This window comes from Cenococcum geophilum (genome assembly GCF_001692895.1).
Source record: "Cenococcum geophilum 1.58 unplaced genomic scaffold K441scaffold_2, whole genome shotgun sequence".
In the NCBI taxonomy this organism is placed as follows: Eukaryota; Fungi; Ascomycota; class Dothideomycetes; order Gloniales; family Gloniaceae; genus Cenococcum; species Cenococcum geophilum.
Genome location: NW_027137560.1, coordinates 168366 through 312544, shown reverse-complemented (window position 1 = coordinate 312544; position 144179 = coordinate 168366). Strand labels below are relative to the sequence as shown.

At 38.2% G+C, this 144179-nt stretch overlaps 14 protein-coding genes across 14 annotated transcripts; 6 read left to right on the top strand and 8 right to left on the bottom strand.

Annotated features, from left to right (window-relative positions):
- Positions 1–79228: 79228 nt before the first annotated feature.
- Positions 79229–81165, bottom strand: K441DRAFT_650873 (uncharacterized protein). Its single transcript, XM_067647104.1, has one exon. It carries the CDS (start codon positions 81113–81115, stop codon positions 79697–79699), a length of 1419 nt encoding a protein of 472 aa, XP_067509635.1. The 5' UTR covers positions 81116–81165; the 3' UTR covers positions 79229–79696.
- A 379-nt stretch (positions 81166–81544) lies between these two features.
- K441DRAFT_600500 (uncharacterized protein) lies at positions 81545–83247 on the bottom strand (the record flags this gene model as incomplete). The annotated part of the gene is made up of 3 exons (XM_067645198.1): positions 81545–82745; positions 82801–82970; positions 83024–83247. 3 exons carry the CDS (start codon positions 83245–83247, stop codon positions 81652–81654), a joined length of 1488 nt encoding a protein of 495 aa, XP_067509634.1. The 3' UTR covers positions 81545–81651.
- A 427-nt stretch (positions 83248–83674) lies between these two features.
- On the bottom strand, positions 83675–86519 carry K441DRAFT_692057 (TRM-domain-containing protein). The gene is made up of 2 exons (XM_067652529.1): positions 84828–86519; positions 83675–84772 (listed from the first exon to the last, which is right to left on the bottom strand). Exons 1-2 carry the CDS (start codon positions 86298–86300, stop codon positions 83978–83980), a joined length of 2268 nt encoding a protein of 755 aa, XP_067509633.1. The 5' UTR covers positions 86301–86519; the 3' UTR covers positions 83675–83977.
- Positions 86520–86626: 107 nt separating this feature from the next.
- On the top strand, positions 86627–88707 carry K441DRAFT_650871 (uncharacterized protein). The gene is made up of 2 exons (XM_067647103.1): positions 86627–87615; positions 87703–88707. The coding sequence occupies exons 1-2, from the start codon at positions 86987–86989 to the stop codon at positions 88289–88291; spliced, it is 1218 nt and encodes a 405-aa protein (XP_067509632.1). The 5' UTR covers positions 86627–86986; the 3' UTR covers positions 88292–88707.
- A 642-nt stretch (positions 88708–89349) lies between these two features.
- K441DRAFT_650868 (uncharacterized protein) lies at positions 89350–90252 on the top strand. The gene is made up of 3 exons (XM_067647102.1): positions 89350–89749; positions 89802–89947; positions 90034–90252. The coding sequence occupies exons 1-3, from the start codon at positions 89660–89662 to the stop codon at positions 90185–90187; spliced, it is 390 nt and encodes a 129-aa protein (XP_067509631.1). The 5' UTR covers positions 89350–89659; the 3' UTR covers positions 90188–90252.
- Positions 90253–90811: 559 nt separating this feature from the next.
- Positions 90812–91191, bottom strand: K441DRAFT_718623 (uncharacterized protein). Its single transcript, XM_067654009.1, has one exon. It carries the CDS (start codon positions 91183–91185, stop codon positions 90919–90921), a length of 267 nt encoding a protein of 88 aa, XP_067509630.1. The 5' UTR covers positions 91186–91191; the 3' UTR covers positions 90812–90918.
- Positions 91125–91615, top strand: K441DRAFT_93950 (uncharacterized protein). Its single transcript, XM_067654552.1, has one exon. It carries the CDS (start codon positions 91190–91192, stop codon positions 91361–91363), a length of 174 nt encoding a protein of 57 aa, XP_067509629.1. The 5' UTR covers positions 91125–91189; the 3' UTR covers positions 91364–91615.
- A 4417-nt stretch (positions 91616–96032) lies between these two features.
- Positions 96033–98979, bottom strand: K441DRAFT_533924 (WD40 repeat-like protein; the record flags this gene model as incomplete). The annotated part of the gene is made up of 3 exons (XM_067642309.1): positions 96033–97936; positions 97989–98776; positions 98828–98979. 3 exons carry the CDS (start codon positions 98977–98979, stop codon positions 96033–96035), a joined length of 2844 nt encoding a protein of 947 aa, XP_067509628.1.
- A 478-nt stretch (positions 98980–99457) lies between these two features.
- On the top strand, positions 99458–99872 carry K441DRAFT_683606 (putative DNA-directed RNA polymerases I, II, and III subunit RPABC5; the record flags this gene model as incomplete). The annotated part of the gene is made up of 4 exons (XM_067651707.1): positions 99458–99493; positions 99569–99627; positions 99678–99764; positions 99818–99872. 4 exons carry the CDS (start codon positions 99458–99460, stop codon positions 99870–99872), a joined length of 237 nt encoding a protein of 78 aa, XP_067509627.1.
- A 2025-nt stretch (positions 99873–101897) lies between these two features.
- Positions 101898–104153, bottom strand: K441DRAFT_600480 (ser/Thr protein phosphatase-like protein family). Its single transcript, XM_067645197.1, has 2 exons — positions 103940–104153; positions 101898–103885 (listed from the first exon to the last, which is right to left on the bottom strand). Exons 1-2 carry the CDS (start codon positions 104131–104133, stop codon positions 102175–102177), a joined length of 1905 nt encoding a protein of 634 aa, XP_067509626.1. The 5' UTR covers positions 104134–104153; the 3' UTR covers positions 101898–102174.
- Positions 104154–104545: 392 nt separating this feature from the next.
- On the top strand, positions 104546–106558 carry K441DRAFT_534705 (RCC1/BLIP-II protein; the record flags this gene model as incomplete). Its single annotated transcript, XM_067642336.1, has 4 exons — positions 104546–104786; positions 104886–105568; positions 105623–106241; positions 106296–106558. 4 exons carry the CDS (start codon positions 104546–104548, stop codon positions 106556–106558), a joined length of 1806 nt encoding a protein of 601 aa, XP_067509625.1.
- An 852-nt stretch (positions 106559–107410) lies between these two features.
- Positions 107411–111236, bottom strand: K441DRAFT_625531 (WD-repeat protein-like protein). Its single transcript, XM_067646106.1, has 4 exons — positions 111024–111236; positions 109446–110966; positions 109088–109387; positions 107411–109037 (listed from the first exon to the last, which is right to left on the bottom strand). Exons 1-4 carry the CDS (start codon positions 111150–111152, stop codon positions 107817–107819), a joined length of 3171 nt encoding a protein of 1056 aa, XP_067509624.1. The 5' UTR covers positions 111153–111236; the 3' UTR covers positions 107411–107816.
- Positions 111237–111517: 281 nt separating this feature from the next.
- K441DRAFT_650860 (uncharacterized protein) lies at positions 111518–116316 on the top strand. Its single transcript, XM_067647101.1, has 4 exons — positions 111518–111962; positions 112016–115760; positions 115819–115923; positions 115973–116316. Exons 1-4 carry the CDS (start codon positions 111596–111598, stop codon positions 116094–116096), a joined length of 4341 nt encoding a protein of 1446 aa, XP_067509623.1. The 5' UTR covers positions 111518–111595; the 3' UTR covers positions 116097–116316.
- Positions 116317–135932: 19616 nt separating this feature from the next.
- K441DRAFT_533752 (uncharacterized protein) lies at positions 135933–139178 on the bottom strand (the record flags this gene model as incomplete). The annotated part of the gene is made up of 3 exons (XM_067642303.1): positions 135933–137164; positions 137201–137465; positions 137535–139178. 3 exons carry the CDS (start codon positions 139176–139178, stop codon positions 135933–135935), a joined length of 3141 nt encoding a protein of 1046 aa, XP_067509622.1.
- Positions 139179–144179: the final 5001 nt, after the last annotated feature.

Sequence of the window (144179 nt, the reverse complement as noted above, 5' to 3'; positions counted from 1 at the left end):
TAACTAAAGCATTTAAAATAGCGCTCTTTGCCTACAGCTATATATAGGCCGGAAACTTATATAAAGGAGCGTTAGAAATAGGTTCGCCAGTAGGGGTTAAAACTAGGGGAAAAGCATCTAAATTCATCTATATAACGGCCTACTGGCTCTTAAGCCTAGGAATCTCCAATCTCTTAGTATTTAGTAGGATTGTAATTAAGTCTGGTGTAATAATTAAGCAACTTAATGTTGTTTAAGAGGCTCCTTATGCAATAGTAGCTTTTATAAACTATACTTTACTAGTCCTTAACATAATAGGCATCTAGTTAAGCTTAAACTTCTTAGCATTAGCTTTAGTCTAGGCAGTTTCTATATTCTTAATACGCCCTCTACTATTAAGTTCCCTACATTCTTAAAGCAAGCCTACCTATTCCGGTATATACTAATACATACTAGGTAGGAACTCTACGCAAAACTAACTCCCCTTATTAATTAAGGAGACACAAAAACAAAGCCAGCTTTCTCTAAAATTTAGCCCTCCTTTACGCACTTATAGAAGGTCAATTTCCAAGTTCCGCTTTTTAGGGAGATGGCTACTAAGGAACCAGAGCGTATAGCTTGGATATGTAATAAAACGAGTAGCGCTATTGGCGCGTAAAGCCACTGTGTGCTAGTAGTGCTCTAGATCTATCCGAACTGCCTACTATAGCAAAGAATAGCATATAGTCCGAAGGATACCGCTATTTTCCTCTTTAGCGGTCTTACATAAATAATACGCATATATATTAAACTCCTCTTTAAAAATGTCTAAAATCCTAGCATCTTTCTACTATTTAAATAAATCGGCCTAGTGAATTCTAAGCAAGTCCTATTCTATTTCCCCTTTTAAGCCTAATATAAGCTTCCTCAACCCTATATAATCTATTTAATAATCACTAGGTTGTATAGTAGAATAAGCGTAAATCCTAAGACCATCGTTTGCATGCTTAGGACGACTATCCCTTTTAAACTAAAAATAAGAGCTTTTAGCTGTCCGGAGAATATTAATAGCATTATAGTTCTTAGAGACTAAGTAAATTCGCAAATATAAATTTATAGAGGAAGCACTAGCATCTAGTCCTAGCAATCCTACCATTTTCTAAAGATGTATCCAGCATAGCGCGCGGACTTCTATCCCATTTCCTTACCAGGCTATAATAAACTATCGTAAGATAGAAGAGACACTGCCTTTTAGTTCTTTCTTTAAATTAAAAGCCTTTATTAATTTAACTGGCGTTTTAGAATAGCACGAGCATTTTATTTTTTATTTTGGCCGTAGTTTCCTAACAATTACCTCTCTGTCAGCTTTAGCAATTATAGCTACTTTTCCCTTTTATTTAGTAGCTTCACTAGAAGCTAAAGGTTCCGTAAGTCCTATTTTTAGCTTCTTTCTAAGAGATTTCTTAGAAGCTTTTCCAGCCTTACATTTCTGCGAGGAGCTAGCAATAAAGACATCCTCTAAAGACGTAGATTTATTAGATTTAGAGTCCTCTCTATTAGCTTTAGAAACCTTACCTCTAAACAGAAACGTACTACGCAGCATCTTTATATTTAAGCCTTTAACCTCTTTAAAAGGTACCAATAAAGGTCCTAGAGTAACTGGCTCTAGTATAAATCCCTCTCCTCTAGCTTTAATGGTTAAGGCTAGTACTAAAAGCTTATAGCCCTAGCTTAGATAATAGGCGAGCCTTTATTTCTTAACTAGCTCCTTATTAACTTCTAGTCTAAATTTATAAGTATTAAGGAAATCTAAGGGTATTGGGTATAGAGTCCTTAAAATCCCGGCCTTTAAAAGTTCTAGGCGGTTTAGCATTACATTATTAATTATCTTTAACACATTCTCTCTAGCGATCTCGCTCTTTTTAGCTTAATTAATAAGGATATAAATACTTTTTAGTGCGTAATATATATAGAAGAGCTTACAGGGACCTTCTAAAAGTTCCTCTCCCTATTCCTTCTTAATTATATCCCACACCGTCTTAATCTTATTAATCTTATAAGTAATCTTAGAAAGCTTCCTAATATCTATAAAGGTATTTTCCCACTCTTTACTTTCTAAGTTTCCTTTAAGCTCTCTATCCTTTTTAATCTTAATTATAGCATTTCTCGTAGCCTTAACTATATTATGCTCCTAGTTTAAAATAACCTATATTAAACTATAATAGATATTTACGCGTTAATTAACTGGGTGGCTTTAGGCAGCTTTAAAAATAACCTCTATTATCTACGCCTTTCCTTAGTATATAAGGGCTATTAACCAGATAGTAGAAGGCGAAGGCGTAAGAGGCAGAGGCAGCGGCCTTCCTTTTAAGTGGAGTTCCATAGTTCTAGGCATTTTTATAATAAAATTCCGCGTAGGTAACAGGCAATTTAAGAGAAGGGTAATAATAGTGCTTCTTAATGTAAAGAAAGGTAAACGGGTATATATAATTAAACGAGATAGGGTAATAGGATAATAGGATAATAGAATAACAGGAAGTTAAAATAAAGATCTTATAGTATTTACTAAAAAGGTGAATTAAAATGGTTATTACGTGAAATCTTAAGATGTTAAGGAACTTTAACCACCGGTTAAAGTTATCTAATTAGTCAGATTTTCCTTACTAAGACATTTACATAATAATAACTTTAACATTAACTATTTTTTAAAAAAATAAATAAGACTTAGATAATGCCTAACTTTAACCTCTAGTATACTTAACCAAGACTTCTTAAAGTAAAGTAGCTCTTCTCTTAACTTAAAAGGAAACAAAAATATTAATTTAAAAATTATAGAACGTAAAAATATAAAATACTTATAAGAGATAGTTATTAGTAATAAAGGTAGAAGAAAGAAGACCGCGTATATAGTTATTCCTTATAAGAGTAGTTATTAAAATAGAGGATTTAAAACCAGCTTTAAAGAGCTAAACTCTTTTCCTAATTCCTTATGCTAGTAAGATAAGGTAGGAGTGCAGTAAAAGACTCTAATTCTTATAGTTGCTTTACGTGTTTATTATAAAGGCAGAGAAAAGAAAGCAAACAAGTTACTACTTATAGTAATAGGTATCCTAAGTAATAGCCTATTTATAGAAGAATCTTTATAAAAGACTGCCTTTTTAGTAAGGTTATATAATCCTTAAGACGCGGTAAGATCATAGTGCAGTTAGAAGGAAGAAACGCTACTATAGCCTCCTCTTTAGGTGCTTCTTCTTCTATAAAAACTTCTTCTATATTATAGTTGCTTTTATTTATACAGTCTTCTAGTCTAATCCCCTTAGAATCTTGTATATAAAACCGTTTCGACCAATTCCTATATAGGGTGCCTCCTATTTTAGTACTATTAAGGTCCTTAATTTTATAAAACTCTTTTTCTAATAACCTTTTAATCCGGAGGGGGCCCTGCCATTTTAGCTGCAGCTTTTACTATCGCGATATATCCTTTACCTTCTTCGCATCTTATACCGGCATAAGCTCTCTAGGCTTAAGCTTACTTTTATAGGTATTCTTTATCTTATTAAAGTATTCTTTATTAGCTAAATAATAGCCACATATAGAATACTAAAACTAGATAAGAAGTCCACAAAATTAGGTATTAAGTGCAGCTCTATTAAGTAAGGTATTAATTAGTATTATCTTAGGCTTATCTACGTTAATATTATTAAGGCCTTCTACTATAGGAATACGCCCTTATAGCTTTATATTAAAGCTATTAATAAGCGAGTTATAGTAAGCTAGTTGCTTTAGGATTCTTTACTTTCTAGCTCTAAAAGGTTCTAATTATAATAAGGTTAATTTAGAAGGTAGCTTTATAAGCTATCCTTCCTTTAAACCCCTAGAGAGCCTTTAGGTTCCAATATTAACAATATTCTTATAGCTAAGGTAACTTTTTTATCCGCTAGGCCGCCTTATAATAGTAGTTAACAGCTTAAGCATAAGATAATATACATTAGTAGCTGCGTTAGCTGGCGTATAATGTATACTGTTAAACTAGCTAAATGCGTCCTCTATAGTATACCGCAGCTCTAGGTAGTAACTAGCGGTAAGTAATACTTAAGTAAATAACTCTGTTATATCTAAACTAGTTCGCCGTCGGCCTTAAAGAAAAAGCTTAAGAATAAGGTTATAATATTCGTTAAGTCAATTTATCTTAAACCAACTATCTTACTAGCCTCTATAATTAACTAATATGCTAGCAAGTAATAATCTTTAAAGGACTTAATCCGCGGCTTTAGTTGTAAGTAATCTAGTAAGGTATAAAGCCAACTGTGTATATTAACTCTTTGCACTACTAGTAAAGAGAAAACAGTAGTAAACAATCACCCATTTAATAAGCCTAATATTAGCGTACTTAATAGCAAACTTTAATATAAGGTAGACCTCTATATCTTATATAAATCAAACATAGTTTTAGAACACCTTATTAACTAGTTTATTACCGTAGGACCATTAGCTAGGCGAGAAGAACTCCTCTTAAATACGCTGTAAGGTAATAAGGAATCTTACTCTTACTACTGCCGTTTTATTACCTCTTCTAATATCTTATCCGGTAATCCAATTATTAACCCCCTTATTACCCTAGTCCTTAATATTTTAAGAAAGAAGACTAAGAAAGCAGGCAGTAATTTAGGCATTAAAGGACTTAATTACGACCTCCTCTTTATAATGGAACGGCGTCCTATAACCCTAATACGCGCTAAGGTGGACCTTACTATAATCCAACAATTTAAAGCAGTTGGATGGTCCGCCGTAAATGTTATATATTATATCTATATAGTTAGTTCGCTAATGGAATAATCTAGCTATAGGAAAAAACCATTTTAGCTATTCGTAATAACGCTTTTTAAGATAGCGCTCTTACTATATAGATTGGAGGAGGCCTATAGTCTTCTAATCGCCATTAATTAAGACTAATTTACTATTGTTAAAGGATCCTTCCTTATACCCCAGCTGGCCCTCTTAAAACCCGTATTTGCTGTTATTGCCACTAAATATATTCCTAAGAACACTATACGTGCCCTCTAAAGTGCCCTTATTCTTTAGAATTAGACCTAATATAAAGTAGCATAGCTTTCGTGGAAGGAGATAATCTATAATAGGTATACTGGGCTAGAAGTCTACGACAATATTAAGCTCTTTAACTTTTGGTATTATATACGCAATAGCCTTAGCAATTTAATATAACTAGTACTATTCCGTATAGCTATCTACCTAGTTGCTAAAATAATTAAAGATCACGCTATAAGTAAGCTATTCCGTAGGTTTAAGTATAAAAGTGTGAAGACCGTTATACGGAAACTTAGGGTTAAGTATAAGCTTGGAAGTAGTAGCAGAGAGGTGCTTATTAGTGTTTAGTATAGTCTTATATTAAACCCTTTTATTCCAGTTAAAGTTATTATATATAACCGTCAGCTGGTTCCAGTTCTTTAAAGCAGTTACCTTAATTATGCGCTATAAGAAAGTTACTATTTATTACACTAGTAGTGACCGAGAAGCCTTAAGTGCGCAATCTATAGCTAAGATACCTTAACTATACCCTCCGCTCGCAGTAACGGAGGCATCTTATCTAAACCCTTAAGTGTAGAAGTATATACCCTGCTAACTTCCTCTAGTTCCTTTCGTATTTTGGCAAGACTGGTATATAATATTGTAACTCCTAACTTATAAAGAAGCGTAATATACCTTCTTTTAACACCTATATTGTGTAAATAAACCCCTAAAGTAGTATAGAACCGGTAGCTAGCTTAAGGGGCTTGTATATTTGCCAGGATTGCGCACACTATAAAGAGCTTATTATAGTAAGGCGTAATATTATAAGAATTAGCATATGGCCTTTGCTAAACTAAAGCTATAAGGAAGCTCCATAGCGTTAAAGTAAGGCACTATACGTCGGCAGTAATTGTATTAAGCTCGAGCTTTTTAACTAGTTCTTTAGCGTTAAATCGTCTAAGCCTACTAGGAATAATAACTCCGTTCTCTTCTCTTAGGCGCATAGGATCCTCCAACTCTTACTCTATCTACTTGCACAGAGGTTCTTAATAAAGCCTTCCTAGCTGGCGATCACTATATACTATAAGCCGTTCCTTAACTTCTGGCTCTTTAAATATTGCCTTTTATAGCCTATTTACACGTTACTCTAGTGTATCGTAATTAAAAGGGCCGGAAGCGGTTATATAATGCTTAATAAAAGTTGCAATGCCCTAGTAGTGCTTATGCAGCTATTCTAATATTAAGTTAACTCTTTCGCGTTCTAAATAAAAGACTTATAGTCCTTAATTTTTATTTAAAGCTAGCTTATCGGTTTGGGTACTCTAGCTACAGTAGAAAGAGGGCAGCGGTGGTTATAGGAGAGGTGCGGCTGCTACAACTCGGGGGCGTTAGGCGCAACAACGAGATAATAAATTAGAATTAGGCAAATCGGGTAACGTAGTCTTCTTCGCCAGGTTTAATTTGGTAATTCTGGCCATTAGGAATAGCTTAAGGAGCTATAAAAGTTAAGATAATTTAGCTTAAAGTAGGTATATATAGGCCTAAATGCCCCGCGCGGGATTAATAAAAATCTGAACCGTGTACCAGACCTTCTAACGAAGGTCTTGCCAAAAGCGGCTAGCGGCTTAGCAAGGTAAGCCTTGGCAAGAAGGTCTGGGAACGAGATAAAGATTTAGATAGAATTTATATTATTCCTTTAAATCTTCCCTAAAGTCTCTTCGCGCCCTTATATTACATTACGTTAAAATAACTACTATTAAAATAGTAAACGAATTTAAACCCCTTATGTTAACTATAAGTATTATAGCCTTAGTTAGGGAATAGTTAACTATAATATAATAATCCTTTATAGATGCTTTGGCCTAATAGCAAGCGATATTAAAAGCTTAGTACTAGTAATTAATAGGAGCAATCTATAAAGAACTCCGTAACCTTAAAGCACTTATAGTAAAGACCCTAATAGCAACACCTATAAATAAAATTAAAATAACTATATATAAACCTAACCTATTAAATACAAACCGTAAACTAGTAATAGTAACTTAACCTATACCTATAATAAACCTAGTACCTATTATAAAATCTAAAAAGCTCCCTAACCTTTTAATATTTAATAGAAATCGAAATAACCTATATCCCTTTATAATTAAGCTCCGTTTTAAACTTTTAATAAACTATAACTAATACCCTACTAAAGCTAGCAAGATTAGCTATAGAATGTCTTATTTAAGTAAAGACGCTATATAAACTATAGACTTATTCTTCTATAATAGCACCTTCGTTAATTTTAAAATCTTTATCTCCCTACTAGAACGAATATATAATAACGCTAGCCGCGAATATATAGCTATTACTAAACTTAAAACCCTATAATAATGGAACTGAGACTTTACTAGCTTCTTTTCGGAATTTTTAGGCCTTATTAGTAAACTAGATTAGAATAAAGCCGCTAGAGTTACTGCTCTCTTTTAAGCTATTTTAGATAAAATTAGAGCATAGTTAATAGGCAGAGAACTGCTAAAAGACTTACCTAAATTTACTATAATATATTAACAAATTAATAAGGACCTTTAATATAATAAATAGACTTATTCTCTAAAGCTAATTATATCTTACGTTTAAAATTTTATAAAACCGGTATATACCCTAAAGCGCGATCCGTTTCTAAGACTTAAAAGCCCTATATATAACCCTATAGGCCTTAACGCCACTTAATCTTATATACCCTTAGGAACTAATAAATAAAGAACTTAAGCTATAAATAGAGAATGCTTTAGATATAGTAAAAAGGGATATATTTAAAGGAATTGCTAAACTTACCCTTTTAAAAAGGTCCGCTATAGTTCCTCTTAGTCCTTAAATCGTACTTATTTTATAAATTATACTTAGTTACTATAAAGTATCTTACTTTTAGTTAATTTAGAAAATAAATTATCCTAGGGCTAAGTCGCGCCTTAGGATTAAAAGTGGAAGAGTATAAGTATCTAGGCTTTTTAGCGCTAATATATAATAAAACTCCCTTAATATACTTAGTAAAATTTAAATACTTAGAAAATAGAAGGAAGTATAAATCCTTATAAATAGCAGAGCTACTAGTATAGGCTTTATTAATATAAACTACGCGAAAACTTAATGCTTAAATATAAAGAAACTTAATAAGCCTTAAGGCCTATAAGCCTTTAATAATAAGCCTTTAATATACGGCGAACTAATATACTACGCTCTTATAAAAATGCGGATAAGTAAATACCTTAAATATATTTCCCTATTTATAACACCCTTAAAGTATTATAAAGTAATACTTAAATATAGATAGCTAAAACAACATAACCCTTTAATTAGCTGGGTTAAAGAAATACTATAATTTTATATAACCTATTACTAAAGTGATTACTTAAAATACTACTTACCCTATAAATTTATATATAACTATTTAAATTTAATATAATATAAATTACCCTTACTATAAACCTTAAACTAATATAATAAAGTTATAACTACTAATTATAGTAAAGAATGCGAAGATAATATATTAAAACCCCTTAAATTTTATATAGTATAAGCCGCACCCTTTTATTTATTAGTAAGAAAACAAGACTATAAGATCTTTACTATAACACTAAAAGATATTAAAAAGGTATTAAAACTAAAGTAATATATTAACCCCTAACCTCTTATACCTAAAGAATATTATAATCTAATTAATACGTTTAAAAAACAATTTATAGACTAACTACCCCTATATTAAGATAAGTATAATTTTAAGATAAAACTTAAACCTAGTATAATGCTAAAGTTTGGCCTATAATATAGTATATTATAAGAAGAGCTATTTATAATATAATAATACCTTAAAGAGCACCTAAAAAAAGGATTTATTTGCCCTAGTTAATTACTCTTTATCTTATTTATACTATTTATTAAAAAACCTAAAGAAGGCTTAAGGTTTTATATTAATTATTAAGCCCTAAATATAATTATAATTTAAAACTAAGCAAAGTGGCTAATATAGTTAGGTGCTTTAGCCCAGTTCCGGGCTATAAAGGCAATGGATGCAGAGGATATAAGGGGATACCAGCCCTTTTAAAGCTTAGAGGACTGGTAAAAGGATATGGGTAAAAGGATAAGGGAAGAAGGGGCAGTGTGAGATCGTCCGCGAAGCGCGGTCAGTTGGCTTAATATGCAGACTCTGAGCCAGGTAGAAGGCGAGTCGCCGGCGCCCCGATATCGGAACGCCGTCGTCTCTCCAGCGCGGCCCGCGATCGGGTTTTCTCTAAGATAGAGGTTTTCCTATGTAAGGTATTAGCCTGCGTGGACCCACTAGGGGGACCGGGACGGGCGGTAAATTGAATTTATTATTATTAATTTAAAACTAATATCTAATTCCTCTGCTTTAAGAAACGCTTAACTATTTAATAAAAGTATAATACTTTATAAAGCTTAACGTAGTTACTACCTTTAATTAAATCCGCGTTTATAAAGGAGATAAAAAGTATATAGCTTTCTATATATAATAGGGACTTTTTAAATACCTAGTAATGCTATTTAGTATAAAAAGCGGTCTTATTATATTTTAGTAATACGTTAATAATACACTTCGCGAATTCTTTAATATATTTATTACCGCGTATATTAATAATATTTTAATCTATTTATTTTTACTTTCTAAGTATTAAAAGCACGTCTAAATAGTCCTTAAACGCCTATAAGACGCAAGCTTATAATGCGATATTAAGAAATATAAGTTTTATATATCTAAAGTTACATATTTAGGTCTAATTATATTCTATAATAGAATTAAAATAGACTTTAAGAAAATCGCTATAATTATAAACTAGAAAAGCCCTAGTAGTATATAAGATATCTAAGGATTTCTAGAATTCGCAAATTTCTACTATTAATTTATTAATTACTTCTTAAAAATTATTTAGCTATTAATAAACTTAATAAGGAAGAATATAAGATTTAAATAGACTACCAAATATAAATAAGCTTTTAATGACCTAAAATATTATTTTATAACTGCTTTAATTCTTATCTACTTTAATCTAGACCTTAAATATATTATTAAAATAGGCTTATCTAATTATATACTAGGAGGAGTATTATTATTATAATATAATAAGAACGGCGAGCTACGCCTAGTAGCCTTTCTCTTCTAAAAATTTACCCTTACTAAATTAAACTATAACATATATAATAAAGAATTACTTATAATTATTAGATGCTTTAAATAATGGCGTTTAAAACTTAAAGAATTATTGTTTCTAATACGCGTATTAACGGACTATAAAAACCTATAGTACTTTATAACTATAAAACAATTAATATAGCGCTAAATTTGTTAGGCTAAATACCTTTTATAATTTAACTTTAAGATTATATACTAACCTAGTAAACTTAATTAGAAGCCTAGCTTATTAATATAATAATTATAGGACTTATTTATAAACGCCTCTAATAAACGGATTATAAATTAATTACGAATTCTACTACCCCCTAAATACTTTAAGAAACTATACTCTATATTTTTAAATACGGAGCTTAATAGGAATAAATTAGAAATTAATAAGTGGGATATAAAAATTAATAAATTAATAGAGTATAAATATAAGAATAACCCCTAAATAGTAGATATAATAAAAGCAATTTAAATAGGGAAACGGCAATATAAGAATATTATACTCGCTTGTTGGTATCACCCGGGGGGGGTACTGCAATTGCAATATAGTAGTTCTGGTTCTTGGTTTATTCGTGTTCTGTCTTGTCTACCAAAAGAGAAAGAAAGGGGTAGTAAAGGTCGGGCTATCTATCGGGCCGTAGGTGGTTAGGTGACCTACGCTACGCCATACGGCCCCTGCCGCATACGCTCTGCGCGTAATACGATTTACAACCTCTACTTGTACAGACACGCTAAATACGAAATCTATAATAATTAGTTATATTATTAATAGAAGATAGTAATCCTAAATTCTAAACCCTTATAATTTAAGATACTTAAATTTATATACGATTCCCCTATAGTAGGGCATCCTAACTATATAAAAACCTATAAAATTATCTAATAAGTATATTACTAGCCTATAATGCACGACTATATATAAAAATATATTTAAGTATATAGAATATACGTATATAGGAAGGCCTCTTATATAAAGAAGTAAAGAGTACTTTAACTATTGCTAATTCTAATATAAAGATAGCAAGATATCTTAATTAACTTTATAGTTAACCTGCCTAACAGTAATAGGTTTATAAATATTATAGTAGTTATTAACTATTTTATAAAAATATAATATATAATTTCTATTATTGGTTATACAGAGTGACTTACCAATAACGACTACTTGAGTAGGGTTATAGTGATGTTGGTTAATAAGCTTCTTCCTTAAAATAAGGAAGGGTAAGGAGTCTAAGACTCCTCGCCACGCTAGTGCCGCGGCGTCACGTGACGACCGCTTGCTTTATTCCCGACACTAGTAACTCTTCTTTTATAGTTGCTATCTATATATAAATACTGCTTAACTAGCGTAATAAATATTAATCCTCCTTACTTACTATTGCTATTATAATATAAGTCTTACTATCCTAAAGTTTACCTCTAAGCACGTAGTGCTTTTTTGCTTAAAGTCGCGGGTAGATATTATATTAGGGCCGCCAAGGCGCTAGTTATAAGCGAGCCAATAGCAATTTTCTATCCCAGGGATGGAAAATCCTAATTAGCTGGCTTAAGTTAGGGTCTATAGAATATTATACCCCCCCCCTCTAAAAAAAGTCTTAGCAAGAGAATCTAACTAATTAGATAACTTTAACCGCCGGTTAAAGTTCCTAGATATCTTAAAACCTTATATAACTAAGAAGTTTTTAGGGACTCCCTTTTAACCTAACCTTTAACTCGTATATATAGAGTATTTATATTAATAAACGTCTCTAGTGCCTTATTTGGGTTTACCTTTATTATTATATCTACTAGGTTATCTTAGTTATTAATTTATTAAATCTTAAAGAGTTTTTAACGCTTATAGGATTACTAAAGTGCTATAATATTAATTATAAGGCGCTTTTTTTTATAGTACTAAGCTTAACTAAACACTTATAGAGGGAATATAAGTTAGTGTATATAATTATAGGGATAACAGAAAGTTTGAGTTAATCTATAATTATCTTTAGGGTAGTTCCAATTGCAATTGCTATATTAACTCCGCTAACTATTNTATATATCTCTAACGCNAAAANNCTNTANGTAACGCGCTTACTNTTAGTTAAGCTCTAATAGATAAGATTACTATAGATTATAAAGTTATTCTCTCTAGTAGATTTGTTTATAATAATAATCTTATATTCTAGCTAGGAGCTAAAATCTTTATTATTTATAAATAATTTATTAACAAATATAAAGAGCTTAGCGGTGGGAAAATTAATAGGCACGTAGAGTAATCCCCAATTAAGATAGTTTATTTGCTAGAAAAGACGCTTATTTAGGGTAAGAATATTATCCTTAGTTAGTTCCTAGTATTAGGCGGTAATAGAGAGATTAAATAAAGCCTTAGGTTAATAGATAGAAGTAATATAAGCTCTATAAGCGCGTTACTCTACATATCCTTATTTTAGAGAGTTAATATTAATAACATTAATCTTCTTACCTTAACCCTTCTGGCGTAAAGCAATAGAATCCTTATTTAGGAAGAGGATACATCTATTAAAAAGTAATAGTATTATTAAATTAAGCTTTTCCTTTAGCTTTACTATAAGATTTGCCTTTATTAGCTTATCTTCTTTAAGAGCTAAAAACTAGTTATCTCCTAAGATAATTATATTATTAGTTTATATACCAACAATTCTAAATAGAGTTCCTATAGTTATAATAAGGAAGTAGGGGTTAAATATAGAAGTAGTTATTAAAAGCTTCTCTTTATAGTGCTTGCTATAGGTAGCCCACCAGTAAATTCCTACCTCTGCAATTCTATATAATAGCTTAAGCATAACCATAATTATATCTTTAGGATACTGGTAATAAATTTACTCTAAAAGGTATACTAATATTAAGCGCTAAAGGTGCGTCTCTAATTGGGTATAGGCTTAAGTAATATCTTATAAATAAACCGCTATTTTATTCTTTATTAAGGAGGGAGCTAGCGTAATAATAACTCGCTAACTAGCTNNTTAAATNNTANGAGATTNCGTAANAATTACCTCCTTACTATTATTATTATANCCTTAAATAATAAGCCTTAATTTCTTAAATAGGGCGTTAGTAGCTTTGCCCTTAATCTCGTTAACCATTTTTAACTTAAAGATATAAACTCTATCGAACTTAATAGGGTTATACTTCTTAAATTTAAAGACTCCTCTTATAATAAGACCGTCGATCTCCTACTTATTAGATACTTAAAAAGGAGCTCCTAGAGTTATAATATAACCTTCCTTTTAAAGCTATTTTATGAGTTTAAAGTTAGCCTTCTCCTTAGCTATTATAAAGGCCATTAATAGCTTAACTCCATTCTTAATAGCGGTAATAAATTACTCTTTAAAATTAATAAGATGTTAGCAATTTTATAATCCCTTTAGGCGACCTCTACCGCGTTATAGTTACGGCGTATCTACTACAATTATATTAGGATTATGGTCGCCTTCTAAAGCACGTTAATTATGGTTCTCCTTTAGGGTATTTTCTATGGCATCCTATAAAGGCTTAGAACTATTATCTTTATAGTAAGGCTTAATAATAGTTAAATGGAATTAAGTAGATTTATAAGGCATCTAAATAGTATAAGTTTAACTATTAATTATAATGAGTTAATGTAGGCCTAACTACCCTCCCTTTTTACGCTATACGCGTACCTTAAACTAGAGTAGCAGATTAAGTATAGTTAAGGTATTTGGGCTATTTCTTATTCCTAGTACGTTATTAACCTAACATATAGCGTAAAGATGTCGTACCTCCTTTATTACCTTATAAATAGCCTTAGCTTATTATACGACAGAGGGAAATAGTGGAGAATTATTAGTTATTTAAGGGTAGGCGCTAAAGACTAGTAATATAGGTACGAGTCTATCTAGGCTAGCAAAATCGTTAACAGCTTTAATAGCTATTTATAAGGTAAGTTCTTTACTAGCGTCCTCTAGTTCTAAAGAGATAATCTTATATACGCGGCATAATGGCGTATAATATTGTTCCACTTTTTTAATACTATTATATACCTTAATAGAGACTTCCTTAACCTTAATTACCATTGCTTTTATCTATTATCGAAATTTTATAAATAAGAAGTTCTTTTCTGTATTATATACGATTTAATTAGGGGGTCTTAGGTAGATATTAATCTAGCATAATTAAAGGGTATCTTATGCGTTCCTAGCTAATATATCCTTTAAAAATCGTGCGGCTTAGAAGGAGGTTAAAAAGTTAATAACTTAAAGTACTGGCTTGCCGCTAAGATATATAATATTAACAATAATATAGAAGTTAAAGTTATAGTTATCTTTAAGGGTAAACTTAAATTGGCTAGGGGACTTCTAGTTTATTTAGCAGTAATAGTAGTACTTTATAAGATGCTTAATTACCTTAACTTTAACTTTATAGCCTATTTACTAAAGAACCCTAAGTAATTAATAAACGGATAGGTAGCTAAAATAATGGTGTAGTTAGCGTAACTCTAACTTAGTTAAGTGGCTTTAAGTAATACTCTTTTTAGTTAATAAAGGAGTAACTAGGGGTAACCCTACTTGCGTATAATAGGCACCTAATTATCTCCCTAAATAAGTATATCCTTAAGGTTATTAAGCTTAATGCCTAATTTATTTATATCTCTAATACAAAATAGAAACGGGGTGTTTGTAGGAATAACGTAAAAGGTAATATACCCTAAGGGGGTTTAGACCCTAATTATACTAAGAGAGATTATAGTACCCTTACTAAAACAAATTGTATATTGGCTTACCATTAAATAGTTAATCTAAACAGAGCTATTAAGCTGCTAAAGGGCTCGAACTTAAGGTTCTCCTACTATAGATACTCCTACGGCTCTAGTATCTGGTATAATACTATAGAAGATATTGGCCAAGTATCTATTATTAAAGGAGAACGCAAAACTCTTCCTTAGCTTATTAAAGATATCTAACTTTATGGTAAAATAGAGTGTAGATTAGTTATTAAGAATAGTAACAGTTTATATACTATCTACCTTACTATACTTAGTAAAGTATTAGTTAGGTAAGTACTCCTTAATTTCTATATCTATAAGGAGCTATTCGGCCTTATTAACCTTACCCTTAAGATCTTCTACGCCTTTATATTAAACTAGAAAGCTTTAAAAGTAGGCTATAATAACCTTATAATTTCTAACGTTTTTTATACTCTAGCAAAACTTATTATATACCTTCTTTTGCTTATTAAGAGAATGCCTAGTTAACTAGTAATTTGGTTTTTTATAAACGTAGTACTTTTTCTAGTAATTACTTTGAAATAAACCTTTATAAAGACCTCTACCTTTACCTTATAGTTATTAATTGTACCCTCTACTATATTACCTACCCCGGCCACTATATATTCAATTAATCCAGTTATAATTATATTAGTTAGGCGGGTTAATTAAAGTAGGTTAGAGTTAGGCGTTAAATTGCTATACTTCTTAAGAGCGTAAAGTGGTACTAATAGAAGATCTTAATTAAGCATACACTCCTTTATAAGTATTTATAGGATTAAAGAGAGTAAGGTTATATTCTTTAATACCTTAGTATACGCTAATAACTTAATTATATAGGCTAAAGTCCTCTTAATATAATTTAGATAAACCACGCTAAATCATCTAAAGTTAATTAAAGAGCTTTTAAAGATAATTAAGCTGAGGGACACCTAGGTTTGTAGCAATAATCCTTAGAAAGGTAGTCTCTCTTTATTCTAATATATACTGCTACTTATTTTCTTCTGTTTTAAAGTAGCATCTTAATTTATATATTATGCGGTTAAAATTATATCCTTTTCCTACTAAATAATTATAATAAAAGGTACTAGCTCGGCCCTTAAGTATAACGGAATAGGCGTTATGGTATTAATTAGACTCTATTCCTACCTTCTAGTAATAGTTATAGAAGATATGTAGTTTTAAATTAAGAATATTATATAATTCCCCGCTAAACTTCTTCTCTTAATCCAAATATAGCTTTATAAGCTCTATAAGCAATTTTAAACTGCCTCTAATTTGAGATTAAGATAGAGGAGGTAGGGGTTATATTACAGGCTGTAGTGGGGACGTAGGTCTGGTTAGTGGAGTCCAAAGGTTATTAAATTGTAAAGTAATAGGATCCTATGCCTGCTCTTATTAGGGTATAGTATCCGACGTTAAGGTTATAGGTTAAATTAGATATAAAGGAGTTAAAGGCGGCGGTAGGTTCGTCTTTAAAGGTATATTACTTAGGTTCTATTATAAGTTAAGCTTCCTTATAGTGCGTAGTTAGTGCTTAATCTCTTATAGAGTCTATTTATGTTCTTCTTTTACGTTAATAACCTGCTCCTAAATATTATCTCTAATAGTACCCCCATCCTTAGGGATAAATACTCTATTTTTTTTAAAGGAAGTTACGGAAGTCTTATATAATATCCTTGTTTACGGGGGCCTATATTTCCTTTATCCATTTAATAAAGTCCTCCTTTATATATTCCTATAGCGCGGTATTATTATATTTACTATCCTTATAATATACTATATAGTGTAATAAAAATCCATTTAAGTCTTGTTTATTAGCGTTTATAAGGTTAATTATAGCTTTGTTTTATATCTTTAGGTTAATATCTTTCTTATACTTCTTTAGGTAGGTTAACGCCATAGTAGGTATAGAATTAATAGGGTGTTGTACGTTAAAGGTAGGTAGGATTTTCGGTTTTATAGGATCTTGTAGGTTTGCTGTTAAGAGGTAGGCAATTTAAGATGTTGTTTAACGCGTTTTAGACGTTATTTGACGCGTTTTGGACGTTAACTTAGGACTATAGGTTTAGTAATACTTCTGACCTAAAGTACTTAATTAAATCTTTATAAATGTGGTTGTTCTATATAATAGACGCAACTTAGTATCTCCTAGTACTTAGTAACACTTTTATTACTAGTTTTTCGCAAGTTTAAGGTAGTATAGTATCGCCGGAATCCATTCTATATAAGCGCATATGGCACCCCTATATAAGACTATCTCTTCTATTTGAAAACCTAGCTACTCTGTAGTTAACTATATATTTAACTACTAATTAGTATTGGTTATATAGGGTGACTTACCAATAACGACTACTTAAGTAGGGTTATAGTGATGTTAGTTAATAAGCTTCTTCCTTAGAATGAGGAAAGGCGAGGAGTCTAAGACTCCTCGCCACGCTAGTGCCGCGGCGTCACGTGACGACCGCTTGCCTTATTCCCGACATCTATAAACTTAATTAATATAATATTAGTAGCCGAATATTCTATTAAGTACGTCTTTAAGCTATACAGACTTCCTAATTTAATAATATCTAATTATAGAAGCTAGTTTATTTTAGACTTCTAGTAAGCCCTATATAAATAATTAAGTATATAAATATAACTCTTAACTATATTTTATTTAGAGATAAATAGTTAAACTAAAATTATAAACGTAATTATAGAATAATACCTATAAATATACTACTCCTACCTATAAGACAACTGGGAAAAGTAGCTACCTTTAGCCAAGTTTACTATAAATAATATAAGAAACAAATTAATAGGTATAACGCTGTTCTACGTAACCTATAAATAAAACCCTTAACTTAGATTTAAACTATAACCTATAATTAATATAATAAACCCTATAATTAAGAGGATTTAACTAATTAATATATATAACTTTACTAATTAAATAAAGTAGTTATATTATGAAATTTTTTTAGGCGCGTTGTTTTAAACGAAAATTAGGGTCTATAAAACCTGCGAAAGTCGCAATTTTAGCAATTGGCGGCGATTTATAGCAATTTGCTACAAACATATAGGCTACTTATACACGCGCCTGCCCTATCTATATATTTGTAGCAAATTGCTGCAAATTGCCGCAAATACTAAAATTGCGACTTACGCCTGCAGGTTTTGCAGACCCCGATTTTCACTTACAATAACGTACCTAAAAAAAATTCTGGTATAGAGGCTCTGTATAAGGCTCTATATAAAGCTTTATACGAAGCTTTATATAAAGCTCTATATAAAGCTCTATATAAAGCTTTATATAAGGCTCTATATAAGGCTTTATATAAAGCTCTGCGTATAAAGGCTTTGTATAAGGCTTTATACGAAGCTTTATACAAATTCGTGCACGAAGCTCTATATAAAGCTCTATATAAAGCTTTATATAAGGCTTTATACGAGGCTCTATATAAAGCTCTATGTATAGAGGCTCTATATAAGGCTCTATATAAAGCTTTACACGAATTTATATACAAAGCTCTATATAAAGCTCTATACGAAGCTTTATATAAGGCTCCATATAAGGCTCTATACGAAGCTTTACGTATAGAGGCTCTGCATGAGGCTCTATATAAGGCTCTATATAAGGCTTTATATAAAGCTCTATATAAAGCTTTATATAAGGCTTTGTATAAAGCTCTATATAAAGCTCTATATAAAGCTCTATAAAGCTCTATACAAAGCTCTATATATAAAGGCTCTACATAAGGCTTTATATAAAGCTCTACGTATAGAGGCTCTATATAAAGCTCTATATAAAGCCTTTATATATACGCGCGATATATTACTATTAGGTCCCCGCTATATTCCTAATAGCCTCTATATATACCTCTACTAAGTATACCCCCTATATATACCTAGGTAGCCACCTTATTTTTTACCCTTCCTTATATTCTTTCTACCTAGGAAGATACTAGAATAACAGCTAGTAGATAATAGTTACTAGAGCTAAATAACTATTATTAAAGCTAAACAACTGTTGCCGGAGCTAAATAACTATTATTAAAGCTAAATAACTATTACTAGAGCTAGATAACCATTGCTAAAGCTAAATAACTATTAGAGCTAGACAACCGTTAAAGCTAGATAACTGTTGTTAAAGCTAGACAACTGTTACTAAAGCTAAATAACCGTCGCTAGAGCTAGATAACCGTTATTAGAGCTAGATAACCGTCGCTAGAGCTAGATAACCGTCGCTAGAGCTAGACAACCGTTAGAGCTAGACGACCGTTATTAAAGCTGGACAACTATTGCTAGAGCTAAATAACCGTCGCTAAAGCTAGACGACCGTTAGAGCTAGATAACTGTTATTAAAGCTAGATAACTATCGCCAGAGCTAGATAACCGTTGTTAGAGCTAGATAACCGTCGCTAGAGCTAGATAACCGTCGCTAACCGTCGCTAAAGCTAGACAACCGTTAAAGCTAGATAACTGTCGTTAAAGCTAGATAACCGTCGTTAGAGCTAGACAACTATTGCTAAAGCTAGATAACCGTCGCTAGAGCTAGATAACCGTTATTAGAGCTAGATGGCTATTACTAAAGCTAGATAACCGTCACCAGAGCTAAATAACCGTTATTAGAGCTAGATAACCGTCGCTAGAGCTAGATAACCGTCGCTAAAGCTAGACGACCGTTACTAAAGCTAAATAACCGTCACCAGAGCTAGACAACCGTCGTTAAAGCTAGACGGCCGTTACTAGAGCTAGATAACCGTTACTAGAGCTAGATAACCGTTAGAGCTAGATAACTGTCGTTATCGCTATATAACTATTACTAGAGCTATATAATAACCGTTTAAATAACTAGCCAGCGAATATAATAAACGATTTAATTAATTAATCGAATTAAGGTAGTATAGATAGGTAGGTATAGATAGGTAGGTATAGACAGGTAGGTATAGACGGATAGATAGATAGATAGGTAGGTAGGCAAGTAGGCAAGTAGGTAGGTAGGTAAGTAGGTAGGTAGGTAGGTAAGTAGATAGGTAGGTAGGTAGATAAGTAGGTAGATAAGTAGGTAGGTAGGTAGGCAGGTAGGTAGGTAGGTAAGTAAATAATTTAAAGCCTCTATAAAAGGCTTCCCCCTTAATACCTAAAGTAAATAGCTCTATATTTTATATAGTTATAATATAAATATATTTAAAAGTATATTATTGAAATCTATAAGAATATATAATAATTTGGTTATTATATAATATAATTATATATAACCGACTACCGGACCTTGCATATTACCCTGTTTTACCTGCGTCAGCACTACCCTCGTATGTCTCGGATACGTTTAAAATGAGTTATAGGCTTCGGAGTTCGGGGTCTACTTTCATGTATTTATACCACTTGATTTCCATAGATTTACAATTAAGTCGCTTGTTTAATTCCCACACACTGCAAAGCTTACATTATAATTTATATAGTTACAATTTATACAGTTTTTACAATTTATATAGTTTGCGCGCTATTTATTTATAGGGTAGCGTTTTACTATAATTTATTTATAGGGGTAGCATTTTGCCGCAATTTACTATTAGGTACTACGATTTTGTTATAAAACATACGTTTTACGCAAATTACTATTAACCATATCCACTTACCGCAACCGTACGGTTTGCGGCAATTTGCTACAAACCGCAACAATAAGCCCTAAAAAAATTTCCTAATATAACGGAACTATTATAAAGTAAATTGCGTACGCTTAAATAATATAGAAATAGTATATAAATAAAGGACGAGCTCCTATATAGGACTCTAAGAAAGGCAATATAGTTTACCTAAATATATAAAACCTAAAGACTTAATAACCCTTAAAGAAACTAAACTAGAAGTTTATGGGCCTATACTAAATTAAAAAGAAACTAAGCCTATACGCTTATAAGCTTAAATTACTAACTAAGATAAAAATATATCTAACGTTTTATATAAACTTACTATAACCTTTAAAAGGTAAACCTTTAACTTGTAAAGTACCGCCGCTATTATTTATAATTATTAATAACGGTAACGGTTCTTATTTTATTAACTTAATTAATAATGTATAATAAAAAATATAATCTAAATAATTTAAACTTCTTATTAAGTAAAAAGGATATAAAATATAAATCTAGGAAACCTATAACTAGATTAAGGCCAATATACCTTTCCTAGTAAAAGAATTTTATAAAAACTATCCTTTATAGCCTACTTTAGCTAGATAGATATAATATAAAGGTAAATAACTGCTACCTAATATAAATATATAAAACACAATAGTAGGAAGCTTAAAATTAAAAAGAACTTAAAATATGTTATAATATTTATTATATAATTATATAATACGTAAAATATTAAAGAACTTTAACCGCTAGTTAAAGTTATCTAATTAGTTAGATCTGCTTACTCAGACCTACTATAAAGATATTAGTTCTACTTACTACCTTAATTAAACTAATAGTAATTTTCTATTCTAGGGATAGAAAATCCTAATTAGTAAAACCCTATACTACTACCTAACGCGAAAATATAATATATAATAAGTTATAAGTTTTAATTAAAATTAAATTATTTAGACCTTTAGCTAAAAGGGGGGTTCTATAACAGGACTAGCCTAGTTATAATAGGAATATCTTAATAAAATACTTAATAGATAAATTCTAACGCTTTAACTAAATTCTGCTAAATTAATTAAATTCTACTAAAGTCTATTAAAGACCGCGTATATATATACGTACGCATTAACCACTAAGCCCCTAACTATTTAATTATATAATTCTCTTATTATTTCTTTTTCTTCTTTATATAACGTCTTATTCTTAGTAAGAGCTATATACCCTTAGATTTAGATAGAATTTATATTATTCCTTTAAATCTTCCCTAAAATCTCTTCGTGTAATAGGACTAGCCCAGTTATAGTAGGAATATCTTAGTGAAATACTTAATAGATAAATTCTAACGCTTTGACCAAATTCTGCTAAATTAATTAAATTCTATTAAAGTCCGTTGAAGACCGCGTACGTATATGCGTACGCATTAACCACTAAGCCCCTAACTATTTAATTATATAATTCTCTTATTATTCTCTTCTCTTCTTTATATAACGTCTTATTCTTAACAAGAGCTATATACCCTTAGATTTAGATAAAATTTATATTATTCCTTTAAATCTTCCCTAAAGTCTCTCCGCGCCCTTATATTACGTTATATTAATACTAATACCCTTAAAATAGTAAACGAACTTAAATCCGCTATGTTAACTATTATAGCCCTAATTAGGGAATAAATAACTATAATATAACAGTCCTTTATAGATACCTTAGCCTAGTAATAAACTATACTAGAAGCTTAGCATTAGCAATTAATTAAAGTAATATATAAAGAACTCTATAACGCTAAAGTACTCGCATTAAAAACCATAATAGCACCACCTATAAATAAAATTAAAATAACTATATATAAACCTAACCTATTAAATATAAACCCTAAACTAGTAATAGTAGTTTAACCTATACCTATAATAAACCTAGTACCTACTATAAAATCTAAAAAGCTCCCTAACCTTCTAATGTTTAATAAAAATTAAAATAACCTACATCTCTTTATAATTAAGCTCCATCTTAAACTTTTAATAAACTATAATTAATACCCTACTAAAGCTAGTAAGATTAGCTATAGAATATCTTATTTAAGTAAAGACGCTATATAAACTATAGACTTATTCTTTTATAACTGTTAATCACACAGGGTGACTCACCAATAACAACTACTCGAGTAGGTTACAGTGATGTTGGTTAATAAAGCTTATTAATTAGAATGAGGAAGGGCGAGGAGCTTAAGGCTCCTCGCCACGCTAGTGCCGCGGCGATACGTGATAGCAACTTGCCATCACGTGACGGCAGTTTGCCGTACGTGACGGCAAATTGCCTCATTCCCGATACTGGTAACTCTTTTTTTATAGTTGCCCTCTATATATAAATACTGCTTGACTATTATAACAAATATAGATCCTCCTTACTTACTATTGCTATTGTAATATAAGTCTCGCTATCCTAAAATTTGCCTCTTAGCACATAGTGCTTTCTTACTAAGGAGTTATAGGTAAACATCGTGTTAGGGCCGTCAGGGCCGCTAAGGCGCTAGCTATAAGTAAGCTAATAGCGATTTTTTATACCGGGTATAGAAAATCCTAATTGGCTAGTTAAAATTAGGGTCTGTAGAGCGTTATACTCTTACTCCCTTTTAACCCAACCTTTAACTTATACGCGTAAAGTATTTATATTAACAAACATTTCTAAAGCCTTATTTGGGTTTGCCTTCATCATTACATCTACTAGGTTATTTTAACCATTAATCTATTAAATCTTAAAGAGTTTTCGCCGTTCGTAAGATTAATAAAGTGCTATAATATTAATTATAAGGTGCTTCTCCTTTATAGTACTAAGCTTAACTAAGCACTTATAGAGGGAGTATAAGTTAGTATATACGATTATAGGGATAATAGAAAGTTCGAGTCAATCTATAATTATCTTTAGAGTAGTTCTAATTGTAATTACTATATTAACTCTGCTAACTATTCTATATATCTCTAACGCTAAAACGCTTTAAGTAATGTACTTGCTTTTAGTTAAGCTCTAATAAATAAGATTGCCGTAGATCGTGAAGTCATTCTCTCCAGTAGATTCATTCGCAATAATAATCTTATATCTTAGCTAGGAGCTAAAATCTTTATTATTTATAAACGATCTATTAACAAATATAAAGAGCTTAACGGTAGGAAGATTAATAGGTACGTAGAGTAGTCCCCAGTCGAGATGGTTTATTTACTAAGAGAGACGCTTATTTAGGGTAAGGACGTTATCCTTAGTTAATTTCTAGTATTAAGCGGTAATAGAAAGATCAAATAAAGCCTTAGGTTGATAGATAGAAGCGATATAAGCTCTACAAGCGCGTTGCTCTACGTATCCTTATTTTAGAGAATTAACGTTAATAATGTCAATCTTCTTACCTTAACCCTTCTAGCATAAAGCAATGGAATCCTCATTTAGGGAGAGGATATATCTATTAAAGAGTAATAGTGTTATTAAATTAAGCTTTTCCTTTAGCTTTACTATAAGATTTGCCTTTACTAGCTCGTCTTCTTTAAGAGCTAAGAATTAGTCATCTCCTAAGATAATTATATCATCGGTTTATATGCCGATAATTCTAAATAGAGTTCCCGTAGTTATAATAAGGAAGCATAGATTAAATATAGAAGTAGTTATTAAAAGCTTCTCTTTATAGTGCTTGCTATAAGTAGCCCACTAGTGAGTTTCTGCCTCTGCAATTCCATATAATAGCTTAAGTATAACTATAATCGTATCTTCGGAGTATTGGTAGCGAATTTACTTTAAAAGGTATGCTAATATTAAGCGCTAAAAGTGCGTCTCTAATTAGGTGTAGGCCTAAGTAATATCTTATAGATAGACTGCTATTCTATTCTTTATTAGGGAGGGAGCTAGTATAACAATAACTCGCTAACTAGCTCGTTAAATTATAGGAGATTGTATAAGAATTATCTCCTTACTATCGTTGTTATAGCCTTAGATAATAAGCCTTAATTTCTTAAATAGGGCGTTAGTAGCTTTACCTTTAATCTCATTAACTATTCTTAACTTAAAGATGCGAACTTTATCGAACTTAGTAGGGTTATACTTCTTAAATTTAAAGACCTCTCTTATAATAAGACTATTAATCTCCTACTTGTCAGATACTTAGAAAGGAGCTCCTAGAGTTATAATACGACCTTCCTTTTAAAGCTGTTTTACGAGTTTAAAGTTAGCCTTCTCTTTAGCTATTATAAAGGCCATTAATAGCTTAACTCTATTCTTAATGGCGGCAATAAATTGCTTTTTGAAATTAATAAGATATTAGCAATTTCGTAATTCCTTTAGGCGACCTTTACCGCGTCATAGTTACGGCGTATCTACTATAATTATATTAGGATTATGGTCGCCTTCTAAAGCACATTAATTATAGCTCTCCTTTAGGGCATTTTTTATAGTATCCTACAAAGGCTTAAAACTATTATTTTTATAGTAAGGCTTAATAACAGTTAAACGGAATTAAGTGGGTCCGTAAGGCATCTAAATAGTATAAGTTTAACTATTAATTGCAATAAGTTAATATAGGCCTAACTATTCTCCCTTTTTACGCCATACGCGTACCTTAGACTAAAGTGGCAGATTAAGCGTAGTTAAGGTATTTAGGCCATTTCTTATTCTTAGTACGTTGTTAACCTAGCGTGTGGCGTAGAAACGTTATACCTCCTTTATTGCCTTATAAATAGCCTTAGCTTATTACACAACGGAGGGAGATAGTAAAGAATTATTAGTCATTTAAGGGTAGGCGCTAAAGACTAGTAATGTAGGTATAAGTTTATCCGGGCTAGCGGAATTATTAATAGCTTTAACAGCTATTTATAAGGTAAGTTCTTCGCTAGCGTCCTCTAGTTCTAAAGAGATAATCTTATATACGCGGTGTAATGGCGTATAATATCGTTCTACTTTTCTAATACTATTATATGCCTTAACAGGGACTTCCTTAACCTTAATTGCCATTGCCTTTATCTATTATCAAAACTCTATAGATAAGAAGTTCTTTCCTATATTATAGACGATTTAATTAGGGGGTCCTAGGTAGATATTAATCCAGCATAATTAAAGGGTATCCTATATGTTTTTAGCTAATATATCCTTTAAAAATCATGCGGCTTAAAAGGAGGCTAAGAAGTTAACAACTTAGAGTACTAGCTTGCCGCTAAGATATATAACGTCAACAATAATATAGAAGTTGAAGTTATAGTTATCTTTAAGGGTGAACTTAAATCGGCTAGGGGACTTCTGGTTTATTTAGCATTAATAGCAGTACTTTATAAGATGCTTAATTGCCTTAACCTTAACTTTATAGCCTGCCCACTAAAGAACCCTAAGCAATCGGTAAATGGATAGGTAGCTAAAACGACGGTATAGTTAACGTAACTCTAACTTAGTTAAATAGCTCTAAGTAACACTCTTTTCTAGTTAATAAAGGAATAACTAGGGGTAACCCTACTTACATATAACGGGTACCTAATTATCTCCCTAAATAAGTATATTTAAGGTTATTAAGCTTAATGCCTAATTTATTTATATCTCTAATGCAAAATAGAAATAGGGTATTTATAGGAACGACGCAAAAGGTAATGTACCCTAAGGGGGTTTAGACCCTAATTATGCCAATAAAGATCGCAGTACCCTTGCCAAAACAAATTATATATTAGCCTGCCGTTAAATAGTTAATCTAAACAGAGCTATTAAGCTGCTGAAGGGCTTAAACTTAAGGTTCTCCTACTATAGATACTCCTGCGGCTCTAGTATCTGGTATAATACCATAGAAGACGTTCGCTAAGTATCTATCATTAAAGGAGAACGCGGAACTCTCCCTTAGCTCGTTAAAGATATCTAACTTCGTAGTAAAATAGAGCGTAGATTGGTTATTAAGAATAGTAACGGTTTGTATACCATCTACCTTACTATACTTAGTGAAGTATTAGTTAGGTAAGTACTCCTTAATTTCTATATCCATAAGAAGCTATTCGGCCTTATTAACCTTACCCTTAAGATCTTCTACGCCTTTATATTAAATTAGGAAGCTTTAAAAGTAGGCCATAGTAACCTTATAATTTCCAATATTTCTTATACTCTAGCGGAACTTATTATATACCTCCTTTCGTTTATTAAAAGAATGCCTAGTTAACTAGCAATTTAGTTTCTTACAAATATAGTACTTCTTTTAGCGATTACTTCGAAATAAACCTCTATAAGGACCTCTACCTTTACCTTATAATTATTAATTATACCCTCTACCGTATTACCTACCCCGGCCATTATATATTTAATTAATCTAGTTATAATTATATTAGTTAGGCGGGTTAATTAAAGTAGGTTAGAGTTAGGCGTTAAATTGCTATACTTTTTAAGAGCGTAGAGCGGTGCTAATAGAAGATCTTAATTAAGTATATACTCCTTCGTAAGTATTTACAGGATTAAAGAGAGTAAGGTTATATTCTTTAATACCTTAATATACACTAATAACTTAATTACGTAGGCTAAAGTCCTCTTAATATGATTCGGATAAACTACGCTAAATTATCTAAAGTTAATTAAAGAGCTTTTAAAGATAATTAAGCCAAGGGATACCTGGGTTTGTAGCAATAATCCTTAAAAAGGTAGTCTCTCTCTATTCTAATATATACTACTACTTATTCTCTTCTATTTTAAAGTGGCATCTTAACTTATATATTATACGGTTAAAATTATATCCTTTTCCTACCAAATGATTATAATAGAAGGTACTAGCTTAGCCCTTAAGCATAACGGAATAGGCGTTGTGGTATTAATTAGACTCTATTCCTACCTTCTAGCAATAGTTATAGAAGATACGTAGTTTTAAATTAAGAATATTATATAATTCCCTACTAAATTTCTTCTCCTAATCCGAATAGAGCTTTGTAAGCTCTATAAGCAATTTTAAACTACCTCTAATTTAAGATTAAGATAGAGGAGGTAGGAGTTGTATTATAGGCTATAGTGGGGACGTAGGTCTGGTTGGTGGAGTCTAAAGGTTAGTAAATCGCGAAGTAAGGGGATTTTATGCTTACTCGTGTTAAGAGGCAGTAGTTAAAGTTATAGGTTAAATTGGTGGATTCTGGGGAACTAAAGATAGAGGTAGAGGTGATGGATATAGAATGGAAGAACTTGTGCCTGGAGCAATGGAATTAGAACGCGTCTCTTATAGTATATTACTTGGATTCTATTATAAGTTAAGCTTCCTTATAGTGCGTAGTTAGTGCTTAATCTTTTATATAGTCCATTTATGCTCTTCTTTTACGTTAAGAACCTACTTCTAAATGTTGTCTCTAATAGTACCCCCATCCTTAGGGATAAATACTTTATTCTCCTAAAGGAAGTTACAGAAGTCCTATACAATATCCTTATTTACAGGGGCCTATATTTCCTTTGTCCATCTAACAAAGTCCTCCTTTATATATTCCTATAGCGCGGTATTATTATATTTACTATTCTTGTAATATGCTATATAGTGTAATAAAAATCTATTTAAGTCTTGTTTATTAGCGTTTACAAGGTTAATTATGGCTTTATTCTATGTTTTTAGGTTAATGTCTTCCTTATACTTCTTTAGGTAGGTTAACGCTATAGTAGGTATAGAATTGACGGGGTGTCGTATATTAAAGGTAGGTAGGATTTTCGGTTTTATAGGATCTCATAGGTTTGCTGTTAAGAGGTAGGTAATTTAAGATGTTATTTAACGCGTTTTAGACGTTAACTTAGGACCTTAGGTTTAGTAATATTTCTAACCTAAAGTACTCAACCAAATCTTTATAAACGCGGTTGTTCTGCGTAATAGACGCAACTTAATATCTCCTAGTACTCAGTAACACTTCTATTATTAGTTTTCCGCAAGTTTAAGGTAGCATAATATTGCCGGGATCTATTCCATATAAGCGCATATAGCACCCCTATATAAGACTATCTCTTCTATTTAAAAACCTAGCTGCTCTATGGTTGACTGTATATTTAACCACTAATTAGTATTAGTTATATAGGGTAACTCACTAATAACTACTACTTGAGTAGGTTATAGTGATATTGGTTAATAAAGCTTATTAATTGGAATAAGAAAGGGCGAGGAGCTTAAGGCTCCTCGCCACGCTAGTGCCGCGGCGACACGTGATGGCAACTTGCCATCACGTGACGGCAGTTTGCCGTACGTGACGGCAAATTGCCTCATTCCCGACAATAACGGCACCTTTATTAATTTTAAAATCTTTATCTCTTTACTAAAATAAACGTATAATAACACTAGCCGCGAATATATAGCTATTACTAAACTTAAAAACCTATAATAACGGAACTAAGACTTTACTAGCTTCTTTTCGGAATTTTTAGGCCTTATTAGTAAACTAAATTAGAATAAAGCCGCTAGAGTTACTGCTCTCTGTTAAGCCATTTTAGATAAAATTAAAGTATAATTAGTAGGTAGAGAACTGCTAAAAGACTTACCCAAATTTGCTATAATATATTAATAAATTAATAAGGACCTTTAATATAATAAATAGACTTATTTCTTAAAGCTAACTATATCTTATATTTAAAACTTTATAAAACCGGTATATACCCTAAAGCGCGATCCGTCTCTAAGACCCAAAGGCCCTATATATAACCCTATAGACCTTAATACTACCTAATCTTATATACCCTTAGGAACTAATAAATAAAGAATATAAGCCGTAAATAGAGAATGCTTTAGATATAATAAAAGGGATATATTTAGAGAAATTGCTAAACTTACCCTTTTAAAAAGGTCCGCTGTAGCTCCTCTTAGTCCTTAAGTTGCACTTATTTTATAAATTATATTTAGTCGCTATAAAGTATCTTACCTTTAGTTAATTTAGAAAATAAATTATCCTAGGGCTAAGTTGCGCCTTAAAATAAGGAGTGGAAGAGTATAAGTATCTAGGCTCTTTTAGCGCTAATATATAATATAACTCCCTTAATATACTTAGCAAAAGTTAAATCCTTAGAAAAAAAAAAGTATAAATCCTTATAGATAGCGGAGCTACTAGTATAGGCTTTATTAATATAAACTACGCGAAAACTTAATACTTAAATTAAAGAAACTTAATAAGCCCTAAGGCCTATAAGGCTTTAATAGTAAGCCCTTAATATATAGTGAACTAATATACTTATAAGGGGATCTTGTGGATAGGGGGCTATAAGGACACAATTATAGAATAGGATAAATTAGTAAAAGAGACAAATCCTTAAGGAGGTAAGGCCTCTAGGATTGTAGAGACTATATATTACGGGTATGTGCCTTTAGTATATAACTAGTAACTATCTAAGGGGCGTTTAGGGGTTGTCCTAAGGGCAACCTAAGGTGTCCGCAATAATATCCCTTATATTACCCCCCCCCTTCTTATAGTTGCCCCCTAATTGCTATTACCTTATAATAGGGAGATTATAAGGGCTTATCCCGGAAGAGGTTTAGAGAGATATTAGAGAGGTGTTAGTATGCCACTATATATTATCTATCTATCTAACCCCTGCTTTAAACTCCTAAAAAACCTTAATAAGGAAAAAATATAACTGGAGAAAAGATGTAAGGATTGCTAGGAGACCTATTAGAAGCCTATTAAAAGTATACCGGTAACTACCTAGGCTAATATAGGCATTTTTATACAACTCTACTTTTAAGCCTTTATGCCAGTCTGTAATTAATTACGAGTATTATAGGCAATTTAGTATTTTAGTATAGTTCCGTAGAACCTTTTAGTATAGGATTTAACGTATAAAGCCTTAGCTTACCGTCGTCTTTAACTGCTAAGATATAGTCTATAATCCTTTCTTATAATTCTTTTCTTATAATCCCCTACGTCACTAATACATTACTTCTATATTTACCCTTAGGCTATTAGATGCGGTTAAGGTATTAATTAGTTGGTTAAAAAGACCTATCTCTTAAGATTTAGTATATATGGTTTTAAATCTAGTAGTCCTATACTGTATATTTGGCGTAGTTCTACTACCTAGTAAATAGGGACACTTTGTAATAGCGACTATAGCTATTATACAATTGTTAAGAACGTCTATAACGTTAATCTTTAATACTATAGTATTATTTTAGGTATAATTTAACCTATATACGTCTTTAATTAACGTCTTAATTGCCTTCCCCTAGCCGCGTAGTTAGTTTTTATAAGGAAGTAATGGTTAAATAACTTATACGCGTGTTTTCTTCCTTCTAAATAGCGCTATTATAACGGAGTTATATTAGTAAGGTTGCGGCTATTTACTAAAAGGGTATTAGACGATAAAGTATAAAGACACTTTACTTATCGAGCTTAATCCTTTTCCTTAACACCTTACTTCCCATTATTAACCTTCGTCTAATTTGGACGTATCTTTAATATATTATTAAGATTTTCTTTATTTTTATTATTAATTTAATATACCTCTTTATTCTCCTGCTAACTGCTCTTTTAAGTAAATTTTATAGTATATCCTAGCCCTACCTTTATATATAGAACCCTAACCCCTACTAACCCGCAACTGGTGCTAGTCCTACCTAAATAATTTTGCCTGTACATTTTTAAAAGACTAGAAATCTAATAATAGGATTCTAGAGGCTTATAATAAGACGCANTNNNTTAAATNTAATACCTTTAGTCCTTATAATTAATNCATNCGTACTAAGAGCGGCAGTTACNTTAAGGTAAGTTTTTCTATCCTTAATAGATTTCTATTACTAACTTTAAGCTTTAATAGCCTAGGCCTAAGTAGCGACGTTCCTTTAATGTCCTTAACCACTATATCGCCCGGGCTCTCTCCTATTCTAGCGTAAATGCTAAATAACTTAGCCGAATTTAAGACTATATCACGGCTATCTATACTGCCTATAATTCCTAGTAAGCTAGCTAGTAACGCCTAATACGATAATAAGGTTAGTATACTAAAGATAGGGTAAGGGATAGGGGTAATAAAAAGAAGGTTGCTATCTACTATAGAAAGGAGTTTGCGTATATATATTAAGTTTTAAAAGAGCATAATATAATACGGTATTAGGTATATTACCCTTTAAGTACCTAGCAAATAGGTAACTAATAGTTGCTATAGTAAGGTCTTAGTAGTTCTAGACTATACTAGCTAGCTAACATCTTTATTTATTCTAGGCTTAAGCGTATCTTTATTAACTATAAGCTTACGCTATAAGAGCTTCGTTGGTATTGGTTTAGACCTAATATTAATATTAAGTATTTAAGAGTCTCTGCTCTAGCTACACCTTATTATCCTACCCCTGTTTTTATACCTACTTATACACCTACTAAGGGATCTAGATCCCATTTTTGTTAGCTATTACTTAGTAGCCTAATAGATACTAATCCTACTCCTGATAATAAGGTATAGTGGCTTTTTAGATTAGGCATTTGTGGTTTAGACTTTTGGGATTCGTTCTTATATATAGTAGCAATTAAGGACCTTAATTAGGTGCTTAGGAAGGCCTTATAAGGCTTTTAGAAAGGGCTTAGAAGCCTTAGGAATAATATTCCTAGTATAGATTAATAAATAGGAATATAATTCTAGCAAAATGCCCTATTAACTCTATGCTATATACGTAAAAAGGCTAAGAACCTGTTCTGCCTTAGGCTATAGCCCTATCCCTATAGTTTTTAGAGCTTGTTTATACTATATCCAATTTAACCTATTTACTCTTTAGGGCCTTTTACGGCCTACTACGAGCTTTCTTTATAGGTTGCGATAACACCGTAGTATTAGAGCGCTTTTTATAACTTATAGATTGTGGACCTTAGTCCTAAGATTCTTTTAAAATATCTTCGCAATAATTAAGGTAATCCTCTGGTTCCTATATAGAGTCCTTAGCAGGCTAGCCTAGCTATTTAACTTTAAATTAAAGCTTGTTCTTAATAGACTTATAGTATAATATAGCTTTAACCTTGTACCACTCGCCTACTACTTTAGGGTGTTTAATTAGACCTAGACGGAAGTTCTTTTCTAATAATAGTCTATGCTATAGCTCTAGAAGGTTTACGTAAAACACTAGATATATACGGGCTATAGATAAGGGTAGCTAGAGACAATAGGCTAGCTTACTAATTCGTTTCTTAACTTAAAAGGGACCTAGGTATCTTGTATTAAGCTTTTTTTAATAGTCGATGGGTCTTAATATTTGTTAAACGTAATAGAACTTTATTACCTACTCTAAAATACTTATCCTAGTGCTTGCGGTTATACTAAAGTCTCTACTGCTCTTAGGCGTCTTATAGGCTCTACTTTATATGCTTTTATTACTCCTCCTATTCCTAGAGGTATCCTTATACTCTTTAATAGATATTCTTAGACTTTCTAGTAGGATCCTATAACTAATTATACGGCCTTAGCTAGTAATTATTGGGTATACTATTAAACCCAAATAGTTAAACGCTATAGGCAATCTAGATTAGTGCATACTTATACAATATATATTCCTTTAAATTATAAGCGTACTCCGCGTACGGAAGTAGCTTATACTAATTATCTTGCTAGTAGTTTAAATATATTTATAGGTAAGACTCCAGTTCCTAGTTCTGGCGTTCTATTTGCCTATCCATTTATAGATGGAAAGCTATACTATAATAGTAGTCTATCTTTAAATGGAAGCATAGGTCCGACTAGTACTAGCTTATAAAGACACTGCTCCTATTAATAATAATAGAGTGCGGCTAATCTACTTTAAGAAACCATTTCTCCTTAATTAGGTTGGCTAGTGCTTATATATTAATTATCTTGTTAACGGGAAGGTATTAGACGTACTTTAAAAACCTATTAATAAGTATAAGGACCGAATTATATATTCGTCCCTAACTATCTTTAAATGGCAGGAGATCCGTAATAAAGTCTATGGCGTAATATTACTATAGCTTACTAGCGGGGGAAACTAATTTAAGTAGACCCTATAGCTTATGCCTGCGGATCTTATATACTTAACACTTCTTATAATAGTTAATATACTCCTTTGCTTCCTAATTAAGCCTTAGCTAATAATATTTACGCTAAAGTAATTTTACTGTTTTTACTTAACCATAGTGGCCGCCTAGAGGATTATTGTAATTCTTTATAAGAATCTTCTATTGTAGATTTGCTTTTTATAGTACCTAAACCTTACTACCTCTATATAGTAGGCCTATTGGGTTTAGTTCCTAATAGTAGCGCCTAGCAGCTTCCTTTCCGTTACGTTTCCGGTCTACTTCCGCATTAAGGATAATATAAAAAGCGTCCCTCTATTACACCTTATAGATAAAATCTATTAACCTTTTAGATAGTTTCTAGGTAAAAGCTATTTTATCCTATACTGCTCTAAGTATAAGACTAGATAGTACTATAGATCTTATAACTCTTTAATACGCGTATATTAGGAAGGCCGCTATAAGGTTAAAGTCCTTTAGTTATTATAGGGCTCCGAGTTTTAATTGCTTTATAGCTTTACTATTAGTTTAAGGGGATAGCTTAGTAATTAAGGATAGTATATTACTAGGTTCCGAGAATATATTAGGGACGTTCTATTTAGGTATATTTAGACCTTTATTAGTAACGGACCGGGTACTAGCCAGAACGTTAGTAGAAACTAATAGGGCTTACACTACCTAAGGCTTAGTGCGTAGAGCTATAGGTACTTAAGCATCTTATATCTAGAGCTTGTTCTATAATATAGGGAGTAAAATATTTATTATCTGTTTTACTTCTCCTATTTTAAAGCCTTTGGCATAGTCTAGCCGTTATAACGGTCTATTAATAGGGTTGTTTTCCCCTAGCTTATATTTAATCTTAAAATTAAATCATATAAGCTTCTCTACCTATTTAGCTTATTAAAGTATAAGCTCCTTTATAGTTATAAAGTAGCGTAGATTATAGTAATCTAAGAGTATACGAGTGGTATAGCTTGCGTGCTTAAGGTAGTGTCGCCACTATTTAAAGCAGTTAACTATAGCCAGCAGTTCCTTATTATAGGTATAATACCTAACTTTAGGTCCCTAGAATTTTCTGCTATAAAATGCTACTAGTCTTTAGTAGAGCTAGGTAGCGTTTAAATGCCTATTAGGTTGCAGTAGGATACTAATAAAGGTAAAATTTGATATATTAGTGATTATTATTAATAGCTAATCTGGGTTAAAATGCCGCAGTAATAGGGCTTCCGTAAACTTTATATAAAGTTTTTAGAAGGCCTCCTAAACCTTTCTAGGCTATAACTATAACTTATACCATTTAGTTAGTCCCTTTTTAGTTTTCTTCTTTACCGCCTTTAAGCTTTTTACTCCTTAGGTTGGGTTTTAGGAAGCTTCCGTAATATAGTTAAATAGGTATTAAGCGATGTCTAAGTAGTTATAGATAAAGCGCCTATAGAAATTGGCAAATCCTAGGAATACTTAAACATCCTAATAGCTCTCTAGCTCCGGCCACTCCTAAATTATCTACACCCGTACTAGGTCTATAATTACGCTTATAGGCGTTATAATATAATCTAGGAACTCGACCTGCTTAGTATTAAAGATATACTTTAACGCCTTAGCGTAGAGGCCCTAATTATCTAAATATTCCAGTACTTCGCAGATATATTGCTTATGTTAATCCTTATCTTCTAAGTAGATTAAGATATTATCTAAATAAATAACGTATATGCGGTCGACTAGTCCCCCTAAGGCTCTGTAAATATACAATTAGAATGTTATAGGCGCATTAGCTAGCCCAAAAGGCATTACTAAATACTTAAAGTGGCCGTATTAGGTCTTAAAAGCGGTCTTTTACTTATCCCCTTCTTTAATATAGAGCCTATAATAGGCGTCTTATAGATCTAGCTTTATAAAAATCTTCGGCCTAAATAGTTAATCCAGCATTTTACTAACTAGTGGTAGTAGGTAACGGTTCTTAATTATAATCTTATTAAGACCACGATAGTCTATATATAGCCTTATAGTTCTATCTAGTTTTAGGATAAAGAGGATTAGTATACCTACTAGTAACTTACTAGGCCAGATTTACCCTTTTTCTAGTATCCCATTAAGGTACTCCCGTAGGATCTTAAGCTCTTTACGCGAGAGGTTATAGATAGGAAGGTTCGGCAGTTATTTACCTTCTTTTAGATTAATTATATAATTATACTCTAAGTTCTGCGGTAGGACTTTAGCTTTCCTACCTAAAAATACCCTTAGTAAGTCCCTTAGGCCTACTAGAATATTTAATAAATTGGGGTCGCGTTTATTTTCTATATTATTATTAGGTAAGTCCCGGAGCTTTTTTAGAATACTTATAGGCAGCGTTATACGCTGTAGTAGTTGCTTATATATAGTTGCTACTATATATTAAACCGTTTTATACAGTAGCTAGTAAAGAGTAGGAAACTCCTTAACGTAGTATTTAAGGTACCGTAGTATACTCTTTATATATTACTTAAGCCAGAGTAACCCATAGCGGTTAAAGTATCTTATAAGATCCTTAAGATCGCCGCCTTCCTATAATATCTCCGCGACCTATTTAGCTGTTCCTTATAGAGTCTCTATTATAAAGGGGTTATTATCTATACTAGGCTCTATACCTATCTTATTATTAAATAGGGGTTAGATCTAATACTCCTTTAGGTGTAAAGCGTACACTATTTTACCTAGGGCTATATTCTCTAGGATATCCTTTAGGCTTATTAGTAATATACGCCCTTTTTAATCTTTATTATTTTACTATTTAAAGGCTCTAGTCTTAAAGCGTATTTTAGGATCTATTTCCGCCAGCTAAGGGTATCTAAGGATAAGGTTATAACCTACGAAGTTAGCCGCCTAAAATGGTTACGGGCTAACTACCTTAGTGCGGTTATATATGTCGGCTACTAACACTATAAGCTTATAGGTACTATATAGTTTGATCTAATACTTATCTAAAAAGCCTATAATATGTTTCCGCCACCTTTATAATAGGATAAGTTTATACTTTTTTACCAAATTATATTATATAAGATTAATTTCGGCGCCGCTATTATATAGTGCTTAAAACTAACGTACCTTACCTATAGGGAGTATTATTTCCAGCTTAACAGCGATATAGAGAGTCTTTCTTTTTATATCTTGCTTTAGTTATAGCTAGGAGAGGTCCGCGACTAAGGCTTTTCTTTTTTTAGATTATTAGTGCGATTATTACCCTACTTGTTTTTCTAATAGAATTTACCTTTAGAGTTTTCTCTTAACTTCTTAAAGTATTCCTTTAAAGGTGCTAGATGGGTATTAGGTTAGCCCTAGAAGTCTTTCCCGTTATTTAAGGTTCCTAACTTTAACCTTTTTAATGTTCTCTTTAAGAACGGCTTCTTTAAAGGTTAGGTCTGCTCTATATTACTACTAAAGTACCTACGCTTCTAGTAACCCCCTAGCTTCCTATTAGAAGAGGTCTAGTTTCTTATTATATCTTTAGCGTTTAAAACTACTTGTTTAAAATCTGTATATATAGTAATCCGTAATAGGGCTCCTACGCGCTTTATTTTATTATAAATTACTAGCTTAATTCTAGCCTAGATAAACCTAATCTTCTTCTTCTTATAGATGCTACCGTCCTTATTTTTAAAGGGCTTTAGATTTATCTACTAAGCATAAGTTTCTATAAAGTTTATAAACTGGCGAAAGTTATAGCGGTCTAGCTATGTCCTATTCTAGAATAGCTCTATATTATTATATTATACAATATATAGATCTTAAGTCCATTTCTTTAGAAAGGTTTACAGCTATAGCTATATAGTAATTTGCTCTTTATTAAGCTAATTAAGTATAATCTAGTTTAGTAATCGGTCTTTAATCTTACTAATAATCCAGCATGTACGCTCTTTAGTATTATTTTATATTATTAGCATCTTAAAGAAGTTATCTACCTTATAAACCCAATTATCTAACTACTAGGCGTTAGGTTTATAGCGAAGTTCTAGACTACTAAAGGCCTTAGCAAGTTAGTCTATATCCTTTTTCCGTTTATAGCGTAGATAACTCTCTAAGTTTTCTATACCTCTTTAGGTAAGTACTAAGTAGCTCTTAGAAAGCCCTTAGCCTTAACTAGGTTATAAAAGAATTTACCTAGCTTAGATTAGACCCTACTAGATCTAGATTTGCCCTTAAAGGGTTTTAATATATTTATTAGTAGCTTCCTCCTATATAGCTTCTAAAAGCCTTATAATAGCTTCCTAATATTTATCTTAAAAGAGATTAGTATAGGGCTCTTAACCTTTTAAACTTAGGCCTAGGGAGGTTCCTATTATAGAGGTAGTATTAGTACTAGTAGCTAGTATAGGCTTCCTAATAAGGCTTGGGTCTTAAGTTAGTAATTAGCTTGGATTACCTAAAGGGGTAGGCCCGCTTAGCTCGTAAGCAGTCTATATACTGCTACTATACTAATTATAGGCCGGTGGTCTTCTAGGAGGGTTCTGGTTGGTTCCCTAGTTAGATATATTAGTATATTCCTCTAGCATTTCTAGCTTAGGGGAAGATCTTAAAGTTACAGTACTAGGACAAAAGTCTCCGGCTCGGAGCCTTTTTACACCAAAACTCACCTAAAACACCTTAAGATTTTATACCCACCACAATATTTTATTAAGTTAAAATTAAAGCTATTAGTAGATTTTTATTTTAATTAAAACTTTCTATTATTGGTATTTTATAATAATAACGTAGAAAATTATTATAAAGATGCGCTGCGAAAAGGTTGAGTTTTGGTGGGAAATCGCTTCCGACCGGAGACTTATAACCCATAACTGTACCTCTAGCGCTTAATCTTTTAATTAGCTTAGGTAGGGCTAGAGGGGTTCCGGTTACTTTCTAGTAGCGTTATAACTATTATAAAGGGTATCTACGTTTTCCTTAGTAGTAACTATAGGTGTATAAAAGTCTTCGAGCTCCTAGAGTATCTAAATATCAGGGCTTATTTAGCCGTCTTACCTAGAGGATTATATTATCGCAATCTCTTGCTATTAGAGGGACCTTCCTGCCTTTACGCGACGGCTTTCTATAAGGTATCCGTAGAGTTTCCATTTAGGTCGTTATGAGATTTTAAGGAAGAATAGTAGTTATAAATAAAAGATATAAACAAATAATCTAGTCCTTAAAGCCAACTACCCTTCTAAAAAAGAGTAGGAAGGATTTAAATATAAGGGGATCTTATAGATAGGGGGCTATAAGGACACGATTATAGAACAGGATAGATTGGTAAGAAAGACGAATCCTTAAGGAGGTAAGGCCTCTGGGATTGTGGAGACTATATACTATGGGTACGTGCCTCTAGTACGTAACTAGTAACTATTTAAGGGGCGTCTAGGGGTTGTCTTAAGGGCAACCTAAGGTGTCCGCAATAATATCCCTTATAATACTATACTTTTATAAAGATACGGATAGGCAAATACCTTAAATACGTTTCCCTATTTATAATACCCTTAAAGTACTATAAGGTAATACTCAAATATAAATAGCTAAAATAATATAACCCTTTAATTAGCTAGGTTAAAGAAATACTAAAATTCTATAAAACCTACTGTGGGAGGGTACGACCACTCTCAGATAGGAAAGTCACAATGCTGTCTATCTGTCGGTCGGTCGGTCGGTCGGTCGGTCAGTCGTCAGTCGTAATCAATCAGTAGGAAAGTATTACGAACGCTTTAAGTACGATGTTACAACTACTTGGAAAGGAGTCGGAAGAAGCTAGTTGGTTAATTCAGGCACGGTCCAGGATGGAACCGATAGAGCTATGTGACGAGGAATGGTAACCGAGGTCACGTGGGGTGATCTGTATGATCTGTGGGATCTGTGTGATCCGTGACAGAGCAGACAGAGCACACGTACATCACGTACAAGAAGGATTTCATAGGAGTACGGTTGTGTATTTAAGGACCCTCAGTCCCTACCTAGATAGTTCCTTCCTTGTAGTAATTCTTAGAATACAATTGGAGTTAATCTGTTGGGCAACCACTCCACCAGTTATTATTACGTTGTTGACTTTAACTTGCTTCACCTATACACCTAGCCCATTAACGAGCCCACCGTAGTACCTGCTACAAGGTTCCGTTACAGAAAGCAGTCAGTAAGAAGAAAGGAAAGAATGTATTCCGGTAGGTCGTGATAGAGAGAAGGAGAGAAGCCGAAGGCTCGATATATATAGGAAAATGCTAAGGCACTAAGTAGTAGCCCATTTTACCCCACTACACTACTACCGAAATTATTACTTAAAATACTACTTACCCTATAAATTTATATATAACCATTTAAATTTAATATAATATAAATTGCCCTTACTATAAACCTTAAACTAATATAATAAAGTTATAACTACTAATTGCGGTAAAGAATGCGAAGATAATATATTAAAACCCCTTAAATTTTATATAGTATAAGCCGCACCTTTTTATTTATTAGTAAAAAAATAAGACTATAAGATTTTTACTATAATGCTAGAAGATATTAAAAAGGCATTAAAACTAAAGTAATATATTAACCCCTAACCTCTTATACCTAAAGAATATTATAATCTAATTAATATATTTAAGAAACGATTTATAAACTAACTACCCCTATATTAAGATAAGTATAATTTTAAAATAGAACTTAAACCTAGTATAACGCTAAAGTTTGGCCCGTTATATAGTATGTTATAAAAAGAGCTGCTTATAATATAATAATACCTTAAAGAGCACCTAAAGAAAGGATTTATTCGCCCTAGTTAATTACTATTTACTTTACCTATACTATTTATTAAGAAACCTAAAGGAGGCTTAAGGTTTTATATTAATTATTAAGCCCTAAATATAATTATAATTTAAAACTAATATCCAATTTCTCCACTTTAAGAAACGCTTAACTGCTTAGTAAAAGTATAATACTTTATAAAGCTTAACGTAGTTGCTACCTTTAATTAAATCCATGTTTATAAAGAAGATAAAAAGTATATAGCTTTCTATATATAATAAGGACTTTTTAAATACCTAGTAATGCTATTAAGTGTAAAAAACAGTCCTAGTATATTTTAGTAATATATTAATAATACACTTCGCGAATTCCTTAATATATTTATTACTATATATATTAATAATATTTTAATCTATTTATCTTTACTTTCTAAATATTAGAAATACGTCTAAATAGTCCTTAAACGCCTATAAGACGCGGGCTTATAATGCGATATTAAGAAATATAAGTTCTATACGTCTAAAGTTATATACTTAGGCCTAATTATATCCCGTAACGGAATTAAAATAGACCCTAAGAAAATTGCTATAATTATAAACTAGGAAAGTCCTAGTAGTATATAAGATATTTAAGGATTTCTAGGATTTATAAATTTTTACTATTAATTTATTAATTACTTCTTAAAAATTATTTAGCTATTAGTAAACTTAATAAAAATATAAGATTTAAATGGACTACTAAATATAAATAAGCTTTTAATAACCTAAAATATTATTTTATAACTGCTCTAATTTTTACCTATTTTAATCCGGACCTTAAATATATTATTAAAATAGACTTATCTAACTATATACTAAAAGGAGTGCTATCGCAATATAATAAGAACGGCAAGTTACGCCTAGTAGCCTTTCTTTTCTAGAAACTTACCCCTACTAAATTAAACTATAAGATATATAATAAGGAACTACTTATAATTATTAGATGCTTTAAANAATAGCGNNNANAACTTAAAGNATTNTTATTTNTAATACGNGTATTANNGGACNNTAAAAACCTATAGTACTTTATAACTATAAAGCAATTAATATAGCGCTAAATTTATTAGGCCGAATACCTCTTATAATTTAACTTTAAGATTATATACTAACCTAGCAAACTTAATTAAAAGCCTAACTTATTAATATAATAATTATAAAACTTATTTATAAACGCCTTTAATAAACGGATTATAAATTAATTATAAATTCTACTACCCCCTAAACGCTTTAAAAAAAACTATACCTTGTATTTTTTAACGTAGAGCTTAATAGGAATAAATTAGAAATTAATAAGTAGGATATAAAAATTAATAAATTAATAGAGTATAAATATAAGAACGACCCCTAGATAGTAAATATAATAAAAGCAATTTAAATAGGGAAACGGTAATATAAGGATATTATACTCGCTAAATGCGAAATCTATAATAATCGGTTATACTATTAATAGAAGACGGTAGTCCCGAATTCTAAACGCTTACGATTTAAAATACTTAAATTTATATATAATTTCCCTATAGTAGGGCACCCTAGCTATATAAAGACCTATAAGATTATCTAATAAGTATATAACTATATATAAAAATACGTTTAAGTATACAGAATATATATATATAGGAAGACCTCCTATATAAAGAAGTAAGAAGTACTTTAACTATTGCCAATTCTAATATAAAGATAGCGAGATATTTTAATTAACTTTATAGTTAACCTGCCTAATAGTAATAGGTTTACGAATATTATAGTAGTTATTAACCGTTTTATAAAAATGCAATATATAATTCCTATTATATAATTATAGCACGTAGTATACCAAACGCGTAGTTACGCGTTTGGAGCACTAACTACTTAGGTATTAACTAATTAGGGGGGAGGCGCGTTAGTATATAGACCACGTAGTCTACCTTAATAGAATTAACAGTTACTATCTAAATAAGTATATAATACTATACATATTTTATGCCCCTAGATATAACTTAATTATATTATTAAATTGATACAAATACTAATTAGTAAGCGCGCACAGATTAGCAATTACTTAACACCTCCCCTAAGCGATACACGATAGCGACTACCCGTTTAATCCTAGTACGACCTGCTAGAAGGTTAGAAGTTAGGGATTACAGACCTATTACTAACTCTATATACTTATTTAAGTCTTAGTACGGTTTACTAAAAGTATAATAGACGCGAATATAGACCTTTACAAAACCCCCTATCCTTAAACCTTAAACCCCTATCCTTAAACCTCAAACTCCTATCCTTAAACCTCAAACCCCTATCCTTAAACCTCAAACCCCTATTCCTACTACACCCTCCCTTAATACCCCCAACCTCTTTTTGGACCCCTTACGGAAACCCCCCACCCTCCTATAAACTATTATAGACCTACTAATTACTTTTACGGACCTGTTAATCGCCTTTACGGACCACTATAAGACCTTTTCTATCTGCTACGTACTATACTATATATATAGTATAGCAGACCTAAGTAAGCAAATTAGCGAAGGTTAAAAGAAGTAGAGTTAGGGAGTTAACCTTAGGTCTGCGGACGGCGTTAACAACTATATTAATTTTAAAATCCTTAAATACGGACACTTTAAGCTCCTAAACGACGATCTACGGGAATAATATAAGGAAGACTTTGCGGACTTTATGGAAGCTATCTTTAAGGCTTACAACCTTATAGCTATCCGTAACCTACGGACCCTTTTATATTACTAAGGTGTATAGGTTAAGAAGGATAAACGAGTTACTATTGTATAGTCTTTATATAATACATTATACGAAGAGGACCAAACGGAATAGACTAAAAAGGAAATCCTAGACTAGGCTAAGGCCACTAATAAACTCTTTACTTCTCCTAAACTTAATAGTATTGCTAGCCTTATATCTAACCTACTTAACTAAATTCGTCCTATAAACCTAAGCAATTTTAGAATTAATCTTACGGGCTAAAGTATACCTAGTACTAAAGTTACGGACTATAATACCCCCGTAAATTAAATTACGGACTAAAACCCTCCCGTCACTTAAGTTATAGATCCGTAAACTACCTAAGTAAAGACCTCTAGTAAGGAACTAGCTAACCTAGCTAAGCTCTATACCGACGAATCTAAGTATAGCGGTAAAAACGACAACTTTAACTTTAAACTAACCATCTTTACGGACCTCTATTAAAAGGCTGATATTCCTAAATAGGAGTTTAGCTAAGCCTACTCTACTATACTGCGTGGCCTAGCACTTAACCACTACTACACTAACCTTAAGAGTAACCCCCTTAGTGTTCCCTTTAATAAGCTATATAAAACCATATATAACTACTTTAAAGGGCTAGAATATAAGCGTAATATCCTTACCTAATGGAATGCGACTAAGTTACGGACCGTAATTAACAAGAATACCGAAAAATCGACTATAGAGTGCCTGCAAATTCTTATTAAAGACCTTCGGCACCTATAGCACGGCCTTAATATTAAACTTTAAATAGATAACTTCCTATATAATAAACTCATTACGGCTTACTAGGAAGTGGAGCCTTGCAAATATGCCTGTTATAAGCCTATAGACACCTTAGCTGGCCTTATTAACGATTTACGGTTATCTATTACAATATACAAAGTTTTAAACCCGCCAGGCAGTACTTAAGCCTTTATTACGGACCTATAAAACCCAAAAACTAATTTAGATGCCTCCTTTACGGACCGCCGCTACCGCTAGTAATACCCGTACCGACTAAGCCCTACCTATAACCCCCGCAGCAACTTCCGTATAAAAGTATACCCCCATAGATAAACCAATTAAAAGTGCTTCGTGTATAATAAGAAAGGATATTAGTTTATAAGGTATACCTAGGAAGAACGTAATAGGTTTAAGAAGAGATTTAATAAACGGATTAACTAGTTTATCTTAGAATACGAAAGAAAGGAAGTAGAGGAGTCTCTTAATAAGTTAATAGAAGCTCTTATAATTAACTTTAACTTAGATATTTAGGAATAGGAGACCTTAGAGACATTCCTAACTACTTTTAAACCTTTTACGGACGGCTAAGCCTTTAATATTACAACCGTATTAGCCAACCGCTCCTTTATATACTTAATTGCACCCAAAAACCAGCCCATAAGTATACCCGTTAGACCTATTACGGACGTTACGGACCGTAAACAGGACCTATTTGCATATATTATTACAAAACGCTACATCCCTAAAGAATTCTACGGCGTTATAATTAATATAGGTGCCTTTAAGAAGTCTACTATAGGTTACGGATAATACCTTATATATAAGACCCACCATAAATAATAATACGGATATTAATACTATGCAAACTAGGGCCGTAAACGTCTAATTCGGCATTAACTTAACCGTATTAATTAAATTAGTTATAGTTAAGACCCTAATTAGCCTAGTTAACTTCCACGTAGTAAAAGCGGACACCCCTTTTCTACTCTATTTCGCGAATATAGATAGGTTATAGGTTTACTATAATAATATTACGGATACCCTAATTGGCCCTATAACTGCCCTAGGAAGCAAGTATATTACCCTACTAATTACACAACGATTTGGACACCCGTTCCTTATATAGGGAGAGACTTTACAGACCTATATTTAGGAATCTTTTAACTATAACCCGTGCTACCTTACTAGTACTAAAACCCACCGCCTATACTGCTATTTCAGCTACCTATTAGCTAAAAAGCTGTATAGAGTCCTTAAACGCTCCAGATATAACAACGTTAATAGGAAGGTAATTAACCACCTAACTAAATACTGCTCCTTCTGCTAGAAAGTCCGTTAGGCTTATTAAGTAAGCTTACCTAGCTTTATAAAGAGCCTATTAGATTATTATGGACGAGTATAAGGATATCTAAAAGGAACTGGCTTTACAGATAGCCGTAAAAGCCGTTAATAATACCGCTAGCCCTAATAGACTAGTACCTACCCTCTTAGTTTATAAAGCTTACCTAAGGATAAGCAACCTAAGCCCTTTAGCCCCGTCTATTACGGAACGAGCAGCTATAATACGGAAGGTAATAGCTAAAATAGTTAAATTACGGGCCAAACAAGCTGTTAATAGCGCCCTATATTACCGTAACGGACCTAATATAACCTTAATTTATAACCTCCCGCTTAATTCTAAAGTCCTTATATAGCGTAAAAGCGGTAACTAGACTAGACCTTATTATCTACTAGCTATAAAAGACGAAACATACTACGTATAACTTCCTAGCGGACTAACTAACTTTAGAAGCACGTCCGTAAAACCCTACTTTTGGTCTAAAAACACCTATAATATCAAACCAGACAAACTGGAAACATCCCTACCTTTAGACAAACTATAAGCACCTATGCCTGCTATAGAAATCCCCCATAAACCTACTAAACCCACTAAACCTGTCGTAAAACGTAGTTAAGGACGCCTCTAAAAGCACTCTGTAACCAAGAACCCTATAATAAAAAATTACCTAACCTTTGCAGATATATCTATAAGGCAATCTCCGCCTATAGATATGTCAGTTTTAGTATAGGAAACCCCTTTTACGGACTTATAACGTAAAGAGATTAATAGACTACTTAAAAAGGGCGTCTTTGCGGTTATAATAGAAAAAGATATTCTATAAGGCGTCCGTATATTTAACTTACGCTTTATTAACAAGATTAAGCACCCTAGTACTAATAAAGCCTTTAAGAAATTAAGGCTTATTATATAAGCCTATAACAACTAAGGAAAGGACTTAGTTCTTACACAATCGCCTATAATTTAACGAGTTAGTTAACGGATTATACTTATACTTACGCCTAGACTATAACAAACTAAACCCATAGCCCTTTACTTACGGGACATCTCGTAAGCCTATATATAGTCCAATACCTACCTAAGCAGAGATATCTTTATACGACTACCCTATAAGCTTAACTTATAACTAAGAACAATTTTATAGGTTATAAAACCCCTTTATAAAGTACCAAAAGCCAGAAACTATTAGTTTAAGATATATTACTAGCATTACGTTAGTAAACTCAAAATGGAATAGTTAACCTATAACCCCTACCTCCTATATACCCTATTAAACGGCCTATTACGGGACTACTCTATAACACTAACCCCACGTTCTACTATACCCCGCCGCCTCTACTGCCGGAGTTACCTACTAGCAACTTTAAGGAGCCTTAACCGCCAATTAAAAGTTGTCTAATTAACTCGCTTAGTTACTACTAAAACCGTAATAGTAATAGTATATAGTACGGTATTAGTTAACCTAGCAACCAAGTTAATAATATATACCCCTTTTTTCCTATTTCTTACTTTCTTTCCTTATATAACGTCTTAACTTTATTATATAGTTTATATACATAGCTTAATAATATCTACTTCGTTATATATTATTATCGCTTATACTTACTCCGTAACACTATATTGCGTTAACCTTATATACTACCCTTTAAAATATAGAATAACCCCAAACCCCCCGTAATAGCCGCTAGTATTATATCCGCACTTTAAGAATAATTAGTAGAGATACAGAAGTCTTTTATAGACGCTCTCGCATAAAACTAAGCCACTTTAACTTAATGACAAGCCAAATAAGACGTATAATACCAGCAATTAATTAAGGATCTCCAAGAAGAAGTCCGCACTCTTAAAATGCCTACACTAAAACTCTAAGACTAAATACTATCTTTAGAGATAAATACGCGGAACAAGAGTCCCAAACCTATAGTAGTTACTTATCCTAAACCAACTACTATATTATAACGATCCAAACAACTACTAGACCCTCTAATATTTACTAGTAAATAATAAGAACTCTAATTATTCTTAAGCCAGCTTAAAATAAGCTAACTAGTAATACTAACTGCTACCTAACTAAAGCCAACTAACTCTGCTACGCCCTAAGTTAACTAGGAGGAGATATAGCTAACCTTATTAAACCTCTTTAACCAAACTTAGTATAAAGCTTAGTTATACTCTTTAAAGCCATATATAGTAACCCAAACCGCCAAGCTACTGCTTAGAGGAAGATAAATTATATAACTTAAGGAACGAAAAGCTTTCTAGTATACTTCTCTAAATTTAACCGTTACGTAAAGGAAACGGGCTAGAACGACTCCGCACTAGTTAACAGCCTTATTAAATCCTTAAGCCCTAAACTAAAAACCTCCCTAATTAGCGTAGACCTACCGGGAGCCCTTAATGCCTGTATAAACATTATTAATAAACGGTACAATAATATACTACGCCTAACACTAAAGCCCACTCCTTAATATAATACAACAACCCCGCGAATATTTACTAAGTCATTATCCTAGCCTAAGCACCCTAACGCCATAGATATCAACACTGAGACCCTAGGATACGCCCTATTAGGGTCCTTTAAACAAAAACAACGCACTAAGCTAGGCCTCTACTTTAAATATAGAAGTAGCTCCTACCTCTCCAACTACTGCTCCGCCACCTTTTAAAAAGACCTATAAATAGTTAACGCTAGCAGCCGTTTACTGTACTGATCTTCTAGCTACTGACCCCAATCTTTATCTGGCTCTAACTTCGCATTTAGTAAGTACTACTTATAAGGACGAAGTTATAACCGACGTTTTATAGGAACCCCGCCCCAATTACCTCTAAAAGGAAGGTCCTAGAGCTAAGTCGCTCTCCAGGACGGCGCTGCCTTAAGATCTCGTTAAATGCTCTAGATGTTATAAACTCTAACTCTTAGGATCACAGCATAACTATTAACTGTTGTCTTTAGCAGAATAATTAATAAGCTAGTACTTAAGTCCTAATCAACATAGGACCTAGTGGCATAGGATTTATTAATAAGATCTTTGTGTAAGATAATGGTTTTACTCTAACCCCCCTTAACCGGCATATTAACGTATTTAGGTTTAATAGTAAACGCACTATCTTAGGCTATATTACCCGTAGTATTCCTAAAACTCTAATACCTAAACTATAAAGAACTAATTAGGCTTTTTATAACTACCCTAGGTTACCTAGTAATCCTTAGACAGCCCTAAATAAAGCTATATAAGGTAACTATTAATTAGAATAACCTTAAGCTTCTATTTACCGCCCCCTATTATAAGCAGAAGTGCTTTATAACTCGCTGCTTAGACCCTAAACCAAAATCTAAAAACTCCACTAAACTCTACAAATTGATCTTAAGTACTGTACTGCCTAAAACTAGGTAGAAGCTTAAGCTTACTATATAAAGATATTAAAAGGACTAGTATCTAACTATAAAAAGAATACTTAAAGAACCCGAGCCCAAATTTAACACTAACTCCGTACCTAATACTAAACCTAAAATTAAGTAAGAAACTATAGATAGCTAAAAGCAGGTTGCTAGCTGGCAACCTACCCCCCTTTCTATGGATATCTATATAATTAGAGCCACCCCGCTAGTACGACTTGCTAAAAAACCTAAATATACGATCTTTACTATCACAATGGCCGATATTAAGAAGGCTTTAGTATTAAAGAAGTACACTAACCCTGCTATAAAGGTACCAGTAGAGTACCATAACCGACTAGATACATTCTTATAAAAGGAAGCCGACAAGCTACTAGAACACTAATTGTACAACTATAAAATCGTACTTAAAGAAGGAAAACAGCCCGGATTTAGACCCCTATACGGGATGTCTTAAAACGAACTCTAAGTGCTATAGAAGTATTTAGACGAGAACCTAAGTAAAGGATTTATTAGAGCAAGCTCTTCGCCCATAGCAGCACCAATAATCTTCGTTAAGAAACCCGGCAGCGGCCTACGCTTCTATATAAACTACCGAGCTTTTAACACCGTTACCGTTAAAAAGCGATATCTAATCCTATTAATATAAGAGACACTAAACCAACTAAGTAAGGCTCGCTATTACACGAAGCTCAATATTATCTCTATATTTAACCACCTCCGTATTATAAAGGGAGACGAATAGCTTATCGCATTTCGCACCTAATACGGATTATTTAAGTACTTAGTAACGCCATTTGGCCTTATAAACGCCCCAAGCTTATTTTAACACTATATAAATAACACCCTACGTCCCTACCTAGATATCTTCTGTACTGCTTATATTAATAACATCTTAATATATAGTAATAACCTAACTAAAGACCGGAAATATGTTAACCTTATTTTATAAGCCCTATAAGGAGCTAGTCTACAATTAGATATAGATAAATGCAAGTTTTATAAAACGGAAGTCCTATACCTTAGACTCCTTATTTTTATAAACGGTATACAAATAGACTTAAAGAAAGTCAAAGTAATTGTAAACTAGCAAGAACCCGAGAACGTTAAGGACGTAAGAGCCTTTATAGGATTTGCCAATTTCTACTAACGGTTTATTAATAATTTCTCCGCCCTAGTTTTACCTTTTATAGCCCTAACCTAAAAGGATAAAGCCTTTATCTTTAATAAGAAATATAAGAAGGCCTTTACTTATTTAAAAGTTATATTTACTACCGCGCCTATACTCTAATACTTTAACTTAAACTAAATAAGTGTTATAAAAGCTAATTTATCCAATTACGTTACTGGAGGCATTCTGTCTTAGTATAATAATAATAATAATTCATTGCTTAACGTCCGATTTGGATCCTTATTAGGCCCACGCGGACTACTCCTTATATACATATGGGGAGAAAACTCTATTTAAGAAAACCCCGTAATTTATCTCCCTGCCTTTTGGGGCTCGCCTATAGGGCGCCTGCGAGGCGCCTGTAAGTTACCTATAGTGCTCCTACTACCTTACTTTTTGACCTCCTTAGGAACCACTGCTGCCGTAATAAGCCTATGGACGCGCTAGTATTGCAAACTTTACTCTACTACTATAGAGTTATTAGGGGGCACCTGTTGCTCGCCCCCCTGCCTTTTATTACCATTTCCTTTATAACCTAGAACTGGTTTAGTACATTTTGGCTAATAAGCCACTAGGTAACCGCCTTAAGGCCTTTTTATATTGAGAGCAGTATCTTATAGTTCTCTATACTAGCTACTAAGAATATTGCTTCTTGGTTAGTACGTAAGGGGTATAGTAGTATTACGTGCTTCAGTGTCTGTTTTAGCTAGCTATATTTGCATCTCGGGCTACCTACTAGGATACCTACCTAGTAGAGCCAGTCTTTTAGTCCTATTACTCCTGTTCTTAAGAGTATTGCTATTATATTTTCTACCTTTATTAGGCCTTCTTAGAGCCCTAGAGTGTTTACCCCCTATAGCGTTAACCATGCTACGGCTTGGGTTCTTCTTGCCTTAGTTAACCTCTATACCTTTAACTCCTATATACCTCTTTAGCGTTAGTCCAGCCAGTATTATATTATGGTAGTTAGTTTCCTAGCGTTCTTTTATACTTTACTTTAGCTCTTTTCTCTCTCTTACTGTTGTCCTTACTGGCCTTTTACGCGTCTCTCTTCCTCCTCTATATAGGCCTGGGCCCTAAAGCAGCACTATTCTTCTTTTGCTTTTTTCACCTGTTTCTCTAATATATCTTCCCTACTTTAGGGTTATTAGTTTGTTCTCCTATAAGGCGCCCTAAGGTCCCTCTATAGTTTATTTAGGCGTATCTTAATATACTTTATAATATTAGAGTTGCGTTCCTTTTACGCCCTTTATATTATAGCGGCTTTAATATATAGTTATAGGGGGGGAATATTAGCTTCCTTCTTAAGCAGTACTGTGGCCGTTCGCTTATATCCGCCTATTATACTTTAAAGGTAGGCTATTTAGATTTTTTAGAGTAGTTTAAGGAGCGATTTAGGGGGGCCTTTCTTAGATTCTCTAATAGCCTAAATACTGGACCTATATGTTATAGTTGGCCGGACAACTGCTATATATAGTAGGCGTAACCTCTAGAAGCATGGGCCCTATATAGAATTAACGATCCTAGATAATGCGATGTACTATACTTAGCCCTTATAGGCCGCTTAGGCCGCATATGCGCTCTACTAGAGCTTACTATCTACCCATACTCCTAATACTCTTAGGCCCTGAACTAGCTAACCCCTAAAGCCTTAGATGCGAATTATATGCTAGAGATCTGTAGATTGGTTGCGTTTTCTTATAAAGTGGATTAGCTAGTACTTCTTTAGTAAGAATTGGACTCTATGTCGTCTTGCCTATTCTATATAGGTATTATAAGCTTTCTCTAGCGTTCTGCAATTCTTTGCGGCTGTTAGCCCGTATATAATTAGGTTTGTGTTATTAATAAAGCCTATCCCCTAAGTCGCCCCTTCCTTAAAGGAGTTAAGTAGGTTACTTATAAAGAAAAGAAAAAGTATAGGCGAGAGGGGTAATCCTTGTGGTATTCCTATTGCAACTATAATAGGGGGGCTTTGGTATCCGCTAAAGACTAGCAATATTTCTTTTTAGCCTGTAAACCCTTAAATAAATTATATAATCTATTTTGGGAAGCCTTTTACTCTAAGGATATATAGGAGACGCTTATAGGGTACGTTGTTATAGGCGCCACTAATATCTAGGCTGAGCATTAATACTATAAAGTCCCTTCGCATCGCCCATGCTAATTTAATAGTGGCAGCGAGTAGCGTAAGTGCTAATAGTGTTAAGCGGTTCTTTCTTACCCCTATTTAGCTTTGTAGTAGTAGGGCGTATTCCTCTACTGTATCTACTATATAGTCCACTATTACCCTTTCTAAGATCTTACTAAGGGTATTCTCTAAGGCAATAGGGCGGTAGCTCCCTAAAAATGAGTAGTCTGCTTTGCCTTCTTTACGTAGGATAAACGTTATTATAGCTCTTTTAAGTCTTGGGTAGTAGCCTATTATAAAGCATACTCTAGCTATATCCTTAAGCTAAAGTGCTATTAGTAGTCCGCAGGTCTTTAGGGCTTTATTTAGGATCCTATCTAGTCCTAGTACTATATTATTTAAAAGGCGGCTAATAGTTTTAGCCATTTCTTCGGTTATTATGTTACTGTTAACCCTTAGGCAAGTTACCGGTGCTTCGCCCGTAATATCACTAAGGTCTGCTAAAGCTAGTTAGGGGAAAAATCTTTCTATAAGGATTTTTGCCTTCTCCTTATTATCGCTTATAGCCAGTAATTTACCTAGTCTTCGCAGGGGCGGGAGGTATAGGTCTTCTACTAGATGTTCTGCCTTTTTCTTTACCTATTTCGCTATCCTCTAAAGACCTTTATTATAGGGGAGGCTTGGGTTAGTAGTATGCTTATTTATAAACCGTCTCCAGCTTTTCCTTACTTCTTTTTTTAGGGTATTCTTTAGCTGGTTTCTTATATCTTTATAATATCTCTCGTCTTTAGGATTATAGCTGCTTATATATTTTCTTCTTGCTTATTATTAGCTGGTAATAAAAACCGCGCATTATACGGACCATACGTGTCGCGTGTAGGGGCCCGCTTTTAAGACCGGGCAGTGCTCTTCTAACCCATTTTTAATTGCTGCCTAGATCCTTTCTAGTTTTTGGTCGATTTCCTTAGGGGTAGCCACTAAGCCTCGCTTATTCGGTATTGGGTGGATTTCTTCTAGGTCTTAAAGTTATTGTTTGACTATATTAAGGAAGCTATCTGTCTTAAGCTTTCTTATTACGTATTTTTTGCTATTTAATTATGCCTTAATATCCAGATCTAGCTATATTTAGATAGGGATATAGTCTAAAGCGAGTGCCTATTCTTCTTCGGGGTTATACCTTTTAAGTCTTTAGTATAGGCCTTTATCTATAAATATAAGGTCAATTATACTTCTAGCAGTGCCTTATTGCTATATAATTGCTCCTAGGGGGGTGGCTAGCTTAAGGCCCTAGGTGTCTATAGCTTTTAGTAGGCACTCTACCTATCGTTCGGTAGTAATATGGATACCCCCCTACCGCGGGTGGTGGAGGTTTATATCTCTTAATAGGATAGACTCTATATCTTCGGTTTCTAGTAAGCTTATTACCGATATAATATTCTCTATTTATAGGACCCCTTTAACCCTAGGGTTATATATATTAATAATCTAAACCGGTCCCCTATATGTCTAGATTATTATAACTATAATATCTGGGTTAACTGCCTACTATAACTATAAGGATAGGCTGATAGCTTTACTAATTATAAAGTATACGCGTATAGCTGCTTTTGGTTTATATAGGAGCTAGAATCCTTAAGGGTAGTATATTAATTATATATAGGCATTATAATACAGCTCTTATATAGCAAGGATATGATATTTCTCTAGATCTAAGCTATCTAGCAAGGGCCTTATAAGACGGTGGTTTATATTGCCGCAGTTGTACTATATAATAGATAGGTAGCGGACCCCCAGCGGGGGTCCTTCGCCTCTCCTTTATTCCTCGCTTTCTCTATTTTCACTTTCTCTACAATATTTAGAGCTTCTGTCTCTTATATCTCCATTTTAGTTACTACTTATTTTATATAGAGCTTTCTATTCCTATATCTTGTATTCCTAGTAGCGCTTCTATATCTAAATCTATTATTATCTTTGGTTCCTCCCCTGTTCTTACTAGTTAGCTATATGCCCTTTAAGAGTCGGCTATAAATATTATATTTACCGCGTTAAGTCTAATTCTTAATTGTCCTGGTCTTAAGCTTACTATAGCTATCTATAATAGTCTTCCTACAAGGCGTCCTCTCCCTTATGTCCCTTATAACCCTTATATCCCTATACGGTCTAATAATATCGCGTAGCGACGCTTCTAGCCCGTTAAGGCTTGGGATGGCTGGCCTAGCCCCCTAGTATTAAAGGTAGGAAATGCTAGAAAGGCACCTACGCCCCCCTAGCTTATTGCCTATTGTTTCTATTTATATAACCTAGCGTATAGTTATTCCCGTAGCTGTTAAGCCCTTACCTTCCATCTCCTGTATTTGATATAGTCTCCTCTCTCTTACGCCTTATATATGCTTTGGTAGCAGTTTACGCATTTTATTTAGTTTTAATTTAAGCAGTTTCTTATATTATAGGGGCCTATACAGTGGCTGTAGCACACCTATACTGCGTATATGGATTAGGTGTGTCCCTATTATACGCAGCGGTAGTATTATTTTAGGTGGAGTTTATAGTTATAGAGCCTTACGTTATATATAAGGCCATTTATAATAATACCTTTTTAAATAAGGAGTTTTTGCATTTCTAGTATATATATGCTAACAATAAGGGAGCTATACGTTTAACTAGCGTCTCCCTAGCGAGTCTCTGGCGACCCTTATGTTCTTTTATTATTCTTATTATATACTTAGTTTACATTTTCCTATTAAAGCTATTAAATTCAGGTAATCTTAAGTCCTAGTATAAGGCGTTCTATTTATTTTACTATCTTATATATAGTTGCTGTATTGTCCGCCTGGCGTCCCTTTTCTACCCTAAGGCTTAGGGGAACCGCTAGGACTTCAACTGGGTAATCTTCACAAAGCACTTTTATACTAATACGTTCTCCTAGCCTATCCCCTACCCTTATAGCTCGTTTCTTTACCTATTAGTCCTTTAGGGTAACTCTAATGTCTCCGCTCCTAAGGTATTAGACTATAACGGCGTTATAGACCTCCTTGCGAATTTCTATAAGGACTTCTGTTTTTAATTATCCCCTAAGCCCCCCTGCTTTCTCTATATTTAGTTATATTATAATTATATATCCAGATATTGTCTTTAGGGGGGTAGGCTCCCTATACTATAGAGGCGCAGCTACGGCGGCCTAGGTGCGGTTCGCCGGTAAGGAGGGATTTTATTTATTTTTAATTTTACTTAGCCATTAGAGGATTTAGTTAAGGGTTTACTAAAGGGGCGCCTAAGGTATACTAGATTGGCGGAGCCATTCTACTAGCTGTATTAGTTCGTTATAGCTAACGGTTACTCCCCTATAACTATAAATACTAAACGCGTCTAATAGGCTTTATATTTTATTAAATGCCTTCTTAATAGAGGTCTTTCCGCTTTATGGTGTAGTATTCGCCCGTTCTTATTGTGGAGGGCTATTACTGGGCATGGTTCTAGTGGGCGCGCGCGAGTGCAAACCACCGTCATTTGACGTGTGCCTCTTCTGCAATGCATGCATCTCAGGGGGATTCTCTGGGTGTTTTTCAGGGTTCTTGTGGTTGTTTTTGGTCTTTTTAGGCCGGGTGTAGCAAGAGCTCTAAGTTGTCTTAGTATAATAAAGATAGAGTATTATACCCCGTAGCATACTTCTTAAAATAACTAAGCCTAGCCAAATATAACTACGAGATCTACGATAAGGAATTATTAGCTATTATTAGATACTTTAAATAATAGCGACCTAAACTAAAAGGTACTAGATTTCTAATTAAGGTCCTTAGTGACTATAAGAACCTATAGTACTTTACAACCATAAAACAACTAAGCTACCGTTAAGCCCGTTAGTTAGAATACCTATTATAAGCTTTACAGTGCGAAGAATTAAATAAACGACTTAATTATAAATGTAGCTCTAAAGCGTCTATATATACACGAAGTGGGTGATAAGAAGATAATAATAATAATACTTAATTGCCGAGGTAGATAGCGCTTATAGTCGGTAATAGGTAATAAAAATAGGTAGTAAGATATATGATGTAAGATATATAAGGTGGTAAGCTATAAGGTAATACAAGCCTCGGTAATCGGTTATACCTATCTTATTTCCAATTCTCAATTATATATTGCCTAGGCGTTTAAGGCTAGAAGCCTAATACCTTAACCTAATGTTTGCAAGACGTGCTAGCACTAGAAGAAGCGCGTTCCTACTAAAAATAGACCCTACTTTACCCTAACTATTTAACCCTTTTGCTAAAGACCTTATAGTACACATCCTTAAAATAACTAATTGATTAATTAAATAGATTATAGTTGACGAATACCTAAATAACGAGTTTATCTAAGAAACGCTTAAGCTAATTTAAGATAGCGTTAGACGCTCTAAAAAGATTTCTTTAAGTAAATACAAAGCTCGCGGAAACCGCTTATATTACTAGAACCGTCTTATTATCCCTAATTATAATAAACTTAAACTTAAGCTCCTTAAACACGTATATAACCTACTAGTAACCGGCCACTTAGGCTAAGGAAAGACCTTGGAACTGCTCTAATGAGAGTACTATTAGCCAAATATATATAATATAATACTGTTACGGGATACCCTCGTAACACCTTGTATACGTCTACCTGTTTCCACTGATTTAGCAATTAGAGACTAACCGCGAAATAGCAATCTGACGGCAATCTGATGGCAATCTAACGGCAATCTACGGCATTCTGCTATATTCTGCCAAGTTCCACCAAATTCTACTAAGTTCTGCTAGGACCACGACCTGAACCCTATTCTGCCCTATGCACGTATTAACCAAGTAACTAAGTCAACAATATATGCCCTTTCTTCCCGTTTTCCTACCTTCTTTCCTTACGTAACGTCTTGACTTTATCACACAGTTTATGTATATAGCTTAATAATATCTACTTCGCTATATATTATTACCACTTATACTCACTCCGTAATAAATACAAAGGTATATCTCTAGCTGCTATACCTATTAATAAGCTAAAGCTTTATATAAGATATATAATGGCCTTCTAAAGCTGCTACCTATTCCGGACTAAAGATAGAAGGACATCTTAATTAACTTTGTTATTAACCTCCCCAAAAGTAAGGGCTGTATAAATATTATAGTAGTTATAGACCAACTATCTAAAATAAGACACTTAATCGCCTGCCCCGATATATTAACACCTACTATTACCTAACTATTCCTAGATTACGTATAAAAACTTTATAGACTCCCTAAAACAATTATCTCTAATAAAGGTAGCCAGTTTATCTTTATATTCTAGAAAGAACTAACTACTAAACTCCGTATTAAAGCACTACTATTTATTACTTATTACCTTAAAACGGACGGTTAAATAAAATATATAAATACTGTAATGGAACAGTATATTTAAATATACACGTTATCCTTATAAGACAATTAGATTAACTAGCTTATATTTACCAAGTTTACTATAAATAACTCCGTTTTAGAAACTATAAAGGTCTCCCCATTTCTAGCTAATTACGGCTAGCACCCATAAATAGGTTTTAAACCCTTTAGTAATATCCCTTACATTAGGAAAAAAATTTTAGGCGCGTTGTTGCAAACGAAAATCGGGGTCTGTAAAACCTGCGAAAGTCGCAATTTTAGCAATTTGTGGCGATTTGCAGCAATTTGCTACAAATATATAGGCTACCTATACACGCGCCTACCCTATCTATATATTTATAGCAAATTGCTACAAATTACCGCAAATACTAAAATTGCGACTTACGCCTGCAGGTTTTGCAGACCCTAATTTTCACTTGCAATAATGTGCCTAAAAAAAATCCTAATATAGAGGCTCTGCACGAGGCTCTATATAAAGCTCTATATAAAGCTCTACGCGAAGCTCTATATAAAGCTTTATATAAGGCTCTATATAAAGCTTTATATAAATTCGTGCATAAAGCTCTATACGAAGCTCTATATAAAGCTTTATATAAGGCTCTATACGAGGCTCTATATAAAGCTCTATATATAGAGGCTTTGTATAAGGCTCTATATAAAGCTCTATATAAAGCTCTATATAAAGCTTTATACAAGGCTCTATATAAGGCTTTATACAAAGCTTTATATATAGAGGCTCTATATAAGGCTCTATATAAGGCTTTATATAAAGCTCTATATAAAGCTCTATATAAAGCTCTATATAAAGCTCTATATAAAGCTTTGTATAATACTCTATATAAAGCTCTATATAAGGCTTTACGCAAAGCTTTAGGCAACGTTTAGTTGCAAAAGCGTCAGATTAAATCTAAACTGAAAGTCTGGCAGAAAGAACGCGTTCCTTTCTAATTTGATACGCGTCTGTGGCTCTACGGGTTGCATAGACGTGTGCAATTTAAAGCCTTTAGATTTAAATCTGGAGCTTGAAGCTCCAGATTTAAACTGACGCTAAGACTTCAGTTTAGATTCTATATACGGTAAAGTGCGCCAAGTTTTAGCGTGTTTTTTTGGCGGTGAGAGGAACATCAAAACTTTTGTGGCTAGGTTCTGATTCTAAGGGATATAACCGAACGATCGCGTCAGATTCAGATTTGACCTCCAGATTAGATTGATTCTGGAGCCTCCAGATTGATTCTGGAGTTATAACCGAACATTCCCTTATATATAAAGGCTCTACACGAAGCTCTATATAAAGCCTTTATATATATACGCGATATATTACTATTAGGTCCCCGCTATATTCCTAATAGCCTTTATATATACCTCTGCTAAGTATACCCCCTATATATACCTAGGTAGCCACCTTATTTTTTACCCTTTTTTATATCCTCCCTACCTAGGAAGATACTAGAATAATAGCTAGTAGATAATAGTCGCTAGAGCTAGATAACTATTGCTAGAGCTAGACAACTATCGCTAGAGCTAGATAACTATTATTAAAGCTAAACAGCCGTTACTGGAGCTAGATAACTGTTGTTAGAGCTAGATAACCGTTAAAGCTAGATAACTATTAGAGCTAAACAACTGTTATTAAAGCTAGATAACCGTCGCTAAAGCTAGATAACCGTTACCAGAGCTAAATAACTGTCATTAAAGCTAGACGATCGTCGCTAGAGCTAAATAACTGTCGCTAAAGCTAGATAACCGTCAAAGCTAGACGACCGTTGTTAGAGCTAGACGACTATCGCCAGAGCTAGATAACTATCGCTAAAGCTAGACAACCGTTAGAGCTAAACGACCGTTATTAAAGCTAGATAATCGTCGCTAAAGCTAGATAACCGTCGTTAGAGCTAGACGACCGTCGCCGGAGCTAGATAACTGTTGTTAAAGCTAGATAACCGTCAGAGCTAGACGACTGTCGTTAGAGCTAGACAACCGTCGTTAAAGCTAGACGACCGTTGCTAAAGCTAGATAACTATCGCCAGAGCTAGACGACTGTCGTTAGAGCTAGACGGCCGTTGCTAGAGCTAGATAACTGTCGCCAGAGCTAAATAACCGTTATTAGAGCTAGACAACCGTCGCTAGAGCTAGATAACCGTTACTAGAGCTAGACGACCGTCGCCGGAGCTAAATAACCGTCGCTAGAGCTAGACAACTATTGTTAGAGCTAGACGGCCGTCGCCAGAGCTAGATAACCGTCGCTAAAGCTAGATAACCGTCGCTAAAGCTAGATAACCGTTAGAGCCAGACGACCGTTATTATCGCTATATAACCGTCACTAGAGCTATATAATAACCGTTTAAATAACTAGCTAGCAAATATAATAAACAATTTAATTAATTAATTGAATTAAGGTAATATAGACAGGTAGGTATAAATAGGTAGGTATAGATAGGTAGGTATAGACGGACGGATAGATAGATAGGTAGGTAGGTAAGTAGGCAGGCAGGTAGGTAGATAGGTAGGTAGGTAGGTAGGTAGATAGGCAGGTAGATAGGCAGGTAGGTAGGTAGATAGGTAGGTAGGTAGGTAGGTAAGTAGGTAAGTAAATAAATAGGCAGGCAGTAGGTAGGTAGGTAAGTAGGTAAATAGATAATTTAGAGCCTCTATAAAAGGCTTCCCCCTTAATACCTAAAGTAGATAGCTCTATATTTTATATAGTTATAATATAAATATATTTAAAAGTATATTATAGAAATCTATAAGAATATATAATAATTTGGTTATTATATAATATAATTATAATTTATATAGTTACAATTTGTATAGTTTTTATAATTTGTATAGTTTATACAATTTATACAGTTTGTATAATTCGTACGGTTTATATAATTCGTACAGTTTTTATAATTTATATAGTTTGCGCGCTATTTATTTATAGGGTAGCGTTTTACTACAATTTATTTATAGGGGTAGCATTTTACCGCAATTTACTATTAGGTGCTACGATTTTGTTATAAAACATGCGTTTTGCGTAAATTACTATTAACTATATCCACCTGCCGCAACTATACGGTTTGCGGCAATTTGCTACAAACCGCAACAATAAGCCCCAAAAAAAATTTCCTGCTATTACCCCACTTATTACGCCTTATAAGTCGTAGAAGTAAATAAATTTATAAAGAAGATAGAGGAACTATAATAGTTCCTTACTAATAAGATAATATAGGCTTAATCTATTTATAAAGCCGTAGCGAATAAGAAATAAACCCCAGTACCGGCCTACTAAATTAGTAATTTCGTCTGGCTAGATATAAGAAATCTAAACACGAAATAACCTACTAAGAAACTTAATTAGAAAAACGCTGGCCCTTATAAGGTTGAAAAGGTTATCTTTCCTTATACCTACTAACTAAAGCTCCCTAATACGGTTAAAATCCACCCTATATTCTATACATCAGTCCTCTGCCCTACTACCCCTATATTAGACGCCCTGCCTAAATAGATATAGGACCCTCCCCTACTAGTTAAGGTGGACGGTAAGGATAAGTACTTTATTAAAAGAGTTAATAATATTAAGTACGATAAACGGAAACGCTAGTATATATACCTTATAAAGTGGAGAGGCTATACTAAAACCTTATAGGAACCTATTAACTCTATAGGACTTATATAAGCCGTAAAAGACTTTTATAAACTCTATCTAGAACTACTATAACCCTATCTTGCAGGAGCTTAAGTTTAAGAGGGGGGGTACTGTTACGGGACTACCTTATAACACTAACCCCACGTTCTACTATACCCCGCCGCCTCTACTACCGGAGTTGCCTGCTAGTAACTTTAAGGAGCCTTAACCGCCGATTGAAAGTTATCTAATTAACTTGCTTAGTTACTGCTAGGACCGTAATAGTGATAGTATATAGTATGGTATTAGTTAACCTAGCAACCAAGTTAATAATATATACCCCTTTCTTCCTATTTCTTACTTTCTTTCCTTACGTAATGTCTTGACTTTATTACACAGTTTATATACATAGCTTAATAATATCTACTTCGTTACATATTATTATCGCTTATACTTACTCCGTAATACGGCCTTAGTATTATTGGACTTTAAATAGATAATACCCTCTTCCTAGCAGACCAAACCTTTGTAGATGCTAAAGAAACTAAACTATAAAAGGTAAAGTTCTTGGTAAAGCCGTAAGAGTAGTTAACTAAGCAGACTCTAATTAAGTTTAATAGAGGCTTAATTATATAAAAGGGCAACCTAATTAAGCTAACTTAGGAATACTAAGCTTAAAACCTAAAGCCTATAAACCTTACTAGTTCCCGCGGAGAGACTTATAAAACCATAAATATAAAGGACTAATACGTTATATAGCGTGTAAGAGGCGCCTATATTACTATAGTCTGTTAACCTAAATCTACCTATAATTTATCCTTTACAGCCTAGGTAATAGACCCGTAAGAGGAAAATATTAAGCAGCTTAATAAGCGTATTTAGTAGCAAATTGACAATGCAGTAAGGGGACTTACTTTTATACCACTAGACCTGAATTCCCTTAGCTTACTAGCATTTACGGACGCCTCCTTTACTAATAATAAAGACCTATTATTACAAATCGGCTTTATAATTGTACTTACGGACTGTAATTAGGACGTAAATATACTATATTAGTCTTTAATTAAATGCAAATGAGTAACCTGCAGTGTACTAGCTTCTAAACTATATATACTAGCTTATAGCTTTAATATAGCAGCCATAATCAAATCAACAATCCAAAAGATCCTATAATTGGAGTAGTTACCCCTAGTTTTATACACCAATTTAAAGTCCCTTTATAACTGCCTAGTCAAACTAGGTATAATACAAGAGAAGAGGCTTATAGTCGACCTAATGTGCTTACATCAGGCCTACGAACGACGTGAGATTACGGAGGTCAAATAGATTAGCAGCGAAGGCAACCCAGTAGACACTATAACTAAGGTAAAGCCATGCTAAGCTCTTAAAACCCTAATTAATATAAATAAACTCGACCTAAAGGTTATAGAATGGGTAGAACGAGACTAACGGAGCACTTATGGTTCATTTACGGCCTATTAGAAGGCCGTACGGTTTATCTAACGGACTGTAAGGAAGACTTACGGTTAGCTAAGAGCACCGTTTAAAAGGCAGCCCAGAAGGCACCTTAGGAGGGATTTCCTATGTATTTCTTTTGTGTTTTATAACTCTATTAAAGCGATTACGGAGGTTATATACAAGTAAGTCATTTTTAAGTGCCGCTAGTATATAATTATAGCACGTAGTATACCAAACGCGTAGTTACGCATTTGGTGCACTAACTACTTAAGTGCTAACTAATTAGGGGGGAGGCGCGTTAGTATATAGACTACGTAGTCTACCTCAATAGAATCGACAGTTACTATCTAAACAAGTATACAATACTATACGTATTTCGTGCCCCTAGATATGACTTAATTGTATTATTAAATTAATACAAACACCTATAAACTTAATTAATATAATATTAGTAGCTAAATATTTTATTAAGTATATCTTTAAGCTATACGGACTTCCTAATTTAATAATATCTAACTATAAAAGCTAGTTCGTTTTAGACTTCTAATAAGCCCTATATAAATAATTAAGTATATAAATATAACTTTTAACTACATTTTATTTTAAAATAGATGGTTAAACTAAAATTGCGAATATAATTATAAAATAATACCTATAAATATACTACTCCTACCTATAAAATAACTGGGAAAAGTAGCTACCTTTAGCTAAGTTTACTGTAAATAATATAAGAAACAAATTAATAGACGTAACGCTGTTCTACACAACCTACGGATAAAACCCTTAACTTAGATTTAAACTATAACCTAAAATTAATATAATAGGACCTATAATTAAGAGGATTTAACTAATTAATATATATAACTTCGCTAATTAAATAAAGTAGTTAACGGAACTATTATAAAGTAAATTAGCGTACGCTTAAACGGCATAAAAATAGCATATAAATAAAAAATAAGCTCCCACGTAGGACTTTAAAGAAGGTAATATAGTTTACCTAAATATATAAAACCTAAAGACTTAATAACCCTTAAAGAAACTTAATTAGAAGTTTATAGGCCTATACTAAATTTAAAAAAACTAAGCCTATATACTTATAAGCTTAAACTACTAACTAAGATAAAAATATATCTAATATTTTATATAAGCTTACTATAACCTTTAAAGGGTAAACCTATAACTTATAAAGTGCCGCTGCTATTTTCTATAATTATTAATAACGGTAACGGTTCTTACTTTATTAACTTAATTAATAATATATAATAGAAAATATAATCTAAATAATTTAAACTTCTTATTAAGTGGGAAGAATATAAAATATAAACTTAGGAAACCTATAACTAGATTAAAACTAATGCGCCTTCCCTAGTAAAAGAATTCCATAAAGACTATCCTTTGCGGCCTACTTTAGCTAGATAGATATAATATAAAGGTAAATAACTGCTACCTAATATAAATACACGAAATATAATAGTAGAAAGCTTAAAATTAAAAAGAACTTAAAATATATTGTAACGTTTATAATATAATTATATAATATATAAGATATTAAGGAACTTTAACCGCTAGTTAAAGTTATTTAATTAGTTAGATTCGCCTTACTAAGACTCACTATAAAGATATTAGTTCTACTTACCGCCTTAACTAAGCTAATAGCAATTTTCTATCCTAGGGATGGAAAATCCTAATTAGCCTATTTAACGATAGAATTGGTAAAACTCTATACCGCTACCTAATATAAAAATATAATACGTAATAAGTTATAAGTCTTAACTAAAATTAAATTATTTAGACCTTTGGCTAAAAGGGGGGGGTACTATAACAGGACTAGCCCAGTTGTAGTAGAAATGTCTTAGTAAAATACTTAATAGATAAATTCTAACGCTTTAACCAAATTCTACTAGATTAATTAAATTCTACTAAAGTCTATTAAAGACCGCGTGCGTATATACGCACGCATTGACCACTAAGCCCCTAACTATTTAATTATATAATTCTCTTGTTATTCTCTTCTCTTCTTTACGCAACGTCTTATTCTTAGCGAGAGCTATATACCCTTAGATTTAGATAGAATTTATATCGTTCCTTCGAATCTTCCCTAAAGTCTCTCCGCGCCCTTACACGTATTTAGTTATTAGGGCTTATTTAATTATCTTGCCTAAAGGTTTATATTATCGCAATCTCTTACTATTAGAGTGACCTTTTTACCTTAATGTAATGGCTTTCTATAAGGTATTTATAGAGTTTCCATTTAGGTTATCGCGAGATTTTAAGGGAGGATAGTAGATATAAATAAAAGATATAAATAAACAATCTGGTTCTTAAAGCTAACTACCCTTTTAAAAAGAAGTAGAAAGGATTTAAATATAAGGGGACTTTATAGACAGGGGGCTATAAAGACACGATTATGGAATAGGATAGATTAGTAAGAGAGATAAATCCTTAAGGAGGTAAGGCCTCTAGAATTATAGAGACTACATACTATAGGTATATGCCTTCGGTACGTAACTAATAGACGTCTAAGGGGTGTTTAGGGGTTGTCCTAAGGATAACCTAAGGTAACCGCAATAATATCACTTATAGATATGTACTAAGATATTTCCTAGTATATAAATACTTATATAAGCGAGAATAAATAAAGTATTTTCCTTAATATATCTATTACGCGCTATAATCCAATGCTTTTATATAAAATTTTACCATTTTATTACCTATATAAAATATTTTATATTTTATACGTTAGCTAAGCAGCAGAGTTTCTTTATCTACTTCTTTTTTATTAAATTTATAATCTATATATTACTTAACTTTTTTAGTACTGCGTAGGGTTTATAAATTAACTACTTCTTCCCCTTTTCTAATTAATAATAATACTAGATTAGATAGTTAAGATAATACAAGGTGAGGATATAGATAGGGAGTCCAATAATAGAATAATAGGTATATTGTATAGACAGAGACGAATCCTTAAGAGAAAAGGAGGAGTCTGTGTGCGAGGTAGGAAGGGTTTTCCCTAGGCATATACAGAGCACGTGCCTTACGGGCGAGTTACCCCTAGGTTGCCCTAGGGTCGCCCATACCTTATAGCTATATAATTATCTACTTAGGTTTTACCTAACAATACCCCCCCCTTTAAAAAGGGTCGTCCTTAATCCTTTATATACTTAAGCCTCAATAAAACCCCATAAAAAACCTTAGTAAGGAAAAAATTTAGAGGGAAAAGAGTGTTTTAATTTTGCGTATAGAGAGACAGGTGGTATATATGCGCGGCGTAAAGATATTAAGGAACTTTAACCGGCGGTTAAAGTTGTCTAATTAGTTAGATTTGCCTTGCTAAGACTCCCCCGTATTTAACTAAGCTAATAGCGATTTTATATACCCGATATAGAAAATCCTAATTAGTCCGTTTAATAGGTAGAGCTAGTGGAGCTTAATACTATCGCCTAAATTTAGTAGACTAGAAATATTCCAAAAGCTTACTTATATAGGCAGGTCGCTAGTACCTTACGGATCGGTTATAGGTTATTTATATACAGCCAGATTTATAAACGGTAAGGCTATATGCCTATTAAATCCGCCGCTAACCCTACTTTGGCCTTACGCTATACCGGCGTAGCGCCGTATATACTTTATGGGTAGGTTATAGGTTACTTACATACAGCCAGGTTTAGGACGGTAAGGCTATATACTTATTAAATCCGCTACTAACCTATACTTTTGCCTTATGCGTTATCTATATAGCATATATATTATTGGTCATACAGGGTGACTCACCAATAACGACTACTCGAGTAGGTTACAGTGATGTTGGTTAATAAAGCTTATTAATTGGAATGAGGAAGGGCGAGGAGCCTAAGACTCCTCGCCACGCTAGTGCCGCGGCGTCACGTGACGACCGCTTACCTCATTCCCAACACTGGCAACTCTTCTTTTATGGTTGCCATCTATATACAAATACTGCTTAACTAGCGTAACAAATATAAATCCTCCTTACTTACTATTGCTATTGTAATATAAGTCTCGCTGTCCTAAAATTTGCCTCTTAGCACGTAGTGCTCTCTTACTAAGGGGTCATAGGTAGACGTCGTGTTAGGGCCGCCAAGGCGCTAGTCGTAAGCGAGCCAATAGCAATTTTCTATCCCGGGGATAGAAAATCCTAATTAGCTAGGTTAAGTCAGGGTCTATAGAATATTATACCCCCCCCTCTAAAAAAGTCTTGGCAAGAGAATCTAACCAATTAGATAACTTTAACCGCCGGTCAAAGTTCCTAGACATCTTAAGACCTTACGTAACTAAGAAATTTCTAGGGACTCCCTTTTAACCCAACCTTTAACTTGTATATATAGAGTATTTGTATTAACAAACGTCTCTAGTGCCTTGTTTAGGTTTGCCTTCGTTATTATATCTACTGGGTTATCTTAGCCATTAATCCATCGAATCTTAAAGAGTTTTTAACGTTTGTAGGATTACTAAAGTGCTATAATATCGATTATAAGGCGCTTCTCCTTCGTAGTACTAAGCTTAATTAAATATTCGTAGAGGGAATATAAGTTAGTATATATAATCGTAGGGATAACGGGAAGTTCGAGTTAATCTATAATTATCTTTAGGGTAGTTTTAATTGTAATTGCTATATTAACTCTGCCAACTATTCTATATATCTCTAACGCTAAAACACTTTAGGTAACGCGCTTGCTCTTAGTTAAGCTCTAATAGATAAGATTACCATAAATTATAAAGTCATTCTCTCTAGTAAATTTGTTTGTAATAATAATCTTATATCCTAACTAGGAGCTAAAATCTTTATTATTTATAAACGATCCATCAACAAATACAAAGAGCTTGGCAGTAGGAAGATTAATAGGCACGTAAAGTAGTCCCCGATTAAGATAGTTCATTTACTAGAAAAGACGTTTATTTAGGGTAAGAACGTTATCCTTAGTTGGTTCCTGGTGTTAGGTGGCAACGGAGAGATTAAATAAAGCCTTGGGTTAATAAATAAAAGCAACATAAGCTTTACAAGCACGTTACTCCACGTATCCTTACTTTAGAGAATTAATATTAATAACGTTAATCTTCTTACCTTAACCCTTCTGGCGTAAAGCAATGGAATTCTTATTTAGGGAGAGGATGCATCTATTAAAGAGTAATAGTGTTATTAAATTAAGCTTTTCTTTTGGCTTTGCTATAAGATTTGCCTTTACTAGCTTATCTTCTTTAAGAGCTAAGAATTGGTTATCTCCTAAGATAATTATATTATTAGTCTGTATACCAACAATTCCAAATAGAGTTCCTATGGTTATAATAAGGAAGTAGGGATTAAATATAAATATAGTTATTAAAAGCTTCTCTTTATAGTGCTTGCTATAAGTAGCCTACTAGTAAGTTCCTACCTCTGCAATTCTATATAATAGCTTAAGCATAACCATAATTATATCTTTAGGATATTAGTAGCGAATTTACTCTAGAAGGTGCGCTAATATTAAGCGCTAAAAGTATGTCTCTAATTAGGTGTAGGCCTAAGTAATATCTCGCAGATAAACCGCCATTCTATTCTTTATTAAGGAGGGAGCTAGCGTAATAATAACTCGCTAACTAGCTTATTAAATTATAGGAGATTATATAAGAATTACCTCCTTACTATTATTATTATAACCTTAGATAATAAGCCTTAATTTCTTAAATAGGGCGTTAGTAGCTTTGCCTTTAATCTTATTAACCATTCTTAACTTAAAGATGCAAACTTTATTAAACTTAGTAGGGTCATACTTCTTAAATTTAAAGACTCCTCTTATAATAAGACCATTAATCTCCTACTTATTAGATGCTTAGAAAGGAGCTCTAAGAGTTATAATACGACCTTCCTTTCGGAGCTATTTTGCGAGCTTAAAGTTAGCCTTCTCCTTAGCTGTTATAAAGGCCATTAATAACTTAACTCTATTCTTAATAGCGGCAATAAATTACTCTTTAAAATTAACAAAATGTTAGCGATTTTATAATCCCTTCGGGCGACCTCTACCGCGTTATAGTTGCGGTATATCTACTACAATTATATTAGAATTATGGTCGCCTTTTAGAGCACGTTAATTGTGGCTCTCCTTTAGGGCATTTTCTATAGCATTCTGCAAAGGCTTAGAGCTATTATCTTTATAGTAAGGCTTAATAACAGTTAAATAGAATTAAGTGGGTCTATAAGGCATTTAAATAGTATAAGTCTAACCATTAATTATAATAAGTTAATATAGGCCTAACTATCCTCCCTTTTTACGCTATACGCGTACCTTAAACTGGAGTGGCAGATTAAGCGTAGTTAAGGTGTTTAGGCCATTTCTTATTCCTAGTATATTATTAACCTAGCGTATAGCGTAGAGACGTTATACCTCCTTCGTTACCTTATAAATAGCCTTAGCTTATTACACAACAGAGGGAGATAATAGAGAATTATTAGTTATTTAAGGGTAGGCGCTAAAGACTAGCAACGTAGGTATAAGTCTATCTAGGCCAGCAGAATTATTAACGGCTTTAACAGCTATTTATAAGGTAAGTTTTTCGCTAGCGTTCTCTAGTTTTAAAGAGATAATCTTATATATATGGCGTAATGGCGTGTAATATTGCTCTACTTTTCTAATACTATTATATACCTTAACGGGGACTTCCTTAACCTTAATTGCTATTGCCTTTATCTATTATTAAAACTCTATAGATAAAAAGTTCTTTCCTACGTTATAGACGATTTAATTAGGGGGTCCTAGGTAGACATTAATCTAGTATAATTAAAGAGTATCCTATGCGTTCCTAGCTAATATATCCTTTAAGAAACGTGCGGCTTAGAAGGAGGTTAAGAAGTTAATAACTTAAAGTACTAGCTTGCCGCTAAGATATATAACGTCAACAATAATATAGAAGTTAAAGTTATAGTTATCTTTAAGGGTGAACTTAAATCGGCCAGAGGACTTCTAGTTTATTTAGCAGTAATAGTAGTACTTTATAAGATGCTTAATTACCTTAACCTTAACTTTATAGCCTACTCGCTAAAGAACCCTAAGCAATTAATAGACGGATAGGTGGCTAAAACGACGGTATAGTTAACGTAACTCTAACTTAGTTAGGTGGCTTTAAGTAATACTCTTTTCTAGTTAATAAAGGAGCAACTAAGGGTAACCCTACTTGCGTATAATAGGTACCTAACTATCTCCCTATACGAGCATATTCTTAAGGTTGTTAAGCTTAACGCCTAATTTATTTATATCTCTAATGTAAAATAGAAATAGAGTATTCGTGGGAATAACGTGGAAAGTAATGTACCCTAAGGGGGTTTAGACCCTAATTATGCTAAGAGAGATCGCAGTACCCTTACTAAAACGAATTATATGTTGGCCTGCCGTTGAATGGTTAATCTAAACAGAGTTATTAAGCTACTAAAGGGCTTAAACTTAAGGTTCTCCTGCTATAGATACTTCTGTGGCTTTAGTATCTAGCATAATACCATAAAAGACATTCGCCGAGTATCTGTCGTCAAAGGAGAACGTAGAGCTCTCCTTTAGCTCGTTAAAGATATCTAACTTCGTGATAGAATAGAGCGTAGATTGGTTATTAAGAACAGCGACGGTTTGTATGCCATCTACCTTACTATACTTAGTAAAGTATTAGTCAGGTAAGTAGTCCTCGATTTCTATATCTATAAGGAGCTGTTCGGCCTTATTAACCTTACCCTTAAGATCTTCTACGCCTTTATATTAAACCAGGAAGCTTTAGAAGTAGGCCGTAGTAACCTTATAATTTCTAACGTTTCTTATACTCTAGCAAAACTTATTATATACCTCCTTTTGTTTATTAAGAGAATGCCTAGTTAACTAGCAATTCAGTTTCTTATAAACGTAGTACTTTTTCTAGCAATTACTTCGAAATAAACCTCTATAAGGACCTCTACCTTTACCTTATAATTGTTAATTATACCCTCTACCATATTGTCTACCACGGCCACTATATGTTTAATTAGTCCAGTTATAGTTATATTAGTCGGGCGGGTTAATTAAAGTAGGTTAGAGTTAGGCGTTAAATTGCTGTACTTTTTAAGAGCGTAAAGCGGTGCCAATAGAAGATCTTAATTAAGCATATACTCCTTCGTAAGTATTTATAGGATTAAAGAGAGCAAGGTTGCATTCTTTAACGCCTTAGTATACGCTAATAACTTAATCACATAGGCTGAAATCCTCTTAATATGATTCGGATAAACTACGCTAAATCGTCTAAAGTTAATTAAAGAGCTTTTAAAGATAATTAAGCTGAGGGACACCTAGGTTTATAGTAATGATCCTTAGGAAGGTAGTCTCTCTCTATTCTAACATATACTGCTACTTATTCTCTTCTATTTTAAAGTGGCATCTTAACATATATATTATGCGGTTAAAATTATATCCTTTTCCTGCCAAACAATCGTAATAAAAGGTACTAGCTTAGCCCTTAAGCATAATAGAATAGGCGTTATAGTATTAATTAGACTCTATTTCTACCTTCTAGCAATAGTTATAGAAGATATATAGTTTCGAATTAAGAACATTATATAATTCCCTACTAAACTTCTTCTTCTAATCTGAGTAGAGCTTCGCAAGCTCTGTAAGCAATTTTAAACTACCTCCAATTTAAGATTAAGATAGAGGAGGTAGGAGTTGTATTGCAGGCTATAGTAGGGACGTAGGTCTAGTCAGTGGAGTCTAAAGGTCGTTAAATTGCGAAGCAATAGGATTCTGCGCCTACTCTCGTTAGGGTGTAGTATCTAACGTTAAGGTTACGGGTTAAATTGGATACAGAGGAGTTAAAGGCGGAGGTAGGTTTGTCTCTAGAGGTGTATTACTTAGGTTCTATTATAAGTTAAGCTTCCTTATAGTGCGTAGTTGGTGCTCAATTTCTTATGGAGTCTATTCGTGCTCTTCTTTTACGTTAATAACCTGCTCCTGAATATTGTCTCTAATAGTACCCCCGTCCATAGGTACAAATACTCTATACTCCCGCAAGAAGTTACAGAAGTCTTGTATAATATCCTTCTTTATAGGAGCCTATATTTCCTTTATCCATCTAATAAAGTCCTCCCTTATATAGTACTATAGCATAGTGTCGTTGTATTCGCTGTCTTTATAGTGTGCTATACGGTATAATAAGAATCCGTTTAGGTCCTGTTGCTTAGCGTTTACAAAGTCGATTATATTGGTATTCTATATTTCCGGGTTAATATCCTTCTCGTACTTCTTTAGATAGGTTAACGCCATAATAGCGGACGTGCGTAGGTAGAATTGGGTATTAATCGTGATCCTAAAATCTGCGAAGGTACACGAAGGGTGTTAAGGTAGTTATTTGACGCGTTTCGGACGTTAACTTAAGACCCTAGGTTCAGTAATACTTCTGACCTAAAGTACTTAACCAAATCTTCGTAAACGCGGTTGTTTTACGTGATAGACGCAACTTAGTATCTCCTAGTACTCAGTAACACTTCTATTACTAGTTTTCCGCAAGTCTAAGGTAGCATAGTATCGCCGGAATCTATTCCATATAAGCGCATATAGCACCCCTATACAAGACTGTCTCTTCTGTTCGAAAACCTAGCTGCTCTATGGTTGACTGTATATTTAACCACTAATTAGTGTTAGTTACACAGGGTAACTCACCAATAACGACTACTCGAGTAGGTTATAGTGATGTTGGTTAATAAAGCTTATTAATTAGAATAAGGAAGGGCGAGGAGCCTAAGACTCCTCGCCACGCTAGTGCCGCGGCGTCACGTGACGACCGCTTGCCTCATTCCCGACATATATAGAATAGTATAAGTTATCGGTATAGGTTGCCACTAGTAGGTCACTAGCAGGTCATAAACCCCGGTTAAATAAACCCCAGTTATAGATGGGCCTATTCTTTAATATATAAACAATCTGCTTAGCTAGTATAGAGTAACAGACTAGGTCTAGAAAGGGTGCTTTCTAAATTAAGGCTATAGTTCTTATAGCAATCGTTACTTATTCTTTAATCCCTTAGGACGTCCTCTACTCCGCTTTAATATAGGTTATATTTTAACAGCGGCGCTTACTTTTTGCCTACGCTTTGGCTATAAGGCTAGGGTATCCCGCTTGCGGTACTTATCTAGTAGTTATTAACAATTCTTAAGTTCTATCTCGTATTTCTATTTATTATACTTATTTAGCCATATTAGCCATTTAATAAGGTACTGCGGTTATCCAGTATAATTCTAGTAGGTAATAATTGCTTCTACTTCCTAGCTGCCTTCTTTAAGCTCTTCTACTACCGGGGGTTAAAACCTAGGGCGTAACCTATAAGGCTCTAGTAAAGAGATATAGAAGACTAGGTGGAGCTATACTATAGTAGGTAAAAGCTCTAGCTTATATACTTGCTGCCCTACGCGCTTTAGGATCTAAAACGGTCCTATAAACTTATAGTTAAGCTTTTTATAAGGACGTTTCGTGCGGATATTCTTAGAGGAAAGTAGGACTTGTTTACTAACGGCAAAATGCTTAGCCAGATAGTGACGATTATAGTATTTTACCTAAAGCTTTTAGGCGTATATTATTAACGCTGCCGCTGCCTTATATATAAGGCGCAGGCGTTATAGGTACATCTCTGCGAGTTAGACATTCGTTAACTTAGACTCCTCCCTACCTTATTAGGCGTTTTAGACGCTGTCTAGGACTCTATCTAGGACGTTTAGTAGCTAGCTATAGGCGAGCTTAATAGGGGAACGCTTTATTATAGTATAGACCTTAGAGTTATAGGTAAAGGCTGCTTCTTTAAGTAGGGAGGCCTAATTAAACTGTTCCTAGTTTGTAAATATATATAGATATACCTTAAGCTTCTAGTTCTAACGCTCTATCTAACTATTTATCTATGGGTAGAATATAGTACTAAGTTTACGTTAAACGCGGAGATAGTAGTATATAGTACTCTAGTATTTGCTTATAAATACACTACCTCTATTAGAGACGATATTATCTAAAGGCCTTATTTGTATAAAGACTCTAAATAAGAGTTCTATAAGTTATATAGCATTAATTATCTTATACACTAGATAGTAGCGTACTAGCTTTATAAAACGGTCTATAAGGATAAGGACGGAGTTATACTCTACGCTATTAGGAGTCTTGGACTCTAGAAAATCCGTAATAAAGTTAAATAAATAATGCTGCTAGGCTTAGGTGGGGACCTAGAGAGGCTATAACTTACTATAGGGTTTATAGTGGCGCGATTTAGAGCGTTAGTAGGTATTATAATTATCTAGGTATTTACGGAGATCCTAGGTAAGGCCGTTCTAAGCATACTTTTACGCGATTACCTTAAAGGTACAATTAAAACCATAGTAGCCGCCTATAGGATTGTTATAATTCCGCTTAAGGATCTCCTATTACAGCAGTATATAATTCGGCACCTAGACCTTATTATTTTACCTTAGAAGTCCTTAATTATTAAGGGTATAGTCCTTATTACCGGCAGGAACTTATTCTTAGGTTAACTAATTATATATAGAGCGTATAAAGGCGTCCCTTTTTTATACTCCGCGAATAAAATTAACTAGTGACTTAGGGGGGTATTCTATAAACGCCGTTTCGGCTAAAGCAGCTACTACTACCTCTTGCTATAGCACGAGACTTTGCGTAAAGTTAGTGCTAGCGAAGTAACGTGTAATGCGTAGGTAACTCGCTAGGTTATTATAGGGGACTATAGCCTAGGCCAAGGGGTCTTCCCTAGGGTTAAGCGCTATTAGGCTAGTTAAAGTGGTCTTAAAGAGAATAGTAGGATACTTTAGTCCGCCAGCGCTAAGTTCGCGAGGGTCGCTTATATACTGCACGTATACTACTTATTAGTGTAGTATAGTAGCACTAAGGCCACCCACAAGGCCTATAACCCGCAACTTTTGCTATAATATAGGCAGTATAGCATTAAGGATTATCCTCTTACTACTATCTTTGAAGCCTTTAGTATAATCCAGGCGCTAGGATAGTATATTAGTAGGATTTATCTTACCTGGCTTATATTTAATTTTAAAATTAAACTTAGCTAGTTCCTTAGTATACCGGGCCTAGCGAGTAGATAAGCTCTTAGTGGTTATAAAGTACCTAAGATTATTATAATTGTAGAGCACGCGCGTTATATATGCGGCGTATTTAAGGTAATAGCGCTACATCTTAAAGTATTACACTATAGTAAGTAGTTCTTTATTATATATATTATACTATACTTCTAGGCTAGTAAGCTTCTAACTATAATAGGTAATTAAGTGCCAGTAGAGTTAATCTCCCTACCCTAAAGGCTATAGAAGTATACCGCTATAGGCATAATTAGAAGCGTTAGTAATTACTATTAGGGGTAGATTAGGGTTAAAGTAGTAAAGTAAAGAAGCCTATATAAACGCAGCGCGTAGCTTACGAAACGCCTACTATACGTTATTAGGCCAGGACTAGGGTTAATACTATTTAGTAGGCCCTTTTAACTTACGCTTTTTCTTCTTCTCCCTATCTAACGTTGGGTTGCAATATACCTATGCAAGATATACGTATAAGGGGTATACGGTATCTAAGTAGTTCTAAATAAATCGCCTATAGAAGTTAGCAAAGCTAAGGAAGACCTAGATATCCCTATAGGACTTAGGCTTAGGCCATTCCTTAATAGCTTTTACGCGGTTAGGGTCTATTATAATACCTCTAAGGGTAATAATAAAGCCTAGGAACTTAACGTTCTTAGTATAAAAGATATATTTTAACAGTTTAGCGTATAGGCCCTAAGCGCGGAGCTGTTACAGTACCTACTTAATATGCTCGACGTGCTTATCCTTATTATTTAAGTAGATAAGAATATTATCTAGGTAAACTACGTAGATAATATCTACTAGGGTTTCTAGAGCTTTATAAATATAGCTCTAAAAAGTTGTAGGGGCGTTAGTAAGACTAAAGGGCATTACTAGGTACTTAAAGTAACTATAATATATCTTAAATATGGTCTTCTATTTGTCTCCCTTTTTAATATAAATCCTATAGTACGCATTATAAAGATCTAGCTTTATAAATATCCTCGCATAGCTAAGCCTATTAAAGAGTTCGCCGACCAACGGTAGGGGGTACCGATTTTTAATCATGATCTTGTTTAGGCGTCTATAGTCAACGCATAGCCGTATTATACCGTCTACTTTCGGCATAAAGAGAATAGGCGCTCTAGTAGGCGACTTACTGGGCCTAATCTAGCCCTTTTTAAGAGCACTATCTAGGTACTCTTATAAGATCTACAACTCTTTTTATAAGAGGTTATAGAGGGGCATTTACGGTGGTGTTTTACCTTCTTTTAAGTTAATCGTGTAGTCGTACTTAGAGTTCTATAGTAGTATACTTACTAGCTTATTAAAGAAGATATTAATTTCCTCCTTATATATATCTAGTAGGCCAGGGGCTATAGAGGTTAAAGCGACTATTATATAGTAGTGTGCTTCCGGGAGCTAGTAAAGAGAAGAGTGCAACCGACATGCGTTTTATAAGTATGCTTGCATTAAGAGTGTATACAGCTCTACTATAGTATACTTAATAGTTTTAGGGTTTCGATTACCTCCCCCTTATATATAGATAATCTACGCTAGCACTAGAGGGTCTCTACGGGTACTCACTACTAGTAACGGCAGGTCCTCTACTATATTTATAACTAGTATCTCTATATCTGGAGGGTTTATATAGGTACTCGCTACTAGTAATAATAGGTCCTCTATTATATTTATAACCGGCGTAGAGAAGGAGTTTTCTGGCTATAGTAAATAGATTATTTCGCTAGCCTTAATGTCTACTAGAAAAGCGTTAAGGGTAACTATCTAAAGGCGTCTAGGGTCCGAAGTACCCTAAACAAACTATCTAGAACGGAAGCTAATTAATAGATTTACTTCCGCAAGCCAATCCTATCTAAGAACTATATTGTAATTATTAAATAAGCTGCCCTAAAAGGTCTGCGGGCTAATAGTGTAAGAGGTACCCTAGGAGTCGCTAGTAGTAACTATTAGATTATAAGTATCCTAGATTATTATCTGGTTGCTATTAAGGAAACGTATAATAGGTTTATGTAAACATAACGCGTAGTATATAGGTAGGTTAAACCTATAGACGACATCTTAATTAATAAGGTTAATTTAGTACCTATTATTATATAAAGTATATAGGCGGACTTCGCCCTAGGGCGTATCTATCGCAATATATACCACAATGCGTTTTTTTCCCTCTATATTAGGCCCTAGTTGCAATTAAGAGAGATGCGCTACTAGGGCTTTAGGTTTTCTAAAGCCTAAGCTAACTTCTCTTTATTAGCCTACTTCTAGTATTCCTTATAGTAGCCGCCTACGGTCCTTTAACTCGCTTACGTAGCACTAGCGTCTAAAGGGTCCCCTAAGCTATCTAGCTTTTAGGTAGTCTCCCTAGGAGTTTACTTAAAAAAGCGTTGCCCTTTTTAGGTTCTATTCCCTAAGCCTAACTCTATGGAGCCTATATTGCGGCCGCGCTTTATACGCAATAATTTACCGCTGCTACTTACATAATCTTCCGCGAGCTTTATAGTATTAAGCAATTACTCTACACAGCGGATTTCGTTAAAGAGGTCTTTAGCGGTTCTTACCTGTTAGGTAAAGTTCTAGCGGAAGAGCTCTGCTTATAGGTAGGCTAGGAGATATAAGAACTAAAAGTCTACCTATTATTTAGGATTAATAAAAGGGGTATATAAGAAGAGGTCCTTTAAGCTACATATATAGGCTAGGAAGACATTAAACCTCTAGTTCTCTTTTATAACAGCCGTATAGTATATTATAGCGTTATTAAAGTGTCTTACTATAGGGTTCCTAATCTGGTCTTAAACTATAGTCTTAAATTTGTTCTATAATAAAGGACTCTTATTCTTAGTGCCTAACCGGTAATAAACTAGTTAGGCGATTGTCTTCTCTTTTATAAGACCTTTAATAGCCCAGCGCGTGCGTCGCTTATAGTTATAGTCAGCGTTATTAACCTTAAATTGGTTCTTAACTGCGGTAATCCACCAGTTAAAATACTATTAAGTAGTACTACTAATATCGGGTAGTAACTTCTTAACTAGGGCGTTGAGATTTGTTTAGCGTATGCGTTCGCTATATAACTTATACTCTTTACTAGAGAGGCAATAGGAGGGCTTTATCAAATCGATAATGCTCCATAAGTTAGCTATTTTCTTAGCCAGCTTATCTAGCTCCTTTATATTAGCGGTATTAGGTAGGACGCTAGTAACCTTACTAAGCTCCTGTTAAGCCTAGGTATATAAGTTAAACTAGTCTCTAGCGTTCGTAGATATCTAATTGTTTTAGGATTTAGAAAATAGCTTAGATGCTACTAGTATGCTTCTAGCGGTTTCGTCTACACTAGATCCTAAGGCGTTCTACGGTCGCATTGCCAGCGTATTACTGTTGGGTGTAGGCGTCGGTTTTCTTTTCGGAGGCATTATAGAAAAATTAAACCGGCTATCCTCCTAAGGGGATTAGTAAGGATTTGAATATAAGGTAAGGATATAGATAGGGAGTCTAATGATAGAATAATAGGTATATTATATAGACAGAGACGAATCCTTAAGGGAAAAGGAGGAGTCTATATACAAGGTAGGAAGGGTTTTCCCTAGGCACGTGCAGAGTACGTGCCTCACGGGCGAGTCACCCCTGGGTTGCCCTAGGGTCGCCCGTACCTTGCGGCTATATAACTATCTACTTAGGTTTTACCTAATAGATAATTCTATATTATAAGAGCCTTTAGCTAATTAGAACTATAGCTATATATTACCTATTAATAGGATAATCTAGCAGTTTAATTAACTATATTAACTCTAGTAGAGCTTAAACTATACCCTAGTTAATAAGCTTAAATATTAATTTTACTAGCTATAAGCCAACTATAGAGGCAGAAAAGCTAACTTAGTAAAACATATTAAAAAGAGTCTTATATTTAATTAAATTTAATATAGAAATAGAGCCTCTGGAGCCTTTACTACTAACTATTCTACTTACCTTTTTAAGCCTCTATAGGTATATAGGACGAATTTAGCTATATTTAAATACTATATTAGATAAATTAGGGCTAAATTCTAATTAGGTAATATTAATATTTATATATAGGGGGGTGCTACTAAAAAACCGCAATAAAATATCATAAAGTTTATACTAATTTCCTAATTGGGACAGCTAGCTGACAGCTTGGCAGTCAGCGTACGTTATCCAACCGTCAGCGGACAGCGAGCGATCTAATTGACGCAGTCAGTCAGCTATTTTTCTCGAGCTCGCAGCTAAGCTGACTGTTGGACACACTGAGCTCTACCAAAGCTTTGCACAAAGCTCTACCAAAGCTCTGGACGAAGCTCTACCGAAGCTCTACACGAAGCTCTACCAAAGCTCTGCACGAAGCTCCACCAAAGCTCTGCACGAAGCTCCACCAAAGATCTACACGAAGCTCTGCAAAAGCTCTATAAAAGCTCTACCAAACGCTCTACCAAAGCCTCTGCAAGAGCTCTGCCTACGCGGTAAATAGAGCACGCAGTGCGTAGGGGGCGGGTCCAAGGGGGTCTCCCCCTTGAGCTCAAAGCTCCACTCGAAACTATACTTGAAGCTTAATACGGAGCTCTAAAGCTCTACTAATATGCAGCACTGATATACTAGGAAGGCTCTATAATCGTCTACACAAACGGCTCTATAAACGGCTCTATGAACGTCTGCACGATCGCCCATACGAACGCCTATATAATTAGTCGATTAATCGATCAATTGCCTATATAAACGCCTATACAATTAATCCATTAATTAGCCAAACGCCCGTACGATCGTCTCTGCGAATGGCTCTATAAATGGCTCTATGCATGGCTTTACGCACGGCTCTACAAACGTCCATACAATTAATCAATCAATTAATTGCCCACACGAACGCCCGTACGAACGATCAATCAAACGCCCATACAATTGCCTATACAATCGTCTCTATAAATGTCTCTGCAATTAATCATAAAGTCGGGTCAAAATTTTCGTTGGGGGGTACCAATGATCCGCATGTTTCTATGGTCTGAGCTTGCTGAGGTAAAGCTGTTCCAGTCCATTGCGTTGTCGGTCTCTCATGGACAAAACGACATTAGGTTCCCGGTCATTCTTTCCAAGCGTGTCTTCGCGTCGATGGATTAGGTCTTTAGTGTGTGATAGTTATTATGCTCACACAATTCCGATAATGTGAAGGGGCTATTCGGACTCAAGAATGCCGCGTCGGCTTCGCTTCATTAAGGCATTTCGAGAAACCGAGTAACCTGTAATATAAATGAACCACACTTGTGCTCGATCTCCCGGAGTCTGAGAAGTCCCCCACCTAACAAATTTGCCCGCCCAAATCAAATGATGCCGTTCCCGTACCCATACACTTTCCAACGCCAACGCTAAGGTATCAAACGCAAAATTAAAACAAGTTACCGTAACCCAGACCTAAGCTCATCAAGTCGTTCCCTGCCGATTGTACATAGCCTCGAGCTTCACCATCTCCAACTCGACCTTGAGTCTCTGGTTCTCGATCGCCTTCTCCTCGGCATCCTTGATCCGCTTCGCCAATTCCACCTTCAACTCCTCATTCTCGCGCCGCAGCCGCTCCGCCTCCGCCTCCTGGCCCGCCGCACCAGCGCCCACATGCCGCAGCGCATCATTACACTGGGCCACCAGCAGCGGATCGATTTCTGGAAACCGGTTAGCGGCGTTATTGCTCTGGTCCTGGGCGCTGCCGGCAGCGGAGTGCTCGAGCAAGTGCGAGTTGTCGTTGTTGTTGCTGTTGTTGTTGATGTCGCCGCCGTCGAGGACGCCGTCGCCGACTTCCTCACCGGCCTGCTTGCGCGCGCGCTTGATCTGGGCGCGGATGTTGTAGACATCGCGCTTGAAGATGCGGATCCCCGGGAGGCGCTCCTGCAGCACCTTGACGGTGCGCCCCACGCCGCGGTCGCGGCCCTGGCCCGGCCCACCCTTGCGCGCCATCTCCTGCTCCACAATCTGCCACACCAGCCCGCCGCTCTCATGGCTGTGCGTCTGCGTCTGCGGCTGCGTCGATGCCTCCTGCTGCATCCGCGACTCCCGCACCCCGCCCTCCTGGCCCTCGTCGTCATCGTCATCGTCGTCGTCATCCTCCTCAGCGCCCCCAATCTGCCGCGCTCCCTCCGCCCCTCCGCTGCGCGCCCGCCCCTGCCCCTGCCCCTGCCCCTGCGCCATCGCAGCCGCCATGGCGCGCTTCGCCTCTTCCTCGGCCCTCTCCTCACGCGCCGTGACGCCCCCGACCCCAATCCGCCCCAGATTCACGCCCCACGTGCGCTTCCGCTGCACCGCCCAGCCCTCGACGCCGCGGCCCTCGTGGTTGTGCGCCGGCTCGCCCACCCGCAGCACCCAGCTGCCGTCGTCGCGCCGCTTGCCCTCGACCCACATGCGGCAGCCCGTCTTGCAGCTCTGCCGGTTCTTGCGCACCCGCGTCTCTGGCGTCAGCTTGTGCGTGTTCTTCGCCTGCCCGTAGCACACGCAGGCGAGCTTGATCCGGGAGCGGTTTTTGGCGGTCGTGTTGATCGAGAGGGCGTAGCCATGCTGCGCGGCGTGCGATTGGGCGAAGGCGTGGAGGGCGGTGAAGGAGGGGTGGGTGGACGGCGGGGGGGGCGCCATGTCGAAGTCTGCGGAGAGCGGGTGGGACGGCGGAGAGGCAGCGGCAGTGGGGCTGTCGAGGGCTGGGTCGACGTTTGGGTTGGGTGCGGACCTGGGGGGGGAACCAACGGTGGTGTTGGAGTGGTGGTGATGGTGGTGGTGGTGGTTGTTGTGGGTCTGGTGGTAGGGCTGCTGCTCGCCCGTTATGGAGGGATCGGTGGGGAATGCTGCATAGGGCTGCATCTGCGGCGCCCGATGGCTGCCGCTGGTGATGCTAGTGCTAACCGCGGCATTGCTGATGGTGGTACTGGTCATCGCTGATGGGTAGTTGAGGTTGGTCGAGTCAGTTGGTGCGGACTGGTGAGATAGGGAGTGTGCCGTGTTTCGGATGAGGAGTGAGAGGGAATAGGCCGCCCTTTTAAATGAGGTTGCTTTTGGGTTGGTTGCTCCCGAGGAAATCCCGGACCTGGAGAAACCACTACCGAGCAAGGAACGTGCTGTTCTCCTTGGACGCTACGCAAAAGATGTAGCCCTAATATAAACTCTCTACTGCAACTCTACCCGTTCACAGGGTCCAGAACATATTTGGGGTTTATATAAACACGTTTCAGAATCAATCGGTCAAAGACACTTTTCATGTTGCAAATATCATTATGATACATTCATTATATCCTCCGGGCGGCCATTCCGTTTATTCGTACATTGTGCCTCCCCCCTAACATTACCATTTGGATTCCCATCGTACGGAATTAACAAACTGGAATGTATTGCTCTACAGCTTAACCAGCTTGATAGAGACCAAGAGCCCGGACATGTGGGTTAATCATGGACAAATTGAATGGTGTCAGGAAAAGATCCGTATCAGTAATTGCGATGCACATGGTGTCATTCGCAGCTGGGTCACCTTGATACACCTCGGAAGCTGGCTGGTAGGTGTAGCCACTGTTCTGATCGGTTAGAGTCAGAGAAGTGTACGTTAGGTTGAGCTGCGAAACCCATGCAACAAACTGAGGAGTTCCAGCCTGAGTGGACGTAATATAGCTGTTATTAGGACCAACAGCCATGCCAGGATCGTCCCATGTAAAGTTGACCATCTTTCCGGGGAAAGAGAGAGGCTCGGATCGGTTGCGGGAAATCGCTGGGCCGCAACCATAGCCCGTGACGTTGAGGTTTACGCAACTTTCCTCCGAAGGGATCTTGGAGTCACTGGGGTCGGCGGTGCGGTTGCCAACAACTTCATATGGCTTTGTATCATTGGCTGACCAACGATTTGGATTTGGTTGGTTGACAATGTGCAAAGCTGGAAAGTTCTGCCATGCAAGACGAGTGCAGTTCTCAGGGCAGGAACTAATGTAAGGAGCGAGATATGTCCAGGCCCAAGACTGAGGAATACCTGTCTCAAACCACACCGGCATGGGGAAGAGGCCGAGCATTTGACGGAAGGAAATCTGCTGGCGAGCTTCCGTGGCAATTGACTGGGAAAGAAGCTGACCAACTTCACGAGAGTCGAGGTGGTTGATGAAACCCCAAACGCCAGACTCGCCCCACCGAGTCAATTTCTGGTTGAAATCGATAAACTCCCGAACCGTGGTGTACGGGTAGTTGTATGTGCATTGAACAGGAGCCGATTCACCAAGCATGTTGGTTAAGAGAGTAGCGTGCCCGGATTCTTGAACAGCCATAAATTGAATATATGAGCGGTCCTCGGCAGTGAGACCAGCTGCGATGAAGTCCTCTTCGGAAAAGGTTGCTAGGCCATTGTTGAATAGATCCAACTCAATCCATTCTTGATACAATCCAAGAGCAATTGACTCGTAATCGAAATCACTCTCGACCATGTAGCGAGGTTGTGTACCATTTGTACCCAAGCCGCCTTTGATAATGTTAGAGCACTCGAAAAACTTCGGCCAACTTCATATATCTCTTACCTGCTGGGGCGTATGGAGCAGGCTCAGGGTTTAACAGCTTCCCGTTGGGGTTGTAATATGTCGCGGTTGGGTTTGGAGGAAGAGCAGGGATAGTAGCAGCAATAGTAGACGGAGCTTGAACAGCTCCTGTTGTTGTCGGGGTTCCAGAATAAGGACCGTGGCTCGTTGGCCTAGAAAGTGTAAGTACAATAAGAGGAGAACAGTTGACAAATGGTGTTCTTACCCAGTCACATCACTGCTTACACGTGGATATGCTGACGTATCACTCGTCGGAATAGCCGGCACCTGGGAGTTGTCGCCAAAAGAAGTGGCGAGAGGGCCTATCGATGAAGGAGTCTCTGAGGCATAAGGTGCATCAGCATTGGTGTAGCCACTGACTTGGGGTGCCGGTGCGGCAGCAGCCAGGGCAGCTAGGCAGGCTGAGGTAAGAATGGTCTTGCTGAACATCTTGAGAGTGCTCCCGAGGCTCAAGAAAGTGGCGCGTGAGGTACTCCGACTTGGGGCGGACCAGCCCTTATACATGTCCCAGAGAGACAACATGACTGAAGATGTAGCTAAGAGCAATTGACTGTAATTGACTGCGAATGTCATAGGTGCATGACATTGGCTAACGGAAAGCTCCAGAAACTGCATGGACAGACGCAGGAGTGACTTCATGAGACAAGAATAGAAGAGAAGGATACGCGGCCCCATACAGGAGCCAGGGACCAGCTTAAAGGAGAGCAGCATACCGGGATGGAAGCGTGCGGGAGGCCGTGCTTGTGCTTCCGAAATCGCCATCACTATGATGTAGAAAGAGCACGACGGTGCGAGTTCGACCTATTGTGCCCAACCAAGCACCAAACACATGGAAAATCATCAGATTTCCTACTCTGCATATACTGGTATGTCGGTCTTACTAATCATTGGCTCATTCAAACTACTTAATCATTGACTTGTTTCTCAATTTCTGTCCGACTGGTTGGGTGCGCGTTTGGCAGTCCTAGCATTTCCACAGATCAGAGAATCACGACACCTAGCTGGAGTCACCTAGTGGTTCTCTTATTTTGAACCCAGTCATTTACCGCTGAGAAACATTCCAGATGAACACGCTAAGGCGAAAACCTTATCTGACAGCAACAACTGTTAGAGGCTATGCCTAACTAACAGATTCGTCCTACTTTACAGAATGCATTTCCTATCTTGCTCTTCTAAGTGGACCCCAGTCTTTGCGAGGATTAAGTTGATATCTCACAAGCTTTTTGGCATCCCTTTCTTTTCCCAGTGTCTCGTCGAACACGGCTTTGTACTTCCGGCCTCTAGTTGTTGGTGTTGTGCCATCACCTTGATCGGCGCCATTAGCTGCATCTGTAGCCCCCGCGGTTCCGCCCTTCCCACCAGTCTCAGAACCGTTTCCCCCAGCCACTTCAACCCCGCCTTCGACTGCAGCATAATCAGAATCATTCTCTTCTTCGTTGAAGAGTGCCTTCTGCACGATAGTCCATCCCGCAGTGCCTTCAGAAATGGCGCCTTCTTTGATGGGTGCCTTCTGTCGGGCCCATTCGCACATAATGTACCAGATGTCTGCCCAAGGAGCGTCGGTCTTAATCGTCCCAGGTTTGCAGTGGCTTCGTGACGCCCTAAAACCTGCACTGCGTAATGCCCCTCTCATCATGGAATCAGACGGCGCCTGACAATGGATTACCTTCGAGAGTGCGCTCGGAATCAAAAAGAATGGGTGATGATCAATTTCCGCGGGGTCGGTTTGAGGTATGAACGCCTCTGACGCCTGAGCTATAGCTTTATCTTTCCTATTGGCATCGCTTCTTTTCGGTTTGTCGTTAATGAGAGTTTCTTCGTATGCCGTCTGAAGCATGCCTTCGATTCGGTCCTTCGTTGGATACGTCTCTCTATCGATATCAGGCAGGTGGTTCAAAATCTTTTCAATGAACGCTGGATTGTGAAGAGGCCCGCCGTACATTGGTCCAGATAGCTGCGCGTCGTGTTAGCACGGTAATCGTCCCGACTGCGGAGACAAAATTACATACATGAGTCTTCCTTCCGCAATGCTCGCAGAGCGGAGCGGCGGTTGGCGCCTGTGCCATTGAGTGTTTATAAAACATGGTTCCGTCTTTGCCTTCTCTCGCCTGGTTGCGTGCAATGAATTGTGTCTGCCAAGCTCCGCATCCAGCATCGCAGTTGTATACTAGCATCGTCCTACCAGCTAGGAATTTGACTTCTGCAGGCGACTTGCGCACGCGAATAAAAACGCGCGCATAGAAATCAATGGAAAGAGACAGTAGAGGTTCGATCGCGACACCATATCGCGCAGCGGAAGAAGCTACGGCATGCAGTATTAACCGCAAGCCTCCCTCATGTGAATGCGGCCCTTTGATAGGCAGACCTCCGTACTGAGAGTAGGTTTTCTCGGGATATCCTGCCGATGCAAACACGCCGGCATCAGTACAGGTTACGCAGAGCAAACCACCATCATTGAGTGCCTGTACAGCAGCATCAAGGAATGGAGCAGCAGTGCCGTAGGGGTCAAGATCAATAACGTCGTAACCTTTTATGCCCACAAAGCTGTACATGTGTGCAATTGCATTGCCGGTATTTGCAGTGATCTTCTCTTCCAGACGATTGTGCTTGACATTGAGAGCAATCGACTGCGTTGCCTTGCGTGACATATCATTGGCGATTACAGAAGTTGCAAATGGAATCTCTTGAGCATAACGCAGGGCTCGTAGTCCTGTTGCGGAAAGTGCGTCTAAAATCTTGAACTCTGGTTTCTGTGCTGAAGATGATGGCTTGCTATTAGTTAATGTACCCTGTGCTTCGCCAGCTTTCTCTACTGTTCCCCCTGAATTAGGTTTATTTTCACGAGATACAATTTGCTCGGTAATAGAAATGCTCTCATTTGTGGGCTTTTGCAATTCAGGCGACGGATCTGTCCTAGGTAGCGCTACTCCGCCTTCTAGAGCCTCCGGTGCTACTGTTGAGGCTATCTGCGAATCAACAGAGGTCTTGGAATCCGATGTGGCAAGGCCATTATTGGTTTCACCATCTTCCCCCCTCCTTCTCTTCCTAGTATTGACACTCTCCGCATCGACACCATTGCCTTGCTGTTGAACATCACTCTCTTGTAATCCGCGCTTCGTATTCCTCTTCTGCTGCTGCTTCTCTCTGTGGCTAGCATTATTCTTCTGTCTTTCCGCTTTCAGCTTCTTCGCTGCAAGCATATCCTCCCCAAACGCTTTTATAGACAGCACGCTGAGGTCGCGGTTGAATTGTTGGATTGGATTATAAAATACAGACTGTTTCTCTGCACCCTCCTTCGGCTCCTTGGGATCAGTCGAGGTGGGCATTCCATGAGGAACAAGTATGTATGCTAACCCTTCCTTGATCGTAGTATATGGTGTTCCGTTGTGAGTCACGTCCTGTCCGGCGCGTGGCAGGTCTTTTATGGTCTTAACTGTCTGCTCTGCAGCCTGCAGAGGCTCTTTGGGGACATCTGATGCCATTGTAGGGCGTTTTTTCGAGAAACAACGGACGGAACTACCGATAGTCCATGATCTATCCACAGCAGTGGGCCGGGCTAGCTGCGCACACAAGGGCCGAAGGAGGGGAAGCAATGCTGCCAGTGTTGTGGCTCGTTCAAGCAAATCTTCCGAAGCTGTAAAGAGTCGACTATGAATGAAAAAGGCGACGATTCATAGAGCGTACTCGATGGTCTTGGAGTTGAGGTCTGCATCGTGAAATTATTTTTAGCGTATTCTTGGCAAGGGAAGCTTAAATGCTTTAGCGTCAGGGCTTCACATGGCTTAAGATGGCCCCCCTATTTACCCATTGAATGGCCATGGCCACTCCCCTTCACAGAGAAATCTCTGGGTGGTAAAACAACCTCGGACAATTGCGGATTCAATAACCTGCAGACTATCAAGTTCGCTGAGGTATCAATGTATTGACTAAACCGGCTATTTTTGTACTGACCTCGTATCCTGGCTCTTCCTCGGCCTGGGCTAGGTAAGCAGCTGCCTAGCATCTAGTTCCCAAACGTCTTCGGTCTGATATTCGTGCCGCACCACTCCGTTGAATCCTTCACCCCTTATCACGCTCTCTTGCAAACAAAAGGCGCGTCGCTACCGCCACTACCAACTACCTTCGCTTTCTCTCATCCCGTGTTCTCTCTTGTAAACAATCTGTAACCATGGGCAGACCTACCCGCCCCACCGAGGCCTATCGTGATGACCCTGATGCTGTCTCTCTGCCGGAATTCGACTACGATGATGCCCCGGAAATCTCTGGAATGCCACCAGCATATACAGATGATGCCACAGCTGCGCCTAGACGTCTACCAAGACACATGCCGCCAACAGCTTCTCCTAGAAATACTGACACCACTCAGCTGGTCCTGGGGAAGCCCGTCAATGTGGTCAAGGGAGTCCAGATTCTGGTGGGTGATTCGCGATATGATACAGACCCCGTATATCTCGAAGAAGGCATCCGCGAGTTCGCCGACGTTGCGCCAACTCCCATGATTCTGATCATGGGATCCCACACCGAGACCGTTAGGAGGGGGGACAAGAAGGAGAAAAATCACATCACCGATTTCAAGATCCTCCTGAATCTAGAACAGTATCTGCGGAACAACTATGACACGGACGACACAACGTGGATGGACTTGCGAACCGTTGAGAACAGCGAGAAGGCGTACAGAGGAGGCTTCATGAAGAGCCGCGCGCCTGGCTTCAAGCAGGATCTCGAAGTCGGCATTCCAAAGCCCGAACTGAAGGAATGGTGCCACCGATACTGCGCGGCTCCCTCCAAGTTGCGAATGTAAGCAAAACATCCCTCAAAAACAAACCCAATCCCCGTCTCCTATCCCCAGCATCCAGTCTAACTTTTCCTTTTTCTGCAATCCAGCTTCCGTCTCGACCGCACCGTGACCGGGCTCGACCAAACACTGCTCAAAAACCGCATCGAGGGCCTAATCCGCAGCACCAACTACCGCGGCCACATCAGCATCACGTTCCCTGTCGAGAACCGCGCCGTGGACATCTACACCTCGACGCGCATCAACGAATGGCGGCTCAAGACGTGGGTCCGGTGGCTCTTCTGCCTGACCTTCCTCTGGCTCTTCGCGTGGCCGTACCTCTTCTTCGCCACCAAGCGCTACGCAGTCGTGCGCGCCGAGTGGCCCTTCTCGCGCGCCGACGCGGCGGGGAGGAAGGCGTACACCACCCTCAGCGAGGAGCAGTGGTTTGAGCGCTGGCGCGTCGGCATCCGCAGGCTCGTGCTGGATCGCTACCAGGGCGATGCGAGCGACGAGCACTTGGCGGGTGTGATTGCGCGCCCGGAGGACCCGCCGATGCCCGGCCAGATCAGGACGGGGAATCAGGGCGTGGATGCGGCGGTGGGGCTCCTGCAGACGGGGTTGAGAGTCGCGAGTGATGTCCACCGGGGGGGCGTCTTTGGAGGCAGTACGCAGGCGGGTTGGGGTGGTGATTTCTGAAGAGGGGAGAGGCGGGCGGATGCGTGGCGTCGTGACGGATGCCTTGGCTGGCTTTTTCTGACTCTCTTGGGCTGGAATGTCTTCTCCTAGGTTGAGAAATGGCGGGGAGGTGTCTCGTTGGCTTCAACGTTCAGAATGCTTTCCTTCTGGAATCGGGTTTCGAATTTGGTGCGGGGGTCTCTGGTAGTCGAAGAACCGACGGACCAGCTTGGGATCATGGCTTGTATTCATGGCTTTCAGCTGTTTCCCTAAGCTTCATAATTCCAATATATCCAATCAGGCGAAGAAGTGGCAATTTGCGGTGAAAAAGTGTCTTTTCGTATGCCATTGAAAGAGCTTGGTTACCACGCTTAGCTGGTTTAAAGTATCACCGTCTGCTTTAGACTTAGTTCAATTAAAAAAATGAAAAGTCTGCTCTTAATCGGACGTGGAAAATGCTATAGCTCATGTGGCACCGCTTACAATCCCTTCCAAAGCTTGCTCTAACGGGTTACCAATCCGCAGAATAATGCCCTAGTCCCGCTGAGGCTGACATGCGTTCGGCAGTGGCGATGCAACATCTGTCTGGCGTCGTGTGGGGCAATGTAAATATAGCAGTTTTAGTCTGCGATTCTAATCGTAAGGCTAGCACGCACTACGGAGCAGCTGCCATTTGATACGACCCACCGTCATCAATGGAAATCTTGAGGCTGAGATCGGAACTTTGTGCGTATGTGCGTTGCCGATTGGAACCCAGCCAGCAACAGGCCCGTTCGTGGCCGACTTCGCCTTTCGTCTTCCCCTCTTTTCGCAGCATTGGGCCTTGTTGGTATGCTCGGCTTCCGATTAATGTTACTACCATGTGTTGATCGGTCGTACCAGCTATGCTAATGATGCCATATGTTTCACAGGATTGGCTTTTACAAACCAGAAACGGCTACTCTAGTCTTTGGCTTCCAAGATCCTTTGGTTTGCCATGCTACTCTCACATCGCCGCAACGCTCAATGCGGTAGAACATCTCTGTCGATCCTACCTCACCATGGATTGCCGTATGTTCTGTAATCACTAAGGCTGGTCACACTGAGGCTACCCTTTCGTATTCACGGCCATATCGACACAGTTTACTGGGACAGGCTCCACGTCTCCCTCGTGTGGATGGTTGTATCGGCGTTTGCAGAGAACGGTACCTTAGGTCTATTTCAGGCGTACCCCACGACTAGGCCACCCATCTCGACGTATATAAACCGCATCTCTGCCCACCTTATGCTCCAGTATCCAGCATCCAGCATCAATCCACAGCCCCAACGCCAATCCCAACGCCATCAACCTTCCATTCGTTTACCCATCCCACCCACCAAAATCCTAACAAAACCTCACTCGCTACCAAAATGAAGTACTTCGCTACCGCCGCCACGGCCCTCCTCTCCCTCGCTGCCCCCTCCACCGCCAACCCCGTCGAAAAGCGGACTCCCGGTGGAGTGAGCCATGCCTCCAACCAAACGAAAAGCCCCTGAACTGACCCAACACCAGGTAACCATCTGCACCGGCGCCAACTACTCCGGCAACTGCATCTACCAGGTCGTCTCCTTCAACCAGTGCAACATCCTACAAGCGCCCTACTTCAAGAGCGTCGGCACCTTCGCCCCGGATGCGGGCGCGCTGTGCCGGATCACCTAGTGAGTCTGCTCCCTTTTCTCCTCCTCGTCCCCTGCCCTTCTCCTCCGTTCTTTGTGCTGGGTCGAGAGATGCTGACGGGTAGTAGTACTGCGGACTCTTGCACGCCTCATGGAGACGCGTTTGTGCAGTACCCTGGCGTTACGGATTTGTATAGCTACACGGATGTGAATGGGAATACGATTGATGCGGGTAATTCTATGACGTCGTTCTTGTGCCAGGAGTGCACTGCTTGTACTTAGGTTTGAAGAGAGTGAGATTGGGGGATTAGGGCGTTGCGGTTGAGGTCGGGGAAACTTCAGATATTTTAAATTCACAAACTAATTTGGCAGAGGCCAGAATTTTTGTGCGGGTTCGGTGTAGAGTTCCTTAAGGTTGTAAGGGCTGTGGATGAGACTCATATTGAGAGGATCTACGTATCACGGGGTTATCACCTCCCAGTGGTGTCCTGGGGTTATCGATAAGTAAAGTGGTCCGTGCGAATATCAAAATATCGTCGAATTCAGCTTGTTTAATTGGTTAATTCTTATCGATAACGGCAGGACGCACATAAGGCTCTTCTGGCCCCTTTTCGTACCTAGCCCGGATATCTTCACCTGCCACTAGCGCCGCGGCTGCTGGTGAACAGCTGGGGTGGTGCCCGTAAGCTTGGTGCAATTCCAGCTTAATGACGCTCACTAAGACGGCAACGAAAAGCACTCTGCGTTTCTTGAGCTTTGTCCGCCTCCACGTCACACCTCTAGCCTCGAGAGAGGCCCCTGTGAATCTGCCTCGCCATGGCCTTCTTGGCATGTTCACTAAATTCTAAGCAAAGCTGAATAATGATCAAAGCGTTGTACAAGGGGATACCACGAACGGGGCAGACGCCCCCCTGTCAGTGCCCGTGCGCAATAGGGGGTTATCTGCACTTGATGCAACTCCATACGATTTCTATGTACAACTCACCACTTCGTATGACCTCCATTTGTAAGAATCACAGCCTCGCAGCATCGTGCATCTGATCTATATACTTTTTAAAGTCATCTAGCTGCAACCTCTCCCATTCCTCCTTAATATATCGTCTTACTTCCTTATCAGTCTTTGGAAATCGCTTGCCCACTCGATACTTTAGTAAACGCCAGACGTTATTAATATAATTAAGATCAGGCGAATTGGCTAGCCATTTCATTCGTATAAGCCCGTTGCGATTGTGTAGAGCTTTCGTAATCTTAGCCGTATAGGGGGAAGCTCCATCCTCCATTAAAATGGCAGTGCCTCTGCCCGTATACTGCTCCACTACGTCCTTATATTCGTATATAGTAGGGCACATGTGCTGCGTATATACGTGGCTTGATATATTACCCTATTCCTTTTCCAATACCACCAATCTACCTTTTCTATATAAGGATATCGTCCCCTGTATTATCCAGGAGCTGTAGCTACGGAACTTAGGGAAGCAGCAGCTATCTAAGCACTTCTCCTCTGGCCGTCGAGTTACGTATACCTTTCCAAAGCCTCCCGTTAAGGAGGAGGCCTTATCCGTCTAAAGAACTCGTGCCTATATCCACGGAGGCTAGTTACGGTGGAGCAACTCCTATATAAGACGTGCCTGCTTATGCGCCTCCGTAAGAAGAGGCTTCTCTATTGCGACGCGGCGGTGATACTGCTCCTTCTTAAATGTAGTAATTAGTATACGTCTATAGGCCTTAATCCCTGCCATTTAGGTAATCTCTTTAAAAGGAAGGCGACAGTGGAAGGTATTAATCGTTACCCGTGCGATAAGACGTCGTCGAATGGGCGTATTAAGGATAGGACGTCGACCGGGGTGCTTTCTTGGTGTCTCAGAGCACGATTGAACGGCTTTATAGACGGTTGAATATGGAAGCTTCAAGGGCGATGCGATTGTGCAGTAACGCCAACGCCCAAACCGATATAACGAGAAGATCTGAAGACGTTCTCTATAGGTAAGACGCGTCCCTAGAGGCCTATATAGATTGGGCGATGTATACAACGAGTTACGGGTGGGGGCGGGTGGTGGCCTCGATTTTAACGAACGAGAGACGGCATATCAGCATTAGTTTTGTTACTCCTAATTCTATCATCGCAGGGGTCATTTACAGGGGATATATACTGCACTTTTGGTTTCTCGAAGACTGCAGCCTTACAAATATAGGTGGCGAATTTGGGTGACAAATCCTCTATATTACGCACGGGTGCTGACAGGGGGAGCGTACCCCCTTGTAGGTTTCCAAGTGAACCTCCCAGCACACTCTTGGACAAATAAAAGACGCTATAAGTGCATATCCTTCCAACCGTAGCATCCTACTACTAGGTGATCCGTGCGCACGCACTATTGTGACTGGACGTCTTGACTTAATCGTATTGGTTCTATTGGCGAGACCCTTATCGATAACCGTAGGACGAATCGGAAGTTGCACCTTTCGTGGGATGAACTTGCTGCAAGTGAGACGTTTCCCTGATGCAGGTATACTAAAGCGGAGAGTTGTGGCAACTGCGCTGGAGGTGTGGGGAGGGCGCTGTGGCGACTTCGTAGACTGGATCGTTGGTTGTTGCGCTGGCCGTTCGGGGGCCTTGATGCTTTTTGGGGTGGCGATCGTGAGACGGAANGTAACATGTTATGCGACGGAATAAGCGAGTCCCCGTACTTGCAGGGGCGCTCCGAGCCATAACCTAATCGGACTTTCCTCACTAGCCAATCAACAAGCTGGCAGTATGATTTTAGCAGGCCAGAAAAACTGTTCGTCCTGCCAGTCCTACAACAGAGTACAGCCCTGAACTTTCAGCACAAAACATACATGGAATGGTTCTCTGCTCCCGAAGTTATTATATTCTTCGCTACTATTTTACTCCTGATAAATATTCAATTCTTCGTTATTATTTCAGTAAACAACATCAAACGGCTTCTTTCCTAACTTGTTCGAAACCCCACCGTCATACTGCGAGGCTAGTTTCCCCATGCTCTGATATTAAGCATTGGAGAATTAAATATATCTACAGTATATGCACGAAATCCAGCACAGCCCCTAATTTCAGCTCCGTTTGTTGTCACACGCTGGAGACACGAGGACCATAAAGGAGTCGTGTCCAATTATTCACAAAAGCGCCTCGATTGTGCGTATCCATCGGAAGCGAACTCAAGGAAAAGCTAACGCGGCAGAGAGTAAAAAGTAGAGCCAACGCGATCGTTATCCACCGGCGATCCTATTTTATAGGCCTGATTCCCTAGCTAGAAAGATTAATTATGTTACTGAACAGTAAGTTTTACCTTAGCCAAGCAGCCGAATACGCTAATAAAACTTGTTATCCTCAGATACTGCTCCCTTCAATCCCCAAGCAGCTCTTCCCGCCCCTCCTCCCTCGTGGTCGAAGGAAGCTATAATAGCGTTAGTGGCGCTATTATTGATGGTACTCGTTCCTTGCTTTGTATACGCGTATAGGGCCGGCATATTACGGGAAGCGTGGAGGATCGTTGTAGGCCCCTTCCGCAGTGGTATGTTTATTTTATATTTGATGTTCTTGTGTTAGGGCCTAGTTAACACATTCTTGGGATATACGTTTACCTAAAAGATGGGGTAATGAGGGCCATATGCACCACCCTAGCTTTAAGCTGAAACTCAAATAAGTCCCTGACTATTAGTAGATGACGTTCAAGCAACGGATATCCGCCTCGGTCTTGTCCCATCCATAACACCTGAAGAATTGTCACAGGCCGAGCGAAACAGTTGGTTAGAACTGTCTGTGATCGGGGGGCGCAATTCCCACGGAACGGTGGAAGATGAATGGAATTATACAGAAAATATAGTATAATGTGTTTCCTATTATATAAGCGAACCCAGAAATGAATGCAGTTGATAATAAGTAAGCAAGCCAGTAAGTAGATCCTGGCAGTGAAATCTCCTCCAGGGACGACCTTAACCACCAGTCGCTATCTGGATGTCCTGTGCTCTGAATGGGCCTGGCCCGTAGCATGTCACTGACACACTACCTAAAGAAAAGGGCTGGAAACTGGCTCGCACACTTCTCCTCAGGCTGCACGCCAGGAATTAAATCCTTTAGGCACCGACCACTAAACCACGCTCCCGGGAAAATGCTGGTGGATTTGCTAGTACTGTGCTCAGATACCCTCCGTATTGTTCTCGGAATTCTCCCCGGGCATGGCGGAGACCGGGTTCTCACTAATACCGTCGGGTATGCTCGCAATATAAAAGATTTTGGGCCACTCGAGCTCATTTCCTCAGCCATTCGAAAGGATCAGGCTTGATCTTGTTAAAGCAGTAAAGAATTTGCATATTGTTGGACATCTCGGTTGCACCAATCTTCAAAAACGGAGGAATCAAAATTGCCGCAAATAGGTTCCTATCATGCTTGACACGCTTGCGTTAGAGACCCCGAGGGGACAAGAGCCTAGGCTTCGACCAAGAGACAACGCTCGGCCCCGAACAGGAAGCAAAGCCAGAAAACGGATTGAGTGCCGGGTCAAAAGCACAGTCGGATGTTTCACCTACATTCCTTCCGGCGGGCACTGAGGGTAATAGCGGTCGTTTAAGTGTTATTGGAGCATGGAATATCGACCCATAGATAGCAAGAGGACTATCGCGACGAAGTTAATCGGATAAGAAGTTTTAGGCCCGAACGATATCATTAGTCCGATGAGAAGGGTAAGTTAAGTTGGGTGGAGATGTTGCCGTTTGTTCGGAGTGAAAACATGCGACTGGGTCGGGCTGGAGAGGATGATTCTAGATTGCGACAAGCTGATATAAGGAAACAATACTCTAAGTCGCAATATAATAAAGCCTCTGTTGTAGGCGAATAATGTGTTTGGGGGCATAGTGTGATGACTATGTGGTAAGGACCATCGAGATAAGAAGGGCCGAAGGTGCGAAGCGCTGATGCGCAAAATCGCTGGGACTGTTAAGACGGCAGGCTCGATCTTTTGCGCGAAAAATTTGCGTTCATTTCGAGGGAAATTGGCTGGTAGGGTGCGACTTTTAAAATCGAAGATGAAATCCTCGTTGATGACCGCGTTGAATAGTCTTGAAAGGTGGAGAGAAATACTCTGTCGATTTCGAGAGAAGATGGTGGACAAGATGTTTTTACACAGCCCCTCCAGGTCTAGGAAATTCTCCAACAGCAAATCTCTGATCACGATCATACTTCAGATTTTAGAGATATTAGCAATTCACTTAAGTCGGTTTTTTTTAAATAAAAATGTTAAATGTTTTAAAAGAAATCATTCTAGCTTGGACAGGTTCGAAAAGGTGCATGGAAATAGTAATAGCGTATAACGGCTCGTGTACATAAGTGAAGGAGTATGCAGAAAATTTTACAAAGTTGTATAACACTCTTCAACTGACAAGAAATAAGAATATCTAGGACATCGTAACCAGAAATAAATGGATGAGATTTTGGCACAGTGCATTGCACGACCAACTTCCCTCTGGCAAAAGTTTATTTCGCTACTGTATGGTGTGTGAGGACTCCATAAGGTGGAGTAGTCACAAAGGATGAGAATATATACGACAAGCGAAGTCATCACGTGATCTCAGGAAGCTCCTGTGGATGTCCACGTACCCCGCCTACCAACAAGATGTTATCTTACAGCCTCCTGGCGCATCCGGTGGTTAGCGTGTTTTATTAACTTTCCCTTAAATAGCAAAAATAGCAAAACTTCCCCTACACAAAGGCCGTGCAGATGTGGCTGCGCTAACCACCGGAATTGAAGAGACGCCGTAGAAAGCGACTTAGACGGCAACTTAAACAGTAAATTCCCTAGTACCTAAATAGTATAGCTTTATTATAAACCTTACTAGCTTTATAAAATCCCTGCTAGCGTTACATAACCCCTGTCTCGGTGCAAGATCTCGATATGGCGATGACTAAGAAATTAATCAGGCAAACACGTCGGTCACACGGAACTTTGGAATCGTTGGAATCGTGTCCTTTTGAGTGATAAAATAGGTCGAGAACATTCTCGACTTAGTCTCTACAGCCAACACATTTAAGTGGAGTTATCATATATAATGTGCAAGTAATGAATTAGAAGAAGGTTTTATGTCCATGGTAGACTTTACAACTATTTTAACTACACTATGCTTTGGTCGTCGTATCCTGTATAGGTCGTCCCCTTGGTTTCCGAGCATAGAGGCCAACTACAGCGCTGAAGAGATCTTTAACAGGGGGCAAGGCAAAAGATGGCCCAACATCAAAGATCTGTGCTAGCTGCTCTGGCCTCACGACTGGCTTGTCGTTCTCCGTGTCTTCAACAGACTCATCCACTTGCTCCACTACTATCATTTGTCCCAGCTTCACGTCTACCTCTTCCCCTTCTTCCTCATCCCCATCCTCGTCCTCTTCATCAACTTCAATATTTTCTGGTTCCTCGTCCCTAAAGACGGCCAGAGACTGGTCAGCTGTAGCAACCGGCCCGATCAGTGGGATCGACAATCCAGCCTTAGGACTAACGATCCGAACCTCAGCTGCTGCATCCAGGGCGACATAGCCTTTCGAGTTCTGGGCTGGCAGCAGGGCCATGACGAGGTTTGGAATGGTGGCTGACCAGAGCGGCTCAGGGTGCGACGGATCAAACACCATAAGCTTAGACATTGTCTTTTTCAAACGCATCTCGCTACCAGACCCATCCGCCTCGATGAATGGGAAGGCTACTGCGAAGGTGCGTTCGCTACTGTTCGTCGCTAGGTGAATCATCGAGGCTTTTTGGAAAGACTTGATGTTGCTCAGAACGAAGGGGAGGCTGTAGATGAGCTCGTCATCGACCAGGTCCCATACGGTGACAGAGTCAGAGATGACAACCAGATATCGTTCAACGAAGCCTAATGCAGCAATCTCTGTAGTGTAGAGTCCTGACATTGAGCGCCGAACATTACCTATCTCTGTGTCGATGATGTGAACGAGTTCAGGATCCGCTCTCGATGTCCATGACTGGCCGGCAGCCAGAATCGAGCCGTCTGCTGAGTATGCCAAGCATGCATTGCTGAGCAGGGATGAGACCTGGGGGTCGAAGTCCGCGTCGAGAGTCTCTACCATGCTTCCCAGCTCAACCGAGTGGCGGTTCGACCAAGTAACCAGGCCTTCTGCATCACTGCCTCGCACAACAGAGCCGTCCCGCAGTCTAGTCTTCGGCTTCCACACGCGTACGAAACCATCTTCACCGATAGTGGAGAATCCTGCCTCGCAAGGGTCCGAAATCATGTCGAAGACTCGGCAGGGCGCAATTCCGTCTGGATATTTGTGAGGGGCGTCGATTCTCGTTTCCAACGTCCAGAGCTCTCTCTGCTTATCCCAAAGCCAAAACTTGAGGTATATCTCTCGACGTAGCGACTGTTCTTCTTCTGCCACTAACAAGTCTTCCGCAAGGTGATCTACATCGGTCTTAGATGGCTGCCATTCTTCAACAGTTGCAAGCCATATTCCGTCGTGGCTAAGTCGCAAGAATCTGATGTCTGGCTCTCGTATTTTTGCACCCCCGGGGCCCTTGTTGAAATCTGTAGCATTGTTGCGGGTGAGTGCCTGACGAGATATGTGATGGGAAGCGGATAAGTCAAAGGTTTGGAGGTATGGTGCAGGTACGCGGGTCTCGTTTGATTCAGTTCGAGGCTGAGAGGAAGGTACCGACAGTATAATTTGACTTGGGTTAACAGGGTCCATAGCCATTGGGATTTTACGAAATTTGTCGAGTGGATTGACAGGTTTTCCGACCACAGAAGTAACGACCTTAATTTGCGGCAATGGTTGATTATCGGATACAGCTCTCCGGGATTGAATCCCGGCAATATTCGTTTTCGGTTTGAGTTCGGTGGTTGAAAGCACCATTATTGAATTATCTGCAAGACGGATGGCATAAGAAGCGCCTGACGGAGACACTGTGAGACTGTCTATCGCAGACGTAAGATGAGGCAGTGTTTGCTGTTTCCCAGTTCCAAGTTGCCACATCAAGAGAACGGTTTCCTTTCCACCCGAGATTATGTAGTTGCCTATAGCAAGTTAGTCTGAAGTTGTCGTAAGTTGTATACAGCTGTTCCATACCATCCAATGACCATTTCACTGATCCTACTGCCTCCCTATGCCAATGGAGACGCATCGGCGTTAAGTCCCCTGACTGTTCTGACGTCTTTCGGGGCTTCTCGGCCTTCATAAGCTTCCCCAAAATATCTTCAAAGACAAAAATCTCGCCTTCAACGCACCCGATAGCCAGGTCAAGTGATTCCGCTACCACTTGAGACGGGCTTTTGTGCGTTTTCGCAGTCGCGGCATGCCCTCTTGATCGGATGCATGCGTTGAAACAGGTAATGGGCTGGCGAACTTTGAATTCCCGCCAAGTGTAATTGAGGTCTTCTAAAGAGGGAGATACAGATTTCGTCGCCTTGCCAATCATGATAGATGTATTCAAAACTACCACAACAAGTGTTCCTTTCGAGAGGACCTGGAAGGATTGGATCGGTTCTTTGGATTTCAAAATCTGTTTGACCTTGGTTTGTGAGGCTTCGGCACCGCTTTGAAGGCTATGAGCCATGATCATATAGCGATCTTCGGTTTCTTGAGTGTAAATGACATCGTGAGGGGATCCTTCCGGTACGACCGCGGTAATCCCGCGTATTGGTGAGCCGAGATCCCATCGCGAAATCTTTCTGTCCTTATCCCAATCCCAAAGAATTATCAGGCCAGCTGATGTTGCGACATAAACCCTGTTTGGGTCTGATCTTGATAAAGTGTATGATGATATGGTACCGGATCCGATAGGGAGCGTTCGTGCGAGTAAGGACGTTGCAGTTGAGTAAATATGCATTGCTCTACTATTCGCTAGGATCAAGTATCTGCATTATTTGCGTAAGCAAGTGTTTTTCAACAAAGGCTGTGTAGCCAACCTTTCGTCCTGTGAGAAAACCGGATCTTGGGGTAAAAACCATCCGCCAATTGGTTCTGATAGAGACCAAGTAGCTAGCTCAGCCCTTCTTTTCGCCTTTTCACGTTGCTTGTTCCGCTTTGCTGTCTTTGATATTCTGGGAATTCCGTTCATAACTGCAATACCTTTTTCGAGTTTGTGTATATCATTGTCTGGACGAGATTGTGGGGCCAGAGTCTCCTCCGAAATTGGAATGTCTGCCTGCTCTTCTCCAGCCTCTCCCTCCTCTTCAACTTTCTTACTCCGCTTTCTTTGGTGCTCATGAGCTTGTCCTTTGGAAGCACGTTTCCGCTTTCGGGGAGAGGAATCTTGCTCAGTTGACATAGCGACGGTAGATATGTTATTCGACTTCGCCGTCAGGTAAATTGACCGTAAAACTTGCTCTGAAGCTTTCCTGAGGCTTGCACATTATTTTCAAGATCATGTTCGTGAAAGTCCAAAATATTTTTCAATACCACTAGCTAACCGGAGAAACAAACGGGCCGTGTCGCTGCCAAGATTGAGATTTCACGACAAAGCGTCTTCAATAATCGCGAACCCTCCTCCCCAGAACTCAAGTTCTCGCACGCAATTACTTCGCGCTCTCGACAGGATGATTATCCCCATTCGGTGTTTCTCCTGTGGCAAAGTGAGCAAATCTCGAGCTCCACATGCTTGCCCCCCGCCAAATCTATTTTGCCTTGTGCTAACAAATTTGGTTTAGGTGATTGGAGATCTATGGGAACGTTACCTGAAGCTGATCGATGATGGCATAAGCGACGGGTAATGGGATCTTTCAGATATTCTCGGGTGCCATCTAATATAAGTGCTAGTGACGCGATGGACCAGCTAGAACTGCGAAGATACTGCTGCCGGCGCATGGTCATGACACACGTTGACCTGATTGAGAAACTCCTAAAGTACGACTCTTATGTTACCATGGTTTTTGTGGTCGGGGGCTTACAGAACGCAGATACAATTCAGCGGAGAGAGAGACTGTTAGAGAAATCCGGAGACGACAGGTGTGACAAATATCATCGACTTGGTGTTTTAGGAATGGCGGCATCATACTACTTGATATTCGGTGAAACATGAGGAATGGCGTTTGAGAGGCTCAGGTCTGGTTTCTATACAATGAAACTCTGTTTAAGGCTACGGACCTGTTGTAAAGTTCCCTAAAAACTAGCTTTTGGCTCCCTGATCTCACGCATTAAATGCAGATGGACTACAGCCAGTGCTCACNCATGTTTTATTCGGAGCGAGTACAAGAGATAACAAGGTGGGCTCCCATTGGTAAGCAGAATGCTTGGTTAGAGACTCAGGAATACTACCATCAAGCCTGTCTACCGTGAAGGGCCTTTCGGCACATCCAAGTCCCAATCAACTGCAATTCCAAAGAAGTGATCGCGAAAGATTTCGGTATCCCATTGGAGATCTGGGTCATACCACCTTCGTGTACTCATTAAGTACGGAGTTCTCCCTTGCCTCCTAAAAATACGCTTGATTGGATACTCAACCATTGCAGGCAATCGAGAAATGCCAGGACCCTTTGCCACTATAGCGGTCTATAGCTGATTCGCAAATTTGTCGGTCACAGCTCCAGTAACAAGAACCCCCTCGATGCTAAAGAGATCCGCAAGCGGCTCGAGTGCGTGCTGATAACGCGGGTTTGATATGTAAATTTGCCCACCCTTCGCGCGCCAGATTCTCTGCGCATTAGCAATAGCACCACGATGATGAAACTCGAGCCACCACTGGCTCACCTTTAAAAGCGAGTAAGCAGGATGATCTTTTAACACAAAACGGTCGGAAAACGACAAATTAAATCCCCCAGGTGTTTCGATATGTATATGGAGCTGTTGCAATCGATTCTTGGGGTCTATATCCCGTACACACTCCTGCACCCAAGCCCGAATGGGTTTGTAGGAGCATGGGTCGCTCGTCGTATGGTAACGCGGAATTCTAGAGCGCAATTTGTAATTCGGTCGAACTCGAAAAGACGACATAAGTTCTTGAGAGGGCGGAAACTCTGTTGAAAATATCGGCCTCTGATTTTACCCAGCGGCTTGAAGGCGAAGGGAATTTCCGAAGCTAGGCCGTAAATGGCCTTGTTTGTGCAAAGAATAGCGGTATAGCCACCTGTCAGCTCCGGTTCCCTGGTGATGGAGTACCTATTATGGTAGAAGACGAGGAATTGACTCGGTACTATTTCAATTCGTTCCTTATGGGGAAGGAAATTGCGGTATATCATCAACTGCAATTCGTGGGGGAGGATGTCTAAGGAGATCTTACGCCGATGCCGTAGTGAGTTTGCTACTTTGTTGACTTTCGGGACGCTTACATTTGGTCGACCGCAGTGATTTGGATGTACTGATGTGCTTTCGTTTATGGGCCGCCGTTGAGACTACATCTGTGACAGAAGTAGGTCTTACACTAGTATATTGAGAGTAACATGGTGGCTCGCACGAAGCTTCGCGGTTTGGAATGTGAGACACTATGGAGTTCATCCAGATGAAGAAGACTGGTGCTACCGCTTTAGAGCAGTAGTTCGGAAGTTCTTTGAAGATAGAAAGCTGATAGGATTTGAATTAGAGATGTTGTAGAAGTACAATGGATAATGCAAGCCCTAAATATAAGGCTATGTGTCGAACGACGCGCTAATTGCGATCGTCGTCCTGTTTCCTTTGTAGGTATAGACCAGGGGTGTCTTGGCCATTTGACTTGACTGTATATATTGAGGCTCAACAGCCTACATTAATTCGACAGAGTTCTACTTTTTGACCGCTCCGTTCAACACTATGGCGCAAAAAAAAAAAATTTTCTTGCAGAGTATAAACGTGGACCCACGGCTTGAGTGACTAAACTCTGACATACTTTCTCCGCTGAAGTCTTTTCAGTGACAGAAGGCAAACTGTCATGAAGTTAGTTTCTCTAAGGTCACTTTAGAAAACGTGTTATCACAATTCTACGTTCGATAAAGAAGGATGCGATTTTTGATAGAGAGCATCATCAGTTTACTTAGCATTACCAAAACTATGCTCTTAATAACATGTCTGAGCATTAGGATATCTCATCACGTAGATGGGTGTAAAGGTATTTGAAAAGATAGAGCACGAAATGCAATAGTCTATGTCGAAGCCATTTACCTAACTCCGAAGGAGGTCTATACCAACTCTTCTAAAGCCAATGTGAAATAATAATTAGAGTACATATTGCCACAACGGCCGTATAGACAGTCTTGATTTCTGAGAACCCAAGACCCAACGTCATTCTTGCTGTACCTTATTTGAAACAGTGCCACTTAATTTTGGATCACCATTCAGTATATCATCAAGGACAACTATCGCCCTTAACGTCCCAGTTTTTTTTAACCCAGTCCGTTATAATAGTGGTAAGGGTCTTGCCTTTCATGTACGTAGAAGTGTCCGAGTCTTTGTATTTCTGACCCAAATACTGGAGCGCCAAGAGCACCCATGATTCAATGAACTCATTATACACGAGGTCTACAGTCTCTGGATCTTCATCGCCTAGGATCATAGTCTCAGATGAGTTGTCATGGGACATCTCAAAACCTACTCCTGCTTGTATGCAATTTGGCACATTGTAGAAGGATATAGGTGCATGTAGTGTATCATCTCCGTCTTCACCCGCATCATCGTTTGTGGTGTAACCAGGGGTGAGGCTATCTCCATCTCCCAGGTGGACCTGCTGACCAAAGTCAGGCGTTATCCAGTGGTGCATTTCAGGGGCAATAGATTCTGCACGCCCTGCGGTTTGCTCTGGTGGAGTCAACATCCACCTTTGTGCCGAGATAGCATCCAATACGGGCCCTTCGTTGTTGAGTAATTTCATGACCTCTTTAGCGGCTTTAAACGGGACATCCTTAACAAATCTGAATTCATTAGTGAATGGTGAGACCAGGAAAGCGGTATCCCTAGTGAAGGGCCCTTGAAAGATGTCAAAGCGCATAGCCCCAGTGTTTGTAACCACGAGTGCTTTGTTGCCTGCTTCTGCGCGTGGAGCTTGTCGAAATTGATCTGGGAGGACTTGCTTTTCTAGCCAGGTAAAGATACTAAGCTCGTGTGGGTATGGTACTCGGTTGACCCAAAGATCGTGCGGGGCGCACCCATAGCGTTTGTCGAGATTTAAAGACTTTCTGGCGGAGTTGATCTGGCGAGAGACGTTGCGCCCATGCTCAGTATGAAAGGTATCGCTATCCTTGCCGCTATGGTGATATAGAGAATAGAGGTTGTTATCGATGTAACGGCGCGAGAACGACAGGCCGGCAGCGTGGGAGACCGGATAACGCTTGTCACTCCCCCCAGCGCTTAAGCCACTAATGGACATGAATCCAATTGTCTCCATATACCGGCCACTCTCCAGAGCAACTGTTTTCCCATCATAGATCTTATAGTCGCGAATATGAGTGTGCCCGCCGAAGAACTGAATCGGGGTGTCCCACTGCACAGACCGTATCGTTTTATAAATTAGGCTATATTCTTCTGAGCGGATGGCAACATGACCGAAGACGATGACAAGGTCAATATCCCTATCTCGAATAGCCTCTTGGAACCATTTCATCTGCACTGTATTTGCCACAGTTCGGACAACAGTGTTGTTTGCGTTGTCTTTAAAATCGAAGATGAATCCAAATGCAAGTATGCGAATGCCCTGATTCTTTGTCTTGAATTTTTTGAAACGTGCGGCAAGAGGCACAAGTTCTCCGGTATCCGGATTATATATGTCTAAGTTCGAAGCTAGATAGTTGCCTTTGAAATTGGGGACAGTTTTATGGAACTCGTTATCCGAGGAGTTCTTCTTGTACAACTCATGGTTTCCAGAGCAGATTAGGTCGATATGCTGCTGTTTGATGATATCATTAGTGTATTCCCCTTTGGGCTCTGAGGCATCGTAGAGTCCATTGCCTTCTATCCGGTCACCGGTATCGATGAGGAGCAGGTCGGAGCCGTCAGCGTCAGCTTTATCATGCAAGTGTTTGGCGAAAGAGACGTAGTCGCCCCAGTCGGCGGAGTATAATGGCCTGATAAGCGTTAGATCTTGATGTGAGACTCGATCTGGGTATTGGACTATTTACTCCTGCAAGTGGCCGCCCAGCCAGCCGTGTACATCGGTTGTGTGCAGGAAGTTGAGCTGCCCCCAAGGTAGCTCCCGCAAAGGCGCAGCAATGGGAGATGGAGCAGACGGTTGCGAGCATAGAACGCCTGCAAAGAGTGCAGAAATAGTAAGGAACCGTTCGATCATGTTAGCTACATTTACTGGACCCTGCATAATACAGGAGAGAGGCTCTGGTAGAAAAGCCACACGGGACACGGCAGCACTGGCGTCGGTGAGGGTGGAGCTTTCTGGTCACGTGTTAGGCAGCTGCCAAGACGCTAACAGCGTTAACGACCCGAATCGCATTCCTTGTCACTTTTTCTCACAACCACAACATCACTCATAAACCACTCCTACTTCCCCTATTAACAACACGAATCTGCAGTGAAAGTCACCAGTGTTTCTTGTGATCTCACGCGCATGATCGGTTTCATAATCACATCAATCCGCTTTCCTTATTACTGCGACTCCCCTTAGAGCTACACGGCTGACGCTCTCCGTTAACCCCCGAATCCGCCGCCCACTCAACTTCCTCTTTGCCTCCATCAACACTTGAATTACTCCACTCAAATTACAAGTTCTTGCGATGGCTCCCGCGCCAACAGGCCGCAAGTCGAGTAGAGTCGCGACTGCGGATGCCGCAAAACAAGTTAAGGCCGCTGCGGACGCGTCCAAGGTGAATCAAGCCAGCGCCGCGAAGCCGGCAAAGAAGAACACAAAGAAGCCTGCTTCATTAACTGCCCCAAAGGCAAATACAGGTGCGAAACGCACTACTACTGAGACTAAAGCAGCTACTGCCAAGGCCAAAGCCAGCAAGGACGCTGCTGGTAAGTTACGTCTTCATTCAACCCTCCACCTTTACCTTTAACATTCCTCATTGTATATCTTGCTCCATTTAATGAATATGATGCTGATAATTGCGATAGATGCCTCGACCAAGCGTGGCCGCCCAGCGAAAGACGAGGCGAAGCCCACCAAGCAACCAGCGAAGACCACCAAGAAGCGCAAAACTCCAGACCAAGAAGATGCCGGCCCTACTACGAAGAAGCCTAAAGTGGAGAAAGCTGAGAAGGTCGCAAAAGTCGTTAAGCCGAAGGCCTCTCCTAAGCCTCGCTTGCCAAAGCTCAAAGTTATTGTGAACCAGCCTCACTACACCGAAAAGGTGAATGTCTACGTTTTTGGCGAAGGAAGCAATGGTGAACTTGGTCTCGGTTCTGCAAAGAACGCGATTGATGTCAAGCGTCCGCGTTTGAACCCCAACCTACTTGCTGACAAAGTCGGAATTGTTAAAATCGCAACTGGGGGCATGCATTGCGTCGCCCTGTCCCACGATAACCAAATCTACACATGGGGTGTGAACGACCAAGGTGCGCTCGGACGCGACACAACATGGGACGATGCGAAGATGAAGGATGCAGATGACAACGGCTCGGATTCGGATTCGGATGACGACGATGACTCGGGAATGAATCCACGTGAAGCCACACCAACTGCCATCCCTCAAGAGGAGTTCCCTGCAGGGACCACTTTCGTCGATGTTGCTGCCGGTGATAGCATCTCCTTTGCACTGACCGATGACGGTCTTGTCTACGGTTGGGGAACCTTCCGTGTAAGCTTATCAATCATATTCCCTCAGTAAAATTGCGTTCTAATTGTTTTATAGAAGAACGAAGGTATCCTAGGCTTCTCCACTGATGTAGAGGTCCAGACCCGACCCAAACTCATTCCCAAGCTGAGCAAAATCACCCACATCGCTTGTGGTGCCAATCATGTGCTCGTTATCGACAATGCGCACAATGTCTATGCTTGGGGTAGCGGCCAACAGAACCAACTTGGACGCCGCCTCACCGAGCGCACAATGAAGACCGCTCTCGTACCCAGCAAGGTCATCTTCAATGACTCAAGCGACAGAAAGGCGAGTAAGAAGATCACCCATATCTCCTGCGGTGACTATCACACCTTCGCGATTGGTTCTGACAACCATGTTTGGGCCTTTGGCTCAAACAACTATGGCGAAACTGGTATTCCAGACAATGCTGGTACCGATAACGCGAGTCTGGTGACTCCCCAAATTATCACGTCGCTAGACGGAAAGAATGTCAAGTGCATTAAGGGTGGCGCCCATCACTCAGTTGCTGTCACCGAAAATGGCGAATGCCTTGTGTGGGGTCGTGTTGACGGCTACCAAATGGGCATCAAGGTCCAAGACTTGTGCGATGACGATGTGATTAAGGACAAGAATGGGAACCCAAAGATTCTTACCGTTCCGGCGGCAATTCCTGGTAAGCTTGCATTTCTGGTCTCTATAAAGCGGTCATCCACTGACAATACCTTAGGTCTCAGCCAGGTTGCTTGGGCCACCTGTGGCACTGACCATGCTATTGCGGTCACCGAGCAAGGTCAGGCCTATTCATGGGGCTTTAGCGCCAATTACCAGACCGGACTGGGAACTGATGAGGACGTCGAAGTTGCTACTTTGATCGACAACACTGCCGTTAGAGGCAAGAAGCTGAACTGGGCCGGTGCCGGTGGACAGTATTCCGTCCTCACCGCATTGGCTGAAGGTGGCGAGGCTCACGACGCCTCCAATCCCCAATAAACGGTTCTAAGGATCTATGTGTGAGTGTGGGCATGCGGAGTTGATTGATGGCGCATTTTTCCCCACACAAATTACTTGCACCTTTTTCTGAACGCCTGGCTGTGCTTTACCACTACTGTCTTACGATCTTCATCCAGCTAGCGAGCTCCCACATTTGTTGCATTATGACGGCGCTTGCCATTCTAAATTTGGTCTGCTGCGTTCCGCTCTGTGTTTGGCTTTAGCATTGCACTGGTTATTTTGTTTACGACTCTGGCCTGTAATACTGCGCCTCTGCACAGTCCTGTTAGCTTCTCTCATGCCCATCTGCTTCTATGGCACGATTCTGTTTTAGATCCGACAGTTTCGTCACCTTTACCCGCCCCCTCCTAACCTTAATCGTCCGCATCTCTCTTCTACATCACTGCGGAATCAGGTCGTAGCCTCCGGGAGTCCCCACCGCTTGGGAGGATGACCTTCCTTGAGCAGCAACCCTGCTCAATAGGTCGTCCTTTCCCAGCGGGAAGGTGGGCCGGAGGCTGCGTACTTCTCCGTTAGTGTTGGAGTTCAGTCTTGTCGGTTTGGCCTTTCTATCGTCCGTCTCCGTTCCTCTCCCTATCTTCCAACTCGTACTTGTCGGGGCGGAATTGGTATCGTGTCATGGTTGTTTTCTCCATGATTCTGTTTTTCTCTTCCCCTGATTCCCTTAATGATCATGTGATTCTGAGCGTGGTTTTGGTTTTTGTTCCTTTGCATACATGTAACATTAAATAGATGGATTCAAGAATCGGGGCCGCCAGCCAGACCTTTATAGCCGGCCAAGCAATATCTTCTAAAAAGTTCGAAAAAAAGAGTTAAAATCAATTCTCTAGCGTCTTTTGCTATGTGACTGAGAAATCGTTGCGTTTTTGATTGCCATGAGGATAAATTGTCGACTTCTCATCGCAATATTGAATTTCATGCGATTGAACAATATTTTTCTGCAAGGGCAATATCACAAAAAGGCACACTGTACTTCAAGAAATCCGTTCATCTCATCCAGCTGGCATACATTTCCCAGGGAGTTAACCAAAATGTTGAAAAAATTGGCCCTCATTCACAGCGAAGTACTCCAGGGCTTCAACCAGGGAAAATAATCTGATATTGACACAGAATTTCATTCACAGGCACCTCAGACCAATGTCATTCCAAGCCATCTCCAACTAATACTAAGTCCAGCGCCCAACCTCCTTTCCCCAACCCGTCCTCCTACATAATTAGAGAAATAACCAACTCGGCCTCATGACCGCGCGCTCCGCACCCACCCCACAACACCAACCGCATACCCCACCAGCCCGCCCACCCGCTCCCTTTCCCGCCTCGCCTCCGCTTGCCATTCTCTCACCGCGCCAACGAGCTTCTCATCGCGGATCACAGTGCGCCCGTGCAGCCGTAGGAAGACGGCCATCCACGCCTGCACGAGCTCGTAGTCGCGGCGCTCCTGCAGCCGGGCTATCAGCGCGTGCACGAAGGTGAGCAGCTCGGTGTAGGGCGCCGTGTCGTCGAGCGTGCGGATGGCGATGTCAGCGGTGGAGGGCGGGAGGGTGGAGAGGTGGGCCAGCAGTGGGGTGTAGGATTTAGTTTGGGAGGCGGCGTGCAAGAGGGCGGTGAATTCGGAGGTGGTGGAGGAGCGGGAGGCGAGGGACGTGATCTTTGTGATGCGGGAAGCGGGTTCGGTGGCTGACTGGGTGAGTGCTGTGGAGTTAGATGGGGTAGTGACGGTTGAGGGGTTTTGTTGGAGGGATGGGAGGAAGAAGGGCGCTTTTTCGGGAGGTTTGGGCGCTTCTTTGGGTTTGTTGCGCGCGCGGATGACATCCAGGTGGAGGAGGTTCTGCCAGCGCGACTTGGGGACCAGGCTGAGCGTTGTGATGCGGTCGCTCAGTTGGTCTATTGATGGGACCACGGTCTCGTCGTCCTCTTGTGCTTCTACTTCGTCGACTTCTCCGGCGGCTTCGACGAGACCTTCTCCGCCCTCGCCAGAGGCAGAAGGGGCGTCGATCTCCGAGATTTCTTTGTCAGTGATATGGCGTGTAGGGGCATGTGCGAATAGTGTCCGGTTCGTCCAGATGTGCACGCCGACGCTGTCTTCCTGTGCTGTGGCGAGATACTCGCCTGTGTTAGAGAAGGCAAGAGCTGTGCAGGGGCTGCGCAGTTTCATGGCATCGATGAAGTGGCCAGTTGGGAGATCCCAGACTCGTATAATAGAATCAGACGATGCGGAGATAATCCAACGACCGTCATTAGAGAAAGTGAAGTCGATGGTCTGGATTTGTGAATGAGTAGAAGAGTTCCAGAGCTCGCGGATGAGTTTTTTTGTTTCAATATCGACAACCCGAATGGAGGAATCATCACAGCTGAGGGCGATGAGGTCGCTTGCCCGATGATATCGCATACCTGTAATGGAGGTCATGGGATACCAGTCGATTTCGTGGAGGAGAAGGCCGGTTGAAAACTCCCAGAACTGCGTATATATTAGAATTAGGAAGTTATAAAAAGGTAGATAGTGCTGACCTTTACTTTTCCATCTGCCCCACTGCTGATGACTGTCTTGTTGAGGCTGTCTACCACGATTCCGGTAACGGCTTTGGTGTGTTTTCCTTGTCCTTTGGCGCACTTTTTGGGTGCACCCGGAACTGCATCAAGAGTCATGTCTTCAGCTTCTTGTTGGATCTTGAGCCTTTTCGCTTGATTTGGTGTCAGTCGAGTGGGAAACCTCTGTCTATGGATACCAGATTGGAGGTTGAACATATCAATACCACCACCAGTAGAGCCAACGAGAGCAAATGTACCACATGGTGAGATAGCAACACTCTACGATAATATATCAGATTGGCTCTCTTTCAGCCTTAGAAATATCATGGTAACTCACCTTAACATCCGTGCCATCTCCTGTCTCGAAAGCCCACCGTCCAGCCCGTTTTCTCCCCCAAAGCCACGTTCTAGCCATTTTGTCGCCCTCATGACCAGTAACCACGCTTTCCCAGCCAGTTAAACTGCTTTCTATTGTTTGGGAACTTCCCTTCCCTTTTTTAGAATTGTTCCAGATCTCAGCGGCCCCCGGTACTGCTCCTATGCCTCCATCACGATTGAGTGAGCACGCCATGCAAGTTATTCGGGTGGCTTTAAGGTCCTCGAGACTGCTGCTGGGGCCTAAAGATGCAAGGCTATTACTCAGGATTCCCATCTTCTTAGCCTTTTTGCGAATGCTACCTTGGCTAAGCTCAGTACTTTGCCCATCTCGACGTAAACTCCATCCCCATAAGCTGCGATCTCGGCTTCCACTGAGTAACCATTTCCCGCCAGCATCGGCGCCATCAGCGTCAGAAGGTAAGAATTGTAAAGATGAAATAGGCGCAGCGTGACCACTGCGAGAGTGCAGTATTCTTGGGATCGGTGAGAAAGGCGTTTCGTCAAATATCCACGTTTTTAAAGAATTGTCCAATCCGCTTGTCACAAGCACTGATTGGCCGGCCAAAAACTCTACTTTGCTAATTCCACCTCCAATGCCACCGTCTGCTGAGGAAGGCGGATTATGAGCCCCGCGTAGGACTCCCATCTTCCGACCACCGCCATTGAGATCCCAAAACGTAATATCTCCATCCTTGTTGCATGCTGTTGCCATTACGCCGTCCTTACGACCATCTTCTCCGGCACCTAATCCGTCTGTCCTAAATGAGATCGATGTAACAGGCGATTTAGTTGAAGTACTAGTATTGAGCCGTAATATTTGCTTGTCTATGCGTACGTCATTAATGATAATTGGCCCAGAGGCGTATGCAATAGCGAGAAGAGAAAGGGCAGGTGTTGGTTGAAGAGCAGTAACCGCCCCATAGTTGGACGCATCCGGTAGGATGGAGTAGATCAGCTTGCCCGTGCTCAGGTTCCATATTTCAACAGTACCGTCTTGTCTGCCTGCAAATATCTTATTCAAGTAAGTGGGCATGTTGCAAAGTCCCCCTGAAAATACATTTGTCGGTGAGCCGGCAAGAGAAGTGTAATGTTCGAGGGTTGATGATTTCCACACCTCGATTGTAGAAGAGCAGCAACCCACTATCCACGCACCAAATACCAGCAGTTGTTTGACATTCTCTTTCATGCCCCATGAAGATTGTTCTAATTCATTTACCTTCTTACCTCTCTTGAAGAGCCATACACCTCTTGCAGCTTGTGAATTATCCCCACCCCATGCCGCCAGTATCTGACTTTTCCATGCCGCTGATGCTGTGATAGATGCTGGAGTCTGGGGCCTCGTTATGAAAACTAGATTCAAGCCCTTTTTCAAGTCGTAGGTTTGAAGGCATCTGCCGACGGAAGTCGTGATTTGATAGGTAGTCTTCCCCAGCGGCAAGGTCGTAAAAGGAACGTCAGTTGGAGAAACTAGGCCTACAGTCTACAAAAATTAGTTGAAAGTTCAATTAGGTGCATTCAGACATGAACCAAAGCTTACTCTAAACGGTGCGAATATCTTTGGTTTATGGACTCCCCGCTGAGAGTCATTCGTAAAGGCGACATTGAGCTTCTGCCGCTTTACTACAGGCCGATCTGAAGCTCCCTCTGGTTGTGCAGCGGACGGCATATCCAATCTTCAATTGATTCTAGAGGTTTTGCGAGAGCGCAACCTAAAATCTCAAATTTTTGCTGAGCTGCAACTCCAACTTCGTGATGGAGCTTTTCGCAAAAAAAAAACCAAAGCTCAGATCCAATCAGATCAGATCAGATCAGATTAGATCGATTAGATAATCACAAAACAAAGTTCAAGGCTAACGTCATTTATGGAAACTGGTTTTTACAACCCACGAGAAAAAGCAAGCAGTCCCCCCATGCTTCGTATGCACAAGCCTCACGGCGTGGGATTTTGACGTTATGGAGCAGCTTGTTCGGACCTCTAGCGGCGAGAGCGCAAGGTCATGGAGGACTTCGCATCTTCTACCTCCAGGCCCTTCTCTAGTCTCGAGCAGGAAAGGTCGATCATGCGAACCCAACACAACCAGCCGTAATGTCGAACGAGCCAGCATTTCCATGCCGCCGCCGGCTTCTAAGTCGGCTGCGCGCCAATTCCCTTCTCGAAGGCTTTCCAAGACGTCTGACAGTAGCATTGTAAGCGCTGGAGTGCTTCAAGAGAATCACGGAGCTGACGCCTCGCGAAATGGATCTGCTGTCGACGAAACCGATACAACACCGACGTTAGAGGGCTCGCACAGCAAGAGCGTATCCTCTGCTCATACTCTGATGTTACCCGATACTGCTTTCCATCAGGCAAAGTCTGAGGGAGACACCGAATCGAATCGCATGTCGTTTTCTTCATTATACTCTCTCGGCTCTGCTATATACAACGGCACAAGAGGCAAGAGTGGCCCCAGCTCAGTTGCAGAATCGGAACCTGAAGGTATGCCAGCTCCCGAACAAGCTCAGCCATTGTAATTCTGACAAAGAATTCAGTTAGAATAGAAGTACCCAATCCCGGCACTACGACTGCCACATCCTCTTTGTCTATCACAACCTCAAGTCAGAATGGGAGCTTGGGGCTTTCACCCACTCAGTTCTTGTTCCCAAAAGACCAACAAAGTCATGGTGGGCTACCTCCTACGCCCAATCTCGGTGCTCCGCAAATTTCCACCACATCACAACCTGGGCAGCCGGGTAGGACGCTGCAACACCGGAGATCGAGAAGCAGGACAACTACCCAGAGAAGAATTAGCTGGAGCACTGGGGCGAGTAGCAGTCCAGGGAGCAGGGAAGCGAGGGATTTAAGACCCAAAAAAATGTACAAGGGTGTAATTGGTGTCTGTGCTTTGGAGTCTAAAGCACGAAGTAAACCGGCCAGGAATATCTTCGGGAAGCTTATCGACGAATTTGAAGTCAACATCTTCGGTGACAAGATTATCCTTGATGAAGACGTGGAGAATTGGCCTGTTTGTGACTTCCTCATTTCCTTCTTCTCAGATGGATTTCCGCTAGACAAAGCTATTGCTTATGCTCGATTACGAAAACCTTTTTGCGTCAATGATTTGCCAATGCAACAAGTGCTCTGGGATCGCCGTCTCTGCCTCAGAATTCTCGATAAGCTTCATGTTCCTACTCCTAAGCGAGTTGAGGTCAATCGAGATGGCGGTCCAACCCTGCAATCAGCTGAATTTGCCAGGTCACTGTACGAGAGGACCGGAGTGAGACTTCCAGGACCCAAAGATGGGACTGGAGGCGGAATACCGCCTCCGCAGAAGGTCGAACTACTTGATAATGGTGATACCATAAGTGTCGATGGTGTTCAGTTGACGAAACCCTTCGTTGAGAAACCGGTCAGTGGCGAGGACCATAACATCAACATCTACTTCCCTAGGAAACACGGCGGTGGCGGCAGAAGACTTTTCAGAAAAGTTAACAATAAGAGCTCGGAAAAAGATGACTTGCTAGATGTTCCCAGATCCATTACAGAGCCTAACAGTAGTTACATTTATGAACAGTTTCTGCATGTGGAAAATGCTGAAGACGTCAAAGCATACACCGTCGGACCTAAATTTTGTCATGCTGAGACAAGGAAGTCACCAGTGGTTGATGGGCTTGTCAAACGCAATCCGAGTGGCAAGGAAGTTCGATATGTCACGCGACTAACCGAAGAAGAATCCATAATGGCATCAAATATTTCAGAAGGATTTGGTCAAAGAGTGTGTGGATTCGATCTCCTCCGTACCGGCGAAAAGAGCTATGTTATTGATGTCAACGGATGGAGCTTCGTGAAGGACAATGAGAGTTACTATGATACAGCCGCAAATACCTTGAAGGAAATGTTCAACAAAGAGATTCAGCGGAAAGAACGGAAGGAGCGGAGAGAAGGCAAGGTTTCATCATCTGAAGCCGAAGAGCAGAGCGCAGACAACAACCGGGCCACACCCCCTCCTCGTAAAAGTACCGCCTCCAGCCACCGATCCGCACTGAAAGGGATTTTCAAATCCCCAAGCATGTCCAGATTAGCTGCGCATCACCCCCATTTGCCCGGTCGAAGTCATGGTCAAGGCCACATATCCTCGTCACCAGAAGCTTCTCTTAGCTCTACTCCCATAACGTCTTCTCCAAGTTTCGAAAAGCCTTACACAGCTCCATTGACAAGCGCACCGATATCACGACCTGATCTACTCCCTCCACCTGCTATGCCTGACAAGGATCTCGAACTTGGCACACGCGCCTCGCACTCAGACGATCAGATCGTAGCCGTGCCACCGCCTGCATCTAAAGCACAGTGGAAATTGAAAGGAATGGTATCTGTTATTAGACACGCAGATCGAACACCGAAGCAAAAGCATAAATTCACATTCCACACAAAGCCGTTTGTTGATTTATTGAAAGGCCATCAGGAAGAGGTCCTTCTGATCGGTGAAGCCGCTTTACACAGTGTTAGTGAGGCAGTTAGTGTGGCTATCGATGAAGGAATTGAGGATCCTAGAAAGCTACGAGAGTTGAGGATTTACCTTAATAAGAAAGGAGGGTGGCCCGGAACAAAGGTGCAAATCAAGCCTATGTTTCGTAAGAGAAAGAAGGATGAACTTTCCCCAGGTATGGCGGTTGAGTCTTCTCCAGAGATGGAGAAGGAAGAGGTCAAAACATCGGCCTCAACGAATGCGCCCACTCCTTTGAGTGAAACAGAATTGCCAGCCGATTGGATTCAGAAGAGAAGTGATTCTATGTCCGGTGTGACATTATCACGGATTGCTGCAGTCGAAAAAAATCTAATTCTAGACAAATTGCAGCTGATCATCAAATGGGGAGGGGAGCCAACGCACTCAGCCCGGTATCAAGCCCAAGACCTGGGAACAAATTTCAGAAACGATCTTCTCCTTCTTAATCGAGAGATTCTAGACGATGTGTCTGTATTTAGCAGCTCCGAAAGACGAGTGACAACAAGCGCTCAGATATTTGCTGCAGCATTTCTCGATCAAAAGGAGTTCCCAGCTGATCGTATCGAGATCCGGAAAGACCTTCTCGATGATTCAAACGCAGCCAAGGATGAGATGGACAAAGTCAAGAAAAAGCTGAAGTCACTCCTGCGCGAGGGGAACAAAGCACCTCTTCAGTTCGCTTGGCCGAAGGGGGATATGCCAGAGCCCTTTCTTATCGTTAGACAAGTAGTTGATCTGATGAAGTTTCATCAGAAAGTCATGNACCACAACTACAAGAAAATTGAGTCCGGAGCTGTGTCATCTTTGGCAGCAATAGCGAGTCCTCAAGAAAGCCCAACAGGCAATGTACCAATAGCTGGCGCTCTCTCCCAAATCATAGCAGTGTCTTCGATTCAGGCTCGCTGGTGTTGCGGAGAAGGTTCGGAATTGTTTAAAGAGCGCTGGGAAAAACTTTTCAAAGAATTCAGCGATGCTGACAAAGTTGATCCAAGCAAGATCTCTGAGCTTTATGATACCATGAAATTCGACGCACTACATAATCGACAATTCCTCCAATGGGTTTTCACACCGGATGCAAGCTTTCTAGAAGAGAATTCCATCGCAGACGGTCCCTCAACTTCGTCTCCGGTTGATATCAAAATCAATAATCATCCAGGCTCTCCTAACTTAAAGGCCAAGGCAGACCAGAAAGATCAGGGAGGCGCAGAAAAACCGGCAGAGAAGTCCAACATAGCACAACGGATGGGCTTCCGGCGTCGATCAGAGATTGCACCCGCTCCTATTAAGACCACTCCCCCTGTCCACCCCCACAAATCATATTTCGCGCTCTACACTGGCGTTGGGAATGCAGCATCAAAGGCTAAGGTGGACGCCCGGCTTGTGAAGTTGCGCGAGTTGTATCGACTTTCCAAAGTCCTCTTTGACTACATCGGCCCGCAAGAGTATGGGATTAATAACAACGAGAAGTTGGAGATTGGACTTCTGACATCTCTCCCTTTGCTCCGAGAAATTGTCGAAGACTTGGAAGAGCTTCAAGCATCAGACGGTGCCAAATGCTTCTTCTATTTCACGAAAGAGTCGCATATCTATACTCTACTAAATTGCATTCTCGAGGGTGGCATCAAGACAAAGATTGAGCGCAATGCTATCCCCGAACTTGACTATCTCTCACAGATAGGCTTTGAGCTGTATGAATCACAGAATACGACACAAGAGCACGAGCCAAATTCCTTCAATTACAGTATTCGCATCACGCTCTCGCCGGGTTGCCACACCTTCGCCCCATTAGACGTGTAAGTCCTAAATACCTTTGTCCTTTTCCTGCGAACCAGCATTTTCTAACTCTGCCAGGCAACTCGATTCAAAGCACATGATTGGGTTTTCGCCTCGCCGAAGCCTAACAGCACACCACGACTGGAAAGAAGTGCTAGAGACTCTGCGCGCGAAGTTTCATACGTCGGTATCCTCGCCCTCTGTGAAAGTATATGCTGACGTTGTACCGCAGTGTCAAACTGCCCAAATCTTTTGTTGCAATAAATCTCTCAGAAAAGGTGCCGGACGCTTTTTTGGACGAACCGCCGGACGATAACGATGTCGACATGCGCTTGCCGCCGCCGGCGCTGGACTGATGTCATTACCTAATGTCATCATCTAATGTCTCACACTCGTTCATTTGATGATAAGACAGAATAGAATGTTACACAGGACAGATGTGAGTAACGAACTAGTAAGATATTGCGTCTTATTCAACGGCCTATTGTAGGAAGAAATAGCGACGTGGGGGTTTTGTTGAATATTTTGGGCCAACCGTAAAGTTATACTAAACACTAAATAATCCGATTATCCGATAACTCTGCGGATGTGATGCTTAGCCGTTAACTTAGGTGCCGCCCGGCCGCAAATCGCCTTCAGATTAGAAACTTCAACAACGCCATCGACTTTGCCCACTTCTCCTACTCCATCCCCTTGCCCAGACTGCATGCCATAACATGCCTCACCCTCTTTATTGCCGCCAACCACAGTACCGCGTCATGGGCCCAGGTATACAATATCCCTCCCCCTGGTGCATTTCGTCCTACCGTTATCGATAAGGGCTGGCCAATAGAATCAATAGGGTCAAGGCTCTGTGACCATGCATTCCCACATTTTAATCAAACCCTCTCTAATCCGGATGGCATTGCAGGTGCACGTAACCGAATTAAAGGAGCTGAGAAGGAGAGTAGAAGCTTTGGTGAAGAGCTTTTTATATGATAGGGATAAGGGGGGGTTTAAGCTACGGGAGACAGTTTCAGGTGGGTCTAGACAACATCGTCTAGCAGCAGGAGCTACCGAAGAGCTGCAACGACCAGAAAATAGCCAATACTACAACGTCTTCCGCTCGGAAAGTCCATCTTTCAATAAGGAAGATTTAAATCGTGCGGCACCAGCTCAAATTCAAGATCACGATAAAATGGCGGTTTTATTAGTAGCCATGTTCTCCGAGAGCACCCCCACTACCACTTCAGTGGCGAAGGCGATAAAAGCATCTAATAGAAAGTTGATAGTCGCAATGGCAGAGCTTCCACAGGACTGAGAACCTTTCTCGAAAATGCTATTGTAATTATCTTTTAGCAACTCGCATCCGTTCTTTGCTCGCCGAACCTGCCTAGCCATCAGAGACTGATTTTCAAGGTCAGGATCATCTATTGTATTCCCGTAGTTGAGCCATGGATGTTTGCGGTTCGGAAAACAACAGATCTGAAGAAATGGCTCTGCCAGAGATGAGCAGAGGATAGCAAGAGACCAGCCGTAACGGCAATCTTGGACTAGGCCACCCAATAATTACTTTCCACTGATTGAATACCTTGGATTCAGACAGATAAGAAGTGGTTTTTCAAATGTCGGAGGGCTTGCGCTCACAGCGGCGACGACTGTATTCAGTCGATAGTCCGGTACAGACATCGTTCGAGAGTCCTTTTCAGGGGTCTTAACGATTAAATCTTATCGCGATTAGATCCGATTATGGTCTTATCAATAAGAATTCCAGAATCGCGATAATCGAATCGCGATCGCGATTATTCTTGGCATTCCCATAATAAAATTCCAACCCCAATATCCTTACATTTTAAGTTCTATTTGTATAAAATGGCTTCTAACTTAGATTTATCCCTTCTTACTCCATTAATTATATCCTTAAAAACCCAATACTCTCGTAAAAAGACATCTCTAGTTTATAAATATTGCCGTAACCCGTACGAGGATAAACCAAAGAGAAAGAATAGGCGGTTATTATACTACTGCAGGATCTATCCAGACGAAATAGAAGAGAATGGTTATCCCTTAATAACCAACCTTCGGAACTATCTTTTTAGCAAGCATTAAATTAAATATAATGCTTAGGAAAATTATATAAAAGGAGAAACATATTAACGGCTTACTAAACTCTATACTAAAGTAATAAAGTTAGACGTTTATATAACTAAGATTAAATCTATAGTCCTAAAGAAGATCCTAAATAAGGATATTCTAAACCAGGCACTTATAAATTTAATTGTTATACAAAACCTCCCCTCTAGTATAGTATAATGGCCAGAATTCTATATTCTCTGTAAAGCCTTAAATCCAAAATTAATTAAGCCTAGTATCCTTCTAACAGCGCCTATAATAGTTGTTTTATATATTAAGGAATTATTTATAAACTAGAAGGATGTTATATGAAAGAAGTTATAGTTGGCCCTTACTTAGATTTATATCTTAATTAATATCTAGACATCTCCAAATAATTACCTCCTTTTTATAATCTGCGCTTACTTTATAGACGACTAAAAAGAGCTAAGAAAATATCTTCTTACTCTTTATATAGTTTTAGGACACAGTAGAGATAACTAATAGGATACTTTTCTTTTAGTCCTCTAGGAATACGGGATTATATATAAACTTAGAGCTCTTATTACAGATAATTCTAGAATAAATAACACTCTCTATTATACGATCTCTAATTTTATAGCTCTTTAGAATATTTATTAGGATCTATCTATCTAACAAATTCGTTGCTAAGGGTATATTATTAACCTTACTATCTAGGACTTTCTTTTTTAAGGAGTAATTAATATTTCTATAATTAAGTTATATAAAGAAGATAAGATAAACGGAATAGATCTTAATAAGAAAGAAAGAAAGAAAGAAGAAAGAGCAGACTTTTTAAGCCATGGGAGTACTTAGAAAGCTCTATAATATCGCCGTCTATAGCTGTGCTTCTATAGGTTATACGGCTAAGTTTAAGCAAATTATTAGAAGAATAATTCCGCTAGATAATTATACGAGATAGAATTCCTAGTTTAGCCTTCTTAATATAGCGCTTAAAGTGGAGTTAAAAGTTAATAAGTACGTAAAGAAGAACCTAAAAGCTCTTAAGGATAATATACTTTTGCCATAAAACTAGGTAAACCTTTATACGATCCACTCCTTTCTAAAACTTTTCTATTAAGCGACCCTTAAGACACAAGGTAATTCCGTACGAATTAATTAAGTTCTCCTTACTATAGATATTCTTCTTATATATATTAAGCGTGCTCTTATTACCTATAAAAAGAATAAAGACTTAATTACTCGAATTTAACGTTGCTAGAAAAAGTATACTTTATACTACTAGTATACAGATAATTTACCCCTCTATACTGCCACACTTGTCCTCTATCCTACCTATTATATAAGATATATTAAAGCGAACTAGAAGAAGGCCTAGCAGACGCCAGCCTTATAAAAGGTTAAAGAGTTTTAGGAGTAATATAAAAAGACTTATTAAGCCAAAATACCGTACAATTATATTAGAAGCAATCTTCTCTAAAAACAGAAGCCTTTTAATAAGTATAATTAGATTCTAGAAGGGCTTAGAAATAACGTTAGAGTGAATAAAGATAAAGATAAGTACGATAATTACTGTTCTGAAGTATTATACAATATTTAAAGCCAGCTAGCACTTTAGTGGTAGTGCTAGGATCAGCAACAAAAGAGATGGCCCCTTCTTTTATAATTTGCAATTAAAATTCTTTTAATTCCTGCTATAAGCAATAAGCCAGAGAGGGTATTTTCTAGAGGACGTCATACGATTACATAGGAAAGAATATCACTTGGACTAGAGAATATTAAAAAAACTAAGTATTTAAAAAGCTAGTATAGAAGTAGTATCTCAAAAGGGTAGAAATAAACCTCTATATAAGGTAATGTTTAGGAAGGCTTCCGAGAATAGTCCTTATAGCTTTAAGTTGCCAGCAGGCAACTTCTAACGCTAAGGATGGCAGAAAACGGCAGGGTAGGTGGAAACGAGGTATTACGGGTGAGCTCCGTGACAGCTGTATATATATAGATTAGTATAAATACTCAGGCAAGGGTCTTATTAATAAAATAGCTATGGCTGAACTGTGGCTTAGCTGTGTGGCTTAACGATTATCGCGATTCTACGCACGATTCTTAGCGATTACGATTATTTTATCGATAAGAATCCCGTGATCGTTAAGACCCCTGGTCCTTTTCAGCTTCATCCCAAACCTAAGAGATACACTGGCCACCAGACACGACGTCTTGGCAGCGCAGGTAGCAGATGGCTTTCGCAACGCTCAGAAAACTAAGGTGAAGAGTTGTCCCATAAATCAGACCCCCGGGAAGAAATTGCGCCACGGCGTGGTGCTGCGCTTGTGGAGCCCTGCGAACCCCTGAGCCAATAAGATCACCTTACCCTAGTCCTATAGATTCCTGTAAACTCCTAGACTAATTAGATTATACTAAAAAGAATTTCTTTTTAAGGGTCTAAGAGCTTATAGGCGCCCTTTATACAAGAACTTAATATTTTTTATTGGGCGATAACTCTTCTATATAACGCTATATCTTATACCCTAAATTAACTCTAAAATATTTATAATCGGAATTAATTAAAAGCTATTTATTTACTTTATCTAATTAAGAAATAATAGACGTTACCGGCTTTATATATGCCCCTATTTAATAATTTATAATATCCTTTATCTAGTACCCCTATTAGTCCTCTTTACCTCTTAATAGACACCTTAATGGATACTTAGATAAATATTCTAATAGTAATATAAACTATTTTAATAATAAGCTTAATAGCAACGCTATTAACGCTCTTTAGCCTTTCTCTAATAAATCCTTTTTTATTTATAATTAATATAATATAAGCTCTAGGGAATGGTAGTGTCTATAATTTAAGCTATAATAGGTAGCTAATATACTCCGCCGCGTTTAATAGAGTTTTTAAACCTTTATACTTGCTTAGGCTAGGGTAAAAAAGAGTAAAGTAGTTATAATTTAGCACCTCTAATATACCTAATTATAATAGCAACAGCGTATACTAATATGTATTATAGATAATCTATAGCGGCTAACCATGACGTATGGGTCTAGTATCTGGGCCATTGGAGAATCTGAGAAAGGCCCCCCTAAATCGCTCCTTAAACCACTCCAAAAGGTCCAAACAGCCTGCCTCTGGAGTATAATAGGCGGATATAAGCGAACGGCCACAGCTCTGCTTAAGAAGGAAGCTAATATTCCCCCCCTATAACTATATATTAAAGCCGCTGCAATATAAAGGGCGCAAAAGGAACGTAACTCTAATATTATAAAGTATATTAAGACACGCCTAAATAAACTATAGAGGGACCCTAGGGCGCCTTGTAGGAGAACAAACCAATAACCCCAAAGTAGGGAAGATATATTAGAGAAACAGGTAAAGAAAGCAGAAGAAGAATGGTACTACTTTAGGGCCCAGGCCCATATAGAGGAGGAAGGGAGACGCGTAAGAGGCCAGTAAGGATAATAGTAAGAGAGAGAAAGGAGCCAAAGTAGAGCATAAAAGAACGCTAGGAAACTATCTACCGTAATGCAATACTAGCTAGACTAACGCTGGAGAGGTATATGGGAGTTAAAGGTATAGAGGCTAACTAAGGTAAGAGGAACCCAAGCTATAGCATGGTTAACGCCATAGGGGGTAAATACCTTAGGGCTCCAAGAAGGCCTAATAAAGGCAGAAAATATAATAGTAANNCTCTTAAGAATAGGAATAATAGGACTAAAAGACTAGCTCTACTGGGTGGGTGTCCTAGTAGGTAGCCTAAGATATAAATGTGGCTGGCTAAGATAGATACTAAAACACGTAATACTGTTATGCCCCTTACGCACTAACTAAGAAGTAATGCTCTTAGTAGCTGGCACAGAGAACTATAAGACACTGCTCTTAATATAAAAAGGCCTTAAGGCGGTTACCTAGTGGCTTATTAGCTAAAATATACTAAACCAGTTTTAGGTTATAAAGGAAATAATAATAAAGGGCGGGGGGGCGAGCAATGGGTGCCCCCTAATAACTCTATAGTAGCAGAGTAAAGTATATAATACTAGCGCGTCCGTAGGCTAGTTACGGCAGCAGTGGTTCCCAAGGAGGTTAAAAAGTAAGGTAGTAGGAGCACTATAGGTGACTCGTAGGCGCCTCGCAGGCGCCTTATAGGCGAGTCCCAAGAGGCAGGGAGATAGATCACGGGGTTTTCTTAAGTTAAGTCTTTCTTAAGTTGAGTTTTCTTCCTATATGTAAATAAGGAGTAGTCCGCGTGGGCCCAATAGGGATCCAAATCGGACGTTAAGCAATGAATTATTATTATTAGATAATCTATATATAAGGATATCTGCTAGCATCCTTTTTTAGCAAATTCTTTCACTCTATATAAAGCTTTGCATAAGGCTCTATATAAGGCTCTACATAAAGCTCTATATAAAGCTCTACGTATAGAGGCTCTATACAAGGCTCTATATAAAGCTCTATATGAGGCTCTGCACGAAGCTTTACACAAAGCGCTATATATAGAGGCTCTGTATAAAGCTCTATATAAAGCTCTACGTACAGAGACTCTGCACGGGGTTCTACGCGAAGCTCTACGTACGGAGGCTCTACACAAAGCTCTGCATTGGGTCCCCGCTATATTCCCAATAGCCTCTACACATGCCTCTGCCCTATATCCTTATTTTTTACCTTTCCTTCCTTCCTTACATCCTCCCTATCTAGGGAGGCACTAAAATAGCAGCCACCAGAGGACCGTTACTAGAACTAGACGACTATCGCTAGAACTAGATAACCGTTACTAGAACCAGACTACTATTACTAGAACCAGACGACCGTTGCCAGAGCTAGACGACCGTCGCCAGAACCAGACAACCGTCGCCAGAACTAAACGACCGTCGCCAGAACCAGACGACCATCGCTAAAGCTAGACGACCGTCACCAGAACTAGACCACCGTCGCTAGAGCTAGATAACCGTCGCCAGAACCAGACGGCCGTCGCTAAAACTAGACCACCGTTACCAGAACCAGACCACCGTCGCCAGAGCCAGACCACCGTCGCCAGAGCCAGACGATAACAACTAGCTAGCGAAAACTATAAATGATTCAATCGATCGATCGAATTAAGGTAGTGTAGACAAGTAGGCGCGAACAAACAGATGCTAACGGGTAGGCAGATATAGATAGGTAGGTAGATACAAATAGGTAAGTAAATGCAGATAGGTAAGTAAATATAGATAGGTAGGTAGATACTAATGGGTAGGTAGATATAAATAGGTAGGTAAATATAGATAGGTCTATATCTACTACTCTTAGTAGCTACTTTTTAGCTATATATATAGATTATATAAAGAAGTATATATAATTTGCCTTACTAGCCTTATAAATGGCTTTAAAGTAGCCTTTATTTATACTATTGGTATAAAAGAGGTAGATGGCTCTATATACAATTATAGTTGCTAAATGCGCAGGTTGTGCGTAGGTTGCGCGTAGGCTACGCGTAGGCTGCGTGCTTTATTTATTTATTAATTTTTTTATATCCGATTGTATTATACTACGTACAATACTGCGCATGCAGCCTTGGGATATGGCGCTATAGTTCTATATACATAAATCCTTTCTAGGCAGCTTAATATGTACTAGTAGCTATATCCTAGTAGTTTATAAACCCCTAAGGGTTTATAGCTCCTTAATAAAACACTAAGGTACTATAACTACTAGGGAATAAGAAAACGGTAGGAAAAACTATAGGAAATTCTAACACCTATCCCTATCCTTTTGCAATTTATTTCTGTTCTTTTACTCTCTAATATCTTTTTACTAAGAGCCTAGTAAAAGTTACCTCCTTCTAGGATCCTATTTATTTTGTCTTATTCTTTTATAAAACCTTTTAAGCTAGTATTATTTACTAGCTTAGCTGCTTTTAGAACCTCGCAATCTTTACTATTTATAAAGTAGTTTTCTTTACAGTTAATGCAAAGAGGGGTAGTATACTTGCAGGGCTTACTTATTATTATACAGGTAGAATAGGAGTAGTCTTTAGATAAATATACAGCTATATAAAATCTATAGGCTCTAGTAGAGCATCTGTCTCCTATATGGCCAAATTTTTGGCAGCTAGTGCACTGCGTAGTAGGAGAGACTTNGAGGTATTTTACTACCTTAGTAGCTGTACCTNCNATTAATATCTCTTTTTACTTAAGGATTTCTTGTCTTTTTTCTTCGTTCTCTATAGTAAAAACTATAGAGCCAAATCTAGTCTATAAATTGTGTCTTTTTTCACTAGATAAAATCTATTTAGGTAGTCCTTGTATCCTTATAGGATTAAAGGTCTTAATTTCTTCTTTTAGAAGCTTAGAGCCTCCTTCTCCTAAGAAAGGTAGGGTAGGAACCCTATAGGCTATAACCTAAACCTATAGTTCTAATTTTTGTTCTCTTTAAAAGGTAAAGTAGTTATACTAGATCTCCTTATATTTAACTAGGAAATCTATATTATACTTTTCTATAGTTATAAGAAGAATATTTTATTTTCCTTTAGTTCTAGCTATAGACGCTAGTACTAGCTTTTTTACTTATAGTTTTAATGCAAATAGTTAATTGACTTTGTTTTGTATAGAGAATATATCTAAGAATTAGTCCTTTTTGTCTATAATTAGGATTAGCTTCCTTTCTTATAGCTGCTTTTTCTTACTTTTAGTAAAGGTAGAGCTAGAGCTAGGCATGCTACTAGTTACCCTACTAGAGGAAGGAGGGGTAGACGATAATAAGGAAGGTAGGGAGGATAAAGAAGGGAGGCCCTTCTTTAGCCTCTTTGTGTAAGTTTCTTTAATAGGAGCCACCTCCTTATGGAGAGCTCTTACTAGTCCTTTTAGGACCTCTTTTACCTCTTCTTCTTCTTTTGCAAAGCGGTTTTTTCCTATTAGGATATTTTGTGTATAGTCCACTAGCTACCTAACTTATTCTTTTTATTCTTTTCCTTCTAGCCCTCTATAGGCCTAGATTAGGCTTCTTAAAGCCTCGCATAGATATTCTTCCGGAGTAAGGGAAGAGGGAGGTATACTAGGCATACTATCCGTAGTAGTTATTAGTTTTATTATCTTTTTTACAGGTTTTTGGTTTTCTTTTTTAGGAGAAGACTAAGGATATCCTCTTTTTTCTCCTGTCCTAAATAGGCCAGGAGAAGGAGAAGGGGGAGAAAAAGTAGATATAGAATCCTTATCACTTATTTCTATAGGAGGTTTTTTTTTAAACTTATTAGGCCTTGGCATTTTATATCTTATAGGGGGGTTTCCTAATTTTTACTATCCTTATACCTTTTCTCCTTACTAATCCTACTAGAAGATTTCTGGGGAGATTAGGCTAAAAGNTANTAGAAAATCTAGCCTCTATATTNCGTGGTNTTNGTATTTNGTTTTNGTNTTCCTNTCNNTGCCTCGCTTATAAGCTAGGACCACCCCTAAGAAGAATTTTCTGTTAGGGGAAAGGGGGTAAAACGATAAATAAATCCACCTCTAGCTTGCTAGACAGTAGGAATTAAGTCTTAAAAGTTGGAAAATCGATTGTTTTTGATGGTAAGATGGGTATGCGTAAGTTTTGAAGTGTGGCGCTACCTTTTGGTAAGGTTGCATATGCGGTAAAGGTTAAAGTAGCCCTATAGGCTGCGTGTTAAAAAAATACAATATTGGCTAGTCGGTTAAGTTGCCAAATGCCCTTAACTGCGCGCTAATTACGTTAACTACTAACTATTGAGGCCATTAATAGGGGACAATAATTTACCAATATACTTAGCTTTTTTATATAGGTCAACAATAATCATACACCCCCTAAATGATACGCGTACACCCCCCAATTGATATGCATACACCCCCTACCCAAATAAGTTTAAATCCTTCCACTTCAAGTTAGAATATCACGTGTGTTTAACTTATTTACACTTAAATCGCGAAAACAACACCACGCGCCCACACTTAAATTAATACTTCGCATTTGCCCTCTAAGAGCCTACAGTTATAAAGCGTCGTTGCGGTCGCCTAAGTGGCTCTATAAATCGCATTAATAACCCTACTTAGCGGGAGCTCTTGGCATGCGGGCGAAACACTAGCTGTACTACCCGGGCGCGGGCCGGACGCAGTCGCGGGCGTGCCGTAGGGGCAATCTATAGACGTTAAGTAGAAGCAGCAGCACCCATCTAGTTCTTATAGCGCCTCGTAAAGTACTCCGTAGTCTACCCCCACCAGTTAACTTAGATCTTAAATGTATTATAGGTGTTGTATTTAACACTTTAATTTTTGTAATTTGGGTGTAAATAAGTCAAACATACGTAACATTTTAACTTAAAGTGGAAGGATCTAAGCTGTTTGGATAGGGGTGTACGCATATCATTTAAGGGGTGTATAATTATTGTTGACCTTTATATATTGCTCCAACTTAGTACTATACGAACTTAGTTAATTATTAATTTTTAATTTTTAATTTTTTTATAAATATCCATTGTATTATACTACGTATAATAAAAAAAACACCGCACATGCAACCTTACTAAAAGGTAGCGCCATACTCCAAAACTTACGCATACCCATCTTACTATTAAAAACAATCGATTTTCCAACTTTTAAAACCTAATTCCTACTACCTAGCAAGCTAGAGGTGGATTTATTTGTCGTTTTACCCCCTTTTCCTAATAGAAAAATTTCTTTAAGAGTGGTCTTAGCTTATAAGCAAGGCATAGACAGAAATACTAAAACTACTACTACTACCACTAATACTAAAACTATAAAATAGGAGCTAGTTTTTCTACTACCTTTTAGCCTAATCTCCCTAGAAATCTTCTAGTAAGATTAGTAAGGAGAAAGGGTATAAGGATAGTAAAAACTAGAAAACCCCCCTATAAGATATAAAATGCCAAGGCCTAATAGGTTAAAAAAAAAGAAACCCCCTATAGAAATAAGTGATAAAGAGTCTATATTTACCTTTTCTTCTCCTTTTCCTCCTCCTGGCCTATTTAGGACAGGAGAAAAAAGAGGATATCCTTAGTCGTCTCCTAAAAAAGAAAACCAAAAACCTGTAAAAAAGATAATAAAATTAACGACTACTACGGATAGTACGGCTGATACGCCTTCCTATTCCTTTTCTCTAAAATAATATCTAAGATTTACTTTAGAAAGCCTAACCTAGGCCTATAAAGGGCTAGAAGAAGAAGAAGAAGAAAGAGAAGAAATAAAAGAATAAGTTAAATAGCTAGTGTACTATACACAAAGTATCCTATTAGGAGAAAATCCCTTTATACAAGAAGAAGAAGAAGAAGAAGAAGAAAAAGAAAAAGAGAAGGTAAATAATATCCTAAAAGGACTAGTAGAAGAAGTAAGAGCTCTCCGTAAGGAGGTAGCTTTTACTAAAAAAACTTATATAGAGAGGCTAAGGGGGGACCTCCCTTCTTCGTCCTCTCTACCCTCCTTATTATCACTACTACTACCTTTTACCTTTTCTCCTTCTAGTAGAAGTTCTACTTTTACTAAAAGTAAGAAAAAGTAGCTATAAGAAAGGAAGCTAGTCCTAATTACAGACGAAAAGGACTAACTTTTAAATACCTTTTTTATACGGAACAAAGTTAACTAACTATTTATATTAAAACTGCAAGTAGAAAAGCTAGTACTAGCGTCTATAGCTAGAACTAAAGGAAAATAAAATATTCTCCTTATAACTATAGAAGAGTATAATATAGATTTCCTAGTTAAATATAAGGATATCTAGCATAACTGCTTTACCTTTTAAAGAGAACAAAAACTAGAACCTTAGGTTTAAATTATAGCCTATAGGGTTCCTACCCTACCTTTTCTAGGAGAGAGAGGCTCTAAGCTTCTAAAAGAAAAAAAATTAAGACCTTTAATCCTATAAGAATATAAGGACTACCTAGATAGATCTTATCTAGTATAAAAAGACACAATCTATAAACCAGATTTAGCTCTATAGTTTTTACTATAAAGAGCGAGGAAAAAAGATAAGAAATCCTTAAGTAAAAAGAGATATTAATTGCAGGTATAGCTACTAAGGTAGTAAAATACCTTAAAGTCTTTCTTATAACGCAGTGCACTAGCTGCTAAAAATTTAGCCATATAGGAGATAGATGCTCTACTAGAGCCTATAGATTTTATACGGCTGTATATTTATCTAAAGACCACTCCTATTCTACCTATATAACAACAGGTAAGCCCTATAAGCATACTACCCCTCTTTATATTAACTGTAAAGAAAACTACTTTATTAATAGTAAAGACTATAAGGTCCTTAAAGCAGCTAGGCTAGTAGGTAGTACTAGCTTAGAAGGTTTTATAGAAGAATAAAATAAAATAAATAGGATTTTAGAAGGAGGTAACTTCTACTAGGCTTTTAAAAAAGATATTAGAGAGTAAAAGAATAGAAATAAATTGCAAAAGGACAGGGACAGGTGTTAGGATTTCTTATAGTTTTTCCTACCGTTTTCTTATTCCCTAGTAGTTGTAGTAACTTAGTTTACTAAGGAACTATAAACTCCTAGCTTAGGGGTTTATAAACTACTAGGATATAGCTACTAGTATATATTAAGCTGCCTAGAAAGGATTTATATATATAGAACTATAGCGCTATAGCCTAGAGGCTGCATGCGTAGTATTGTATGTAATATAATACAACGGACCTAAAAAAAAAAAAATTGCTAGGTTTCTAAATATAGAAGCTATCTAACTAGAGAAGCCTGTTTAGGTAAAAGGCTATAACGGCTAAGCTGGTTAGCCTATTACCTATATCTTAAAGTTATATATCGCTCTTAACAGATAACGCTAATATAGTATCTTTTTTTGTATCTTAGACCTAGGGTCCTATAATATAATCCTTAAATAAAAATAGATATCCTATTTTAATATTTAGTTAAACGTATAATAAAGATAGTTTGTCTAGCCGGAGGATAAACTAAGGTTGCCCTCCTTTATTAGGGAAATCCAAACTAACCGTAAGATACTAGCCGTAAGGGCTGACCCTACCTATTAGTAAAATATCTGGGCCTATAACCTAGCCTTTACTTAAAAAAAAACGCCCGCTATAAAGCTAGAAAGAACTCTATATTAATAAAGATACTCTTTTAAAGCGCTATATTTAAAGAGGACTCTGTATATAGAAGTAAGATAAATAGTAACATAGATAATATCTAAATTATGTAGATTTAACAGGTATAGAAAAGAACGCATTAATAGGATATAAGTAATAACCTCTAAAAGATATAATAGGAGCTAAAAAGAGTAATAATAACGCTAGCACCCTAAAAGTCCCTAAAGTTACGTATACCTCTATTATTATATAACCCCCTCGCTATAGATATTACTATAATTAATACTATAGCGTTCTACTTTAATATATACTAAAAGGATAATAAGGTCTTTATAATGAGCCTATATAAGATTAACTAAATTATTAATAATAGGGAGGAAGAGCTAGCTAAGGAAACCGATAAGGAACTAGTTAAATACCTTCTTTTTACTATTTATACAAATCATAAGGATATATTTTTAAAGGCGGCTTTAGATAAGTTACCCCTTTACCAGATATATAATTATAAGATTTAATTAAAAGCTAATAACTTGCTAGGTTATAGCCCCCTTTACTAATAATTAATAGATAAGCTAAAAGTAATAAAGTAGTACTTAATTAATAACCTAGATAAAGGGTTTATCGAGCTAAGTTAAGCCCCTTTTACTTCCCCTATTCTATTTATAAAAAAGCCTAATAGAAGCCTTTACTTTTACATTAACTATTAAAAGCTAAACGCTATTACTTAAAAGGATTAGTATCTTATTCCTCTAATTAATAAGACCCTTACATATCTAAGCTAGGTAAAGATTTTTACTAAACTTAATATTTATTAAGCTTTTTACTAAATTAGGATAGACCCTATATTTAAAGATTTAACTATATTTCGTACCTATTATAGCTCTTATAAATATAAAGTTCTTCCTTTTAGACTAATAAACGGACTAGCTATATACTAAAGGTATATAAATAACGTTCTTTTTAATTACCTAGATAAATTCTATATAGTATACCTAGATAACATTCTTATATACTTAGATAATAAACTTAAGTATTAAGTTTATATTAAGAAGGTTTTAGAGAGACTATAAATATAGGCTTATAAGTTAATATTAAAAAATATAAGTTTAGGGTAAAACGTATAAAGTACCTTAGGTTTATTATAACTACGGAAGAAATTAAGGTTAACTTTAAAAAGGTAAAGGTAATCTATAACTAGAAGCCCCTTTATATAGTAAAAGGGATCTAGTCCTTCCTTAACTTTTATAACTTCTACTACTAGTTTATCCGCAATTACGGAATTATAGTAAAACCTCTTATTTAACTAACTAGAAAAGACACGCCTTTTATCTTTAATAATAACTATATAAAGGCCTTTAAAGAGATATAAGATTGGCTTATCTCTTCCCTAATTCTTTATTACTATAACCTAGACCTTAAATTAATGCTAGAAACGGATGCTTCTAATAGGGTTATAGCGGGAATTCTATTATAGCTATATCCGGATAGCGAATAGTACCTTATTACCTTCTTCTTAAAATAATAAACCTAGCTAAGTATAACTATAAAGTATATAACAAAGAAATACTAGCTATTATTTAATTACTATCCTAATAGTATATAGAGCTTAAAGGTATAAACTTCTAGATTAAGATATATATAGATTATAAAGCCTTAGAGTACTTTATAACTATAACAGAGCTTATTAAATAGCAAGCCTAATAGGCTAAAATACTTTTATAATTTTTTTAATAATTATATATCGTTCTAGTAAGCAAAATTCTAAGGCTAATACCTTAACCTAAAGAGAATAAGATATAGGACCCTAGGATAAGCTAAAGCCCTAATACTAGACGCGCGCCTTTCTTTACCCTAAATAGCTTAACCTGTAGATTCTTAGGGAGCTAGACTTCTAGTAAAATAAGCTAGCACTAATAAAGGAGTCCTTAGATAAACTAATAGGGCTAATTAGTTGCCTTTTAACTATAAACCGCACGCCTAATGCCCTAAAGGCCCTTTATAACTAAGCTGTAAAAAAAACCTCTAATTTTAAAATAGAGGAAGGATTGCTCCTATACTAGGAGCGGCTTATAGTCCCTAATATTAATAACTTATAAACTAAACTAATCCGTAAAGCTTATTATTAAGTTTCTATAATATACCCTAGTAAAAATAAAACCCGTAAAATTATTAATAGCTACTATTACTAGCTAAGAATAGTTATAGATATTAACTAATATATACAGAACTGTGGGGACTGCTAAAGAGCTATAACCCTATAGGATAAAACCCTAGGACTACTTAAGCCACTCCTAATACTAGAGCGCCCTTAGTAGTATATCTTTATAGACTTTTATAAGCTGCCTATAGACCGTAGCGGATATAATATAGTTATAGTTATAGTTAACCGCTTTAGTAAACGCCTGTTTTTAATCCCCTATTATAAAAACATTAATATTAAAGAAGCAGCCCGGCTATATATCCACTACGTCTACTAAATTTATAGACTATTAAATACTATTATATCTAATTATAGGCTATAGTTTATATTAGCCTTCTAGAACAAGTTTACCTAGATCTTAGGCATTAAGCTAAAGCTTTCTACGGCTTACTACCCTTAAATAGGCGGTTAGACAGAGATTATAAATTAGTACATAAACTAGAGGCTTAGGCCCTTTATTAACTACTTCTAGAATAACTAGTTTAAACTACTACCTTTAATGGACTACGCCTAAGTAACCTTACCCTATAACTCTATAGGGTTTGCCCCAATTTAGCTAGAAATAGGATACTTACCCCATATAAGCTTTAACAGGAAAAGGCTAGAAGAACCCTAGACTATATAAGAGAAGCTATTCTATAGTAAGGCCTAATAGTATGCTAAACGCTTAGAGGAAGCTTAGATGGTAGCCTATAAGAACCTAGGAAAAGCCTAAAGGTTAATAAAATAGTAGGTAAATAAACACCGTTAAGAGCCTAACTTTACCCCTAGTAATATAGTCTAGGTTATAACAAAGAATTAGAAAACCGAATAACCTAGCTATAGTAAAAGTTTAAGTATAGCATTACGATTAAGCCTAAAACTAGTTATACAAAAGAAGCAATATGGGATTAATTAAAAGACCTTTACCTTAAAGCGTTGTCTTAAAACGAGATAAAAGAGCTAAATTTAGAAGTACTCTAAGTGGTCCTAAATAAGAAAGTTATTAATAAGGCCCTTATTATATTAATTGTTATATAAAACTTACCATTTTAGATAGTTAAGTAGCTAGAGTTCTATGTCCTCTTATAGTTAATTAATCCTAAAGTAGACGGCTATATAACTACAGCCTATTTAGTCGTTAGTAAAAAGATTATAACCTATAGCTATTATAAAAGGATATTATATAAAAGAGGTTGTAGTCTATGCTAATAAGTATATATCTCTACGTTAATATCTAGACCTCTCTAAATAATAACCCTCCCTTTGTAATTCGCGGCCATTTTATTAATAGCTAGGAAAAGCTTATAAACGCTCTCCTTAGCCTTTATATAGTGTCCTCTTATAGTAGGGACAAGTAATAAAATACTCTCCTTTTAGTGCTTAAGGACTGCAGGGTTATGTAAAAGCTAGGTGCCGTTATATTTAATAACTATACTATAAATAATAAGCTCTATTATACGATAAGCAACTAGCTTTTTTAGGAAGAGGGAATTAAATAGAATCCTATCTACTAACGGATCCGCCATTAGGGTTATATTCTAAACCTTACTATATAGGCTTTCCTTTTTAAAAACTTAATTAGTTTTAATAATATTAAGTTATATAAAGAAGATAAGGTAAAAGTAAAGGAGTTAAATCTAAAAGAGAAGTAAAAGAAGAGCGATATATTTTAGAAACTTGGCGTACTTAAATCCCTTTATAATATTACTATATATACCTATAGCTTAGCTAGTTATATAAGGGGGTTTAAAAGTCTTATAGGGAGAATAATTTTATGTAATAATTATATAAGATGGAATAGCTAGTATTTTATACTTAGTGCAGCAATTTAAAAAGAGTTTACCCTTAATATATATACTAAGCGTAACCTTAATATACTTAAAAATGACTATCTTAGTCTAAAGGACTAGGAGGCTCTTTATATAATAATAAAAATTTCTTTAAATATTCTACTAAGTAATCCTAAAATGCTAAAATATAAAGCAATGCTTAATAAAATACTCCTTAAAATAGATATTATAATCAAATACCTTAGTAAATGCTAGGTTAGTCTATCTCCCTTCTTTATTTCTTAATTTAGCTAATATTATATAATAGAAGGAGTATATATCTAATAAGGAGTTCTTTAAACGTATTAAATATGCCTAGAACACCTTTAATAGGTATTACTATAAAATAGACAACTCGCTCCTTTATACCACTGCACTTATTTTTTTACCTAGCCTATTATATAAGATATATTAAGCAGGTTTAGAAGAAGAAGTGGCGTAAGCCTATACTTAATAGCGTTAAAGGGCTTTAGGAGAGATATTAGAATAGGAGTTTTACGCCTAGAAGTACATCGTTATATAAAAGGCTAGCTCTAGCTTAAGACCTTAATAGATTTAATAAGATTGCTAAGGATCTTAATAGTATAATATTTTAACTAAAAAGTTAGGACGAGTATAAGGACTTTACCTCTAAGACACTGTATAAAAATTTAATAACCGCGCTTTAGTAGTGGTCTTAAGAATAGCAACGAAAGCGCTAGCCACGGCTCTCGCTTATGGCAATTAAAATTCTCTTAATTCTAGCAATAAGTAATAACCTAGAGAGAGTCTTTGTAGGGGAATATTGTATAGTATTATAGAATAGAATGCAGATAGATCCTAAAACTCTTAAAAAAACAAAGTGTTTAAATAATTGGCATTAGAGAAGAATTATAAAAGAGAAAGGGGATTTTTCTTTAAGTATTTAGCTATTATCCCTTACGTAAATAGGTGCTGTGCGGATATAGCCTATATACACCAAATAAAGAATATTAACTTCCTTAACACCAGTAGCAACTAGATAGCTTTATTAATTAAATAAACCTCTAATATGGTTAGAAATCATGCATCTAATAATAAGGACTTTGTTCCACCTACTTAATATTCTAAATTATCGCGTTAGATAAAGAAAAAACCACTACCTTATTTTAAGCCTCTGCCTATCTATAATAAAAACACCTATAGCACCTAAAGCCTCCATACCGTATTAATTCTGGCGATCCCTATTAAATATTTAAGCTATTTTAAACTAACAAGCTACTAGATAAGCTTATAAAGTTTATAAACTAAAACACTAAGCTACACCTAACACCTAAAGAGAAGAAATTAAAAGATAGTCCTTGGCCATGGAAACCAGTATATAGGCTAGAGCTTTACGCGTACTTAGCAGTGCTTATATATATAGAACCTACTATTAAGAATTACTGGCATAAAGACTTTAGCTATAGTATAATGTATATTATTAGACAATATATAGGATGCGACTAGTAGCAGAAAATTAATCGCTACTTTTACTATATTATACTAAAGGAGGAAGACAATAAGGGCTTCTAGAATACCCTTTAAAAGAATATAAGACCTTAGTAAGTACCTCCGCCTTTACTATAGGGAGTTTTATTAGCTAGGAATTAACCTCGCCATTAATAAAACGATTAAAGGCTTTACTAGCTATGCACTTAAAATAGTAAATATTCTTACCAAGCTAACGCTAGAGGGCTTTAAAATATAGGTACTAAGCAATGAGGGCTACGTACTTAATTAGATATTTTATATAAAAGGCAGCAAAGAAGACCTATATAATTTAGATTTACATTAGTATTAAAATAAAGGATTTTTAAAGATCTGGAAACCGCTATTTTACTTCCTTATTAATATAATTGTCACTAACCGCTTTTAGATGTCCTCCTTTACTACTCTATGCTGGCTAAATAAGGCTAGCTATAAAGCCTTTGTCAAACGACTCGTTAACTCCCTCTTTAAGCACTTAATGCGCGCTACTAAGGCCTCTTACTAGCGCGTTCCTATAAGCCAAATATAATAGTACCTAGCGGTAGAGTATGGATATAAGCTAGAGAAGATAAACAATGAAAATATAGTTTGCTCGGCGTGCTCTAAAGCAAAAAGAAAAGCTTCTACCAAGAGATCGGGCGGTAGGAAGCCTTTAGGCGAGCTAGTAATAAACACCGTTTAGAAACCTCATAAGCAGTAAAAAGACCTTAGAGGACTACTAGGACTAAATTCGGGCGTAAACTCTGTTAAATACCGCTCTATAAATTAGGGCCTTACTAGCAGGAATATATTGATCAAATTAACACCAAGGATTAACCGTAGATAGACAATATTTATATATATTTAAAGCTTTATGCGAACCTTAAGTGTATAGCAGAACGCCTTACCGCTAACGAACGCAGCTGTTTGATTAGTTGAGCTCAGGCTACTATTCTACGGACGAATCTATCTATGCAAGGGATATAGTTAGGGGAAAGGTAGACGAGGACCCCATAACGCCTTACATATACCTACCCGTTCCTTCTATAATATCCGCAATATCCGCAATATCCACAAAATACCTGCAATATCCACAATATCTATAATATCCGCAATATCTGCCAAATTCTACTAGAACCGTAGAGTCCTATTCTGCCCAGTTAGGGTAGAAAAGCTCCGCACGGGCACTTTTATCCTTAACGATTGCGATATTTTATGCTCGCTTATTCGCATTATCTAAAACCACACTGTCCCGGTTAAAGGATTCTGGTTATAGATAGACTTATTATCTTATCTAGTATCAAGTATACCTACCGGATACGCTACGTAGAATAATATATAAGTCTTCGGTATAGGTCACTACTAGTAGGTCACTAGCGGGTCGTAGACTCTAGTCAAAAGGGCCCCGGTTATAGATAGACGTAGGATAATATATATAAGTCGTCGGTGTAGGTCACTAGCCCGGTCAAAAGGGCCCTGGTTATAGGCGTCCTATTACCTAATATATAAATAGTCCGCTAGAGTATAGTTTGCTTTTAAAAGGCATATTTCTATTATAAAAAGATTATAATAACTTAGTATAATCTTAATCAATACAAAAAGAAGGCATTGGTGACTCATAATCAAGCAGGTTCCACCCCGGCGTCTCATATTCCTCTTCTATACACTTTAAACAAAACGATTCGGGTCCAAATATACCAAAGTTGTGGCCGTTCTCATTACGTGACAAGATGCTCACCACTGCGAGCCGCGCAGCCCAGTTTCCATGCGCTCTGAAAATTCCAACGGTTCTCGGCTCATCCAGTAGCTCTTCCCAGCTGTCGATTGACGTATAATCAAATTCGGAGGTGTTTTCATGAGTAACGTTGCATGATTTGCTTGACTCGAAGCGAAGAATATTCTTAAAATCAACGTTTAGAACGTCTATATCCGCAACCCATTGACCACGATCGCACACCGACACAACAGATTCAACGACAAGAACATCGTGATCGATTGTTCGTGGACCCCCGGTCTCCAGAGGGAATGTCCAATCTGTAAATGAAAGATGTAATGACGTCTCCTTGAAATTGTTCTCACGTTTAAAGTCATAAGCTTCGTGCATAACAAGGTTGTAACTGTCACTTAGATTGCGAATTCGAGGTTCATTAGGCGCCACTAGTAGGGAAATCCCCGGGCGGCCAATGTTTCCGACAATATGTCTCATCTGATGATCCGGTACCCGGACAAAAGGGTCTGAAAGTACCACTTCAGGCACGTAGATCGAGTCTTCCGAGCACAAGGCAAATGCATGCTCTAAGTCCATAGGGTTGAGATTAATTGTTCCCGAATCAAACATAGCTATGCAAGCGAATGATTCCAGTTGATCCGGGAGTGGAATTTTTAGAGGAGTGAGGATTGGCGCTCGAGTCTCACTAGTCGACGGACTGGCAGAGGAATCATTGTCGACTCGCAAAAATAAACTCTGAAACCAGGCAGAACTATGCAGAGGACGTTCGAAGAGCTTTAGCGAAATAGTAGCTCCGCTCATGTTGCGATATATCTTTGAAGCTGTATATATTGCGTACAGCGACTTACTGCAGTCAGGTTGAAGTGTATGGGCACTTGAAATTAGAGAGATTCCGGGTGTCTGGGAATGTGCAGTCTGAGAATATGCATCATTACTGCCCGGTTCATTCATAATTACGCACATGTAATCTTGCAGTCTCTCACTAGTCACTGTTGCATATTTGAAATTTTGAATAGCAGCGGAGGGTCTGTCTGCTTTTTCCATGTCGTATCTCGCTTTCTGACGATAAAATCCAACCGAACCACGTTCTGAACCTCTGCTCCGATGTAGGAATAGCCCAAGACGCCAATCCCCGACCACAGCTTCGAAATGCAAGGGCGATGGCTCAACATCAGGATTGGTTTCAAAACAGTGCCAGGGAATTGTTCCTTCAGTGGTTGAGTGGCATTCATCCTCTGGCGCTTCAAGATCGTCTCGTGGATAGAGTGACGGCGAAATTTTCCAATCGAAGGAATTGTGTACTCTGTCGAAACTTACGCCATAGTTCGAGCGGCAGCAGATTTCACCCTGTTGAGATAGTCTTTCTAGTCTTGCCTCAATGACCCATCCCTTATCTTGAACTTCGTCGTCGGCAAACGCTTCCTTCTTTGCCGAGGCAAATGGAGTCCTAGTGCGGACTTCTGAGGATGAAGACAAAGTACTGTCTGTTTTGGTACAGAACCATCTCGCATGGACCTTCTCGTGGGTCAGTTGGTTGTTGCTCTCAAGGATTGTTGATGCCTTTGTGTGTGGAGCTACTGTAGCATATTCGAAGCACTTGACTTGTCGCGGATTTGACAAATACTGAGCGCCATGCGCATAGCAGATGACCGCATTACTGCTATTCAGTCCGAGTTTCTCGGCAACAGCTCGAAGGTAACTAATGCCGCAATCGACATCCAATTTCTCGCTAAGTCCTGCGATGCTGAGTGGATTACAAAGACCAAAAAAAGGCGACAGGTTGAGTTGGCGGTCCGAGAGGAACGTCTTTGCTCTCCGGGTTCCATGCTTTAGGAGCATGAGGTTATGCTGATGAGTTGGACCTTTAGATCCAAGAAGATCGCTCGCTGCCTTCACGATCTGGTATAACCATCCGAACCGGTGAGACAAATTCGCCTTAACACCCCCTTCATCGGACCGACGCATTCTGCCCCAAAGAAACTGAAACCATTCAGCTACTAACAAAAAGTCCCTTGGACTGATCCTCCAGGCTCCAAGCCAGCTTCCGAAGGCCACTAATCGAAGTTGAGTGAATGTCACTCGTGAATAGTCCCGGTTACTTTGAACAAGTATAGGATCACCGTAGTACTGCAGGTGGGACAAAGTTAGAGACCATTGAATGCCCTCTCTGTCCTCTGCAGTGCGGGACTCCACGCCAACTGTCCCAACTCCGGTAGAAGGGATGAGTTTGTCCTTGAAACTAACTTTTATTGGTTCGTTCCCGAGCACAATTAAGTCGGGGAAGAGATGCCAAGCCGAAAAGGCTAAGAAAAGTGACCCATCGGAGATCAACTGTGGTCTACCACAGAGGAAGTTTTCCATACCTATCATGGATCGCCTCCACACGTCAATGGCTTTAGCATACGTTGAAGGGCCACCAGCGACGGGGACGTTGATGTTTTTGAAAATTAGCGAAAGCTGACTCTGTGCCCATGCCTTCGCTTGATCGGCTCTACGAAGCCAAGCCCTTGCACTGCTGTCCCAAAGAGCGAGGTCGCTCCTTGTTATGTCCTGTCGTGCACCGACAATACTAGAGGGTGACACGTTGTGATTGTTTTTGAACCCCTCTTCGATCTCCTGTCGCCTTGCAGCAACAAGCTCGACCCAGAGCGCGGTGGATGCTTTTGCATCCCATGCACGAGCTAAGAGGCAAGAGAGGAAGTACACGCCAAGGGCTGAAATTCCGGATGTCGCTGCAGCCCAGAGGGTAGTACCGTCTGCGCCAACAAACGGTTCAAACGGCCCGTGGTAGTCCGAGCCTGTGGCATTGATACCCGACGTATTGATGATTTCGGACATCCTGAGTCCGTAGGCTGATATTAACTTCGGCGTCGATGGTATGAGATCCTCGAATAAGGCGCCAAGCCTGCGCGCGGTCTTATGGGTGGGACCTTCCTCAGCGTCAATTCGTCGCTTAGTCGAAAGTGCGGAAGCAATGCCGTTGAACTCAACTGGTGCCTCTAATTTCAGAAGGGCAAAATCGAATTTCACGTTTGCGAGTGCCGCATAGTTCTCATTGGTAGCCGAGAAGAAGGAACTGGTCGCGTTTCCGAGTACCGACATCGCGAAATTCCCTGTGTTGTCCGAAGGTAAATGGCGACGCTTCTAGACGGTTTCAATTTCTCCTCTGTGCGGTAGACTCGGACCCAACTTTCAATACCACGAAGAGGACTGAGAGAACCTTAAATGAATGAGAGAATTCAGGCGATATAAAACATGTGTCTTGGCGCGGACCGGAAAATGTCGTCACGAGTTTGCAGCGTCTATTGAGACAGCGCCCGGCATAAGTTGAAGCACACAAGTCCGAGTGATGTGGCTCTCTTCTATATGAGTCAGCTATATAAGACTCGTCGGTTGGATGAAACGGTTCGTTTTGCATTCAACCCGGTGCGAAGAATTTCAATCTTGAAAGAGCGCCGAATTATAGAAAAACAGCAATTCTGAGGACGGCGATTCTAAGGGTCGGTGTAAGGGCGCCGAAGCCAGTGTAGGAATGAAGTACAGAGGTTCTGGCTGAGACGCATCAAAGGGAAGGGGGGCTATAATCCGCGCAAGGGAACCGTCAGCCTGTTATAACTAAAGGAAGGCTCAGTTGATATTTACCTTGACAACTCCAAGAACGTAACTTGTTGGTGACCGGGATGGGGCGCGCAAGAGAGTAAAGAGGTTGTTGAACGCTAAATTAGAATGAGAACTCCGTCGTATCGAATCGAGGTTATACGCGCACGATCACGGCTCCGAAACGGAGCACATCTGATTTATGTAAAAGGACGACGTTTGGTTTTATCGTGCATTTGACAGAAGTGGATCGTTGGCTTCCACGTAGAGCGACTTCGACGGGCGCTCTACATAGTGGAGTAGGAGGAAGGCCTGCGGGGACATAAATGTGTGCCTGAGTTGATGAAGTGTATGCCTACTTTCGGGCGTTGGCGATGTGGGGAGAATTACCAGCTTACCCTTGGGCGGGGCTGCGGCCAGTTTATCAGACCCTACAGTCAAAAGTGTCCGTGCAGAGGTCATACCAAAAGTGACACTTTTTGCCAAATGCTACAGGCAAAACTCCTTAGTACGATATGGTATTCGAGGTTATCTCATAAATCAGACACTCCGCAGAAGATTTGTTCCGTGACATGGGATAACGCATAGACCCTCTAAAACCCCTGCAAACTCCCAAGCCAATCATAATAGCGCCCTAACTCCTGCTAACTCCTGCTAACTCCTGGACCAATTAGAACAGTGCACTAATATTAGCCCCCTGCGCACCCCTATTACCTAATAAAATCCTCTATAGAGTGTTTAAGAGCTTATAGTCGTCGCTTTAGTAAGAATTAGATGTTTTAGATTATATATTTTAACTTTAACTGGCTCTACTATAGCCCCACTAATAGTTATTAATGCTTTATTTAATACATTTTAATCTTAAAGTAATAATATTTAATTCTATATATATAAAAGCTAATTAAAACGTAGTTAAAGGTATAAGATATATTATATAAAACCTTAACCGCATTTTAGAATTAAAATTTTATACTACCTATAAACTGTTCCTCCTACTACTATCTACACTATAACTATATTACGTCTACTTTTATTACTAACTAAGTTCTATTATCTCCTATAAACTCCTATAAACTTTTAAGCTAATTAAATACCTAAATAAAATTATAATTATAGAAAGAAATAGTATAAAGATTAGTAGAAAACGGAGGTAGGTAGGGTAGAGGTTTATCTGCGCCTAATACTATAACTAGGTCGTGTTATAGCAATCAGTTTAATAAACCTAGAAGAATTACTATCTATTATTAAGGAAGCTTGGCGTAAGGAAAATATTCTATAAATACTCCAGTATATAAACCTAGGAGGTCGCCTTTAAACCCCTTATTTTAAATAAATACGCACTTTAAGACGTTTAATATGGTCTTAGTAATATACTTCTTGTAACCGACTACGGGTGCTGCCGAGACAGCCTCAACGCCACCCTATATATTGATCGCAGATCAATATTGCTTGCAGATCACTGTTCCCATTTCATCCTATTACCTACACCATTTCATATATATATACCTCTTGATTTCCATAGATTTACAATTAAGTCGCTTGTTTAATTCCTACACACTGCAAAGCTTACACTTCTTATTATACGCATAGGTTTTAAAAAGAGTCTTATTTTTTACGCTTTTTTAATTTTAATAGATAAGATTACTATTTAGTTAATTCTACTAAATAAACTTAGTAATAAACAGTTAGATAATATTTAGAAGTTTATTAGTTTTAACCTATACCTTATTACTACTAAGAGTAGGAGCCTAAATAGGGCCCTAATTGTTAGGTAAAACCTAAGTAGATAATTATATAGCCGTAAAGTATGGGCGACCCTAGGGCAACCTAGGGGTAACTCGCCCGTAAGGCACGTACGCTGCATATACTTAGGGAAAACCCTTCCTACCTTACACACAGACTTCTCCTTTTCCCTTAAGGATTTGTCTCTGTCTATACAATATACCCTATTATTCTATTATTAGACTCCCTATTTATATCCTTACCTTATATTTAAATCCTTACTAATCCCCTTAAGAGGATAGCTGGTTTAATTTTTCTATAATACCTTTAAAAAGAAAACTAACGCCTATACCTAATAGTAATACGCTGGCGATATAACTGTAGAATGCCTTAGGATCTAGTATAGATAAAACCGCTAAAAGTACACTAGTAGAATTTAAGCCACCTTTAGAATCTTAAAATAATTAGATATTTACAAACGCTAAAGACTAGTTTAACTTATATAATTGGCTTAAGAAAAGCTTAGTAAGGTTACTAGCGTCTTACTAAATACTGCTAACCTAAAGGAGCTAGATAAGCTAGCTAAGAAAATAGCCAACTTATAGAGCATTATTAATTTAATAAAGCCCTCCTATTAACTCTCTAGTAAGGAGTATAAGTTATATAGCGAACGCATACGCCGAATAAATCTTAACGCCCTAGTTAAGAAGTTACTACCTAATATTAGCGGTACTACTTAACAGCATTTTAACCGGTAAATCGCCGTAGTTAAGAACTAATTTAAGGTTAATAATGCTAACTACAACTGTAAGTAACGTACGCGCTAGGCTATTAAAGGTCTTATAAAAGAAAAGATAATTGCTTAACTAGTATATTAACGGCTAGGTACTAAGAATAAAAGTCCTTTACTATAGGATAAGTTTAAGACTATAGTTTAAGACCAGATTAGGAACCTTATAGTTAGGCGCTTTAATAATACTACTATATACTATATAGCTATTATAAAGAAGAACTAGAGGTTTAACGTCTTCCTAGCCCGTATATATAGCTTAGAGGGCCGCTTCTTATATACCCCTTTTATTAATCATAAGTAATAGGTAAACTTTTAGTTCATATACCTCCTAGCCTACCTATAAGTAGAGCTCTTCCGCTAAAACTTCGTTAAATAGGTAAGAACCACTAAAGACCTCTTCGCTAAAATCCGCTATATAGAGTAATTGCTTAATACTATAAAGCTTGCGGAAGACCGCGTAGGGGGTAATAATAAATTCTTACGCTTAAAGCGTAGTTATAGCATAGGCTCTATAGACTTAGGCTTAGGGAACAGAACCTAAAAAAGGCAACGCTTTTTAAAGTAAACTCCTAGGGAGACTACTTAAAAGCTAGATAGCTTAAGGGACCCCTAGACGCTAGTGCTACGTAGGCGAGTTAAAGGACCGTAGGCGGCTATTATAAGGAATACTAAAAGCAGGCTAATAAAGAGAAGTTAGCTCGGCCTTTGGAAAACCTAAAGCCCTAGTAGCGTATCTCTCTTAACTATAACTAGGGCCTAATATAGAGGGAAAAAAGGAACATATTATAGTATATATTGTAATAGATATACCCTAGGGCGAAGTCCGCCTATATACTTTATATAATAATAGGTGCCAAATTAGCCTTATTAATTAAGACGTTGTCTATAGGTTTAACCTACCTATACGCTACGCGCTATGTTTATATAAACCTATTATATGTTTCCTTAATAGCAACCAGATAATAAACTGGAATACTTATAATTTAACGGTTACTACTAGCGACTCCTAGGGTACCTCTTGCACTATTAGCCTGCAAACCTTTTAGGGCGGCTTATTTAATAGTTATAATATAGTTTTTAGATAGGATTAGCTCGCGGAAGCAGGTCTATTAATTAGCTTCTATTTTAGACAGTTTATCTAGGGTACTTTAGACCCTAAACGCCTCTAAATAGTTACCCTTAATGCTTTTCTAGCAGACATTAAGGCTAGTGAAATAGTCTATTTACTATAGCTAGAAGACTCCCTTTCTATACCAGTTATAAATACAATAGAAAACCTATTATTACTGGCAATAAATACCTATGTAAACCCTTTAGATGTAGAAACACCAGTTATAAATATAGTAGAGGACCTACTATTACTAGCAGTAAGTACTTATAGAGACCCTCTTGTGCTAGCGTAGATCACCTATATATAAAGGGGAGGTAATTAAAACCCTAAAACTATTAAATATACTATAGTAGAGCTATATATACTCTTAGTGCGAGTACACCTACAAAATGTATTTTGGCCGCACCCTTCTCTTTACTAGCTCCTAGAAGTATACTACTACGTAATAGTTGCTTTAACCTCTATAGCCCCTAGCCTACTAGATGTATATAAGGAGGAAATTAATATCTTCTCTAATAAGCTAGTAAGTATACTATTGCAGAACTCTAAGTATAACTATATAATCGACTTAGAAGAAAGCAAGACGCCACTATAAATGCCCCTCTATAACCTCTTATAGAAAGAGTTATAGATTTTATAAGAGTACCTAAACAGTACTCTTAAAAAGGGCTAGATTAGGCCTAGCAAGTCGCCTACTAGAGCGCCCATCCTCTTTATACTGAAAGTAGACAGTATAATATAGCTATGCGTTAACTATAGACGCCTAAATAAGATCATGATTAAGAACTAATACCCCTTACTGCTAGTTAGTAAACTCTTTAATAGGCTTAGCTATGTAAAGATATTTATAAAGCTAAATCTTTATAATACGTACTATAGG

Coding starts and splice junctions, on each gene's coding strand:
- K441DRAFT_650868 (XM_067647102.1), top strand. CDS start 89,660: ATGAAGTACTTCGCTACCGCCGCCACGGCCCTCCTCTCCCTCGCTGCC. Junction 89,750..89,801: donor AAAAGCGGACTCCCGGTGGA/GTGAGCCATGCC, acceptor ACCCAACACCAG/GTAACCATCTGCACCGGCGC. Junction 89,948..90,033: donor GCGCTGTGCCGGATCACCTA/GTGAGTCTGCTC, acceptor GACGGGTAGTAG/TACTGCGGACTCTTGCACGC.
- K441DRAFT_650871 (XM_067647103.1), top strand. CDS start 86,987: ATGGGCAGACCTACCCGCCCCACCGAGGCCTATCGTGATGACCCTGAT. Junction 87,616..87,702: donor GCTCCCTCCAAGTTGCGAAT/GTAAGCAAAACA, acceptor TCTGCAATCCAG/CTTCCGTCTCGACCGCACCG.
- K441DRAFT_692057 (XM_067652529.1), bottom strand. CDS start 86,300: ATGGCATCAGATGTCCCCAAAGAGCCTCTGCAGGCTGCAGAGCAGACA. Junction 84,773..84,827: donor ATTGCGGAAGGAAGACTCAT/GTATGTAATTTT, acceptor CACGACGCGCAG/CTATCTGGACCAATGTACGG.
- K441DRAFT_600480 (XM_067645197.1), bottom strand. CDS start 104,133: ATGCAGGGTCCAGTAAATGTAGCTAACATGATCGAACGGTTCCTTACT. Junction 103,886..103,939: donor CTGGGCGGCCACTTGCAGGA/GTAAATAGTCCA, acceptor AACGCTTATCAG/GCCATTATACTCCGCCGACT.
- K441DRAFT_650873 (XM_067647104.1), bottom strand. CDS start 81,115: ATGCAGCCCTATGCAGCATTCCCCACCGATCCCTCCATAACGGGCGAG.
- K441DRAFT_718623 (XM_067654009.1), bottom strand. CDS start 91,185: ATGGAGGATGGAGCTTCCCCCTATACGGCTAAGATTACGAAAGCTCTA.
- K441DRAFT_625531 (XM_067646106.1), bottom strand. CDS start 111,152: ATGCCGTCCGCTGCACAACCAGAGGGAGCTTCAGATCGGCCTGTAGTA. Junction 110,967..111,023: donor AGATATTCGCACCGTTTAGA/GTAAGCTTTGGT, acceptor TAATTTTTGTAG/ACTGTAGGCCTAGTTTCTCC. Junction 109,388..109,445: donor GAGATGGCACGGATGTTAAG/GTGAGTTACCAT, acceptor ATATTATCGTAG/AGTGTTGCTATCTCACCATG.
- K441DRAFT_93950 (XM_067654552.1), top strand. CDS start 91,190: ATGGCAGTGCCTCTGCCCGTATACTGCTCCACTACGTCCTTATATTCG.